The 115,473-nt window shown below is 41.2% G+C and overlaps 4 protein-coding genes and 1 long non-coding RNA gene across 10 annotated transcripts; 3 read left to right on the forward strand and 2 right to left on the reverse strand.

The window, feature by feature from the left end:
- Positions 1–35,934: 35,934 nt before the first annotated feature.
- On the reverse strand, positions 35,935–52,793 carry LOC127599397 (CD151 antigen-like). 3 transcript variants are annotated; one of them, XR_007962092.1, is made up of 9 exons: positions 52,616–52,793; positions 50,133–50,217; positions 47,614–47,805; positions 42,864–42,938; positions 38,888–38,992; positions 37,502–37,660; positions 37,291–37,377; positions 36,972–37,112; positions 35,935–36,675 (listed from the first exon to the last, which is right to left on the reverse strand). XR_007962092.1 is itself a non-coding variant. In XM_052063349.1 (8 exons), exons 2-8 carry the CDS (start codon positions 50,214–50,216, stop codon positions 37,053–37,055), a joined length of 762 nt encoding a protein of 253 aa, XP_051919309.1. In that variant the 5' UTR covers position 50,217; positions 52,616–52,793; the 3' UTR covers positions 35,935–37,052. The 3 variants fall into 3 exon arrangements, 2 of the variants coding, with proteins under 2 accessions (XP_051919309.1, XP_051919310.1); XM_052063349.1 differs by having other exon boundaries at positions 35,935–37,112; XM_052063350.1 differs by lacking the exon at positions 47,614–47,805 and having other exon boundaries at positions 35,935–37,112.
- Positions 52,794–53,568: 775 nt separating this feature from the next.
- LOC127599423 (transmembrane protein 138-like) lies at positions 53,569–58,450 on the forward strand. Its single transcript, XM_052063394.1, has 5 exons — positions 53,569–54,786; positions 55,765–56,247; positions 56,381–56,552; positions 57,121–57,196; positions 58,047–58,450. Exons 3-5 carry the CDS (start codon positions 56,427–56,429, stop codon positions 58,157–58,159), a joined length of 315 nt encoding a protein of 104 aa, XP_051919354.1. The 5' UTR covers positions 53,569–54,786; positions 55,765–56,247; positions 56,381–56,426; the 3' UTR covers positions 58,160–58,450.
- Positions 58,451–59,002: 552 nt separating this feature from the next.
- On the reverse strand, positions 59,003–78,026 carry cfap70 (cilia and flagella associated protein 70). Of its 4 annotated transcripts, none has more exons than XM_052063067.1 (27): positions 77,915–78,026; positions 74,825–74,918; positions 74,362–74,548; positions 73,119–73,214; positions 72,771–72,856; positions 71,425–71,616; positions 70,667–70,849; positions 69,727–69,821; positions 69,231–69,321; positions 68,598–68,735; positions 67,657–67,791; positions 67,290–67,364; positions 67,123–67,214; positions 66,872–66,932; positions 65,091–65,273; positions 64,839–64,970; positions 64,110–64,238; positions 63,487–63,620; positions 63,268–63,383; positions 62,989–63,195; positions 62,390–62,496; positions 62,038–62,175; positions 61,732–61,893; positions 61,524–61,613; positions 59,798–59,899; positions 59,575–59,622; positions 59,003–59,470 (listed from the first exon to the last, which is right to left on the reverse strand). In XM_052063067.1, the coding sequence occupies exons 2-27, from the start codon at positions 74,894–74,896 to the stop codon at positions 59,372–59,374; spliced, it is 3,150 nt and encodes a 1,049-aa protein (XP_051919027.1). In that variant the 5' UTR covers positions 74,897–74,918; positions 77,915–78,026; the 3' UTR covers positions 59,003–59,371. The 4 variants fall into 4 exon arrangements, with proteins under 4 accessions (XP_051919027.1, XP_051919026.1, XP_051919029.1 ...); XM_052063066.1 differs by lacking the exon at positions 77,915–78,026 and adding an exon at positions 75,832–75,945; XM_052063069.1 differs by lacking the exons at positions 68,598–68,735; positions 77,915–78,026 and adding an exon at positions 75,832–75,945.
- Positions 77,547–114,777, forward strand: ddb1 (damage-specific DNA binding protein 1). Its single transcript, XM_052063056.1, has 27 exons — positions 77,547–77,712; positions 78,677–78,825; positions 79,135–79,251; positions 79,900–80,121; positions 80,451–80,565; positions 83,008–83,105; positions 84,349–84,507; positions 87,379–87,462; positions 87,631–87,747; positions 93,135–93,237; positions 95,096–95,171; positions 95,260–95,368; positions 96,329–96,507; positions 97,269–97,432; positions 98,340–98,447; positions 100,832–101,039; positions 101,221–101,316; positions 101,754–101,865; positions 103,786–103,909; positions 106,131–106,295; positions 106,776–106,870; positions 108,324–108,494; positions 109,540–109,649; positions 110,215–110,384; positions 111,973–112,075; positions 112,906–113,029; positions 114,191–114,777. Exons 1-27 carry the CDS (start codon positions 77,652–77,654, stop codon positions 114,272–114,274), a joined length of 3,423 nt encoding a protein of 1,140 aa, XP_051919016.1. The 5' UTR covers positions 77,547–77,651; the 3' UTR covers positions 114,275–114,777.
- Positions 98,961–100,476, forward strand: LOC127599443 (uncharacterized). The gene is made up of 2 exons (XR_007962112.1): positions 98,961–100,278; positions 100,418–100,476. It is a non-coding gene; the product is annotated as an uncharacterized LOC127599443 (long non-coding RNA).
- Positions 114,778–115,473: the final 696 nt, after the last annotated feature.

Raw genomic sequence — 115,473 nt, forward strand, 5'->3', positions numbered from 1 at the left:
TCTGAAATTCTTACCTTTTTGCATCATTTCCCCACTTCGGTGTTTGTCATGAAACAAATGCAAAATGTCAGACAAGGACATCCCAAGGAAACATAAAATGCAGTTTTTAAATGGTGACTTTATTTAAAAGCTACCTGGCCCTGTGAGAAAGATTACCGCTAAGTAATGAATTACTGCGGCTAAGCACATTTCATTTTCATTGACCACACCCAAACCCAATTACCTCCACATCTGTTCAATCAAGAAATCATTGTCTGGCGATCAAAAGATCTCAAAAGCCGCAACAAAATGCAGCAATCTAAAGACATTCAAGAAAATCCTCTTCAGGCAAAATCAAATATTTCGTGTTCAAACCGATGAATGTTTTTTTTTTTTCTCCAAATGTTCTCTTATTTTGAGTATGATGCCCGCAACATGCTTCCAAAAGACAGGGACAGAGGCAACAAGCCTCAAAGCCATGTCACGTTCTTTATAATCAGTAGTCGTCATTTCTGGTAAAATATTTCTTTTTATTTTCACTGGACACGTTTCAGGTGTGGCACAGTGTTTTGTTTTTGTATGTTTCAAGGCGACGTACAGAAATACAGACGTGTCGACAAAGCGTAGGAATGGAAGATATGAGTGTGTATCCAACATAGAGCATAAATGAGCCTCTAGTCACTAATTGAAGACTAAATGAGGAAACCAATATGACGAAAAGAAAAAGGGGAGACATAATTCATCAGCATGTCACTGGAATGTGTTTGTTTTTCAGATAGCAATGTCATTAAAAAAGAATAAGTACCTTTCACTTTTGCTGGATTTTCAATCATTTTGTCCCCCCGCTGCATCTGGAAGCAAGTCATGCTCACTGAAGCAGAATGTTTGAAATCCCCGTCAAAAAGTGTTTTGGCAAGACCCCCCCCCCCAAAAAAAATCATTTCAAAGCCACAATCTACTTTGCTGAGTTATTCCAAGCCAGAGGTGATGCATTCATCGCACTCTTGATGCAAACATGGAAAAGCCAATAGTGAGTGTCTCTTCATCTTATAACCAGGGAGTAATGACCTCTGTTGGTTGGTGTTGCGCTTCTTTTGTGCTCAACACAAACATCCAGAAACAAGGGGATAGGATGGAGTGTTGGTTGAGGGGCTACACACTCAAATCACATTTTTGGATTCTTTTTCTGAAACATTAACATATTTTGTGCATGCAACACTTGTTTTTTTTTCTTTTCTAGCCCCCCCCCCCCTCCAATTTTGCGGCTGTCGACCAGTAATGTCCCCAGTATGGGACAAATAAAAGGTAATCTTGCTCCCTTCACGAAAGTCAATCAAGGCTTACCGAATGTGCACGTCAAACATTCAGAAGCAATTGAAGCTGAACCAATGAGAGGATGGAGTAACTCACTCGTCACAGGGCCTGCCAAATGGCTTTCCGAGCGGTTTTCATGGCGTGTGTTTGCGTGCGTGTGTGATTGACTTTTCTTTTTTTTTTTTTTACAAAACAGCTAAAAAAAAATCAATAGAAAGTATTCAGAAAATGCAATTAAATATATATTCACCGTCCTAACCTATCATTATGCACCTAAATATATGCAGAAACCTCAGAGTTTCCCTTTACTTCCCAGTGTAACGTCGACAGCGCTTGCGATGTGTCATGAGTCAAGGCATTCCACTAAATCCGATACAAAACATTCTTATTCGTTAAAAAAAAAAAAAAACACTATGTTTTCACTTCGACCACGCTTGCAGTGGTACGTGCCACTGTTCTCGTCTGGTTAGCAAAGAGTGCCGAGTCTGACGATTAAAAGTAGCATGAGGAAAATAATGTGTGTATGTGTGGGACTGTAAATCTTAAGCTATGGAATGATCAGAAATCATTCACTTCAGGTTGTCATCAGCAGATGACAATAATGATAACAAATAACTCCTACACCCATGTTAAACTGCAGGAAACAGGGTGAATGAGTCGAGAGAGCAACACGGACGGGAGTGAGACCTGGAAATGTCAGTCTGAAGGAGTTCATTTCATAGTGGAAAAAAAAAAATCAGCCATCCATCCGTTATATCCTCAATTTGTCAAAAATCATAACTCAATATGGAATTAATATTATGAATATGGCAGTCAAGGTGCATCGGTTAAAATGAAACTTTAACTAAACAGTTCTTAAATATACTTTTGGGATTAAAAATCTGTTGTCTGTCTATTATCTGAATATTTACATCATCTTAAACAAAGTTGTTACTGGTGTAACCTGCTTTTTGACTATTTTGTGTGGATTTTTACAGTGCGGGTCAAAATGACCCACAACATAATCAATGTGATTTTTTTTCAACATAATATGAGGGTTAAAAAAGGAGCATAATGACTGAAAGTGTAGATATTTAAGACTACTTTAAGGCAGTTATATAGCACATTTCATACACAAGGTCACTCAATCGACAAGTCACTGTTGGTGTTGTGGTATACATGCCTGACTTGTGTGTGGGCAGCGTGAGTTCCGTTTCCACTGAGTGATGGTGTGGATGTGGGTGTGAATGGTTGTTTATCTATATGTGTGCGCTGCGACTGACTAACGACCGGTTCAGGGTGTAGTCCAGCTTTCGCCTGAATTTAGCTGAGATAGGTTCCAGCACCTTCCGCAACGCCTGTTCAGGATAAGCGGTGTTGAAAGTAGTGTTACCATTCACCCATCCGCTTTCAACAAAACGATAAGGTTCAGTTTTGAATAATATCAGTCACCTTTAACCCTTTCTGTGACAGTGGTTACTAGAGTGGAAAGCTTATTTTATTGTCAGGTTCCAGGGTGGATGAAAGGGCTAACATATTTCTATCGAGGGCTGGAGGGTAATGGATAAGTCGATGATTATTGAGTTCAGAAAAGAGGTGATTAGGGGGTGAAAAAGCCCTTTTTAAAACAGCTGCTCAAGTCAGCACGTGCAGGCGTTTGGGAGAGCAGGAACCCTGGGGGGCAAGATAAAAACATGATAAACCTTATACAATCATGGACTGAAATCCTCGAGTTTTCGTGAGGCAAAGGCACGAGACAACAATCAGTTGATGCAATCTTCAGTGGATATGACGAAGGCATAAATCTTGACGGAAGGCAGGTATGTGTTAATCTGGGATTAGTGATAGCTCGATATCACATGCCAGAGGCATCAGCAGGTTGGAAGAAACCACGTCGGCCAACGCCACCGCTTGTATACACAGTGAAGGAGCAAAGCAGGACAAGAAGGAACAGTCGCTTTGTTGCTACTACCGGTACTTTCGCATTGCATTTAGGCTGCCATCACACATTTCCACTGCAGTTTGTCAAAGTCACTGTGGTCTCGTATGAACAGTTGAAAGTGGACTTCACTTAGATGGAGCAAGAAACTATTCAACCCTATAAATTCGGGTGGATAGAAATTACATTTTTTCTCACTTTTTAAAGTGAATATGAAGATGTAAAATTTGGGGGTGATCCTTCATTATATGATAATGCTTGAGGTTTTTCCGATCTGGAAACCAGCAACGTCTGCTCGTTTTCTTTTGTTTTGTTTTATAACCCCCTTCGGTTCATATTTGTCCCCGAAGGTTATCTCCAGGTAATGTTGCAACACAGGCTTTCACCCAAACTTCATTCTGGATGAAATGTGAAGGACGAGGTATGTCAAACTAAGGCAGATGGAAAGCTCCGTCCCTGAAGCCCACTTTACTAATCAAGCTCTAATGATATGTGATATTAGAAACTAAGCCCATGGCTGTTTTTCACCACATGCTTGGCTACATAAGACTCGTGACCTCTGGCTTCCCCAGATGCTGTTTCCAAACAAAAAAGGTGACCTTGTGCCTTTATGCAGTCCCTGTATGATAGTGAACTGATTCAGGAGAACAGTTGCTACACTGGTGATTCTGGGGGAACCAATAATGGAGAGTGGACAGTGACTTTGAGATTGTGAGGACAAATGACAAAAACGACTTTTCTTGCTGCAGTGAAACACTACTTCTTGCTCCCCCTACCCCTCAGCTACATCCTGGTGGAGACATTCAGATATTTGGAACAACTATGTTAATAGCCAGTAGTAAGAGTAAGACGACTCATATTCTAGGCAGAAAAGAAAAAAAGGGGTCTCCAAGAACTTGCATGATGGCCAATAGCCATGTGGAATTCTGTGCAGATTTCCTGTGTCATGCTGTTGATGGCTTTATTTTGATATTCCTGTTTTGTACCAGATAGTTGTTCACAAAAAGCTGGTTGGTACAGACTGTTGATTGGATGCTTGAAAAAGACAAGCACTGATTGATGTTGACCGCTTCATCATCAAAGTGAAGATAGTTGTTTTTATTGGATTAAAAGATGACTGGGTTTTCTCCGGGTACTCCGGTTTCCTCCCACATTCCAAACACATGCATGGCAGGCTGATTGAACACTCAAAATTGTCCCTAGGCGTGAGTGTGAGCGCAGATGGTTGTTCTTGTCAATGTGCCCTGTGATTGGCTGGCAACCAGTTCAGGGTGTCCCCCGCCTACTACCCAAACACAGCTGGGATAGGCTCCAGCACCCCCGCGACCTTTGCGAGGATAAAGCGGATCGGAAAATGGAAAGATGAATGGTTAAATTTTGCCACTACTGGCATGATAATTAGTCAACTATAGTGTGGTTAAAATATTACTGACAGTACATTATTGTCCCACAGTAAAGATTTTGTGATGTTGACAGTTTGGACTCTGGAACCAATTACTGAAAATATAATTCACCTCATTTATAACAACCTTGTTTTAAGTGTGGACCAAAAAAAAAAGGTCACAGAAAGGCTTATCGACTTTTGAGGTAACCCCTGGCCTTGTTACCTTGCACTGTCAAAACTAAATACAAATGAACAATTATTTTTGATCTAAGAAATGTACTATTAAATTATTGCTACTTCTAATTACATGTACTTGACTTTTACTCTGAAAACCTTGTGAGAATTCACATAATTCAGATGAACAATCTCTGCATTATCAATCCAGTACAAGGAAAATCATTTTTGAACATGAATCTATTAGTGCCTCTTTTTGGGGAGGGGGGTGTAAAGAAAAAAAGGTGTGCGCTGGGAAACATGTTAAACAGAGCAAAAAAATGTCACTTGTATTTAGTAGTATGGATTTCATAAAAGGAGCCAGATCACACAGTTTCATGAGATTAAACTAAACCGGCACCTGCTTTCACTCATGTTATTCATCTTCACCACACACATGTAGGAGAATGCAACACACAGAAAAAAAACCCACTAAGTTATTTCAATTCAAATATGTAAAATTGCTCCACATTTTTTGTCTGACAATGTCAAGTGTACGGACAAAGTCCAGACAGAATGAAGATTCCAAAAGCGTAGACACAAATAAGAGATTTTGGTTACAAAAATATGAACAAAAAACACATGATCGACAAAATACAACAAAGGACGCTAGTAACAAAGAACCTGCAAAACAAACAAAAAGCGCCTGCAAAAGGCAAGGAACGATATAAATGAAAGTTGCTTGTCAACTTAAAAGACAAGTCAATCCAATGCACAAACAAAAACAGAAAATACATAACAAGAAAAATACTAGAACAAAAAATACTATGAGTAAAAAAAAACAGTGAAGAACATTTGGAACAAAAGGCACTTGGAGACAAAGACATGAGCAAGGCGAACAATCCGTCAGTTTGTTTGTTGGTGATGTGGCCTGGTTTATAGAGCAGACAGATAACGAGGCCCGATTCGAGACAGGTGTGACTCGTGAGGAAACGCCCACTCGCCAGTTGGAGACGAAAACAAAAAGCAAATAGGCAGATCATGACAGGCAACACCTTTTTTTGTGACCTGTCCACAAGACTAGCCATCATGCTCTTTAATTAACATGTTCATATTAAATCAAGGATGGCCCAGTGTTCCAGTGGTTAGCGTGTCGATCACACTGTGCATAGGTCGTGGGTTTGATCCCGGCTCTGGACTTCTTGTGTGGAGTTTGAATGTTCTGCCAGGGCCTGCGTGGGTTTCCTCCCACATTCCAAAAACATGCATGGCAGGCTGATTGAACACTCAAAATTGTCCCTAGGCGTAAGTGTGAGCGCAGATGATTGTTCGTCTCCGTGTGCCCTGCGATTGGCTAGCAACCGGTTCAGGGTGTCCCCCGCCTACTGCCCGAACACAGCTAGGATAGGCTCCGGCACGCCCCGCGACCCTTGTGAAGATAAAGCGGATTAGAAAATGGATGGAAATTAAATAAAAAAATGAATTGATAAAGTTGTGTCGAGTTGGTGGTTTGATAAATAGAAACGCCAGTATGAAGTAAGCTATGCAACCGCTCCATTAGTTCATCAGCCGCCAATGTGAAATAATATTCATTTGCAAAAGAGGATCCGAATTATGATTCATCTCAACAAGATCTATGAGATGCGCTCTGCGCTGTCAAACCGATGCGGTTTTAATATCCAAGATGGTTGCGACTTAAAAGCTGGAACTGTAATTAAAAAGTTGTGTGCTGCTCCATTTTGTCAAGTGCGATGCAGCCCCTCATAATCTTTGGCCAACATGTTTGAGGTTTTCCATACTACTGTATTTGCACTCTTGGTATTCCATATTTTGTTTGTTGTTTTCATTTATTTTTTTCCCCCACTAAAACCAATTTCTTTAATACCGCTGTGAGAGAACATCCCAGCAGGGATCAATAAAATTCCATATGATCTTTTATGAATCTGTGCACAAGGTCGAACCGATGAGTAACTTAAAGGGCAGCGATTGTGCAGTATGGAACAAAGAAACAGTGACAACAACCACTGCAAAGTCACCTCCTGAATTATTTGTTGACGCTCTAACTAGGTGCTTGTTGCGTTTGACTTCCACCATTATCACGTCAGTATCAATGTGCAAGGCAGATGCACCATAAACGTTTCACATGCCACATAGAGTTTCCCAATGATCATAAAACAGTTTGAACTACTAAGTACATGTTTTTCAAATGTAACGACATGTGACGCCCAAAAAGGGGAAAGAGCACCATGAATCCATTTTCTACAATGCTCGGCTGCAGACTCGGGTCAATTAGTGGAGGCTAGAGGTCAAAGTAAATATGGTGAAGCTGTATTTAGCTGTTACCCTGCAAGTCAAGTCAGGTCAGCTCCAAGTGTACATGCTTTAAAATCCAGGTTAACAACAATGCTTTTTCGCCATACTTAAGGAATGATTAAAATGATGGCTTCTCACCATGAAGTGTCTGAATCCAAAATGTTTTTGCTGGCTCGGGATTGTTCGCTAACAGTTTATTTGAGTAGTGATGAATAGGATTTAGCAAAGACCAGAAGCACCAAAGAGCAGGACAGCATCAGAAACCAAAAAGAGCTGGCACACTGCCGTAGTCTGAGGACGACAATTTCCAGCTGTCTTCTGTTTTATGGCTATTGATTAGTAGAAGAGACAGATTGGTGGGCCTGACTGGCTCTGCACAGGGATGTCTGTCTGCAGTGAGAAGTCTAATGAATTCTAGTGTTAGCTGAGTTGAATTTAAATCATGTTTTCCCAAATTATGATTATGCCGAAGAGACTGCTGTCACGGAATTCTGAGAAGTGTATCCACAATAATAAAAATGTGAACACAGCTGTGGCCCCCACATATAGTGGCATGCTTCCAAACACTGTAGAAATGTAGAAATAAAAGGTTCTTTCGTAACTACCGGTACATTCTGTGCTTTTGCTAGACCTCCTGCCCCAACAAAATAACAACAACAACAACTTAATATGTCCAGTACCTAAATAAAAGACAAACAAATCAGCCTGTCCAAGTACGGTAAATCATTCATGGAAAATTCAAGGAAAAAATATCGTTCATCGCATCATTCAATAAGATCCATTTGAGGGCATGAAGGCTTTGAGTTTGCATTGGAAGTTAATATTTTCTCACCGTTGGCTGGCTTTGCCTCTACTGATATTGTTTCATCCAATACAGTAAATATTCTCTAGTACGGACTCGTGTTTGCGCTGTCCAATTTGTCCTGATAACAGAAATTCCTCATTTGGGAGATGAGCATGGTACATATCCTTTATGTTGTTGGTTTATGTATGTTGACAACATGCACGTGTAACAACACAATCAATAAAATTGATTTCTTCATTCTTGCTGGCACGGAACCAACCCCATTGAGCGGAGGTGTTTGATTACTGTAGGTATTCTGTTTTTGGACAGGGGGGTGGAGTATTCAATTTTTTTAATTGTCAAGTCCTCATAAGGTTCGCAGGCAAGCTGAAGCCGTCTTTGGGCAGTTGGCGGGAGCACCCCGAACTGTTTGCCAGCCAATCACAGGGCACACAAAGACGAACAAGCATTCACGCTCACAATCACACCTAGGGACAATTTGGAGTGTTCCATGAATCTGCCTTGCATATTTTTGGAATGTGGGAGGAAACTGGAATAACCAGAGAAAAACCACCTAGGCACGTGGAGAACATCCACATTGGAAGGCCGATGCCGGAATCGAACCCTGCACCTCTGCACTGTTAGGCCAACGTGCTAACCAGTCGACCACCATGCGGCCTGGGTGGAGTATCTTACCATGAAAAACCTTACATCCAAATAAACTCTCTTCAAACTAAACAAAAAGTGTTGGTTTTCCCTGACAAGAATACTTACAACGGTTTTAAACTGTTGAGCTGGCCTTGTTCAATCCAACTACAGAGACTGAGCCGAATGTGGTGTTTGGTGACCCAAAAAATTTGCACAGTTCACTTACCGGTTTGCTCCAAAGAGAATACAGTGTGAAGATAGAGTCATGACAAATCTAGAGTCGAATTATTCACAGATACATTCTCATTTTGTTTGCTTCTTTCATTCTTGCTTGGGGGTTTCCCTCTCGAAAGAACTTTGCATCTTTGCAATAGTAAGGAAAATGCATTTCAATCTAAATCCCGCATCGGCACAATCCCATTCCACATAAGAATCTTCCTGTAATTGTTAGCTGTCAACATTGTGCTCACATTTTCTCTTTCTGAGAGAGAAAACCCACAGAGAGAATAAATAAGATCGAATAGAGAATTGACAGATTTTTTTGTTTTGTTTTGTTTTGAATCAATGGGATGGGTCTGAGCTTCCTATTTCAAGCGCACACATATGAAACAAAACATCTTCCTGCAATATTGTATTCAGCGATTGTCATTGTGGCTCATTAAAGTGGCACATGCACGTGAGCTGCCAATGTATCATCTGCTGTGAACAGTCACTGATGAATGGAGCAGCCCTTCTCGCTCAGTAGGATGCTGGCTGGACTCCTTTCCCGAATACAATCCCCACAGACTCCGCAGACATATTCACTTTCCAAACAAGTTATACAGTACAGATTGAAAAAAAACCTACCTCATGGATTGTTTTTTAAACAAACAAATCGACATCATTCGTTGCTGCAGATTTAGTGTGTGTCTTAAGATGCAGAAGGACAGGAAACAACCGTCTTTTTTTCATACTTTTCCTTTTTTTAAACAAGCAGTCCAAATTCTACATTGCTTTAATAACAGCATGTTGAGAAACAAGGATAGGAGAGAGTGCACACTGCGTATATGACAGCGACACTGTGGATCACCTTTGGCTGGGTGTCCTTGTGTATAATGTTTGTTTTTATTTTCATGGCTCCAGGACCTCATGTGTGACACAGCGAGCTGATGTCCTTAAAATAACAATTGCCACTGACCATGCTCGTAAGCATTCCGAAGATGTGTGTTGACAGAATCTCTGTCACATGAGGATTTGCCTTACAAATGGAAATATTGTTTTGAATGTATTCTCTTCTGTTGGATGTCCTATTTATGCAAAATTACCCAATTATTTTGTTTGTTTGTTTAGACATTGATAATATAACACAAATCAATGCTTTTGTGTAAATGTTCATTTATTATCCATACATGCATCCATTTTCTGATCCGTTTATCCTCACAAGGGTCGCAGGGCGTGCCGGAACCTATCCAAGCCGTCTTCTGGCAGGAGACGGGGTACACCGCAAACTGGTTGTCAGCCAATCGCAGGGTATGCTAATATATTAGTTATATTGAACACAAGAAAAATATTTACAATTGGTAATCACATTGTTGGAGAAAATAAGGTTTCAAATAAAGGTGTGGTCATTGTGTAGTTTTTGTAAATGAAAGCTGAATTCAATTCTGCATCATGGCTCTTGATCAAGTAGTGGCTAAGAATGCATGTCATTTGACAGAGCTCAGAGTTTTTCTCGGTTTGGCACTCGAGTACGGTCACGCATTTTAAAAAGCAACCCTTTGGTTTAAACATTTACAGCGAGTGGTGACAAATGAAATAACCATCGGGGAGCTGACAGCTTATCTCCACATGGTCCATTAACTGCAATGAATGAGAAAAAAACGTATGCGAGAGCCCAAAGTGCAGCTCAATGTTTAATGAAATCTAAATTAGCATACAAGTAGTCCACTCTGAAGTCCTGATAATATTTTGTAAAAGGAAAAACTCTATCTAGTTGTGGGCTATGTCAAAATTGCATTTATATTTGCTCGCCATAGGTCATATTATATTCCATCCATCCAACCATTTTCTATTTCACTTACCCTTATTGTAATCGTAGGTTTGCTGTATCTTTGTTACGTACTCGGGTAAACCGAGTTAGGGAGGGGGATCCAAAAAACGTAGACAAAAACAAGGTCTCCGAAGTAAGACAATTTAATGTTCAAACCGAAAATAAGCGAGAACATAAAGCGCTGGTCCACAATGCGGACCAGGAGGTAAATCAAAAGCGACTAACAAAAGGTGCTTGCACAAAAGAGCAAGAAAAAGAAAGTAAAGCCCACAAACTACGAACGAAAAACAATGTAACACTTTGTACACGCAAGAAAAGCCAGATCATCAAAACAAAATGGTACTCACACACAAACTTGGTACCGAGACGACACGCGAAAACACGACGAGGTCAAAAAGCCACTAGTCAATGAGCAATGAGGTAAGCAATGCCAAAAACAATACTCCCACAACAGGTGTCGAACGTAGGAGTCCTTAAATAGTGTCTCTATTGATTAATGATTGCCAGCAGGTGTGCTAGAGAGACCGCTCCTGCCACCTGCTGGCCAGACCGAAAAACCGAAATGTGACAGTACCCCCCCCTCAATGGACGCCTCCTGGCGGATCACCCGGCTTCGACGGGTGCGCTGCATGGAATGCCCGAAGCAGGGACGGGTCTAAGATCCAGGAGCCGGGGACCCACTGCCGATCCTCTGGGCCGTAGCCTTCCCAGTCAACCAAATACTGAAAACCCCTACCCCTGCGCCGAGAGTCCAAGATTTCACGCACGGTGTACACTGGTTCACCGTCAACGATTTGTGGAGGAGGCGGCGACGTGGGCGGAGGAGCCAGGGGACTGGTGGCCACCGGCTTCAACAGGGAAACATGGAACACGGGGTGGACCTTCATGGTGGGCGGCAGTCGGAGCTTGACGGAGACGGGGCTGAGGACCGATTCCACCTCGAACGGTCCAGTGAAGCGTGGCCCCAACTTGCGAGATGTACCTGTGAGTCGTAGATCCTTAGTTGCCAGCCACACCTTCTGTCCCACCTGATAGCTGGGTGCTGGGCGTCGGCGACGGTCAGCGATCTGCCGGTTCCGCTGAGCCGTGCGTGACAGTGCTGCTCTGGTCTCCTTCCATACGCGATGGGCCCGTCGTAGATGCAGCTGTATGGAAGGGAGTTCCACCTGACCCTCCTGAGAAGGAAACAGAGGAGGTTGATAACCATATGCTGCCATGAAAGGAGACCGACCGGTCGCTGATGAGACGAGGGTGTTGTGGGCGTATTCCACCCAAGGCAGGTGGACCGACCACGAGGAGGGGCGATCGAGGCAAACGCAGCGCAGAGCTGCCTCCAAATCTTGGTTCATGCGCTCCGTTTGACCATTGGACTGTGGGTGGTATCCGGAAGACAGACTCGCCGTGGCCCCCATGGCCTGGCAGAAACGTTTCCATACCCTGGAGATGAATTGAGGGCCCCGGTCTGACACAATGTCCACCGGAATTCCATGAAGACGGAAGACGTGTCTCACTAGGAGGTCGGCGGTTTCCTGAGCAGAGGGCAGATTGGACAACGCAACAAAATGGGCAGATTTAGAGAAGCGGTCAACTATGGTGAGTATGACGGATTTTCCCCGGGAAGGAGGCAGGCCGGTGACAAAATCCAGGGAAATGTGGGACCATGGTCGAGAAGGGGTAGGCAGCGGTTGCAGCAAACCAGCCGGCAGTTGGTGGGACGCCTTACTGCATGCGCAGGTGGAACAGGCCTTGATATAGTCCTGGGTATCCTTGCGTAGCTCCGGCCACCAAAACCGCTGCGACACGAGGTCCAAGGTCCGGTTCACCCCTGGATGGCATGCCACCTTAGAAGTGTGCCCCCACTGTAACACCTCTGCGCGCAGAGGTGGGGGCACAAACAGTCTCCCGGTCGGACAACCAGCCGGGACTTGAACTCCGTTCTGGGCCTCCTTGACCTTACGTTCGACGGCCCACCTCAGTGCCCCCACAATACAATGGTCCGGAAAAATGCTTTGGGGTTCGTTGTCCCTCTCCACAGGGTCATGGATGCGGGAGAGGGCATCCGGTTTAATGTTCTTTGAACCCGGGCAGTAGGTGAGCGTGAAGTTGAAGCGAGTGAGGAGAAGGGCCCACCGTGCTTGGCGGGAGTTTAGTCTCTTGGCTGACCGGATGTAGGCAAGGTTCTTGTGATCAGTGTACACCGTGAATGGCTCTTCAGTACCTTCTAGCCAATGTCGCCATTCTTGTAATGCCAAAACGACGGCTAGCAGTTCGCGGTTCCCCACGTCGTAGTTGGCTTCTGCTGGGCTGAGGCGACGAGAGAAGAAGGCGCAGGGGAGAAGTCTTTGGTTGACTGGGGATCGCTGCGATAAGACGGCCCCCACGCCGGATTCCGACGCGTCTACCTCTACGACAAACGGAATAGAGGGGTTAGGATGCTGTAATACTGGGGGGTTCGTGAAGGCTTTCTTTAATTCGGCGAACGCGTGGTCAGCATCAGTGTCCCACCTAAAGGGGATCTTGACCGAGGTTAGCCGGGTCAACGGCAGGGCTCTCTGGCTGTAGTTGCGAATGAAGCGGCGGTAAAAATTAGCGAAACCCAGGAAACGTTGCAACTGCTTTCTGTTGGTGGGCGTGGGCCACTCTACCATGGCCTTAACTTTGGCATCGTCAGCTCTCAGCTGACCCTTCTCGATAATAAACCCCAGAAAGGAGATGGACTCGACGTGAAACTCGCACTTTTCTGCTCTTACGAATAACCGGTTCTCTAGTAGACGCTGCAAAACCAGCATGACATGGTGTTGATGTTCTGCAAGAGTCCGAGAGAAAATTAAGATGTCATCTAAATAAACAAAACAAAACAGGTTCAGAAAATCTCTTAATACGTCGTTAATGAGACACTGAAATACTGCGGGCGCGTTGGTCAGCCCAAATGGCATGACTAGGTATTCGAAGTGCCCTAATGGAGTCTTAAATGCCGTCTACCATTCGTCCCCCTCACGAATACGGACCAGATGGTAAGCGCTTCGTAAATCGAGTTTGGAGAATATAGTGGCGGATTGGAGGGGGGCGAACACCGAATCTAATAACGGAAGTGGGCATTTGTTCTTGATGGTGATCTCGTTCAGGCCCCGATAATCGACACACGGGCGTAACGTCGTGTCTTTCTTTTCGATGAAGAAGAATCCGGCCCCCAACGGGGATTTAGACGGCCGAATGAGGCCAGCCGAGAGTGAGCTATCGATATATTCTCTCAGCGCCTCTTGTTCCGGCTGAGAGACCTGATATAGACGGGAATTCGGGAGTAAGGCGTTCTCCAAAAGATCGATGGCGCAGTCGTACGGCCGGTGAGGCGGCAAGGACTGGGCACGGTCTTTACTAAACACTTGGCGTAGGTCATGGTAAATACGCGGAACCTTATCTAAACAAATAACTTCTGGTGGCTCGTTCCGGGTCGGCCCTCTCTTTTCTGCCGCCGAGCGCAAACTGAGTATAACAAAATGCGCTCCAACTCTCGATTGCCGGACGTTCCCAGGAAATGACCGGGTTATGTTCACGCAGCCACGGCAACCCCAACACTAACGGTACGGATCGAGACCGCATGATATAGAATCTACGGTATTCGATGTGATTGCCTGATAATGTTAGTTTTACCGGCGCGGTGATTTCTTTCACTTCCGCCAGGAGTCGCCCATCAAGATCGTGAACCCGCTTTGTCTCCCTTAGGACCTCAACCTGGCAACCCAGTTCCTTAGCTAGGCTGGGGTCTACAAAACAATTGTCCGCCCTAGAGTCCACCAAGGCCCGAACAGAAATGACCCGTAACGGACCATAAAGAGTTCCGTCCAACTCGAGTCTTGGTAGATGTCCCGGATGGACCTCCTCCCGTCTCGACTCACGTGGCGCAGTATCGGGCACAAACTCACAGTTTTCGGGGCGCCCGGACGGGCGGGACGGTGTCAAGGAACAGCTGGAAGCCCGGTGTCCAGATTGGCCGCAGTAGAAGCAGGCTCGATCCCGAATCCGACGCTCTCTCTCCGCTGGTCCCAGGCGTCCGCCTCCCAGCTGCATGGGCTCCTCCTCTGCGTCGGCTGGATCGGAACACGAATGACGCTCGGGTCCGGGTGGTCGCCAGGACTCGTGCTCAGCCGGCCGACGACCCGTACGTCGGGGTGGGACACGGGTAGTTCCTCGCTCTTCCGTACGTTCCCTCTCACGCTCCCGCATGCGGTTGTCCACAATGAGGGCCAAATCGATTAGCTCCTCCAAGTTGCGGCTATCGTCGCGGGTTGCCAGTTCGTCCTTTAACGCCGCACTTAACCCGCGGCGAAACAAACCACACAGGGCGCGGTCCCCGTAACCGCTACGGGCGGCCAAAATGCGAAAAGAGATGGAGTATTCGGCAACGGATTGTCGTCCTTGCCGAATAGCTAATAGCCGACCTTCGGCCTCCCATCCCATAACCGGATGTTGAAATACGCGCCGGAACTCGGCGACAAACTCTGGGTAGGAAGACCGAAGCCCGGGTTGAGCATTGCTGATCTCTACTGCCCAAGACGCTGCCTGACCAGTCAACAGGCTCATAATGAACGCCACCTTCGTGCTATCTTTCTCGTACGTAGCTGGTTGTTGGTCGAATATCAGAGAGCACTGGTGTAAAAATTGCTTGCAGAGAGCCTGTTCTCCCCCGTAGCGAGGGGGGTGGGGGAGATTGGGCTCTCGTCCCATGATCGGGGAAGAGGGTGTCCCGGATGAAGCCGCCGGGACCCTTGGGGGTGGCGTTTCTCGGGGGGTCGCGTGTTCCCCTTGGGAACACAATATCTCCAGCCGCTGGGCTAGGACGGCGACTGCCTCCCGGAGCTCCGAGAGCTCCTGTCGTTGCTGGCCCACTAATTGCCCCTGGCTGGTCAAGGCGGTCATGATCTTGTTAATGTCTACAGGATCCATTATGGTGGGAGTATTCTGTTACGTACTCGGGTAAACCGAGTTAGGGAGGGGGATCCAAAAAACGTAGACAAAACCGAAACCGAAAATAAGCGAGAACATAAAGCGCTGGTCCACAATGCGGACCAGGAGGTAAATCAAAAGCGACTAACAAAAGGTGCTTGCACAAAAGAGCAAGAAAAAGAAAGTAAAGCCCACAAACTACGAACGAAAAACAATGTAACACTTTGTACACGCAAGAAAAGCCAGATCATCAAAACAAAATGGTACTCACACACAAACTTGGTACCGAGACGACACGCGAAAACACGACGAGGTCAAAAAGCCACTAGTCAATAAGCAATGAGGTAAGCAATGCCAAAAACAATACTCCCACAACAGGTGTCGAACGTAGGAGTCCTTAAATAGTGTCTCTATTGATTAATGATTGCCAGCAGGTGTGCTAGAGAGACCGCTCCTGCCACCTGCTGTCCAGACCGAAAAACCGAAATGTGACAATCTTAGCTGACTTTGGGGTAGAAGTGGGGTACAACCTGAGCTTCCTGGTTTAGGTAGGGTGCAAACCTGGTAAGGTCTGAAAGTAAATCACAGGATAGGAGGCTATAGGGAAAGCTCATACGTAGGCCTCTAACTTGATTGTGGGTGACTCTGCCATTAAAGAAAAGCATGTATAGCAAAACCACAAGGCCTGGAAAACTGTTCGTATTTCAAGTTTTTGTTGGAGTTAAGTTTAGTAGTTGGTGCTAATTGAAAAATCAAATTGTTTTCCTTCTGTGAAACTAATCATTGCACCCATTTATGGCCTCCACAGGCTAAAAACGATACAAACAACAAAGGAATGTGAAAATATTCCATTACATGGTTCCTTTTAAAGAACCAGATGAACTTACCTTTTGCAGCAATGCAGCTTTTCGATATCGTTCCACAAGAATGACATTCTCCAGATGAAGTGATACTCCTCAAGGGACTCAATGATGCAGATGTGAGAAAGTAAAGCAAGCTAAAGATCTCTCCGAATAAATGTGAACACTTTAGATGTGAGGATCACTACCGTGGTCTTATTCATGTTGGCTTTGACGTCCCACCTTGTGTCCATATACTTGGCCTGATGACCAAAAAAAATAAACCATTTAGCAGTTAAGAACACATTCAGTTGTGTTTTATAGACCTGCTCATACATACCTTCCCTGAGGAGAGAACACACTTCATTGGGTTTAAAAGCATTGTTAAATCCAAGGTCTTCCACAACACAGTGTTGTTTCACCAAGTTGCCATCCATATTATTTTTTTATGTTGAGGAAAAGGAAAAAAAACAGAATTAATGTAATTATACAGTATATATGGCACATAAAAAATAGTCTACAAGAATAATAACAAGATCGGGGGTCTGCTACCCAGTCTGCGACCAGTTTGCCTGCAGGGCAAACATCGTGATTTAAGTTGGCCAGTTTGCATGAGTAGCAGTGCTTCTCAATTTTAGCCTGTAGCGTACCGGGATTTGACATAAGGCCAGAGTACTCTCTCTGAATATATGGCTCTCTTGGACTTTGTTATATTCATACTCCTATGGCTGTACCACGTTACCGAGTGTGCAGTACGTGGTACGCACGACTCATCTGTCCCTCACGAGGCGGTCTCAAGAGTCGAGTGTGTGGCAGAAAAAAGAATGTAGAGGGTGAAGAATGTAGACAAAGCAGGAATAGAAATGTTGAAACGAATGTTTTACACGGTGATTGATTGAATACAGTGGAACCCATAAATACTGTTGTGGCTCCGAAAGGGCCAAAAAATAACCCGGACTGGTGCTGATGGAGGTGACGATGACACGGGACGTCACAGACATATGTATATGTCTGTTCGTTATGTATATTTCCATACATACATGCATACATACGTACGTATGTAGATGACCAAATATTTCCATACACAATGGCATCTGGAACGTAGCGCTTATGTAGCTTTCACGCATGTGCATTCCACACGTAGGTACATCACACATATGAAGACTGTCTCCCTCTCTCTCTCTCTCTCTCTCTCTCTATATATATATATATATATATATATCGTCATCGTCACCTCCATATATATATATATATATATATATATATATATATATATATATATATATATATATATATATATATATATATATATATATATATATATATATATATATATAGTACGTATGCATGTCTGCACGTACATAAAAAAAATCCTCATCTCACCCCCCCTCGGGTGGTGTCCGTCCCTCATTCAGCTCGGGTCCTCTACCAGTACCGGTGGTACATCCCGTGTAAGGGCTTGTCCTCCCATGATGGTCCCTCTTCCAGCGCCTCATAATCTTCTGTGCCCCACTGTCTGAGACATTCTCTGAGTACGTCATCAGTTGGAGCCTTCTCCTTGATGTATTCATGGAGCTTGGATGTTTCATCCTGGACAGTGGCTCTCACACTCACTAGTCCCCGGCCTCCTTCCTTTCGGCTTGCGTACAGTCTCAGGGTGCTGAATTTGGGATGGAACCCTCCATGCATGGTTAGGAGCTTTCGGGTCTTAACATCCGTGGTCTGAATCTCTTCCTTTGGCCACCTTATTATTCCTGCAAGGTATCTGATCACTGGCAGGGCATAGCTGTTTATTGCCCGGGTCTTCTTCTTGCCATTGAGCTGGCTTCTTAGGACTTGACATTGACTGAGAATGTCTCAGACAATGGGGAACAGAAGACGAGGCGCTGGAAGAGGGACCATGATGGGAGGACAAGCCCCTACACGGGATGTACCACCGGACCATAACTGAAGTAGCTGATCTCAAGAAGTCCTATCAGTGGCTAGAGATCATTGTGTGGACCTGATATGGACTGTTTTCAGCGCTTTTTGGCCACGACATTCGTCAAAGGAGCAGTATCTGTGCTTGGTGGTTGCGCCTTCTCGGCAGCACGCCTGTACCAGCACAGATTTTGATTGGGAGGAATGTCGGCGCCATTGACTGTCGGTGCTGGATAGACCTGGGGCGCTTGTGTTTTTTGCGCCAGTAATGGGCAGCATTTTTCACAACCCCGATTTGTTCAGTGGCTATGTCAGCGCTGTTGGACAGTTGGCGTTGGTGCGGCTGGATGGATGGCCGCTGAAGTTGAGGATGAGGAGAGAGGAGCGTTGGCGAAGAGCGCCGATGCGTATTTGGAACCGTGAGTTGCCGCTTGGAATTGAAATGGATTTCCATGGGACAGGAGAAGTGAACCAATCTCTTTTTTCGTCAATGGATGCTACAGCTTCTTGTTGACTTTGAAACTTAGCTTGTAGCCGACGTGTGCACATTTTGAGCATGACGTCTCTGATCCACTGGTTAAAGGACACTTTGATTCTCTCCTCTTTCATCTCAAACCGCTTCAAACAACAAAGCGTGTGACGGAAAAGTGGTTAGGACTGCACGACTGTCCGTGTTTTATGTTATGTGTTGTGTTTATTATTTTACTTTATGTTAACTGTTTTGTAAAGCGCTTTGTTACAGCTGCCGCTGTTGTGAAAGCGCTATATAAATCAGCATGTATTGTATTGTATTGTATTGTATTGTATAGAGAGGGCTGGCCTGAAGGACAGCACAGAGGCACTCATCCTGGCTGCTCAGGAGCAGGCCTTGAGCACCAGAGCCATCGAGGCCCAGATATACCACACCAGACAAGACCCAAGGTGTCGGTTGTGCAAAGAGGCACCTGAGACGATTCAACACATAACTGCAGGGTGCAAGATGCTGGCAGGGAAAGCCTACATGGAACGCCATAACCAGGTGGCTGGCATAGTCTACCGAAACATCTGTGCGGAGTATGGACTGGAAACCCCAAGGTCAAAATGGGAAACACCTCCGAAGGTGGTGGAGAATGACAGAGCGAAGATCCTGTGGGACTTCCAGATCCAGACTGACAAGATAGTAATGGCGAACCAACCAGATATCGTGATCATAGATAAAGGACAGAGGAAAGCCATTGTAGTGGATGTAGCGGTCCCAAGTGATGGAAACATCAGGAAGAAGGAACATGAGAAACTCGAGAAATACCAAGGGCTCAGAGAGGAGCTGGAGAGAGCCTGGAAGGTAAAGGTGACAGTCGTGCCTGTGGTGGTCGGAGCACTCGGGGCAGTGACCCCCAAACTAGATGACTGGTTGCAACAGATCCCGGGAACAACATCGGACATCTCAGTCCAGAAATGTGCAGTGCTGGGAACAGCAAGGGTACTGCGCAGAACCCTCAAGCTCCCTGGCCTCTGGTAGAGGACCCGAGCTGAATGAGGGACGGACACCACCCGAGGGGTGAGATGAGGATTATATATATATATCGCGATTATACATACCATGTTTGATAACGTTGGATTTTTCATTTGTTTTCATTATTCACTGACATTAATAGGAATAGAGATTTTGGGTGTGAGCCCAAAGTGTAATAACCACACACATACAATTTCTCACACAGTACTGTGTAATTCATTGTCAATTTTTTGATGCCTCATGAATTCAGCTTCTACCATATCAATTCTTAATTATGATGTCAATCCGGTCTGTGTGTTGAAAATTATTTGGTGTTGGAGTTTCCCAAAGGCAGAGCCCACGGGGCAATAAATTTGATATCATTGAGACGATAATAAACATTTTGGAATGAAATTGCAAATTTGGCACCAAAAAGAGAATGAAGTTAAAGAGAGATTACCACCCAAAAAAAATGATGGTTTGTTCTGCACTGGGGGGACATACGAAAAAACAGGAAAATAAATTGATAGACCCTCTACTCACCCAGCCGTTGCTCTCCTTGACTGAGCGTAGGTAACGCATCTTCAGTTGCCACAACCTTGCCCCCAATCACAACAGGTTCTCATTTGCCAATATAAAGACCTGCTGCGTCTCAGCATCGATGATTGGCACATGAGGAAAATCCCCCGTCAACAACCCAAGCTCCGCCTTCATCAGTATATCATATCTCGCATCACTAACCAACACCTTCTCCCAATCTCATCCCCTTCATCATTCGTCCCAGACCGAATATTTTGTTCCTGTCTCACAATAAGTCTGATTCCGTTTTGTCAGAATAACAGATTGATGCATTCGTTAGTATGGAATAAATTCACAATTAGCATATCTTAACCCTCAATCTTGATCTTGGCCATTTGGTTGGTTCCAAACAGGCTCTGCGTTCATTGTTGTCACTTTGTCATAACCACTCATTTATCCTAGTAGTTATCGATGATTAATTTCATAAAACCTGCTTGTATTTTAAAAAAAACCCAACCCTGAATACATATTTTGTGTGTGTTGAAATAATGTGGCTTTTGTTTATACAGTAAATGAAGTCAAATTAATGTGGCAACCTTCAAGAGATAAAGACTGCATAAATCGCCCCTTTTTTAAATAAATTTGGGTGGTGCTTGGCGCTACATTTACGTAAAGATGATGATTATTCTGTTATTAGATTAAAAGAAGACTGCGGTCAATCTTAATCACTTAATTGTGCAAAAATGAATCGCTGAATCACTCTCCATAGAGATTTGGGGCGTATAATAGAATAATCCGCCCTCACTTCAACATAGTTCAATGGCGTCAAGATGGCGCGAAAGCAGTACTTTGATCACAGACAGGACCCTGGCTTGGACACTAAAATATCTGAGAATAAATCAATAGGTTCCCTCCAAAATTCTGTGAATGGGTGAATCCATGAGGAGTGAATTCTGAATACGCTGCAGAACATGATAGCTACTTTAAAAGGCATAATTTCTCAACACGTTGAAAGCAGGAAACAGACCCTCAGCAGAAAATCTCATTGAAACAATTCTGTCTCACTTTGATATCGGGTAGCCTAATTACAATGGATTTGGTCAAAATAATTGCATCTTTTTGGTGACAGGTGTATTTTGATTTGTTCATTCAACAAAGTCAAGGCCCATGCAGCATCGTGACTTTGTGTGGAGGCTGGGGGCGCTGCCACTAGAAGTTAATGAGGTCAGCACCCAGTTACATCACTGCATGGCACTCAACCTGATAAATTTGCCCCGGGAGGAAATTGGTCCAGTTGACTGGGAATGCGCATACATTTGATATCATGTGACGACACACAAAGATACATTTTACATTTCAAGGCAGCATGCCATTGCATACATTTTTAGACATCTATGTGAATATTCTTACTTTATACCACCATTCATCCATCCACTTTTGTGCTCACAACACTCAACACATATTACAGTTTGGCAAAGGTTTGACTGGAAATATACTTTTAATACCAACAGAATTCTGACCGTTCAGCACAATGAAGAAAAAAAAAAGAGTACCGCAAATGGTCCTCACTGTCAGGTTGACATGAAGGAGCCCGCCAGGCAAGTAGATCACCATGATCTGATCGAAGCTATCTCCAAATCAGCGATGACTGCAGCGGCCAGACCACACTAACATCTTCAGATGCATACCAATTAATGAATCCCCCTGATGCGACCCTAACCCATTTCCAATTGAGCGTCTGGCAAGACCCTCCTTGTCAAGGCAGATAGGACGGCTGCACAGTCGAGGGGACAAATAGTGAGGGTGCTGAGCCGCAAACAGAATGAAAATGACCCAGAGAGACAGAGGGGGACTTACAAAGAGAAACGGAGATGGATTTGCTTTACTCCATGTTGTCATTTGTTTTTTACAATGATGATAGTGCAATGAATCACCCAGTGACCTACATCTTAGTGACCTGGAACAGTGAAATCAGATGGATATCTTTTATTACTCTGCCATCTCCTTCTATAATTTATTGCTCGTGCTGGACCTGAACCCTCGAGTTTTATCTCGCCGTCCATTTGTGCATCTGTTGGTCTGACTGTTCATCTGCTCGTACGTCGATCCTTCTATTCGTGAGGGAAACGAATAGTTCTGACATAGAGGAAAGCTTATATAAATCTTTCAAGATAGCGTAACTTGTGCGCTTCGTTTTTGCACAGAGCTCAGACAGTCAACACGATGTGTGTCAAGAAAAATAATACCATTGATCATCTGTACCCTCGATTCAACGGCGGTTTCAAGGCTCAATAGGTGGACATGGGTGAGTTGGCCATCGGGAATTTCGGGAAAATATGCTAATTTTCCAGAACAGCCAGTCCTGGATATCATGGCTGTCCCCACCCCCACTCAATTTTCCAAACCCCTTAACCCTGTGAGGCTCGCGGACGTGTTGGAGCCTATCCCAGCTGTCTGACAGGGCACAGCTTGAACTGGTCTCCAGCTAATTTCAGGGCACACTGAGACAAACAACTATTCAAACTCACATTCACACCTATGGAGAGTTTTGAGTGTTCAGTCAACCCACCATGCATGTTTTTTGGAAAGTGGGAAGAAACTGGAGAACCCAGAAAAAACCCACGCAGACACGGAGAGAACATGAACACCCCACAGAGGAAGGCCAGAATCCGGATTCGAACATATGACCTCTGCACCGTGAATCAGATGTGCCAACCAGTTGTCCATCGTGCGTGCCTTTCTGTAATCTAATCAACCCAAATGTTCCAATCAAATGTTCCCTGCCTTTCCATCAAAAGGCAGGGAACGCAAATGAAATTATTTTATAAAATATATAAAATATTCTCTTCCACTAACATTTAATTTGACACAAAATGAATTTTAGTTAATTTTGATATTTGAACCTAACTAAAATCCCCCCATCTACTATGCAAATTATCCCTGCCAGTGTCACGTTTAAGCTGGAGCGTAGTCCAGACACCCTGGACAGGCTGCCAGAAAATCGCAGGCTAAATTGAATTCACACCAAAATTCTTAGTTATTCACGTTGGCCTGCAAAAACAGTTTGAAATCAAATATCAAATAAATCAGGCGCAACATACACGACATAATCACTGTTCATAAGCAGATTTTAACGCATCAAGAGAACAAGTTGGCTGGCAAAAAAAAAAAAAAAATTGAAATCACTGGACTTGTTGGTTGTCAGTTCACATTGTTTTCCAGCTTAGACCATTGAGGAAGGCATGCGAAACTTCACCCGCAGGATCTGAGCAGCACGTTCCCATTTCAGGACCAATGAATTATCATAATGAGCCGACCGTGGTTGTTGATGTGTATGTATGTCAAACATGCTGAAGCAAACCACCCCCAGGCGCGATGCGCGCACACACACACACACACACACACACACACTGCACGTCTTTGTGTGAGTCCAAGTTACCGCTGACTGAATGGTCCTTCATAATGTGCACTCCTAGAAAGTTATTTTCTGGCTCAATGTAGGGGAGGAGGCTATACTCAACAGTAGCATAAAGTACAAAGCCCAATTCCAATGAAGTTGGGATGCTGTGTAAAACGTAACTAAAAATGGAATGATTTGTAAAAATTTAAAACTACAGTCAAACCTCGGTTTTCGAACGTCTCTGTTCTCGACCAAATCGGTTTTAGACCAAAAATTTAGAGTTTTTTGTGCCTCCGATTACGACCGAAAATCGGTTCTCAAACAAACTGAGCGCACTTGAATGCGCCACTTGACTTCTCTCGCCTTCCTTACACGGGGAAGTGACGCTTCCTCGTGTAGCGTTTCATTGTGAGCGAGCGTGTTGAATAAAGGGTTGTTTTTTTTTCAAAAGAGCGTAGTTTCGGTTTTCGAACAGCCTTCTGGAACGGATTATGGTCGAAAACTGAGGTATGACTGTACATTCAATGTTACACACTACAAAGAAAAGACACAGTCATCCCTCGCCACTTCGCGCTTCAAATTTTGGGGCTTCAGGGTTGAGCTTTTTTCATTTTAAAAATGAATGTGATATGGTTCCCAATGCGCCACTGACCAATAGAAAGCATGAGTGGATTCATCCTGTGAGCTGATTGGCCGCGCATCATCGGCAGTCTGTTGACTGTCTTGCATACTGTATCTTAGTGTTGTCTTTGCGAAAATTCTTTCTGTTTTAGCCCTAACTTTTTTTGGATTAGTTAATCTGCGCTCAAATCCCTTGCTGCCACCAAAGCAATGTGTACCGGCTGGGTAGGACCGTTTAAGCCCGCTTGTTAGAGATGGCACCATCAGTAGGGACAGATTGCTTCAACAGCAGCGGCGTAGGGGGCTGGTTTGCAGCCTTGACCAGGTCGGGGAGCCTTATTTTTGAAGGCTTCCCGACCCGTTTTTCTCCAATTTAAGAACCTCAGCTGAGAGTCTCTTGAGGGAACCAAAAGCATACAAGTCAAGTATGAGTCGCCTTCGACGCCACCAACATAAGCTTCCTCACCTTTGTTTGTTTGTTTGTTTTATTGAGCATATATAGTACACGCAATAGCAGGTTGACAAAGGTCAAACAAAATTATAAAAGGAAAATTAGAAATAGTTAAAAGAGAAAAAAAAAACCCACACATCACAGTTATATGCTCAAAGGAGTAGGAAGAAGTAAATAACTTATCTAGTCCTACCCCTTATTATGTAACTGAATTGTTCATTTTTCAAAACAAAGAAATGAAAAACTACATATCATTAAATATTTTTAGCCTTGTGTATACTATGCTATTCTATTTCTATACCTTTTGGTTTGTATATATATATATATATATATATATATATATATATATATATATATATATATATATATATATATTAGTTATTCTTTCTTCTTTTGTATTTCGATTTTCTGATATTCATTATAATTAGCATTCCTTGAATACAATTGTGAAGTTGATCAAAATCCAAAACAAGAACAAACAGTTATATTACTATATTTTATAAGTATATCAAATGTATCTATTTTAATTCAGATTCATGTAGTTATTTTGCACTAATCTTTTGAATTTGTTTTTGAACTCCTCCAACGATTTGCTCATTTTCAGATCCGTTTCAAGCTTATTCCATAGATTGACACCAATTACTGATACACACCTTTGCTTAATGTTTGTTCTTGTTCTGGATTTTTTGTATTGATTAGTGCCCCTTAGATGATACCAGCTCTCTCTAATTTCAAAAAGCTGCTGGATATTTTGGCAAATGAGGTTGTTATGTGCTTTATACATTAATTGAGTAATTTTGTAGTCAACCAGGTCGTAGAATTTCATTGTGTTTAGTTTGATGAATATTGGATTTGTGGGTTCTATATATTTCGACCTGTTGATTATTCGGATTGCTTTTTTTTGTAATTTTAAAACAGGGAGTGTGTTCGTTTTACAGGCTTTTCCCCATATTTCTACACAGTAGGTCAGATATGGTAGTAATAATGAGTAATATAATGTATACAAGGAGCTCTTATTCAACACATCCTTCGTTTTGTGGAGTATCCCGATAGTTTTGGATACTTTTCTTTTTATGTTATCTATGTGTGGCTTCCAGGATAGTTTGGTATCTATTACTAGTCCAAGAAACTTATATTCATAGACTCGTTCTATTTCAATTGAATTTATCTTTATTTTAATTTGGTCTTTAATTGGTCTTGTGCCAAAAACAACTAGCTTCGTTTTTGTTAAATTTAAAGATAATTTGTTTTTGTCAAACCATTTTTTTAATTTTATCAATTCGTTTTCTACAATTTTCAGGAGTTGTTTCATATTTTTTCCAGAGCAGTAAAAGGTTGTATCATCAGCGAAAAGGACGCATTTGAATTGTTTTGACACACTACAGATATCATTAATATATAAAATGAACAGTTTTGGTCCAATCACTGACCCCTGAGGCACTCCATGGATAATCTTCAGTAAGTTGGATTTTTTGTTTTTGAACTGCACATACTGATATCTGTTTTCTAAATAACTTGCAATCCATTTATGTGCTGTGCCTCTGATACCATATCTCTCTAATTTTTTCAATAATATAGCATGGTCTATAGTATCAAAAGCTTTTTTTAGATCTAGAAAAATCCCGACCGTGTATTCTTTATCATCTATATTAGTGGCTATTGCTTCCACAAACTCCATTGCTGCCAATAAGGTGGTCCGTTTTTCTCTGAAGCCATATTGATTTTCACTTAATACCATGTGTTTATCAATGAAGTTATCGAGTCTGCGAGAAAATAATTTTTCTAATATTTTTGAAAATTGTGGTAACAGTGATATAGGTCGCTGTCCTGCATGTTTTCCAAGTCTCCCTGTTGCAACACACCTCATTCACATGAACAGGTTCGATGACAGAATCAGGTGTGTTGCAACGGGGAGACTTGGAAAACATGCACGACAGCGGCCCTCCAGGAACTGAGTTTGAGACCCCTGCTCTAGGCACTCCAATGAGCCAACTGCGCCAGTGAGTCAGGAATCCAAATGGAAACAGTTCAAGCTAATTACTGTAGAACAGTGGTCCTCAACTAGAAATGCTGTCGGTCCACTTTATTATTTTTTTTTTTATAAGACCAAGGTCCGGTCCCATGCACGGTGGTCATGTGGAGCAGGGCTATATGCCCATTTAGTATGGTCTAGCCAAGCTTATACAAATCAACACTCCTCACAACCAACCAATAATGGGGTGCATGAAAATAACAATTATTCACTTTGCCAGTACACAGCAAATAATGAGATGTATTGTGTTGAGGCAGAGGAACTCTTTTTTTTAACTTTAACTTTGTTAAACAGTAGTTTTTTTCCCCTTAATTTAACAAAAGCAAAACAAAATACTCATTTTACCAAAATAAATACTAAAAATGAAAACAAAAATATTATTTTCATTTGTACAATTCCCCTTTTCACATCCCCTCTGAAATAATTGAAAAATATATCAGAAGAGGAGTTAAGAACCATTTTAATACTGACACAAGGGAGCACAGGAATGTGCAGTGCTGTTCTTCCACTAAAGGTGAATGCGAATGCAATGTTTGAGGCATGCAAATATTATTTGAGGACGCCATTGGGATGTTCATTTAACATGTTGCGGTGTTCTGCTGTTAAACAGCTGCAAAGATCCCCGGGTAGACGGGAGCAAAACTGCACACAATCGAAACGTCCCGCGATTTGTCTTGTCTAATTGTCTGTGTGCGGCTCTCCTGTGCTGAAGCTGTGAGAACACTGTGGCGTCGCGCATGCGTCTGTTTCCTGACACAATCATCTATTTTGAGTGCGTGACGCTGATGTATGGGCACACCTTAAGTTCAGAGGAGCCAATCAGCGCATCGTTATCGCCGACATGCCCCCGTCTCCAGTTCGTCAAACATTATACACACACACAGAGTCGCGCTGCTGCGTCCTCTGCAATACATCTGTTTGTGCACGCAAATAACACAACGGATAATTTTAACAAGCGATCGCGGTAATGCGCAGATTATAGTCCAAAAATAGAAAATGTATAACGTAAAAATCACTTTATAATTTATTATTTTATACAATTTGCCGCGGGTCCGGACAGAGGAGGTCGGCGGTCCGGACAGAGGAGGTTGGCGGTCCGGTCGTGGATCGCGGTCCGCCAGTTGAGGAAGATGGCTGTAGAACATTGGCTGCGTTTGGAAATTAATGAGAGGGGAGCGCGCTATGCCTCTCCCAATACAAACACTCTCTGAATAGTGCACGGACATCGGTGAATTTCCAAAAGCGCCCCTAGTGTTCACTGTCTCAATTTTTGTAAAAACAACAACAACAACAACATCTTGACTGGTCTGACTTAGAAAGAAGAAAATAGCAAGAAAACCCACATCATAGTGAGGTAAAGCTACAATAGATGAAGTTATGGTCACAAATGAAAGCCCATGATAGAGTGAAGCTGCAATAACCGAACGGCAAAGTCCAGAGGGAACACTGAACTTTATTGCACAACATTTTGCGGGAATCATAACAATGAAATTATTTCCGTAACTCTCAATGAGACTTTTAGCATGTCTTGATAAGTATGATGGCCCACTATCCATGAGCAATGTGTTCCGTGTTTCTGAAGGCTCTCTCCTCAAGAGTGTATGTGTCATTTTATCTGTTGAGGACTATTTTGGAATTGTCAGATATGTTGTCCTTAGCTATTAATGTTTTTTAATCGGCTGTTGTGTCTATATCATGTTGGTAGGCCCACTCTGAAACTGCACATTTTGCTCCGGAATGCCCTGACAGTCATGAGATTTCTTTGTACCCAGCACAGGTTCAAGACACCCTGTGCCAGATTTCGCTGACCAGCGCCAAAACATAACCGTAAGCCAAGTTTCAGAGTAGGGTCAGTGTTTATTTTCTTTGTACACACGGCACAGGTAAAAGTGCCGGTACCCTTTTGTTGGAGTAACAGCCAGAGTTATCAAAAGAACATTGTCCCCGAAGCATCGTGGCTTGTACTTCAGCACTCATAAAACAAATGGTGTCCACATTTGTAAGTTCAATACGTTATGGGATGGGTTTATTTTCTCTCGGAGAACAAATAAGACAAGCTCATATTGACCTTTGAAAATATGAGCACAAGGAGACTCGGATAATGGATGGACGGATAAAGCTACATGTCCCCTCGAGCTGCGTCAACAAAAGAGCAAAGTCAGAATGCAGTTGTGAATGAAAGAAATTCAAAACACGCGCACTGTCACTTCTACAAATGAAATGCAAGTGGCAGCTTGACTAAGGCACCTTTGGCACATATTGTGATGCTAGCTTACTTCAGCATGCCGGTGAGTTCATTCATTCATTGGCATGGTGAGCCAGTCAACTTTGTGTCAAGAGATGAATCATGAAGGAAGGAAGCGCTCGTACGGGGAAGAAGCTACAATTTGCATGTGGGCTACAGGTGGGAGCAATACAAGTATTTCTTGCAACATCTTGTCACCAAAACAATATCATATAACTTTGGGTTCATCAATATATCACATAAAATGTGCACTGCACACCACAATATCTTTGATTTCTGGTGGAAAAGGACAGCATACACATCAAACAAGCAGTGATAGATAAATTCACAGTCCAACGAAAACCTAATTTGTCCTTTTATTTTTGTTCCAGTTCATGACTCCTAAGTATTTAGCGCACACAACGCAACCATACATGTAAATCCCTGCAATGTAAATCTGTCTTTCAATAGCCATCACTGTCCAAAACCAGATTGTTTTAAAGAGGACATTTTGTGAAAATGGACTAACTTTGAACTTTAATTGTTGGCATGCCTTCTCGCCCATCAAGTATGAAATCAGTCAGTGAAGTAATTATTTGCTGATCTGCCTTTTCCGGAAAACGCAGTCATTCTGCACTTCCAATGTAACATTGGTGTGAAATTATGTAACACGGTGATTGCGATGTGCATAGAGTTTCTCGTTCCATGACTGGACAGCTAAACTGCTGGATCTGCCATTGTCAAGAAACGGCCGGAGTTGGGAGCCAGACGACATGGAAGCGTGTATACTGTATATAGTCGTGTCAAAAAGTAGGCTTGTGTTGGGTTAAATCAGCCAATGGTTGATTTACGCACAAGCCTTTCGCTACAAGGAAGCGTGAACATCTACAAAAGTGTCCACTGAAACTAAAATAGGTCAAATGTGTTGCTTGCTGTCATCATAAGTAAAAATGACAGGTGTACAAAAATGTTATCATTGCTGCTTGCCCTTCGCCACGCCCACCAAAAAAGATTATGGAGCAGCGGGCAGCGAAGAAGTCAATTCTTAAAAAAAAAAAATAAAAATACATGGTAAAACAATTTCAACCGGTCATTTACACGCACTGCGAGAATACGCTTGGAGGAGAATATTGCATGGCGTTAAAGTCACATTGAAAGTACATGTCGCTACTTTGTTCAAACATGTTCATCCAAATAGAAGGATTCCCTCATCTAATTACATCTTCCCTCCAGATTTCTTCTAATGCGAAAGCATGCGTGCAATGGTATAGTGCGTTTGGGTGCATTTCACTGACCCAAATGGTTGGCTTTGAAACGTGTTGACCCTCCCAGTGTCAAATGAATGAGAAAACAGGCTCACGAGTTGCACGCTATAAGACAGTTAGGCTTCCAGAGGCCATTGCTTCAACATGCATTCAAATTACGGGTGCCAATGACAGCAACTTGAAGCCCACATGACAAACAGCAGTTGGCTTGCACGCTACTAACTTACATCACCCATGTCGCTGATGCGCGCAGACCTTTGACATCCAGAAATCCTCTTTAGCCTCACACACACACACACACACACACACACACACACACACACACACACACGCGCGCACACACACACACACACACACACACACACACACACACACACACACACACACACACACACACGGCCAATAAATACAACCCCTTAGCAGCTCTGGCTGTTCAACTAAAGGAAACCCAAAAGGAAGTGGGGCATTAATAGCATCTCCAAATTATCTAAAACATTTTCAATACATGACAGTTACTTCATTTGTAGATTTGAATGACTGGTAATTAGTGCAATTGAATCAGACAGTGTGGATGAGTGGGAATTAGGGTTTTGCCCAGCGTTGTGCAGATAAATGTCATAATCGCAATGCAATTATAGCCTTAAAAATAGAAGAGAAAGGCATTATTATCGTGCCAATATTGTGCTCCATTCAGACGCCCCGAGGGGATTCTTGGTGTTATTGCTACTCAGTTTCAAGTCCGTTAGGTAAGTAAACATCTGCACTCTTTCCGAATGTGTACAGTACACACACACACACACACACACACACGCACACACACACACACACACACACACACACACACACACACACACACACACACACACACACAACAGTAGGCTGTCTGTCACTGGATCTTTATATTAAACATAAATTGTGCTTGGCGGTGGTATTAAATGTAGAGTATATCATAAATCCGTTTCCTCCGGTGTTCCGATACTAATACATGAGAGTAAATGTAGTTGATTGTCAGGCGTGCGATAATTCTTCACTTTTTGCTGAATCAAATGCCGGCCCTAAACTTTTAATTGTTCGCATTCTATAATCTTTTAATGCAGAGTTAATGACCACAGGGAGCTCTGATCAAATGTGTCAGAAATATTGACCTTCACGGTTTTTTCGATCGGCTAAATCACGTGCAATTGCAGTAATTGAGGCTTTCAAAAGCTATCGAGTAAAGGCACAAAGAAGCCGTTTCAGTAAAGCCCTGCCACTATCATTATTTATGATTTAAACAGTCCACGGGCGTAATTAGACCAGCTGATGGAGTATGCAAATCGGCCGCTGTCTTCTACAAAGAAACATTTTGTATTTGCAGAACAGTAACTGTATTTAATTATATTACTTTGTTTGTCACTGTTTGTAGACAATAACATGAAATACCTGAACAGAAGGGAAACCCATTGTGGGATAAGATGGAGACCAGTACAGCGTGTAGACAGCCTCACTCCCAAAATCAGCTTCGGATAAACTCCAGCTCATGCTCAACCCTAAAAAGGATTCACACTAATAAGAAGAATAGGCCACTGTAAAAGGAAAACCTTTTGTAGTGTCGTGTTTCTGAAAACTGGTTATTTTTTATTTTTGTCCATTCATTTGTTGAAGTGTTGTGGCCCACCTAAGTAAATAAAGTTTGTTAAAGTTTAAACACATTTTTATTCTGAGTTTAACATAGTTCCTATTATATTGGCAGAAAAAAAATCTCATCAGAAAAACCGTCCCAAAATTGCTCGTTTTCTTCACTGTTTTTAACTTATAACACAATATTTATTTATTTTTCATCCACCTTTTATGTATGTTGGCCAATGTTTCTAAAAACAACAACAACAAAAATAATAATAATTTGTTGTCAAACTGCACAGGTATATAATAAACAGGAAATACAGTCCAAGAGAAACATAAAATGATCAGCTGATTATACAACTATAGGTTTAGTCATAACGGCCTACGGAGGGTAACCATAACTACAAAGAGACCTGCAATAAACATCTACTTGACACATCCGAGCTAGAATGTAGAGAAATGAAGAACTTGTAAAAATTAGCTGTGGCTTATGAATTTGGGGGAACTTGGATGTCAAAAACACAATAAACTCAATAATGTGCTAAAAGGAGGAAGAGACATTCAACAGAATATATATACATTTTTCACTGGCGTCCCTTTGCTCAATCAACAATCTAGATGTTACCAGATGCATGCTTCACTTTATCAGCTTGATTGGCATCATCAGACGCCATGTGCAGTCATTTAAAACGGTGAAGTCCAAGTTGGAAAAACACCACATCTGAACTATTGTGAAGGTATTACTCTATCCGGATTGTTGTCTTAAAATACTTAAAATATTATAGTTAATTATTAATGATGACACACTAAGCGAGCTAATGCCATGCTCGGTATTGGAATTGGTATCAGCCGATCTTACTAATGGATGATCAGAATCGGCAGCATGCCTGGAACACCCGCAGTCACCTGTACAGGAATGTGTAGAGTAGGCAAAAAAAACAATTGACATTCTCACCTAAGCACAGTTTGGGGTTTCCACTGAAAGTAATGTTTTTGTAACAGTAGCGTACCGGCAGGAAACCCGCACAAGGATCCGGAGGACACAACTCCGAGGCAGATGAGTTAACTCCTCACTTACCGTGTTCTGCACCACTATCATCCTACTTATACATTTCTCAATGTTTATTCCAAAAGTGGGTTTACCAAATATGATCTACACCTTCACCCTGAAGAAGGACCATCTGCTCAGGCCATCTTTAGAAAGTCTGAGACACCTCTGGACCCAGAATCCCGTGCATCCTCCTGAATCGGATATGACCCGAAAGGCGACGGAGGGCCAGATGTTGAGCGCTACGCTTCAGGGAGCCGGCGAGCGCTGAAGTGAGTCTGACTGAACAAGTGAGTGACAAACTGAGCGATGTGGTGTGGATCTGAATGCGGGAGGATAAGAGTCTCCTGTCAGCACACCGGAGCCGTATACAGCAATAAAGTGGCTCCTCTTCAGCACATATGCAGATACCACTGACAAGCAAGGCTTGAAGCCAAGAGGCAGCTCGGGGACAGGTTTTAATACACATCTCGAACATTTTCTTATTTCCCTCAGCAACTGGCTCACACGTCGAGAGGAGTGCACATTCAAATATGAAGTCACTACTTCAAAAGTAAAATACGGTGGAATTAGTCAGAAATATACTTTGCGGGTAAAGCGAGAGAGCAGAATTTTTTTTAGCAAGCTTCTGCTGCTCAATCAGTCATGGAAGACGTGTTCGAGGCTGCGTTAATCACACTCTATTAATTCATATCTGCCTGCGATGGCCATTCCGATAGATGGAGGACAAAATGCGCATTTAGACATCATATAAGCTTGAATTTGTGCACGGGTGCTTCGCACATGGTAAGAGGCTCTTCAATGATGAAAGAATTATTTCAGGATTGTTGTCTTTCTTCGTGAGGATTATCAGATTACCGGTAATTTCAATTCTATCTGTGGCCCTTGACAGCCAAGACAGAAGACACCCCCCCCCCCACCCCCCATGTTATTGAGACCGATAGCCCAAGAGTCTTGCTGCCATCTACAGACACACGATTACATTTATTGGCTCTCTGCTCAACTATACAGGTCATCCAGTCACACGGCCAGGGCAGCGAATCAAAATGAGACGTCTGCACTAAGAGCACAGATGATACATAGAATAAGGTGGCGCATGCACACGATGAGTTGTCTTCATTTCGAGGTGCTCCCAGGCCACCTCGGTAGCCGCCCCATTACAAGTGTATAGTTATAACAACTCAACTTTCCACAAGACGTTGCAGTTTATTTATAGGAAGTGTTCACAGGTCATTAATTTTGCATTAATGTTGATAGGCTTGAGGTCCTGGATCTCTTTGACCTTGCAATGTGTACAGAATGCAAACAAGTCACAGAGTTGGAAGCACCCACAATGGTTAGCTGAGTAGACAGACGACCAGAATGTATCCCAATGAGATATATATCAAGTCATGGAAAGGGAATTCACGGTCAATTCATCGATCAACCAAGTTATTTTATAAACATGACTTCTAATAGGATGAAAGAATTTATCAACAAATAAGGTCTAAGCTTTTGTTTTCAAGACACTCTTGTATTTAACAAATGTTCTGCCGCACAATAAATGGAAATGGAACTGCTATGAAGTCGATCAGACCCAATATCCATGATCTCAGTCAGGTTTTTAAAACTCAACCTCACGTCAACATCAAAGGCAAAGGTATGTTGCGTTATCTTTGACAATAGGTCAGATGAGGAACAAATATCTAGACTTCGCTTAGCCTGTCACAAGCGATACACAAAGAGAGACGCACAAATATTCCCGCTGGCTATTTGTCGTGCAGGCATGCAGAAATCGAATCAGCTTCCAGGAATATAAAGAGCGAAGGCGGGGCAAAGGGTGCAAAAGGCTCTCCTGTCTGAAAATAGCATACCTCTTATACCGGAGATGACGTGCAGCCAACAGACAACTGCACGGGCGGCACTGGAAAGATACTTTAGGAACGTCGTAGGCCGGCATTATTAACATAGCACTTGTGTTAGCTGTCACAGAAAAGAAGACAGCCTGTAAACAGACAGCGTCCTGCACACCTGCCCAGTGAGGAAGACGGGGGAGATCAATGGCTTTCATCAGCATGGAGCATTACTTTGGTTGTTCAAAGGCTTCCGATGTTGATTCAAAGTCATGACGATTAGACGACAAATGAAGTCAAAGGGAGGTCAGATAACCTATGTGCCACGGATGTCTTCTTGTTGGATGGGCCCTGATAAAATTGCCATGCGTGGAAGTACGTTCACTACGATGAGCACATTAACTGCGACCTCCCGCCATGAAATACAAACACACCTGCTTGTTTTGTCAACTGCAAAGACAATTGGGATTTTGCTGTGTGTGTTGTGTTCTCCCACTGTTGCGGAGTACAGCAACCGAGATTTTCATTGTTTTAGTTTTCAAACTTCACAGTTGAAACCAATTTTTCCACTGTAGGCGCGGGGTGTAATTTGATTTCACATTCTTTGAATGTGTAAGGGTCCATTTTCTTTCCTGCTTCTACTCGGAAATTGAACTATTGGAAGGGAGGTAATCCTGAATAGCCGCCGGGCATTTTTAACACACACTCACCAGCTGTTGAGTTGATGGAAGTGTGGAGACTGCTGCCTCCCTGTGTTTGCACCCAAGCACTGCTGCAGCCGCAGTAACATTGTTAGCATGACAAGAGGTCACAACAACACAATACGAACATAAAGCCATAGTATTGGCCGCCCTGGAATATACTGTAGGTATTGCGGTAGGGCGGCAGCCTTCACGGAAATGACTCACAATATGAACCGACAGACCCGCAGAACAGTGACATTAGGGAATTGTTTAATACACTAATGTGCCTGTAAGCCTGTGACAATCATGTAGGGGCCACTGCTTCCAGGCAAGCTGGTTTAAAGACATTTTCGAGTTTGTTTTGTTAAGCGAGTGGTCTGACTTTGCCACCGACAGGTGAAGGACACTTAAAAGTCACTGTTACACTGCACATTATTGACATATTTTGGTTTGGTTTTTTGGTTTAGTTGTTTTTTTTTAGATGGAGGATATTGACCCTTCTGTCTGGATAAACTGCTTCTCGCTTCCGACTTGGGAAAAAACAACAACGACAACAAAAACTGAAGAAACAGTTGGATATTTATGAAATGGATATGTATTCTTGGCTAAGACAGACGACATATTTGTGATCAGAAGTTTTTGAGGAACAAGGTTATTGATGCAAAAGAATGTCAAAACTGGATTCTGAAATAGTATAAAACCATACAATTGATCATATTTTAAAATCTTAAAAAGACAATCTGCATACATCATTGATTTGTCAGGGTGCTTGGCAAAGCCACAGTAGATGCGCACAGAGGTCATTTTTGGTATCAGTGGTAGACAAAAAAAAACAGTAAAATATAAAATCTGCGCTTTCCCTTCCGGAATGTTGGAAGGCAATACTCATTGTATCGCATCAGCCTTGCACATTAGACTAGACAAAGTGTTAAAATGCTGGCACTATTGTGTTATTACAATGATGGTGCAGTTTTGCTGGTGAGGAAGGTGCAATCAGTGTACCGTCAGTCTGGCAGATAAAGTGTCCTTGCCAACACGCTGTGGGGGTAAAAGGCTGGTCTAACCGTGGCACGTTGCTATGTGATGCCACATTGACCACTAAGGGCTCAATTACAGTCACAGCTCACAGGTAAGAGTGCTCCAGAAAATAGACATTTACAAAGTCAAAAACAGTGATACAACTTAGTGATGACAAAGGAAAAGGTCACCATGGAACACGTTTCAAATGCATGAGTGGGCAGTTAACATGGAAACGGGATGCTCCAACTGGACAAGTGGGCTTGTGAAAACGTGGAGCTGGTGCTGCTGGCAAAAAGAAATTCTCTCAACAGGCAAATCCAGCCACTACACTAACATTAGAAAACATTCACATCCAAGTAGCGTACCTTGAATATCCACACAGGGTATCCCTCACCAAATTAAATTTTCAGAGGCAATAATCCCACCAGTTTTGGGGGTCTTTTTTTTGTCTTTCCATCTTTTTTCTTAGTGCTGTAATTTTGAGACTCTAATTTGAATGTCTAATTACTTCTTGTAATCTTAATTGTTTTTCCACCCGACCGCTATGACAAACTCAGATGCATCATTTAATACCTCACCTCCCTCAGCAAGAAAAAAAGCGATGAGATATTTGAGTACGGTATGTCAACGAGGTGACTTCCTCCGTCTCCCCTGCTTCTTTAGTATGGCTCCGACTTGAGACGGCAGTACAGGCAGCACGTAAACACCATCCCTATTATCTGAATGATGCGCAGAGATGGATGGAAGTAAGGAAGGAAGGAAATAAGTAAGTGAGTGAGTGAGTGAGTGAGTGAGTGAGTGAGTGAATGAATGAATGAATGAATGAATGAATGAATGAATGAATGAATGAATGAATGTAGTTCATTTTGTGTTTGGAAAAGTGACGTTTTTGCTCACCTGTACACATGCAATTCCAACACCCACCGCTCCGATGATCTTGAGGTGGTCCTGGATAAATTTCTCCAGTTTTGAGATACAGCCACCCTACATGACAAATGAAAAAGTCCTCATGCTGTAAACAGTAATGTGCGAGTACAAACGCATGTTATGTTTACGATTATTTGATTATTAATGGCACTGTGAACACCAGCACCTGGCGCAGACTCACCTCAACCTTGTAGATGTTGGAGGGGTGCCCCCCACGTCCACACAGCTCAGATGGAGTCTTACAGCAGCTGTCGGGAACCACCCGGCCATTTCCATCGCTGGAGCGGATCCAGACACTCTTTGCCCAGTCGGATGAATTGTCGCTCCCACAGCACTTGAACTGATGGGGAGACGTACGCAGAATACATAATCGCACAATAGGAGAGAAAATGAAGGGGACGAAAAAAACCCTTGACTTCTGATAGCAATTATGTTCCAAAACCCACCGAAAAAAAGTGAGCTGCTACAATCAAAATCTTCAAATGATATATGACCACTTTCTCTCAAAACTAAACCCCATGGCCTATAATCCATTAATCGCATGCATCCATCCATCCATTCATTGTATATGGGGCATTTTCATATAGTTTGATTAATACCGGGAAAGTCATGCGCCCCTGAATTTCCTTTGAAAAATTCAATACATTTTACAGAAACGAGTACTGTTCGACTACTAGCTCTATTGGCGGGTTGAAGCTCGGCGGTAAAAATGCATAAATAACCGCGTCACATGACAAGTGAGCAAGTGGGAAAAATATGGTTTTCGTATTATTGGTTGTCATCACTCAAATGGTAATGATTGATTCTAAGAAATCAAAGAAGACATTCTAAAGTACTATTTTTCATTTTTATGCCAGTTCAGTTCCAATTTTATCACCAATTTACGCATAAATCCAAATACAATACCGGTAATAAAATTAAAAGGTTCATTTTTCTTGCGACTGTGGTGTAAAATAGGGCAGGTAACGATTCAGATTTCCAAAATCGATCTGATTCGATTCACAAGGGCCCGATTCAATTAGGTTTACAATACACAATTCAGGTCGATTGATTTGCAATTCGGTGAAGGATTTTACACAGTACCAATTTTACTTTCATACGGAAGACATTCTCAGAAAAAGCAAACCTGCAAATAGTAGAAACTTCTCGCGCTAACGTGGTGCATTAGAAAAAAGAAGAGTATTGATCTTGGGAATTGAACCCAGTGCGGTTCCATTAATAATACATATTTCATTGAACATGACTTGATCAAAACAATAAAGAATCATTAAAAGTCCAACCACAGGGCAGGCTATGTAAATAGAGTGGCCAAAACACACTGTAAACTCATGACCAATATTTCTGCCGTGCTGTTTTGATACACTTCTCTCGCATTGAGACGAGATCTCGCATGATACGAGAAACCAAATGATTTAATGGGAAAAAGGATCGATTTATGGTTTTATGAAAGGATGTGAAAAGTAAAATCAATTTATTTGACTAATTGAAATTTTTATCCCCAGCCCCGGTTGTAAAATGACCTTAAAGTTTGTGCTCGTGCTCAGGGCCCCGCTAGGCAAATAGTTACCTCTTGTTGCAGTTTATCCACAGCACTGGTAACGTGCTCATGAGTCTTCTGTTCATACTTCTGGATCATGGTCTCCCTCAGGTTCTGTTTCAGCTCCTCATTTAACTAGCCACAGACACAGACAAATGTACACACAACTCACAATTGAGCCATATGATTCATCACAGTCCAGCACAGACCACAGCTGGTAATAAATGAGTTGCAACTTTTAATTTTGGCGCAGATGAGATGAATATGCTGTCTCCGTGATACACGTTGTGGACAAAGGATCTCATACAAGGAGATGTAGTAACGCTGTGTGCGTGTGTGTGTGTGGGGGGGGGGGGGGGGGCAGTATGTATGTTTTGTTCTCAAGAATGCTCAGTGGCAGAGCAGGGAGGTCTGGAGGGACTCTGTTTCTATGGCAACAAGCCAGTGGGGAAACCACTGTAAATCAAAGCATGACAGCAATATCAAGGCAATGAATGAGGGGAGGAAATATAGAGGACAGTGAGATTAGAGGGACGGGAGAGAGAACAGCAAAAAGGAAGCGGCTTGCAGTTCAGCACCTGTTCACGCTTGAGGAAGTGAAGTATAAACAACAATTAAGGAGTCGACACACCTCATTTGACTTGCCGTGATTGGTTATCTCTGTTGTGTTGGCATTTTACCAGTGTGTAATTCAAGCTTATTGGACTTGTCCAATAATAAATAGTAAAACTGAAACAAGGAGCAGATAAAAAGTGGCACGCTCACATTAATTTGCGCTATTTCCCCTACAGTGCAGCAGGCAGGTCATTGAAACGCATAATTTTTTTCTTTTTTTTTGGAGGCTGCCGCAATAATAACAACGACTTGATTTAGTTCTGATTCACAATGGACAAAATAACACAGAAAGTGTGCCTTTTGCAAAGTCCAGGGGAACAAGTTCTTTAAAACATGTATCCTCCTGACTTTTAAAGCTCTTTCTCTCTCCCTTCTTTTTCTCAGAGCCACTGACCAGACATTGATTACCTTCGTAACAATGTGTCAACGAGTGAAAAGAGGACATAGAAGAAAACTGATGAGATTACACAAGCCTCTCCTAACACCTGTGGACCACTATTAAATCTAAAAGTAAGAGGACTTCAAGGCATTACCAAAGGTTTTACATGTGCCCCCTCTAGAAATCAATCTTGTCCTTGCTCGATAGTATCACCCGAATACTCTCAAATAACTTTTCCTCCAGCATATTGTTTGTTCCAATAGTAGGTTCTGACCTCTGGTGTTGGATGCCATGTACTGCAACACAGAGCAACAAATTGCTTCTGCGTGTGCATCATATACAGATTTTCATGATTTTCAAGATGTCTCAACATGTGCATGAATCACTTCATTTCTGATGACTGCTTGAGAGGCACGTATTTGACCTAGTATGTGTTTGTTTGTTTTCAGACTTTGTTGTAAGTGAGAGGTAAATAACTAAAAGCAACTTCACCAGTATAAGATCAAGTGCGGAGTGCAGCTATCAGCTACAACAGAGAAGAGAAATAACGCTAGAAATGTCACCCACATGCACCCACGTTGTTTCTCTCGCCTGTATAGGATCGCTACGGCTGCAGCACTATTACCTTCGATAATGATGGATGGTGGTGAGTAAAACACTGCCTTTGTGCAGGCATGTGTGGTTTATGCAAAGCGGCAATACTTCCAATAGGACGAAGGGCTAAAAGACATGACGTGTCTGTAGAAAGCCCCATAACGAACAGGACAAAGCTTCTTCTTCAAGCACCATCGCAGAGCAGACCTAATTTACAATTGAATTCAAAATGATCCAAAAACATGAATAGTAATTTTAGGAGGTACTCAGTTATTTAGTTTCAGAATACTGTACATTGTACTGACAGAAAGCTATGCAGTGTTTTTGGAAGGTAATATTGTGAGTTTAATTCATGCACCACTACTTTTGTTGCTGTGATGGTTAATTATATTCCCCTTTTTTATTCACTAAAATCCTTCTTTGTTATTTTCTACAAACACTCATAAAAATAAAATTAGCAGAAAAGAGGACGGCAATAGGACTCAACAATGCTCTGTAGCTTGCCAAATGAGCCATGCAGACGTCTGTGAGTGATTTAGATGTTTTACCGCCCTCACTAGTTTTCATAGATGAGAATTGACTTTGTTCGTGTCAGTCATAAAAGGTGAATAAAGAAGACGGCGCTCTTGGCAGAGTTCAGTTATTGTGTGCAGCCTATGTGTGTATTGTAAACAAGGGATTTAGCAGCACACACAAAAACAGGGAGGGCTTCAGACTCGTCACACTGTGATACCAGTGGAAAATAATATTGTGCAACTTAATGCAACATGAATGCAATGGGGAAAAAAGGTCCAGAAAGCCTGATGTCAAACTGTGCTGACGAAAGCTGTCAACTTTAGTTCTGTTTCATATTTAATACAGCAAATAAGCACAGCAGTTTGTTCAACATCCAGTGGGCGAAGTAGTGCTGTGTTCTCTTTAGGTCTTTTTTTAGTTTGTTTTTAAGGAGCAGTGAATACAATTTCAACACGATTACCTTTTCAGTATCATCAATTTAATGCATTTAAAAAAAATAATTATGTCTTTTAAAAGGCTGCCATTTCCTTCCCGCAATGGGACTGGTTTTAAAATAATACAGCAGCCGCTCCGCCGATAGCACTACTGAGTGCATGTCAAGATTAACATGGGGAACTGTTGCACAAGCAAACAGTGCCTAACAAAGGCACTAAGTACTCGGGGTGGACAATTAATCGAAATGCAATCAGGATTTCGATTTTGGCTTCTCTCAATCTTGGTGTGAGATATATCCGAGGATGCACTCGGACACATCATCAGTTATGTGCCTGAGATTTTCGGGGGTTCCGGGTCTTCCAACATCATACCCCTCCCTCAGGTGATCCAGCCAGGGTAGATCAGACCCTGCTTGTGTACCAGTAGCATTGTCCCACAGATAGCTCCTCCTGATCCAGAGTCATTTTGAGGATTTCTCTTATGCCTCCATGGTGGCCTTGATGGCCTTCCTTTTCTCTACATCTGTGTTGCCAAGTGAGCACCTTGCACACTTCAGTGAGCTCACAAGTGTGCCTTCCAGCCTCCTCTTTACCATTGCTCAACTGGCTCCTGGTACTTTGACCGCTTCCGCTCATTTGCCTCCTCTATTCAATCCTCCCAAGGAACTGTCAGTTCTATCAATAGCACCTGCCTTGAAGATACTGATGTAAGCGCGATGTCTGGCCTCAACTAAGTTGTTGTGACGAGGACTGGAAACTTGAGCTCTTTCGAGTACATGCTAATGTTGTTACAATGTTGGAAAAAATAGTTCCTTTTGAAAATACTTCCTGCTGTCTGGGGAACCCGCTTTTACAAAAAACAACATTGGTTAGGCCGCCTCGTGCCCGAGAGGACAGTGCGTGGTATGCAGTTCAGAAAATGTATGGATGAACATTGGGTAGGATATTAATTTTGTTTGATTTAGTGTTTCCTTGTTTATCAGTTAGAGAGCTTCTTCGATTGGCTACATTCTGTCACATCACAGTCTGCGGAGTCAGCTAGCTCAGGAAAACTCGGCTTCCCTCACACACATGACGATTTTTGGTCAGAAATATTGAACACATTCATTATTTAAGATTGTTGGGCCTGACTAGTTTTGGACAAATTGGGGCAAAAAGAGCCCAATCGCCTTTATGTGTTTATCTGGCCTAAATCGCCATATGAACATGACAACATAATTTGTTTCAACATGTAGATTTTTTAATCAAAAATGAGGAATGACTACAAACTAGGCCTGAAAAGTAAAATAATAATAATAATAAATTAAGTCAAAGTTAAAAAAAAAAAACGAATTAATAGGCTAAACGATTTGAACAAGATTTGTTAGTGACGGCCCTATTGCAAAGCCCAAAGGATGAAAACAAACCACTTTTAATTAAGAAGGTGTATTGTCAAATCATGAAATGAGATTTTATAGTTTTCAATTACCTGTCGATAGTAGATATATGCCAGGACACCAGCCAGGATCTCCAACAAGAAAATGAACAGCAGCAGGACAAAATACTGGAAACAGATTTTTTAAAAAAGCGTAAGTAGTATAGCAATGCATATTCACGGAATAAGTGTGTGTGTGTGTGTGTGTGTGTGTGTGCGTGCGTGTGTGTGTGTGTGCGTGTGTTTGGAATAATAAGCACAGCATGAAAAAAAATCAAAATGAAAGATAGACTCATAGACTGTAGAACAAGCTCAACAAATGCAACCGAGTGAGTAAGAGAATTTGTTGGCTGCAGAGGCGTCCTACTCCAGAGAACTGGTCATGATCATCTTGCCGGCATTTTAAGGTTAGTGTAATTACTGCCAACATGACTCAGCAGGCTGATTCACAGGACGGCATTTCAACTTCCTTACCTTGTGGGTCTGACTTTTCCTGAGGCTGAAGCAGATACATCTGGACATTAAGTTTGTTTTGTCTACCCTTTTTCTTGTTTTTGTTTTAAGGCATTGACTAAAGCTGTTTCACCACACTTCAAACGCCTTAGTAAATTGACGGAGGAAAACATACAATTATTGTTTGGCACGCAAATCCCACAGGTTGAAAAGAAGACCCCACAGCACATGAACGTCGCACATCATAGATCGATGTGATAGATCATTGATCCATTCCCCTAATGAAAATAAACAGAATAGAAACTGAATGGATGTTTTCACCTTTTGAGCCTAATCTGATGCACACACCCGCATTGCTTCATGGCACGTGATTTTTTGAGAGAAATGTGATGCGTATAAAATATGTCAGTCTTCCGAGCGTCATCTTCGAAAACAAGTCATGAATCAGTCTGCAGCGCAAATAGGGCAGTAAACTGAGCAACCTAACAATAATGAATTGTGAACTATGAATCTGAGCTCCCATTCACCTTTTCTTCAGCATGCACCTCTATCAATCGAAGGCCTCACTTTTTAAAATGTATTATAGTGATGATAATCACTTGAGGAAATTCAATTTATACCCTGCTATATGACAAAAATATGTTACACACTGCACACACAGGAGCAGAACACACAACGAGAGGCGTCATGATGCAGTCAGCATACAGATTAGCATCTCACCAACACATCGTTGCAATGTTTTGCCAGCTGAGTTTCCAAAAGTCCTTACAGTTGAGGTATTGCTTCCTTCCACCAGGATAGCTGTAGGAAAACAGCCCGAACAATCAAGACAACTAATTATGATACATGGTACCTATTGAGTAACTTCAAATTAATAACAGAGCTCTAACAAGAGTTTGCATTATTTGCAAGAAGCAAATGTAGACAACATTTGCAATAGTTCCTCCTCTCCCCTAATGATTACACTGAATGATTTGTGAATCTGCTGACACATAGCACATCCTTCTTTCTGTGAGTCAAGGGGATAAATTAGCCTTTGTTATTCCACTTTCATTTGAAAGAAACTATCTTTTCAAAGCCTCACAGCAGTAAAGTGACAAGAGTCAGCTTGTTAGGTTTCAAACCTGTGACATGTTGATAACAGAAGCGCATATCAACAATGACTGCCGCTGCTTATGTAGTCCTAGGTAAGGCAGAGTGCGTACCCCCAGCAAACACAGGAAGGAGCCTCATGAATCAGCCTCTTTCCTGCCTTTTGTTTGCCCTCTTTTAACGATCGCGACAGCATCTCTCCTTGGCAACAAGTTCATTCCGTCACTGTGATTCATAGGCCTAATCTTTGGTCTTCAGGAAGCTAGGGGCATTTGAAAATACACAAGATAACCACTGAGACAATCGAACAGTTGTTAGAAATCACATCATCAGACAGCTTAGGGGACGTATTCTACTGTATACACACCAAAGTCCCTTTAGTGATGTTTTCCTCTAAACCAAATTCCACTTCAGGTAGCCATTTAAATTTGTCTGCCAACAGGGATTCCCTGTTTGTTTTGGCTGGTTTAAAAAAAGCATAAGGCCATAGATAATGCGGAATTAGTATATCACTTAGAGATCAATTTTGAGTTGTGCAAAACCATTAAAAAAACAAAACAACAACTACAAAATCATTTCGTGTTAGACACATAGGTCCCGTGGCAAGGCAACATGCAAAAAGTATTGTGTTCATAGTCAATCTATTCGGTCATGACAGATATTAACACTGTGGTCTGCTCAGCAAAGTTGATGATGAAGACAAAACACTTGAAAAAATACTTTTTTCAAGTGTTTTGTTAAAATAATAAAATAATAATAATAATAATAATAATAAAAAATAATAATAATTATTTTTTGAAGCGCACTTAAGACACTTAAAAGACAAAACACTTGAAAAAATACTTTTTTCAAGTGTTTTGTTAAAATAATAAAATAATAATAATAATAAATAATTTTCTGAAGCGCACTTAAAATCTCACTTTAATCAAGCTTACTTGGCAAGGAATCCAAATGTATGGAAAAAAATATCAATTTAGTGTCATAGCATGATACACTTAAGGGATGCATGAAAAGCATCAGAAAGACAAGTATCAGACCAATGTTCTGAAAAATTCCATCACCTTATTGGTCTGATGTGAACAATACAATACACTACTAAGACAAGATATTTATTTTCAAAATGATGGACACGTTTTCTTTTTTTCTTTTTTTGGGGGGGACAAATATTCCCCTCCATGAACCACACCTTAACATGGTGGAGGGGTTTGTGTGTCCCAGTGATCCTAGGGGCTAAGTTGTCTGGGGCTTTATACCCTTGGCAGGGTCACCCCTCTGCAAACAGATCTGAGGTGAGGGATCAGACGAAGCATGCCTCATAGACCCCTTATAATGGATGAAAAAAATTGGATGGCATTTTCCCTTGCCCACACGTGGGTTAGTCCTCTGGGGCTTGAGGTGGGTCTCATGAGCGAACGGCTGGTGGCACAGCCTACACTCATGGGCTTAGCTCCAAGAGTCAACATGGATCCACCCTTCCCCATGGGCTCACCACCTATGGGAGGGGCCAAAGGGGTTGAGTGCAAAGTGAGCTGGGCGGTGGGGACACTGGCGGCTTGATCCCCGGCTGCAGAAGCTAGCGCTAGGGACAAAGAATGTCACCTCTCTTGCAGGGAAGGAGACTGGTGAAGAGAGGGGCAGTGCTGTCAATCGATCACCACCTGGTGGTGAGTTGGCTCCGATGGTGGGAGAAGATGTCGGACCGACCTGGCAGACCCAAGCATATTGTGAGGGTTTTTGGGAGCGTCTGGCAGAATCCCCTATTCAGAAGTAGTTTCAACTCCCACCTCTGGAAGAGCTTTTCCTATGTTCTGTTAAAGGCGGGTGACATTGAGTCCAAGTGGACCATGTTCCATGCCTCTATTTTTGAGGCGGCTGAGCGGAGTTGTGGCCGTATTGTGGTCGGTGCCTGTCGTGGCGGCAACCCCCGAACTCACTGATGGACACCGGCAGTAAGGGATTCCATCAAGCTGAAGGAGGAGTCCTATCGGGCCTTTATGGCTTGTGGGACTCAAGAGGCAGCTCATAGGTATCGGCTGGCCAAGCGAAACGCAGCTTCCGGGGTCGCCAAGGCAAAAGTGTGGAAGAGTTCAATGAGGTCATGGAAGCTGACTTCCGATCAGCTTCGACCAAATTCTGGTCCACCATCCGACGTTTCAGGAGGGGGTAGCAGTGCAACATTAACACTGTGTATAGTGGGGATGGGGCACTGCTGACCTCGACTCGGGACGTTGTGAGTCGTTGGGCAAAATACTTCCGAAGACCTCCTCAACTCCACCAACATGCCTTCCTCAGAGGAAGCAGAGTCTGGGGACTCTGAGGTGGGCTCTCCTATCTCTGGGCTTGAAGTCACAGAGATGGTTAAAAAGCTCCTCGGTGGCAAAGCCCTGTAGGTGGATGAGATCCACAAGAAGTTCCTCAACGCTTTGGATGTTGTGGGGCAGACCTGGTTGACACACCTCTGCAACATAGCGTGATCATCAGGGAGAGTGCCTCTTGACTGGCAGACTGGGGTGGTGATCCCTCTTTTTAAGAAGGGGGACCAGAGGGTGTATTTCAACTACAGACTATCTATCTATTCAACGACAGACTTCAGCCTCCTTGGTAAGCAACAACTGCTACTCCTATCCTGCTCCCGTTCAGAATGACTCCCATTCCTGTATCACTCCCATTTTAGAGGTCAGCTACATTAAAAATGGCTGCGCATCTGTCCAAGCTTTTTTTTTCGACTGGGTAATCCTGCTTCCGTGAACTTTTTGTCCCATACCGTCCCCAATCCTGTGATGAAAGATAAAGTTCACACCCATCCAGTGAGAATCCCGTGGGACTCCTGTTAACCTCTAGCGAACATATGCTACAAACACGCTCACATATGCAAGCCCACACTTATTTTTCTGTGGTTCAGCAACATTGCTTTGCTGCCTTGGTGCACAAGAGTCATACAAATTATTCTTGCGCATTCAAAGCACACTTTTATGCCCCAAATTTCCTCTTAGGTGCTTGAAATTGTGACACAAATCTAATGTCCCTGCCTTAAGCATGGAGAATGCCAGGGGCCGGAGTCCTGATTATATTTTAATTGATGTTATATTGAGTGTACTTTCTACTGCGATAGCTCAAGGGTTTTTTTGCGATTTATAGTGATACCAAATGATTGCCTTGTCCTAAACACCATTTTCCATTTGGTGGTTCATAAGCAGACCCTGTCATTTTGGTTGTCGTGTGGATGTTCAATACAAGTGCACAGTGCGCAGTCTCTTACCACTCGCAGTAGCCTTCTTTGCTCCTTGAAGGTGGCACAGCATCCCAGAACGCCTGTTACCATGACAATAGCTCCAGCGAGGACCAGTATGTAGGCAGAGGCAGCATATGTCATAGAAGGGAGAAGGCTGATGTAGTCGCTCTTTTCAACCAAAGTCCAAACACCCACAGCCATCACAACACCCCCAGCAAGCTGAGAGAAGAACATAACATGAGTCAGATCTCGAGAGGAGGAGGCGTCTGACACTCCTGAAAGTCAACAAATGAATGAGTGTGAACTGAGATACTCAGGATTCATGTCAACACTCATGCTGTGGAATTATGGTGACGGAAACGATAGACAGTCACTGCCACTGTCAAAGATTGATTTACGGCTGAAACAAGTAAAAGTAATTTGGGTACCTTTTCTAAATTTTTTTAAATGAATATGGGTGGGTGGATGGATGGATGGATGGATGGATGGATGGATGGATAGATGGATAGATGGATAGATGGATAGATGGATAGATGGATAGATGGATAGATGGATAGATGGATAGATGGATAGATAGATAGATAGATAGATAGATAGATAGATAGACAGACAGACAACACGGCGCCAATGCGGCGAGAAGGCCAACTTTTAAATAAACTTTACCTTACCAATTGATATGAGTAACCTTACCATACATATTGATATGATTCCAAAGTCATTGATATACATCAATGACTTTGGAAGCTTTTACTCTGAGGTTGTCAGCATGTCGTGGCGCAATGGCTGGTTTAACTGTCTTCCAGATTGTGGTTGGATTTTTTTACATTTCTATTGCTATCACAAATGGTTGCTGCTGATGTCAACAACGCAACCTCGTCCTGAAAAAACGTTAAACCACAAATTAAGATCTACTGAAATAAATAAGATAAGATCAGAAAAACCTTTATTAGTCTCGCAATAGAGAAATTCCCAATTCACAGCAGCAAAGTTATGAAAGGAAGAAGTAGAACAACAAAATATAGGAGCTGCTGGAAAGGCAGCCACTCTCGCGTCGCCATTTTGAAGTCAAAATAACAAAAATAACACAACACAACACAACACTTAGGACACAGACAGTCGTAAAATCTTCACCACTTTTCTGCATACACTTTGTTGTCTGAAGCAGTTATAGATGAAAGAGGAGCGGATCAAAGTGTCCTTTCAGCAGTGGATCAGAGACGTCATGCTGAAAATGTGCACACATCTGCTACAAGTTTTGAAAGCAAACACGAAGCTGTAGCGTCCATTGACGAAAAGAGATTAGTTCACTTCTCCTGTCCCATGTAATCCGCTTCAAACTCCAAGCCCCGACTCCCAGTTCCAAATCCGCATCGGCACTCCGCGCGAACGCTCCTTTCTTCTCATCGTCGGCTCCTCAAGCCTTACATCCATCCAGCCGCAGACCGTTCAACAGCACCGATCCCTCCGCTGAACAAAGCGGGGCTGTGGAAAATGCTGCCCATTACAGGCGCAAGACACAAGCGCCCTTGGCCTGTCCAGCTACGATAGTCAAATGGCGCCGACATTACCCCAGTCAAAAACAGTGCTGGTATACCCATGCTGCCGAGAAGGCGCAACCACCGAGCAGAGTCTCCTCCTTGATGAATGTCGGGGCCAAAAAATGCTGAAAAAAGTCCACATCAGGTCCACACGACATACACAAAGTGATAAAACAAACACAAAAACAACAAAAAAAGCAAGACTCATGAGAGCACTTGCCGACGGCTGCCTACTTGGGCGCCATCTTGACTTCAAAGATTGATTTATTCAAATGAATAAATAAATAAAAGAGCCATATCCTGAGATCTATATTCTTTTTATTTTAACCATTAGGTCATTATTTCTTTTCATTTACTTGTTTTTGAGGAAAACCAAACCTCAACAACACACAAATACCAATTAGAGCCTTGAAATTAAGTGTCCAGCACCCCCACGTGGTGACAAGAGGTACTGAGGTAAGTCTGACAGATTGGTCGTTTGTCAAGACATTTCAGTAAATGTACAGTTATTGTACAGTACTTTGTCACATAAACAATGTACAGTTAAACTTTAATTTATCCAATCCTTTAAGTGCATATACTGTCCATTTGTAACACTTAATACACCGTTTGTGATGACATGGAGAACAAATGAAATATTTTTGAATGTTCTGGCATTCCGGATGAGACACTTTCACAGACTGTAAAGTAACAAATATTGATATAGATGACCAAATTATTATTATTAGTAGTATTATCATTATTTTTATTATTATTATTAGTAGTAGTAGTAATAGTATTACAGAGTATAACCTTTGCCAACTGATGCACCATTTTTAATTCAGATATGATTCCTAGATATGTTTCCTAGAAAAGCTTGAAAACAAAACCTCAAATTTGGCTTTGAATGATTCTTTTTTTCTGCCACACGAATGGGCTGTTTGCATTGATTTTCTAAGATGGAACTGGCAATGATTTTCTTATAATACACTCTGACTCTGATATAACTCTTCCTGCATGTAGACTTACCCAAAAGAGGACATTGAATGTGATCAGAAGGTATTTCAGGCAGATGGTTCCACATGTTTCTTTCTTCTCTTCACGTGCACCCATGCTGAACAATAAACAAAACACACAATATATGAGGATGTTAAGCATTTGAGGCTTCTTTCATGAATAAAAACATTTGGAATGCTCGCTATGGCAGCAAACAACACGCCTGGAATTTAATTGCCATTTAAATTTATATACAGCACAGCATGCATTGTCTCAAAATATATGATAACTTTTTCAATATAATATTGTTTGAAAGGGAACAAAATAGAATGCAAGTACACTTAGCATAATGACCGGTTGCACAGCTGCTGCCGTTTGCATGGAGGAATAGCAGATCTGTAGTGACTCAGTCATACCGATTGCTTTATTCTATGTCTACGCATGAATCTACAGAGATTCATGCGTAAGCATTCGGTACAAGGTCATGGGGCTTTTCCATGGTGTTTACCACCTTAGTTTGAATAATACCAGCTCACAATTCATGTCTTGAGCGTGTCATGACTCTATGACATTGCCAAACCTAAAATACAGGAGGCCTTTGGAATGGCAGGACCTGAATGGTGAAGCCCATTACGGAAGAACCCTGTTGGCTAACACTATTTTTAACTTCACTGCACCTTGTATTTGCTGATTTCCTAGTCAAGCTCAGACTTGCCTTGCTGCCCTTTAGTGTCTCTCTTCCCCTCCCTCTTCCTACAAATGGTGCTTATCAATTCACAGAGAGCACATTAGTGAATCTGTCGACCATCTGTTGGCAGATGGTCGACACTCTTTGCATGCGCCTGGAAATTAAATTCAAACAAGCGCTAATGTTTTCTTTATTGATTTTGGAGGGGTTTTTTTGCAATTACTTCAAAGACAATACAGTTGGGTAAAGAAAGCAATCTATTTTGTTTGTTTCTCACAGGTCCTGTAAAAGCAGTATCGGGGAAAAAAACAGGTGATTTGTATTGCAAATCTTGAACTCTAATACTGTACTAACAATGACTTTTACCCTTTACATGCAGTCAATAACCCTTTTAGAACCCAAATACTGGGAGTATTCATGTTTTTAAAGTCTTATTGGTTTTTTTTTAAAAAAAAAAAAGGATGTAGGATATACCATTACTTTTTGTTAGAATTTTAAAACAAAGATGGCTATTGCCCCAAATAAAAAGAAGACAAATGATGATCTGAAAAGTTGTTTAAGAAACATGCTTAAAAATATGTCGACAAAGTTAAGTGATGGAGTTTGTATTATTAAAAATTACATATTGTAATATTTTAGTGAAAACTGACATTGGCTACAAATATCAGTTATCAGTCTCTTGACTACTAATAATCAGTGTCAGCCCTGACAAAACCATCGCCCTATGTCTAAAATAAGGAACCAGTTGAAAAGAGTCTTGTCACCGCTTTGAATTTTATACACACTCAGTACATTGGTTATGGTTCTTGTTGAGCAGTTACATTTTGTCCTCCTGAAATCCTTGTATCAATCTTAATGAATATTTCCTGTCGACAGACTACACACACTTTTGGTTAGGAAAAAAAAGGTTGATCCCACAAAACAACATATAATCAAAAGTCATTACTTGGCCATCAATTTCATGTTTTCGAGTATCAGTTCATTATACTGAATTAAGTACACATGAACAATATGATTCGATAAGTACAGTACCTCAAAATAAGCAAAGATAATGGTCGAAATTTTGATAAAACACTGTCATATAAGTATTAATCTAAAAATGTTTATTGGTGTGTTTTGAATTTGCAGTGGTGTAGAACTGCACTCCATCCTATTGAGCATCCACTCCTTTATAAATGCACAATGTTTTCATCCATGTCTTGTATCCTCATTGACATTGTGTGATGACCGGAGATACGATACCCTTTATTTGTCCTACACTGGGGAAATTTACAATGTTAGATGTGTGTATCATAGAAATTGATCTTATTTCTACCCATTAATAGTCCTCGGGGAGCATCTGGGTCATTCCCTGTACTGAGGATTACTTACCAGGTTGTTAACATTGATTTATTTCAACTCACACTTCATATGGTTTGAGCCTCACCTGAACGTCCCACTTGTTGAATGGTGCAGTCCTGACGTCTCCTCTAGACTTTAAAATAGTTTGAGATGATATTATTTTGTATTATTATTTTGTTTTTCAAATAAATATTTACTGCAGTTGGGTTTTAATTTATAAACGACAAGAAATCTTAGCTAAAACCCTAACAGGCGCACATCACAGAGCTAGTGCCAGTGGTGTTACAGTATTTAGAGCGAAACAATATATGTTCATTTTTCAAGTATACATCGTCTGCGGGGCAAATATAAGTATGTTAACTATAAATTGTTACAGACATTATATGTGTCATTAGAGGGCGAAAGGACGGCATCTCTGCAAAGGTTGAGAATCGAGAATAGTCATATCCCGTTTGAGGTAAAACGAGTAAGATTCGCGTTCACTCACCTGTTATCTATGACTGCAGTCCAGACAAAAGATTGAAATGTACACACGAATTCAAAACGTTTCCGGTTGAAGGTTTTTTGTTGTTGTTGGTGTTGGTGTTGTCCCCTACTTGGCCCTTTTGTTTCACAACTCTGTTGAGTGAACAAAAGCTCCAAGCGCACAAGCTCCACCCACCCACCTTCCGGGACAGAGTACGTCTTTTTCCTGTCCCGGGGCTATGTCGTTCGGCTAACTCAGGCCCACGGATTTCAAATTCAGCAACTATTATGTTCTGTTTTTATAACATTAAAAATGTAAACGAACTGCTCAGAACATGTTCACGAAACAGAAGTTACATAGCAATGTCATCAACTCCACTTTGTTTTTTACTTGAACCTCGAAGAATTTCCAAAAGGATCCTGTAAGGATGTCTCGATACTGTGCATAATGGTTGTTCGGTCTTATTTAGCAGTATTTAAGTTTGTGATCGTAGTTTTGAGTTGTGTAGAAGTGCATGACGATGTACTAATGAATTATGACAAACTATTATTACAACTGCCGCTGTTGTGAAAGCGCTATATAAATCAGCATGTATTGTATTGTATTGTGACAACTGAAGCATGAGCTAATCGAACTTGGAACGGCCCATGCAGAATTGTATACTGTAGTCAACCTTATTCACCACTGGATGGCAATATTTTTCTTCAAGCTGCTCGCCTCATCCACTCCCATGTGGCATTTTGAATTTGGTCACCAAATAGTAGAAGGTCAAGGCCCACTTGACTAGCCCTTGGCCTTTTCTAATGTAGCTCGTCAGTAGTGGAACATTGTGATTTCCTTGAAGTTGCTCTTGTAAAAGTTCAGTGATCGTTTGAAAATGTAAACACTTTTGCTGAGATTTTAATAAAGATATAGTACAAAATGTAATAAAGCTTTGAATACTTATCAGTTTCTCAACTGTCATGACTAATGGTGTATTCAGTGAAAACAACTTATATTCATCTATAGCTATATTCATGTATGTGAATATTCTTCACAGAGAAAATAGATGGATATAAACTGTCTGGTAGCCCTTCACATCAGTACCTTACGCAATAGCACTCAATTTCTATAAGGTTGGTGACCCCATTAGACAGTATCCAGTATTATTATTGCGAGCGGTCATAAATCTGTCCATGTTATGCACTTTAAATGTAGTACAAGGGGTGGGTACATACCACTTAAAAAATCACATTGAAAATTTAAAAAAAACATTTCACAATCAAACACATTTAAAAACCATTTTACCATTTCATCTACATTATTTAGTCATTACTGAGGTGAATCTGTATTTAAAATGGTGACCTTCAAAATCATTTGCATTTTAACCTCTTAATGCAAAACGGAAACACTTATAAAACATTTGCTAAAACATCCATCTGATCTTATCACTTAGTATGCCCTGTGTTTTGGAGCAGGGCATGTTCTATCACAGGTAAACATACAAATTTGTGTTAGTGTTGCCATTTAGATTTAGAGGATCGTCATAAACAAAGAGATTATAATCTCAATAATGGCAAGATATCTGGAAATGTTAAAATATTAGTTGGGAAAGTACTAAATTGTCAGCTCAACCGTAGCTACATACTCCATCACAGAGACCACAGAGTCTTTTTAATAGTAATCAAAAGAATACTTATGTGCTGACACACACACCAGTTAGAAAAAAATGATGAGATTAAGGATAGGCTGGATGACGTTATGAATAAATTTAAGTGCTGTCACATTTAAAATTGAGCATTTCTACCCCTTTTATCTGCAGGGCCATTCCTCACTTCCTGTAGTCACATTTTTTATCAAATTGTTTATGGACATGCATACCGTTAACCTCTGTTCATCTCCATTAGTCACTATTTGGTCTCTAGGTTGTTGTTCTGTGTTGAAGAGGAGGCCTAATCTCCCGCACACCTGTTATGGCTGTGCCAAGCTATTAATACATTTACTGGATGGGCCTCATAGGTCGAAAAGAGGATACACCAGGTGTCGGTTGGAAGACTGTCATGCATTCATCCTGGCTCAGAGGATACAGAGATGTCTGAGAAACGTATATAAGACCTCATATATGATCCCAGAGGCAGCAACTACAGTGAAAAGTGGACCTATTTTTTCAGATGGTGATGAATTGGGACTGTTATTCTTTTAACGGATGTACTGTAAGTAACTCTATACTCATGTGTCATCTTTTCTTTATGGAATATTTAGAATCTTCGCACCAGGGAGCGTTCGACAAATGCATTCAGATAAACAATTTTCATTTATCCATCTGCACATGTCTTTCAATTTAATTGTCAGTGGGGCTTTTAGTGGAATATGACCTATATGTAGCTATGAGTATTAGAGGTATTTTATTTTGGTTGCATTTATCAGACATTAAAGCAATCACATTTTTACAAACATCAGTTGCCAACAAAAGGAAAGCGCAATCGCAAGACTGCATGGAATATGTTCAAACAAAATAGGTCTTTTGAAATGTCTTCAAAATTTAAAGCTCACTTTTCTTTGAAATCGCTTTGCATATTTGCGTGATGCTTTAGTTAAAGACCTTTTATTATTCTTGTTAATAAACTGCTGTAGATGTGTTCTGGTCAAGATTAGGTCCAGGTGTAAGGTCACGCAAGATCGTACTAAACAGTTTATTAATGTAGCTGTTCGTTTTGCAAAGCAGCTGACAGAACATAAATCAGCAGATATCTTTCAAAGAAATGTTGGGTCCTTCACACGACATTAGAAAGTTGTATTTAGGCTTCTAATTTATCGCCGTCAACCCCATCTGACTTAGCAGTTGATGTATTCAGATTGTATTGGCAGACGTCATGAAATCTCATCAAACCCCCCCACACAGACACATTTTTCACCCAGTACTGGGTCCTTTATTGAAAGTCCTGATTATCGACTGATGTAGCCCGAAACACTCATCTTTCTCTACCTCTTTCCTGTGTCAGTTTGGAAGGACACAGACTCAATCTGTGTGTGTGTGCCCGTGTGTGAATTTTCCAATCAAATTCAGGACAGCTCATGAATAAATGCAAATCTGTAAGAGAATGACATTTGCACTATGCAGTAAATATGATTTGCAGCACGACACTCTCAAGTAGAATACAAATGTGTCTCCCATGTGTCATTTTGCACAGGACCCGCATTTGGCTGCAGATGTCTCTCCACGTTCTGTATGAAGAATTATTAAAAATACAATTAAAAAATAAAAAGTAGTAGAAGTCTGCCATTACTGGAGGCTTCACCACCACCACCACCACACCGCCTGAACTGATGCGATACTCCCAGTGTCATCCTTGACATGTCAGCAGTCTATTCCAGACAGTTCATCCAACAAAGTGACCCCATTGCCAACCAAGGGAAGGTCTCAATGCGCCTCTCAAACCACCACGAGGTCCGATTACAGATTTTTGTTTGTACATAGAGATCAGTGCAGCCTTGGATCCATTGTGGAATCAGAATCCGCCCGGGCGCCCAGCCTGTGGAACGGAGAAGCTCCAACCCAGCAACTACTCATTGGTGTTGCTTATTCAGCTCAGCCTGCTTTCCTTCGACCTGTTTGTCAACTCATTCAGTGAGCTACTTCGAGATGTACAAGCTGTCCAACTGGTACTTTTCGTGTAAGTCCAACAATGCAGTAAAACACGCTGGAGATGATTCCAGAACGAAAATTGTTGTACACATCTGATAATGACAAAACCCTTCCATGTTATAAAATATCTACTCCCTTCTTTCCTTGTCTTTCATTTATAGAATTCAGGACATTGCCATCTTGTTCAACCTCATCATCATTCTCTTGATGCTGTTTAACACCTACGTGTTCCAGGTCGGCCTGGTAGCCATATTGTTGGAGAGATTTAGAGCTTTGCTAATGCTTTCTGCACTCTATTTGACCTTCAGTGTAATACTCCATTCCTGGCTCATGGTGAGTGGGAGCAGGTATTTTGCATAAATATGATACTGCTAACATGAACTTTCAAACCAGTCGGCCTACCAATTAAAAATGCTTTCGCGCTCTATTCTAAAAGTGCAGTGAAAAGATTGGACCTAAGGGAAGGCAGTTTGTGACACAGGGTTTGGGTTAATATGAGTTCACCAACTTTGCTGTATTGCATCGGTTACCATTGGAGACCAGACATTCTGTTTTTTTCTTGGTGAACAGGCTTGAGACTTAGCCACCTCTGAATGTTGTCTGTAAACCTCAAAACCAGAAAAATGGAAGTTGTTTGGCCACAGCAGCAATCATCTATTCACATGTCATTTAGTCCAAACCTTGCATCGGCATTCAATCTGATCAGCATCTGCCAAACTATTGGTTTCGACCACTTTGTTGTATTCATTAAGCCTTGCATTTGAATGCAAAACAACATTAGCGTTCAATATGTTTCAGTGACTCCGACTATCTGCTCATTCCACATCTGGTCTTTGTATTGTGTGATTAAAAGCAATGCTTGAGAGCAAAGTCAAGAGTGGTGTTTTCTCCATATTTTCAGAATCTGCGATGGCTAAACACCAAACGATTTATTTGGACAGATGGCCTTCAAGTGTTATTTGTGTTCCAAAGAGCTGGTAAGAATGCCAATGTCCCTCATATTTCAACCTAAGTGAGACACCTCATCACGTAACGACACCTTTCATTGCTGTTTGTTCAGCATGTATAGCTGATTCTAAGCATTAACATGAAACAAATATACAGCTGGTATTCCAAGGTTACTAAGCCAATTTTAAGACGTCGTGTCTTTCTCCGCATGATTCATCTTGTATTCATGTTCACTGAAGGCCAGAGATAGCAAACTTGGGCATCACCAACGTTGTGTGCAGTTTTTTCTGATATGAACAGGTTCATGCAGTGTCCCTTTTCATGTAATTTGGATTTACACGTGCAAGTAATGTAATACGTGGATCAGTAAATGAACTAATGCAGTCATTGTTCTTTCCATTTGATCCTGCCCAAAACCTTCATACCCTTGTATCTTGGTTTTATCTGCACTCTGTTCTGTGGGCCAAGCGCTTTAACGTCAGGTTATTTACTGCCCACATAAAGGAGTAAAACCCAACTCATGTTTTGAAAACATTCTTTTCCTAATCAAAACTGTACATCAACTCTCCGGAAGGGCCATGAATTTTAATGATAAAAGTATAAAAACAATATTTCAAAATATTTGTAATGTGTCTCTGGCGGTCATGGTAAAAAGTGCCACCTAATTTGTGGCAAAGCATTGAGTGAATAAACTGATATACGAAAAACAGTAACTCTCAGTATTCGTGTTGACAAAATGAGATTTTTGGGGGCATTGGATTGGATACAACTTTATTGTCAATTTATCTCCCCCCCCCCCCCACACGAGAGATACTTTACCTCATACTGTGTTTAAGAAATGCATTTCCCCGATTGTTATGTTTTCAAATGTCTTAACAGCATCTGTGTTGTACTACTACTTCTACAAGAGGACCTCAGAGTGTTTGGGTGACCCTCGCCTGTATGAGGATTCAGCGTGGCTGCGAGAAGTCTTTGCACAGGTCAGGCAGTGACCCCCCCCCCCCCACCCTCCAAACACAAAAGACACAAGACTCTCTCAAATCCGTAAGATCAGTAGCATGTGGTAAATGGGCTTTGTTCCTCAAAAGCTGTTGCATTTTATTTTGCAAGAATAGCATATCCTATGCCGGACTGAACTTGCCACACACCACAGGAATTATGAGAGTGAAAAATGTTATTTCAATGTGCCAAAATGTGTCCATATATTTTAAGTCTTATTTTGTTTTAAAATTTGAATGCCACGTTGGGACTTCTCAACAAGTTTACAGGTAGTCTCATGTCTTTTTTTTTTTGTGTTGCATACTTTTAAAATACTGCATGCATTTCCATTGGTTTTGTAAACATACAAATCATAGTATGTATGTTGTTGTGTTTGTTATATGATATTAAACAGTTTTATTTTGATGTCGGTCGCTTATTGAACACTCATCACTCTTCGGAGTTAAGGTTTGGCTTCAACCTGGATTGTTTTGCACCAATATGAGTTCCATAGCACTTTTTAAAATTGTGTGTGAACTCCCACAGTGATGCTCTCCAACATAACTGCAAGCCTTGACACAACCATTCTATCATTATTTAGAGTTTCTATCATTGAACATATTTTCGTCAGTTCTCAACTAATTACCATTTGCTTATCTTATTAAATCATCTTCACAACACACTGTAATGACATACATCACTGAGCGTTGTGTGCAAAATGTTTGTTCTCATGGCTAACAATTCAAGTATTCCACTTTATGTGGGTTCTATGAGAAGAATGTGTCCAGTAAATGGGAACCGCTAGATACTGAAGTGAATGTTATTCGGTTGCAGTGAAATAAGCCATTCAACTCCTGCAGATTTATGAACTGTCACCCTTTAATCAATGCCAAGTCGTTTAAGCCTTCCATCATTTAAGAGGATCTGAGAAAACTGTCAGGGATCGCCTGTTGTACGTGAGGGAGAAATCTCTGTTTTATGGCGCTGGTGATTAAAAATTAAGGGGTCACATTTCTTCCGTTTTCCATCCTTTTTTTTCACCATCTCAGATGCTAAGGACATCTTCGAGTAACAAGAGTCTATTTTAACCACAAAAATCTGATAATTCCACTTAGATAAACAGTACATCGTTTTGCAACAGTTCAGTGTCGCTGAAAAAAATGTAACTACCATATCATGGACACTGGGGTTTTTATGTGTTTGCTCCCAAGATTGAAACCTCTGTGTTAAGAGTCTGGTTCAAAGCATGACGCCAGAGGACGAGTTTGGGCCTGATCCTGCAGCTCTTTCACCTCCTTGTGAAGTGCCGTGTTCTCCAAGTTGAACTGTTAACCGAGAAAGATCACCAGGAAAATAGTCAGATTTGGGCTGTAAAAAAGAAATGCACAAACACATCTTTCAAGAAGAGACACAGAGGACTCTAACTCACCCTGATAGCGTATTTGTAGAACAGTGTCGCTTCCTCTTGTCTGTCAAACTGAAATTACAACATCACACAAGTATTGTAGCAGTGAAAAGGAAATGTCCCAAGTTCAGAGAAGTGATGGACGTGTATATGTTCTCTGATCTGAGGGTAAATCTGGGGTCTTTTAACTTGAACAAAACAAATGTCACAGGAAACCAACACCAGACATAGCATCATTTTCACTCACCCTGAGGCAAATCAGCGCCAAGTAGGCCCACACCTCAGCATTCTGGTTGTTCAAATGGTTGGCCTCTGTCAAAGCCTCTTCAGCTATCCAAAGTTCATCCAACTATAGACTCAAGACACGTCAAGACACTTTTAACACAGTCTTCCTTTTTCCTCATGAACATCAAAGGAAAATAAATGAATAAATAAAATTATATACAGCTTCACAATGAAAATCTGGACAACGGTCATCCCTCGCCACCTCGCGCTTCAAGTTTTGCGGTTTCAGTGTTTCACGTTTTTTTTCCAATAATATTTTTATTTTAAAATGCAGCCATATCGGCAACCATACTGCAGAAAGCTGTAACGTTTCACGGTGATGCGGTGAGAAAGAAGCATGCATGCCGAACAATGAGAGGATGTGACTCAGAAGCTTTGAACATGCCCATTCAAACAAGGGGCGTGAATTTGTCCGGGCGCAACATTGACGAATGACAGCACAAGTGGATTTATCCTATGTGCTGACTGGCCACGCATCATCAACAGTCTATTGACTGCCTCGCATACTGTATGCATCCTGAATATATTGTGTCTAATATAATGTATATATTGTGTCCTCGATAACTTTTTTTGATTAATTAAGATGCGCTCCAAGCCCTTGCCTCCCCCGAATGCGTAAACCTGCTCGTCAGAGATGACAGCATCAATAGGGTCACGTTGGTTCAACGGCGGTGGCGAGGAGTTGCGTCAGTGCCTCCAGCAAAATGTCAAGTGAGAGGGGCCTTCCATGCCACCAACACAAGCCTTTTCGCCTCTCTAAGAAGGCAATGTTGATCAAGGTTAATTACTGTATAAGGTTTTCTAATTAAAGATTTAAGTAAATACGTGTGCTGTTGTAATTTGTGTCTCAAATATGTTAAGTATAAATACGCTTTACATATTTTATACATGCTGGTATCTGTGACTGTGATATTTGTTGCTTGCAACAACATCAATTATCAAACAGAAAAGGACATAACTGGTCTGTGGTCAACTGCTTGTAGTCTCAAACCTTCACCAACAGAGAGTGCTAACATAGTACTGTACTAACATACTGTGGAACCGTGAAATCCTGTTTCACATTTAACTGTTTGCAAACATTACATCCACATACACGAAAACTCTGAGGCATTCAAATCCTCCTTCACGGTTTTCCATTTTTCGTGGTGGTGTTCAGTACCAAATAACCGCAAAAAATGAGGATTACTGTTTTCAATTAATTCATTTTTGTAAATCAAAGTTTAGAATATATACAGGTATATATGTATTTTTTTTTGTATACCAAAGAAACATTTGTCAGGCAAGACTAGAAAGCAAGATAGGAAAGCAAGTGATACCTGTACAGGTTGTCCAGTAATCCAAATCCAAATAATATAATCCAAATTATATAAGTAATCCAAATGTATTGTTGATCCTTCAACCTAGACATTGGATTATTTCATTTTCTTCCAACCATTCTCTGCATCTGTATTTATCTTTCTAATCACCAACTCTTACGAGAGCAATTTGACTTTATGCATAGAAGCACACAAGCTTAGAACTTAATTGCAGTGCGGATTTTGTTCAACAATAACTTTTTGCAAAATGCTGTACACAACTCTCCCAACAGCACGCAATATAATAATCAGAGAGAAAATAATATAGTTTGTAATAGCATACGTAATTTTTAGCGTCACTAAATATTAGTAAGACTGGAGATGGCTTTTTACCCGGTAACAGGAGATACCCAGGCCCAACCAGGTGAGGCAGGAGGGAGATTTCTCACAGGCTTGCAGGTAAGTCATTTTAGCTTGCTCAAACTAAAGAGAGCAGCAAAAAAGGGCAATGACGATTTGAATCCGTGACATCAAACCAACTGTCACAATCTTTCAGCAATGAGCCATGCAATGCCTCGCATATACCGGTATTATGCCTAACCTTTCTCTCCTGTAGATAGATGGATCCCAGGCGGAGAAGCACAAGGTGTGTGTCTAATGGCTGCTCTGGGAAGTCTAGGCTCCGTTCATAACTCCCCTGGGCCTCGGCAAATGAACCACAGAGGTAGTGACAGTGACCATCCAGAGCCCACATATCTGCAACCTGCTCGCAGAGTGGAAAAAAAAAACATGCTTCAGCCAATACATTGTCACAAACGCACGTGGGAAAATGTGACAGTCTGAATAAATCACGAGCGATTATAATTCCAAAAGGTGTGTTTGAATGACACCAGCAGGGGGCCCCTACCTGCTCTACCCCAAGCAGCGCCTCTCTGAGGGTGACAATGGCATTGCAATACTCAGCTCTGAGCAATTGGACACAAGCCAGATGAAAATTGTGATTGCCCTTTGAAGACAGTTCCTTGGAAAGCGCGCGCTCTGCCATCTGAGAAAAGAGAGAAGGTGCCAGACTAACTGTAGATGTTACAAATGGATCTGTGACTTTCCCCAGGTTTTTGTGTTCATATGTTGAAGAGAGATCACTTAACATTTTGCCCACAGGGTTACAACATTCCAATAAAAGTATATTATTCAATTTGTTTTCATCTATATTTGATCAGTGTGAGTCTTGACAAAAGAGCTGCTGTGTGCTTCTTTACCTCCAGGGCATAGTTGTGTAACAGAAACTCAAGGGTCTCGGTGTAAATGGATTTGGAGATGCCTTTTTCTTTCGGCTCACTTTGCACGGTGTCACCATTCTCAGTGTCTGGGAGAAAGAAAACGGCCATTATAGAGAGAATGGTGAGTCGCTACCACTCAAATCTTTTCAGGTTTACATAAACCCTATATTAATGTCTTATGTTCTATCTATCTATCTATTTTTTTTATTGGAGTTTCAAGTACTGTATCTTAACAATTATTTACCGGTATTCAATTAAGTGTAACTTAATAGTAATAATAAACGTTTTTTTTCAAAATGCACATCTGCTCAGGGTGTATATTTTATTTTTAAGTAATACACTGCTTTTTTATTTTGACCACTTTCTAAAGCAACCTAAATGTAAATATAATACAATACCGTGTCGTATGAAAGTGCTGTACATCAGAAATTACAAAAGCACGAATATCGGGAAACTCTTAACCCTTCCATACACCAATAATGATAACCGTCAACCTGGTAATCTGATCAGCTGTCTACTGTAGTAACCGCTGTCAGTGTGTTAAAATAGAAACTGTCCATGTGCCATTAGATTCCTACCACTATGCTTCATATTAGGAGAGTGGCTTGTCGGTGGAATAGTCTTGTCTTCTTCCTGGCCCTTCTGCTTTTCACTTTCCTCATCTACATCTGACTCTTCCGTCTTTTGTGTCTGATTGCTTGCTTCTTTTGCTTTCAGGAGGCTTTTGGCCTCTAGGAAAGCCCTCTCAGCGAGGATGGATTTATTCTGGGTGTCCTGGACCAAACCTGGAAGGCAAATGAGAACAGAATGAGACTTCCTTCTGCGTGCATCTCCCCAGTTTCAGGGCATAGACCTACCCAGCAAAGTCCAGGCTATCAAACTTAGAGGCTCTATGCTGGTTGCTCGTTCCAAGAAAGTCTCAGCCTGCTCAAAATCATTAAACAAGGCTGCCAGCACACCACACATCATCAGACTAAATGACATAAACAAACAAGTTCTCAGTTAGCGGTCCTATCTTTAGCAAACACGTTTGAATACCTGCATTCAACATGAAACCATGAGGGCCTCGCTCTGACCTGGGCTGGTGGGACTGCTGGACAGCAACAGCATCATGGAAACACATCTTCGCCTTCATGTAATCTCCGGTCTGCATGTAGAGGTTTCCCCACTCAAATTTGTAAGAGGGATCACGGGGATGCCTGACAACGAGCTGTAGAAAATTAGAAACACCATTTATAGACTTTTTTGGCTTGCTTCAGTCATCAGCACTATTGTTCAGAAGGGCAATATACTTTGGAATCTGAAGTGACCATGCATTTGAGCAAGAGGTTCTAAATTAGAGTTGAGTTTTATTTGATTCGATTCCAGCTGTGGCCTCCCTGTGTGGAGTTTGCATGTTCTCCCCGGGCCTGCGTGGGTTTTCTCCGGGTGCTCCGGTTTCCTCCCACATTTCAAAAACATGCGTGGCAGGCTGATTGAACACTCTAAATTGTCCCTAGGTGTGAGTGTGAGTGCGAATGGTTGTTCGTTTCTGTGTGCCCTGCGATTGGCTGGCAACCAATTCAGGGTGTCCCCCGCCTACTGCCCGAAGACAGCTGGGATAGGCTCCAGCACCCCCCGCGACCCTAGTGAGGATTAAGCGGCTCGGAAGATGAATGAATGAATGAATGAATGAGTTTTATTTGAAGTGTATTTGCACCTCTTGGTAGTAGCGAACAGCTTGTTGATAATCCCCAATGAGCTGAGCCTCTCGGGCAAAGTGACTCAGATGAGAGGTACTCAAATGGATCTCCTCAGGAGAGTCGTCCTCATTTCCATTTGAATAAATCTAGCAGGGAAAGGATTAAAGTAGTTGTAAAATCATCTGTGTATGTGTGCAAATGCATGTGTGTTGCATGTGCCAACGTTATTAAACTTAACGAAAACTAACGGGAAAAAAAATTACAACTAAAATTGCATTACCACTGTTGTAAACGAAATAAAAAATGAAAATTATTTTTCAAAAAACGAAAACAAAAACTATATCTTACATTTGGAAGACTAACTATAATCAAAACAACTTTTAGTTTGCTTCTTTGTCGATGAATGTCATCTATGAACCTTCAGAGTTAATTTAGATGTATTTATTTTAGTATTGCTGTATGACTGTACAAAAGAAGGAAGGTCGTTTGGGAATTGTAGTTTACTATGTCACATGATACTGAGTGACCTTTTTTCTTATTATTCTCCCACTCGACAAACACTGAATACAAAATAAACTGAAATGAAGCATTTTAGAAAATAAAAACTAATTAAAACAAACAAGCTTACAAACAAGTCAAACAGATATTTTTCCCAGGTCAAAACGAAATAAAAACTAATTCTAATGATTCCAAACTATTATAACCCTGGTGTGTTCATGTGGTTGGGAAAGTGTTTTTGTATGTACTTTGTTGAGAGCAACATGCATCTCATCCACCAGGTCCACGTAGAGCTTGCTGACGAATTCATGCAGATCCTGTTGCTCAGTAAATGTGTCTGTCTGCTGCATCTTGTCACGCACGAACCTCACCACAGCGGGCTGCACACAACAGGCACACGCACACAGTCAATCACTGCATAAAACGTGCAGATGACAGCACACCTGGCTGACACATCTCTGTTTTTAAAGTAAAATGGTAACATATGGAGTTATCCAGACCTTTATTTGCTCTTTGAAGGCAAAATATCTCCCGGACACATTAAGAGCTCCCATGAGCTGAGCCATCATTTGCTCTCGATTGCAATCATTGGGCAGTTTGAGTCGCGTTCCAAACAACTCCTCATACTGCTCCAAAATATGTTTTACCACATTGCCCACCTGCTTGTGAAAATTCAGCACTGCCTGTATAAAAGAAAAGGTGTAAAAACTTTAGTACGGGGTTGGGGCAAAGTATGGCCCCCCCACGCCACATATAGCTCACTCTATTCCTGCCTACCAAACACATGCTGTACATTATCAAGAATACGGCAATATTTGTTGCATTAATGTAGCGTTTTTTTACCCCCAAAGAAACTGGCTAGTTTAAATGTCTTTACCATCATCATCTTCATCAACATCCATCCATTATCTGAACAGCTTATCACCGGGAGAGACTATCCCAGCTGTCTTCGGGCAGTAGGCGGGGGGCACCCTGAACTGGTTGCCAGCCAATCGCAGAGCACCAATAGACAACTCAACCTCACACCAAGGGACAATTTAGAGTGTTGAATTAACCTGCCATGCATGTTTTTGGAACGTTGGAGGAAACCGGAGTACCGGGAGAAAAGATAGAGGGGCACGGGGAGAACATGCAAACTCCACACAGGATGGCGGCAGCCAGAATTGAACCCTGCACCTTTGCACTGTGAGGCCGACGTGCTAACCAGTCAACCGCCCATCATCATAGATATTATTATTTATTTTACCATTAAATAATTCTATATATTTTATGATTAAATAATTATTATATTGCAATACTGGAAACAATAACGGGCGGCCCGGTAGTCCAGTGATTAGCACGTCGGCTTCACAGTGCAGAGGTACCGGGTTCGATTCCAGCTCCGGCCTCCCTTTGTGGAGTTTGCGTGTTCTCCCCGGGCCTGCGTGGGTTTTCTCCGGGTGCTCCGGTTTCCTCCCACATTCCAAAAATATGCATGGCAGGCTGATTGTACACTCTAAATTGTCCCTAGGTGTGAGTGTGAGCGTGGATGGTTGTTCGTCTATGTGTGCCCTGCGGTTAGCTGGTGACCGATTCAGGGTGTCCCCCGCCTACTGCCCGGAGACGGCTGGGATGGGCTCTAGCACCCCCCGCGACCCTAGTGAGGATCAAGCGGTACGGAAGATGAATGAATGAATGGAAACAATAACAGAAAAAAAGTATTAGTCAAATATTTTACTTTTTCTTAAATGATTGGTTAGTTATGATTAAATAATATAAATTTGAAAATAGAATGAATTAATCTTTTATCATCAGACTAAACAATTTTACATACACTTTCGATCCCATCACCAAATGGTGTGGACAATCTGTCCATTTTAAAATATGAAATGTGGCTGGCTCTTTAGCACAAAGGTTGCCCAGCCCTACTGTAGTTTAGTAGGTAAAGAAGATATGAGTGATGACTAATAGTGTTTGCGTACACACATTCTCAAACACTCTAAAAACATGTACAGTGCGTTGGGTTCGTTGAAGTGTGGATCAAATCCATCTGTAAGATTAACTGTTTCAGGACTAACATGCCTAACAAGTCATTCACTTCCTATTGTGCAAAAAGTATTGGTAAGCTGAAAATGTCAATTGAAAATCCCTGGAAGTAAGCGCCTTTATCAAGAAATAACAAAACAAAGCCATAAACCCTCATCTATCAAACGTTTCAGTTGGCACAGTGCAGTTAAATAGCGTTCCCCAATACTTTTTGTCCATATTGCGTATGACCAGATACATTGTGTCTGTTATTTACTCGTTCAGCTTTGTTAGGTCCTCCAGAAGATGGAGGTCTCGGAGGGATCAGTGCTCTCACTCTGCAGGAGATACAGAAATATGCATGTTTTTACTCACTCTCCCAACATCATGTATCTAACTTGCAAACATCTAGCATACAGAGTATTCTATCAAAATTATTTTACTGCTCATATTCTGCAACAACTTTGCAAAATCTTATATGGTTGAGGTAAGAACTCTGGATTTGTAATCTGGACTGTATTACAGTACCTTCTTGCCAACTCTTCGGAAGATGTTTTGGGGATTAGTGCATTCGTCAGTGTAATTTCAATCATAACATATGTCCTGAAGTCTATGTATGCCTGCCATTAATGAAAAAGAGATTGTGTCATGTTGAGGGTTCATTTCAAGAGTCATCTTTTGGAAAAGATGCTTACTTTCCTGTCTGGAGGGATGTGATCAGCTCCATTCAAATCAGTCACGCTTCCCACTCCACTCTGATTGCCAGTCGCCTGGCACAATATCGACCACACCAATTAAAATAAATTGGCGGTAAACTACACAAAATGTACCTGTTGCTTCTAATGGAGATTAATAGATATCAAACAAAGAGGAGGAACACAACCAACTGCTCATGATATCTAAAGAGCTAATACTTTATCATAGGCTAAGGCCTTATGTTTCACAGAGTTATTGTAGGCCAGTACTGTATATTTTGTACCTGTTACTATGTAGAACAAAACACAGAAGATGGCATCACTTCCCACCATGTGAATAAATTATGAAATTCCTAAACATACTAACCTTAACATGTGCCTTGGTGTCCTTGGCCTTTCCCGTATTTGTCTTTACAGAGCTTGTAGCTGTAGCTGTACCAGAACGTTCTTTGTTGCCTCCAGGCTTTAACTGCTCTTTTAACAAACTGACATTTCGCCTGGTCTACAGAACACAGAAAAAAAGTTTATAACACATCATTAGAATATGAGGTGTATTTTAAGTACTGTGTACTCTGGTTTATGATCCATCCATCCATTTTCCGATTTGCTTTATCCTCACAAGGGTTGCGGGGGGTGCTGGAGCCTATCCCAGCCGTCTTCAGGCAGTAGGCGGGTGACACCCTGAACCGGTTGCCAGCAAATCGCAGGGCACACAGAGACGAACAAACATCAAGACTCACACTCACACCTAGGGACAATTTTGAGTGTTCAATCAGCCTACCATGCATGTTTATGGAACGTGGGAGGAAACCGGAGTACCCGGAGAAAACCCACGCAGGCCCGGGGAGAACATGCAAACGCCACACAGGGACGCCGGAGCTGGAATTGAACCCGGTGCCTGTGCACTGTAAGGTCGATGAGCTAACCACTGGACCACCAGGCTGCCTTGGTCTTTGATGTGAGAGAATATCCTCATGCAACATTTACACAGGAAGGGGGTAAGTATCAGATTGGGTCACATTAGTGCTGAGGAATGGTTCACAGTAATGAGTGGCGAGTCAGCTGATCATAACTGTCATAAGTCTGAGTACTGTCTATCTGGCTTGAATGCTCCTCTTCTTGGGATTTCATGAACTGGATTGACTAACAACAAAAATAACTACAAATGAGAACCAGATATTGAATGAAAAATGATGTCAAAAACGTTTGCCGAACTGGAAATATGAATCAAGACTCTTGAATCATGAATAGAGGAAGCTCAATTTAAAAATTTAATTCAAGAAACATTTTAAAGTGTGCTTCTAGTACCTTGTTAAGTAATAAAGTGCTCGAGTAAGGTTGAATACTGTATGCTCCTCGGATATGGGTAACTCCTGGATACAATAAGCGGCCCATATCAATAAAGGCCACACCATGGCAGGGGATGTGTGGGTCCTCCTCAGCTTGCTACACAGAAAAAAAAGTATAATTCATTATCAGAAAAGAGCCACACGATGGTAAATGCTGGCACACACTGGTGCAAGCGTTCACTGCTGGCTTTGTTACGTTTTCGTGCCGGTCTTGCTGGTATCACCAGCTCCCACCAGATCAACAAAGCATGAAAGTTTGACTGGACGACTGTGGCTCAGGTGGTAGAGCGGGTTGATCAGTGACCGACCGAAGGTTTAACCTTTTTAGTCCTCGCTTGTTTTCATGCTGGTGTCATCAGCTACCAGCATGCTGGTCTTGCTGGTGACATGAGCAAGACCAACATGCTGGTTTGGTGTCATCAGCTGGTTTTATTGTGTTTCCGTGCTGGTTTTGCTGATCATGAAAACAAAACCATCACAAGGAGGTTATATGTTGGTGAGCACCTATGCTGCTCTATACTTCGATCAAGGTGCTGCATTAGCTGGTTAAAGCCACACAACACATAAAATGTTCCCATCCTAGTCTCACCACCTTGGAAGCTGGTCCCGACTTTTCATTGGCAATAGTTGACTTCATGATCTCAAGTGGCCAGAATCTGCTCTCTGTGATTTTCTGGCGCAGCCTGAAAATCACAGGCATCATTGCAATAAATCATCTCACATCTTAATGCCAACGTTATTACTGCACACACATCATGTCATATAATACGATTTGAATGGCATAGGCACACACAGAATAATGGGACAGCCCATTTCATCAAACTACCCGGTAGTCTTGCATTTGGATTTTGCTGCCTGTGGTTAACGATCAGCCAAAAGATAAGTCTCCTATGCTTGCATCTATCTGCTTCAATGTGTTATTTGTAATGCGATGCTTGTGAAGTAAGCGCATAAAGTTAAACAATTTCAATAAGCGACTTTTGAGAGTTTGAACAATTCACAGGGAGATATTGAGTGAGAAATGAATTTGGCAATACCTATACACATCATCCCTCAGATGGGGAAATAAAGTTCTGTGTGAAGCTGACCTGGTAACTCCTTCGGCATTCAGAAAACAGGTCATTTCTGTGTCCCAGCTCACTCTGTTGAGTAAGGTCTCTGCTTCATTACGGAACTCACGGTCCTGTAGTGGACATTCACACCTTCAGCCTTGTGGCTTATTTTAAGTCATCTTCTCCTCTATACTTTGAAATGTCTCCTCTAAATTCAAAGTCGATAATCAAATGAATCATTGATATCTTTTGACATATACCACGTGTGTAGGCATAAGAATGATGCTCTGGTCTATAGCATCCATTCGTATTAGTGGTTTTTGATTGACAGTTGAGCTTGGCATGGTTTTGTCGCATTGAATGGATATGCCTGCAGCATTTGAGAGCCGTCAAAAGTAACATTTTAACATTCCTATCATAAACAGAAGTGAGCCATTGCATAATTAAAAATGATTTAAACATAATTCAATCTTTGAAGAAGCCTGGCAATGTTGGTTTCAAAGGCACTTTTGGAATTAAAGCCTTGCTTTATTTAATCAACGGTTTTGTTGTTGCTGTTGTTGTTGTTTTTTATTGCCCTGGTCACCCAGGCCCTTCCATATTTCACAGTAAATTCTAATTCTAGTTCAACGGTCATCATCACCCTTCTATTTTTCAGCCCCTACCCACAAAAAACACAAATTTTAAAAAAAACACTTGCTAAGAAAGCTGAAGTCTCACAAGATTTGTTGGAGTTTTGTGTCCTTGAGTGTTTTGAAAGGCGCTTATAAATAAAATGTATTATTATTATTATTATATTGTGAGATGTCAAACATGATGATAATTGGATAAGTCTTGACTGTGATACATACTTGGTTAAACTTGCAAATGTGGGGAGTTTGACTTCAGAGGTTCCACTGCACTGAATGCATAGCCTGGTGAATAGTACAGTACTATCTACTATATTCGGTATTCCCTGAATTTGTGGGTAGATCACCTCCAAACCAGTAAGCTCGCCATCTTCTTGATCAATGGGTTGGGTGTGGAAAAAAGCCCCTGGCAAGAAGTGGTTCCCTGGAGCTAGGGGGGCATGATGAGGTCTCTTCCTCTGTCGGCCATTGTCTTCTCTGTGGCCACCGGCCTTCAGCTGTCCTTCACTAAACAACAAGAGCTGGTCTTTCTGGGAGGCAGGGGAGCAATTGAACAACAAAGCAGTTACTTTTGGAAGTTGCAGGAAAATTGCGAACAGTTTTTCATGACAATAATAATACTGCAATACAACATCAGAATTCGAATTGTTACCTTCGCCAAGTACAAAGCGCAGGCAAAGGGTTCTGTTGTTGTTCGAATAAAATGTTTATTTCATAACTTCACAAAACTTTGCACAAATGACATGCATAAGCCAAGGAACAACCTGTGAAATGTAGGCACAAATACTTTTCTCAATGAATTCTTTATTTTTGGTTGATTCATTATGCCGTTAAAGAAAACCATTCACAATTCCCTGAGCAAAAAGGCTTCAGTCGTCCTCTATGTACAGGAAGTAGCCTGCCAGCTACTGAAGAGTTAGTCAAACAGATACAAGTCATGAGAGACACTTTTCTGGGGGGGGGGGGGGGGGGGACTGTTAAGTGTTGAGCCTCGGTGAAGGTGTGCGCACTGTTGTTGTCATTCTGGTTCATACCATGCTATTCTGTACTGTAAGATAAGAGGGTGCATAAAAAGCATGCACCCTATGCAAAGGGTTACACTCACCTCTGCGGTATATGGGACCTCCATTATAGCAGTGCATATATACGGAGGGGCGGTTGGCCCAAAACTTTGATTAAATGTGTCAGGGAGCGAATAGGCTGTCTCCAAAGACACCTTCATCAGGTTGGAAGTTGCAAGTTGCTCTTCAGTCAGTAATGGAGCTGACGCACTGACACATACGTCCAAAATGGGGTGCTGCATGGGTAAAATGCCCTGGATTATTGTGTGAAAACAACACTAGAATGTAAAAATAGCAAAAGTGATTTCCTTCCAAAACGAAGGAGGTCATTTTATAATTGATCAGAGTCTGATGGGTGTGAATTTAACCAACGTAATCATTACGTGTGTGTGTGTGGGGGGGTGATCTGCATTGGGTTCCTTGCAATAATTTGTGTTTTACTAAATCCAATCAATGTCAAACAGGCTGTAGTGTGGTATGGAATTGTAAAAATTTAGGTTGATGATTAAGGAAGCAGCAAACCTCTTCTTGGGATATGCAACAGAAGGCATCTCAGTGTGTTATGAAATACAAAGCAAGCACTGTGTCTGAATACAGCATTGGGTTATGTCTAATGACAATAATAATCATAATAATAATTTCTTCACTCATCCCCAGGTGGGGAATAGGCAATTCGAGCTTTAAACATCAATTGCGAAAACAAGTCTCTGTTACTGAAAGGAAACAAGAACTGAAATCACTGTTGGTTCATAACTTTGGCATTTGAGAAGCACCTTTTTAATACTAAAAAGAATGTAATTATCGACTCAGGCCACATACTCTATTCAATTTTTACTCACACATACTACAAATTGAAATAAAATAACCGTAATATTTAACTATAATTAATTATAACACAGGGTGGCCCGGTAGTCCAGTGGTTAGCACGTCGGCTTCACAGTGCAGAGGTACCGGGTTCGATTCCAGCTCCGGCCTCCCTGTGTGGAGTTTGCATGTTCTCCCCGGGCCTGCGTGGGTTTTCTCCGGGTGCTCCGGTTTCCTCCCACATTCCAAAAATATGCATGGCAGGCTGATTGAACACTCTAAATTGTCCCTAGGTGTGAGTGTGAGCGTGGATGGTTGTTCGTCTATGTGTGCCCTGCGATTGGCTGGCAACCGATTCAGGGTGTCCCCCGCCTACTGCCCGGAGACGGCTGGAATGGGCTCCAGCACCCCCCCGCGACCCTAGTGAGGATCAAGCGGTACAGAATTATAACACAGTTGTGGAAAGTTTATGGAGTTTTAAGTTTATAGACACTCATCATTTTGGTTAAATTATTTAGCTGCAACAGCGTGTCAAAATGAATGAAACACCTTTCGATATGATCAGTTCTTAGCAAATCTTACTGACCTTGGCAATGAGGGGTGGGACGGATCCCTTCTCTGGGGCAGCGTTCGTTGCATGCAGTGTCACTGTGCATGAGAAGCTGCATTGACCTGTCCGCAAAAAGTTGTTAGTACACAGCCTAGGATTCTCCAGGCATCAAGAGACTCTTTACACTTTGTGTATATTACTTAGTTGATAAACCATTCTTTAAGTAGTTCAGAAAGTTGGACAGCATCTCCCTATGCCATTTGAATTAAAAGATCAAAATATCATACTTATCAATCTTCCTTTGTTGGCTGTTATCAAGTTCACGAACCAATTTTTAAAGAATCATCAGTAAAATGAACAAGCATATAAAAAGCATCCATTTACCTTGCAGCAAAGGCAGCAGGTCAATCACTGCCTGGGCCAGGACTATTGACTTTGCCTCCACTTTTTTCTTCTCAGGAACAACCTCTATCAACGTCACTGACAATAACAAAATTATTCACATTAACGTACTATTTTTTTCACAATCAAACTTGAATCGTTCTTGCAAAAACTACTTGAATGGGAATAATTCTAATAGTAACTGTTCCAACCATTTCAAAATTAAGTAAGAGTTGTATTCTCCTCTTTTGGGGAGGTTGTGGGGAGGGGGTGTTGCTTTTTTTTGTTGCTGTTATTGCTGTAGACATTTGGGTTTATCATTAAATGATGAAGAGAAGAACATTTTAGCTTTTATTACACGATACTTAAACCTTAGGACACAGGTGTCAAACTCAAGGCCCGGGGTTATATGGTTTCACACCCATAACGGTAGCTCCAATGTGGCCGGCGACAAAAATGAGTTTGACATCCCTGACTTAGAAGGTAACAGCCGTTGTTTAAACCCAATCACCACACAAAACAAAGACGAAGCTTTATCAAAGTGATGAATGGGCTCATTGAATAAGTGCAGGTAATTTTGTTGCTTGGGCTTGCATGTGTTCTTCTGGGGCACGGTCATTGATATTTGTTGGTGTAAGATAATTACCCAAAACACTGCCAACCAAGGAGTTCATCAGGGGCAGGAAGTGAAAGGTTTTGGACTGGACAAATTTGTCTCAAGATTTAAAACCTATCAAACTTTTTTTGTAGACTGAATGGAGCCATTCCTTAAAACATCTGAAAGAGGCTTCAGTGAAAGCACGGAAAAAACATCACAGAAGAAAATTACTAAAATTTGGTTATGTTGGATGGCCACAAACTTAATACTGTTATAGCAGGAAAAATGATTGACAAGAAAGCCATTTCGGCCAATTTAAAGTCCATCTGTTAAAATACTTTAACCAGAAAAATGCCTTCCTGTATGGCTGCTAGGCCCCTTTCTAAATAATGCGTCTACATTGTGTGTCCATATCAAAACGCCAATATGGGTACCTGGAAATAAAAGTGAAAATGTTGATGTCTTATGTCATCATCTTTTTATGTTAAATCCAAATCTTTTCAGTCCACGGCAAAAATAAATGACTTATCTTCAATACTCTCGAAGAGAAGTACAGTAATAGTGGAACAGAACAGAAATATTTGAGCTAATTAAGTGTCTCATGCACTGGTTCAGTAAAAACAAATGGAATGAAGCAATATACAGTACCTACGACTGGTTTATGAGGTATGTCACTGAGAGCCAGGACTGCATTGCAGCAGGGAAAACTGTGGGTGAAGTCATACTCAATGTATTGGGCTGCAGGATCAACTGTACGCTTTTCAGACTCTGCCAACATCATACCATTGATCTCCATCCGAAGAAAACTTTGAATATTTCCAACCTTTTTTCCATGCTTGCAAAAAGAAGTAATTTTGAATTAGGAGTGGAAGTACCAATTTAATAAGACGTAATTAACGTTATTGTAAAAACAAAATGTAATAATGTTGTCCTGAAATCAAGGGTGCTGACACAATGCATAGCACGATAGTCAGTAGAGTGCTAGTGAAACAATGATCAAACAAATCTCAAAATGATACAAATCACTGGAAAATTGCATGAATAATGGCCTCTTGGCTAATTGTTTAAAGAAAGCAGGATCTGAAGACAATGTGAAGCCGTCTTTACTCACCATGTTAGTTGCACGACTGATAGTTATTTTGATGTCAAATACATTTTCTGACTCCATACCAGACTCCATCATTCAAGTCAAACTATGAAACGAACTGAGAATGACAGTTATAGAAATTAGTATGACTGTTAGTGTCCATTGATCCACCCATTCATTCAATTAACCTGCACTGCGTGTTTTTTGGAACGTGGGAGAAACCCCAGGCAGGAATAGGGAGAACATACAAACTCTACACTGAGAGACCGGAGCCCAGATTTTAACCCTGGGCCGCTTGACTGGGAGGCGCATATGCTAAACAGTTGTCTACCGAGCTGGCCAGTGTTCATTTAATTATTTTGTATTTCACGATGTTCTGATTTTAATCATATGTGAAGCTACTACTATACAGTTGTTAACATAATACCATTCGATATTTAATATTTAGAGCATTTTTCAAAAGAAATAGCTGTTTTTTTTTGTTTAACCTGCGCCAAAGAGAAACTATTGCACGTTTTAGTCAATCAGCATAATAACAATAAGAAGAAGAAGCAGAAGAAGAAAAATAATTGAAACACAGAAATACGCAAACTAAGTGTTAGAGAACGTCAGATGCATAACTGCAACATAGCAAAGCTTGAGGATAGTTTCCTGAAATTTTACTAAAAGCGTGCTGCCTCATCTACAGGGTCCTAATTCGTTCTTTAGCACGAACCGCGGAGGGACAGCATTTTCGGTTCTGCGTTTTATTTACGTTCCGGAGGCCGTTGCCTACAGCAACCAATGTTTTCAGTCCATTGCAACTGCCACATCGCTTCACGTACAAGGCGAAGTTGCAGCTTGCTTTTGTTGGGATGAAGGATGCATTTTCCACAAGTTATCATTAAAAAAAAACGCTCTTACATGTTTTCTACAGTGTCTCGCGCTTGGCGTTAAACAACATTCACGAAGATCATATCTCACCAAATAAATGGCATGCCGTCAAACGTAACTTTTTGTGAATGCCACGCAAAGAAGAGAAAAAAACTCACCCAACAAACAAAAAAAGAAAGCCTCGCTCTACGGGGTGCCTGGTGGTCCTTAAAAGACACCTCTCTCGCACTTTGTTTCCTCTCCACAATCTTGCACGCGAATCTACTCCTGACGCCACTCAACCAATGTACTCTGACGTCACAAAGATACATTCCGCAAAGTAGTAACTATGGTGACAGCTTCCGCTGTGGAGCTGAACTTTTCTTCTTCCTTCTTTAATACAGTATCAAGTTCAAGTTTAAGTCAACTTGATTGTCAAATGTGCTCGATGTGCAACATACAGCACGGATGAAATGTCTTTCCTCTCAACCACTGGAGAGAGAGGTTATATGTCATGTTATTTCCCCCACAAAAGGCAAACACTTCAACAAATCCACTTGTGCTATAATGGCAGAGGCGGTATAAAGGTACTGTACTCACAAGTAAGCTGAATTGTGAAACACAACAAAACGGTAAAAAGTATTGATTCAATTACTTTAGTAGAGGTAAAAAGTACATATTCAAAAATGGACACAAGGACAACTAAAAATGAGCCGTCAAGTATATTCACTACCCATTGCATAATGGAAAAAAAATATTCTCTGCAATTTCTCTCTGATTGATTTGTGATGGACAACCAGATGTATGACAAAAATGCTGTTTCAAAATGTCTTCATACGTTTGAAGTACGTGCTGTTTTTGGTAAGACATTGCATCTAAAAAGATTCACTATCCTCCTCCGGCCCCAACAGCAAAGGTTTTGAAGCAAAGGACAAAATAACAACATGCTGTAGTTTTATTCTTGTGCAAAAGGCACTCTTGCATTAAAAGGGTGGCACAAAACCAGTGAACAAGAAACCAACATTAAGTGCAAAAACTAATTTTGTATTTTTTTTGCACAAAAATTATTTTTGATGTTCTATATTTGTCCTGCGTATCATTCCGAGTCCGCAAAAATATTAGTATAGGGCATTATAAGCCCCAATGTCACCCCCTTAGTACCCCCATCTTTCGTGGACAACATATTTAGAATGTTTATCAGGTTTTTAAAATAATTCTTTTGATTGAAAAAAAATCACCCTTAAGTTGTTTGATGGTCACAGCAGAATGAATTCTGAAGTCAACAAAAACATTCTGTCTATCAATTTACAAAAAAAAAAAAGCATAACGACTAATCAGGAGAAACTTTCATCATAGAACACCCATATCCGTTATCTACGCTGTTTGGCTGACGGCAATGACACGGCTCACAGACGGACGCACCGTACTGTTGATGCCCACCTCTGAATATTATAATGTTATTCACCTTAATAATGTAAGTTGCAATATTTTTGCTCAGCTTCAAACAAAATGTGCTCTATCCTGATGTAAACACCATGAAATATCCATCCATCCATTTTCCGAACCGCTTAATCCTCACTAGGGTCGCGGGGGGTGCTGCAGTCTATCCCAGCCGTCCTCGGGCAGTAGGCGGGGGACACCCTGAATCAGTTGCCAGCCAATCTCACCATGAAATAAAATCTGGAATTCAAAACTTGCGTCTGATATTCCTCTTTTGATCCGAAACCCAAATATTTTCAGTACACAACAGAAACAAAGAAATTGGCCTTGCCATTCCACTTGTTTTGTACGAAGCTGTAAATTGCAGGCGCACTTAATTTCCTCCATGTAGCCTCCGTAAGAAAGAGGGCGCTGTAGGCTGTAGTTGCTCTTAGCTCGCAATGTTAGATGGACGCACGGCTCTGGTAACAAAGTACTTCCGGGAGTTGTAGTTCAACGATTTTGTCACTCGCGTGAGCGATATAACACTACTTGGTGTTTATCTGCCACTGTTGTCAAGATGTCATACAACTACGTGGTTACAGCTCAAAAACCCACGGCGGTCAATGCTTGCATCACAGGTAAATATCCCGTGTTGCTGTTTATCGCAGCAATAAGCTTGCATGTTGGCTGAACTCCCGCGCTGCACGTCCAAAAAGCTCCACACGGGCCTGTAGTAGCTGATAGCTCAGGGGGGGCTAAGATCTCTTTACCTGACAACTCTGTCTTGGATATACGTTTCATACTCATCGTGCAACGTATTTGCATTGTTTGGTAGCTTACGTGGGAACCGGGGAAACTGTCGATTGGAGCGCTTGTTGTTTAACGTAACCTACTTGCAAGTAAAGAAACAAACCTAGCCATTACTATATCGCTTCACAGGCACTTTTTATCTTCTTTGAAAAAATGCTGTTAATAGCCAAGTACTAATTTAAAGGTACAGCCCTATTATCGTCGCATGGAATGACCGTTTGATTGAGAGCCTTTCACGAGTACCAGCTGACTATTAAACAGTCTGCTATTTTAAAGAATTCGACCCTTGTCTGTTTTGGCTTTAGTGTCACCCTCTAAACAGAAGGTAGCCAGAATCTGAGCTATGAATGAATATGAAATATGCAGCTTTATCGTGACGTTTAAGGAATGTTGCAATAATGCCTTAGGGTTTGCGTCTGCAAATAGATTTTGTATTAATCTAGAATTTGTTGTCTCATTTGATTGTATAGTCTGCAAATAACAATAGCAGTCAAACATTTAAATAATTTTAATCATGTTCCTACATCTAATAGCTGCCCCAAAACGAAAAGCATCACATTTCTCACGTTTGGCAATCCGTTGTTTCGTATTTTCTTTTGTGTAAACTTGTGTTGATGGCAATATCAATTTATTAACTATCATATAATTTCATTTGACAACGAGCAACAAAATAATGGCGGATATTCATCCAGAAATGATGAATTGTCAAAATAAAACTTTTCAGTCTTACTTTTGTCTGCTCATACATAATTGAGAATGCAAACAGCATGTTATGTCTTGATGATTTTACAGGCCACTTCACCTCTGCAGAGGACCTCAATTTGCTAATTGCGAAAAACACAAGATTGGAGATCTATGTTGTCACAGCTGAAGGACTCAGACCCGTTAAGGAAGTAGGGATGTATGGCAAGATTGCTGTCATGGAGCTGTTTAGGCCAAAGGTACATATTTGTTTCATCTCTTTTTACTGTACACCCCAGTAAGTTGTGTCATTGTCAAAATGCATGTTACCTGGCAATCAAGTATTCATTCATATGCACTTCTCTTGTGTTAAGTTGCCATGTGTAATATTTAGATATCAGATGCACATATTTTCATTTTGTAAAAATGTTTCACAAGCAAAGCATTGGAGGAAATCAAACGGCCAAGTCTAAACATGTTTTTCAATGTTGGATCAGTTATAGGTAATTAAACTTGAATGACAAAGTCCCAGAGTAGTTTAAGGTTCATCACCTTTTTATGCTCTGTAGGGTGAAAACAAGGATCTGCTATTTATTCTCACATCGAAGTACAACGCCTGCATCCTTGAATACAAACAGAATGGCGAAAGCATTGACATCATCACTCGTGCCCACGGGAATGTCCAGGTAGGTGATCGTTGAAACAAAAACGGTCGTCTTGATTCAGTCACACGGACAACATGTACTCTGACAGAATTGTGATAGCACCAGTCCCTATAAAGTCAAACTTGACTGATAGTGCCCGCGAAAACTATTTAAACGGCAAAATCAATTCCTATATTTTTGTTGTATACTGAAAACAACCAATTGTACTGCACACATAAACAAGCAACCTCTTGTGGTCACACGTAGGGACAATTTAAAGTGTTCAATCAACCTATCGTGCATGTTTTTGGAATGTGGGAGGAAACCGGAGTACCTGGGGAAAACACGCAGATAAGGGGAGAACATACAAACTCCACACAGGAAGTCCGGGGCGAGATTCAAACTCATGACCTCTACACGATGAGGCGGACCATCAAAGGAAAGGAAAAATCCAAAGGACTTAAAAAAAAAAAAAAAAAATTATATCAACAACCTCTGAGATTTAATTTCATGCCATGTCATGTAATTAAATCCCAGAGGTCCTAGGTTAGCCTGTAGGGTTTTAGAGATACTCGGCTGCATAAACGTACTAATAGTGTCGTCTTGTAATATTCTTCTTGTAATTCTTCAAATGTTTTTTTTTTATCCGACTCACATAAATCCCTGCAAATGGACTTTTTTTAATTACAGGATCGCATTGGGCGGCCCTCAGAGACCGGTATTATTGGAATTGTTGACCCAGAATGCCGTATGATTGGCCTGCGGTTGTATGATGGGTTGTTCAAGGTGATCCCTTTGGATCGAGACAATCGTGAGCTTAAGGCCTTTAACATCCGACTGGAGGAGCTGCAAGTGATTGATGTTCACTTCCTGTATGGCTGCCAGGCCCCCACTGTGTGCCTCATCTATCAGGTATTCTTTTGCAAAGTGCTGAAGGCTTATACAGTGCAGTAAATGCCATATTGATTTAAAATATCGGAAATAAAATAAAAAAACTCTTTTTGTTTTGCAGTGTCTAATTTTTGCGTATTTTACAATAATTTTCACTTTACTACATTGACTAAAGGATTGCAGAATCTGGATCATTTAGGGAACTAATGAAATGACTGGTTGTCGACCAAATGATGCTTTTGCAGTTGCAGTTGCTGAGGTCTAAATCTAAGTTAAAGCGTAAAATTTGGTGGATTTGTCTGAAGATGTCTCTTAACCTCTGTCTTCTGTTGGCCTGTGATATAATGCAGGACCCCCAGGGGCGCCATGTCAAGACCTACGAGGTCTCTTTGAGGGAAAAGGAGTTCAATTCGGGCCCCTGGAAACAGGAGAACGTTGAAGCTGAAGCATCAATGGTCATACCAGGTTTGTGGAGTGTTTTTATTCTACTGTTGACCCGTAAAATCAGGAAAGGTGTTTAAACACTGCACTTGGTTTGGCTTGCCGAAGTATTCGGCCCTTTTGAAATGTTTGACCTTTTGCCACATTTCAGTCGTCCTAGATATAAAATTTGAATTTTTTTGAAGAATCAACTCCAAGTTGGATACAATCGTGAAGTGGATTGAAATGTCTATGATATTTAAAACTTTGTTATTATTCTTTAACCCCTGCCCCTCAGATACTACTTTGTAGAACCACCTTTTGCTGTGATTATTCTCTTTTGGGGTATGTCTCAATCACTTTTGCTCATCTCGAGACTGAATTGTTTGCCCATTCTTGATTAGAAAGCAATCAAGCTCAGTCAAGTTAGATTTGTGAACAGCAATTTTTGGAACTTTCCACAGATTCTCAATTGGATTCAGGTCTGGACTTTGACTTGGACATTTAACACCTGCATATGTTTAGTTCTAAAGCATTCCATTGTAGATTTTGGTTCTGTTTCACAACACTGTCTCGTTGGAAGGTAAACCTCCATCACAGTTTCAGGTCTTTTGCAGACTCCCAAAGAGTTTTCCTCCAAATTGGCCCCGTATTTGTCTCCATTCATCCATTTTAACTATCTTCCCTGTGCCCGCTGAAGAAAAGCAGCCCCAGACCATGATGCTGTCATCACCATGTTTGACATTGGGAATAGTATGTTCAGGATGATGTGCAGTCTTCATTTTATGCCAAACATAATGTTTTGCATTTTGCCCAAAAAGTTCAATTTTGGTCTCGAATTTTGGTCTCATCTGACCACAGCCCCAGGGTGGCTTCTGGCAAAAATGAGACTTTTTATGGATTTCTTTGCAACATGGCTTTCTGGACACGCCAGCAAGGCCAGATTTGTGCAGTATGCTACCAATAGTTGTTCTATGGACAGATTCCCCCACCTCAGCTGTTGATTTCTCCATTTTATTTAGAGTGATCAAGGGTCTCTTGGCTGCATCTCTAATCAGTGTTCTCCCTAGTTGGGATGGAAGTTTAGGGTCTTGGTCAGTTTCCAGTGGTCTCACACTCTCTCCATTTCAATATGGCTGCTTGAACAGTGCTCTGCGAGATGTTGAAAACTTGTGGAATCGTTTTAAATCCCAATCCGGCTTTAAACTTCTCCACACAGTACATCAGACATTCCTGGTCTGTCACTTGATCTCCATGATGCTTCTTGCACTCTAAACAGACCTTTGAGACAATCACAGAGCAGGTGCATTAATACTGAGGTTGATTAAACACAGGTGGATCCGTCATTTTTGTCAACATTGGATCATTCAGAAATCCTCAAGGAACTTCTGGAGTGAGTTGTTTGAACTGACAGTTAAGGGGCCAAATATTGTAAATTATTTCTTACCAAAGTTTAAAATATCGTATTAATTTCATTCCAATTCACTGTTGCGTCCAACTTGGTGTTGTTTCTCCACAAAATCTAATTTGATATCTTTTTATGTTTGAGGCCTGAAATGTGGTAAAAGGTCAAAACGTCCAAAGGCCAAATAATTTTGCAAGCCACTGTATAAATTTGCAACATTAGACATTAAACACATATTCGAATGAAAGTACTCCTTTTTCACAACCACCAGGGAGTGGTAAATCTCCATACACTGCAATAATGTTTTGTCATAGTTTTGTATAATGGTCCCCCCAATTTTGAAAGACGCCCTCCAAAATTTGCGTTGTTCATGAGAAATTGTGGAATGTATTTTTCAGTTACCGTCGCTGATGGTGCAGTGTTAGAATTGCCTGACTTCTGTTCGCGCAGCGTGGATAGGTTCCCACTCCCTGACGGTGTAAAATATATGTGGCTATTTTAATTTAACATTCTTATTGTTAAAAAATGCTAAAATTGTACATTTCTAGTATTTTTAACCGACCAAGTACAGTCAGCGAAGTGGAGCTGTCCCTCCATCTCCATACTATTTTTAGCACATCACGATACGTGCGTCATGTTTTGTTTTCCATAGATCAGGACCCTAGGACACTGCATTAATTATTCTAACTGGTAGCTCAGTTTTATCCTTCTTTCTTTTCTTATACCCTGTTCACTGCAGAACAAAATTTGTTACAATTTTGACTTTGTAATCATTCTGCCACCATCTCTTGTATTGGATGAGTCGAAATATTGTGACAACTCCTGCCGCTGGATTTATAAGGGAAAAAAATGGTATGTGCTATGCTGTCACACCACAACAGCACGTACACAATGAATGGACTGGGCGAAAGTGCTATGTACAGTGTGAAAAGGCCTTTCATAGTTATATTCAAATATTGTACTTTCAGTTAGTTATCACATTTGAGAATTTTACAAAGCAATCTTTCAACAAATGGCTGTAAGAGAGTTTTCATTGTGGTTGGCTACATGTACTGTATAACTTTGCTGTGCTTGCATTGTAGTGCCAGAGCCTTTTGGTGGTGCTATAATCATAGGACAGGAGTCCATTTCTTACCATAATGGAGACAAATATTTGGCCATTGCACCTCCCACTATCAAGGTAATTGTATAAAATGTTTCATGATTGTGTTTTATGTAAATGTATTTTCTGTGCATCTTGGGAAATACAAGAATTACAGTTATGTCTTCTCGGTTAGATGGCATAGTTGTTGGGGTTTAGAAGAAATCAACAAAACGGTCGTCAACCTGTCAGCTAGCATAAAGATTTGAACTACATGTGTGACACTTTCATTAATACTGAATTTCTTTTGTGAAATCTTGGCCAATCAAAATGTGTCACTCAAGGTTATTATGATGAAGATTTTCCTTTCTTGGAGGTCACAACTAAAATGTTGTCAAACCTGGTAGGACATTTTTAGACATCTTTGATTTGATAAAATCTGCAGTTAGTCTGAAACTGTAAATATAAGTGTGGGGGGGGGGATTGATACCTTCTCTTGCTGAAAGAATAACAAAATGGTCGCATAAATATCTTGAATCTGACAAAAGTAAAAATAAAAATGTCACGGAAATGAGTCATTGCTCTTGATTTGTGGTTCATCACAATTATTTCAGAAAACAAATTCCTGAAACAAGCCTCCACAAACACAAAAATATAGGAGCTGCTGGCAAGGCGCCATTTTGAAGTCAAAATAACACAACACAACACAACACATAGGACACAGACAGTCGTTCAATCTTCACCAATTTTCTGCATATAAGTTGTCTGAAGCAGTTATAGATGAAAGAGGAGAGGATCAAAGTGTCCTTTCACAGTGGATCAGAGACGTCATGCTGAAAATGTGCACACATCTGCTACAAGCTAAGTTTTGAAAGTAAACACGAAGCTGTAGCGTCCATTGACGAAAAGAGATTTGTTCATTTCTCCTGTTCCACGTAATCCGCTTCAAACTCCAAGCCACGACTCCCAGTTCCAAATCCGCATCGGCACTCCGCACTAACGCTCCTTTCTTCTCATCGTTGGCTCCTCAAGCCTTACATCCATCCAGCCGCTTTGCAGCTGTGAATTGGGAATTTCTCCATTGACTAATAAAGGTTTTCTTAACTTAAAAATGAGGGTAGCTTGAATGAGCTGTAACCCCTTGAAGGGACTACATGAAATGCCACTGTATGAAGGATTATTTTAGAAATCAACATGTAGAGAATAATTCTTCCTCATACCGATGAATCGTGGTCCCCATTATTTCCGCTCTTTACATAAGATTGACCTGTTCAATATTCATTTTACCGGAACCACCTTGCCTGTAGCTTTATTGACAAATCATGTTTGTGTTTGACTGCAGCAAAGCACTATCGTCTGTCACAACCGAGTGGACCCGAATGGATCACGTTACCTACTGGGAGATATGGAAGGGCGCCTTTTCATGTTGCTGCTGGAGAAAGAGGAGCTAATGGATGGAACGGTTGCCCTCAAAGACTTGCATGTGGAGTTGCTCGGAGAGGTGCTCTCTTTCATTTTTACAGTGATCTCCCGTTTATCAAGGGGGAAACGTTCCCAGTCGCTTGTTAAAACACACTTTTTAAAATATTCCTTAGCAGCTATTCTCGTGCTTACTTTCAAGAATTGACACATAATATCACTTTGAACAAACTGAAATTAGATTCTCACTCGCATAGATTTCCAAATACAGCACAAGGCTAAGCATGTTTGCTTTATTTGTCACTCCTAGTTAGTTTACTTTAAAACTGGCACATAAAAAATAGAATCAAATGTTGTATATATTAAATACGAAAATGTTCAACCAAAAAGTTATCTTATTGCTAACTTTTAATAATACAATAAAAATACAAATGGAGGCTATAAGAAATTATCATTGATATTGCCACAAATACCAACCTTTCAAAACAGTTGTGTTTGCTACTTTAGCACACTAAGCAGCAACATATTCAAACTGAATACATTACTTACGTGCATATATTTTTTGCTCTGGGGAGAACCTACTGGAGTTTAGTTGGGGACCTTCTCTCCTCTTCCTCTTCTATACGCTGTATGCCCTCAAGTAGGCCTCTGTGCTGTCTGGCATGGTTCGTATGGCGCAACAACTTGCATCTACAGGATTCAGTACAGTGGTACCTCTACTTACGAAATAAATTCTTAACTTGAAAATTTTGTAAGTAGAGATGCATTTTCCATGTAAATGTCCTAATTCGTTCCACCCCTCCCCAAATTCAGACGCATGTTTCCTAAGGCATAAAAATGCACCAAAATATGTAACAAATACATGTTAAAATTAGATTATTGCACAATAAATGAGAGTTGTGCATAATGTAAAAACCAAAGAATAGAGTAAAGAATAAAAATGATGGTCATTTAACTTTTAACTGCGTCCTCATCGTTTTCTGCCCTCTAGTCCATGTTCTCTCGCAGAAGTGGTTTTTGCCTGGCGTTTTGTAAAGAACTGATCCGAGGCCTTTGTCTGCTTTTGACAATCCGTTGAAAATGTCTAAGGCAAACATCAGCATAGTGAGCGATCGCCCGACCGGTGAATACTTTTTTCTGGTTGATTTACATTTACGTAAAACCATCCGAACACCTCATGGCTCGAGAGGCGAATGACGAGCACACTGCATAGACACTTATCGATCGACACACAGTCACATCCGATAGAAGTCTGTCTTAGCCAATGGGATGCCAGGGTGATGCTCGGTAATAGCCAATGGCAGAGCAGCTATAAGATTGTTGCGTTCAGGAAACTCTGAGCTGCGAGTAGCACGCCATGCTGTATTCTTACCTCTTGTATCTTGAAATTTCTTTTGAAACAAGAGGCAAGATTTTTCTGTTCCTCCTGACGTTTCGTAACTTGAAAATTTTGTATGAAGAGACGTTTGTAAGTAGAAGTATCACTGTATTGTGAAAAACTCAATACAAAACCAGTATTGTGGGTCATAGTCCTGCTCTTATTTTGTCGATATATGCGACTTCACTATGTTAGCCAACCTGCCTCTTCCCTGGAATTTCTCCCATCCCTTTTAAATTGCATGGCCACTATTTTTTTAGCTTGTTGGTTTTTCTCCAGCTTTCCCATCCTCTCAGGACTACTATAGCGTTTTAAGTGGTTTATAACCATTACAGCATCTATTGTAGCTTTCCACACACAGAGGATGTGACAAATCATTCTCTCTTTGCTGCTTGCTGGGTGTCACTTCTCATTTTTAAGTGATTTAAACACTGACTGCATGCCAATATCAAGCCTTAAAGCCAAATCTCGTGTGAAAGGTAGACAGATATGGCTTGCGACACCTTTCTCTCATGATCTGCCATAGACAGAGAATAGTAAATGCTGTTTTGCTTGTCCCCTGAGAGGTGCTGGCGCTAGAAGCCATCAAGAGAAGTGCAACTGCTGAGCTCGAGACAGATTGCTTTTTAAATTTTGGCTTTATTGTTGGGACCAGTCTGCTCAGACAGCAGTATCGCTGCATTGCCATGCAAGAGAAATATCTCACTTGACAGTGTATAGCCATTTCTGCACCTAAACAGCTTCATTTCAAGCACTTTCAATATCATATATGTATGCTTTATCAATGATTTTTTTCCAAACAAACTTCATGTTCTTTCTTTTATTGATCCCACAATTTGGTAAAGTAAAAGCATCTGATCGATTTTTTTTTTTTTACAATTCTGGAGTTCTGTTAAAATACCGGTAACTAACATTTTGCAGTGTTTCTAACAGAGCTGTGCAGAATGCAGGTGAATTCAATGTAGGAATTGTAGAAAGTGGAAATGAATTCAGTGCAATTCAAAGTCATTCACATCACATATCATGGAGAAGGAGACTTTCTGCACACATTTTTCTTCCAAATAGAAGTACAGAGACTCGTATTAAATGAGTTAATGTTGTACAGTTTAGCAATATTTATTAATTTTAAAGTAATACAATGAAACAATATTCATACGATATTAATGATCGGTTCTATCTGAGTATGGTTTTAATGTTAAAAATAATTATGACACTTTACTAGTTACTATAATTACAGGTACCGTAATTGTGGGCTTAAAGTCCTTACAATAATATTTGTATGAAATTCATGTTGTAAATAGGCTTATATACGATAAAATTTCATTGTTAAATTCATATGCATCATGAATTTCAGGGAATTTCATTTCTACTTCCTGCAATTCGAATTTCAATTGCAAATTGCTTTCTGTTTGCTGCCTTGATTCAAATTCAATAAGTGAATTGGAATTAAGGAGTGATGCTGAATTCAATATTGAATTTCATACCACCTTGGTTTCTAATACAGTAGCTAGTGCCAGTATTTTCTATTCACATAAACTTTGATGTGTTTTGTGTTGTGTTTCTCTGCACTGACAGACATCCATTGCTGAGTGTTTGACCTACTTGGATAATGGTGTGGTCTTTGTGGGATCGAGACTGGGTGACTCCCAACTGGTAAAGGTACGCAACTGGTTACCTCTGTTCTTGTTATTCTTAAAACCCTAAAATAATGAACAAATAATACTGCCACATCTATGCTCCTTAAAAATATGCCAAATGTGTTTCGGTCCTTTAACTTTTCCATTTCATTCTCTTTAATCTTACAAATACGCTGTTTTTCATCAACAGCTCAATGTGGACAGCAATGACCAGGGCTCATATGTGGCTGTCATGGAGACGTTCACTAATCTGGGGCCTATTGTGGATATGTGTGTGGTAGACCTAGAGAGGCAAGGGCAAGGCCAGGTGAGTACGAATTCCTATATTACACTGCCACTCATCATTCATATTTTCAATCGTGTGGTGGCTCTCAAGAGCATTTTGGTGATTGATGATGCAATAATGATGGTGTGGGAAAACGTTTTAAATTTATTTAATAGCAAAAAAATAACTTTGTGAGCTGCACTAAAAAACCTTCAGCAAATTGCATTTTTCAGATATTTTCACCCTAACCTTATAGTCGCCTCCAAAATTGGTGGGTTGAGTTTTATCGGATTAGAACAGACCACGGCATTACAAAGTCTTGAACAGTGATAAATAAATAAAGAATCAAAACTGATACTTTTATTTTGAAAGCATCAGTGCGCCTCACCAAAGGTATGAATTCTAAGGTTCTTTTGTGTTTGTGTGTGTCTGAAAGCAATGATTTATTTCATGTTAGCAAAATTCTAATCTCCTGCCGGGTGAATAGAAAAGTGGGATTTGTCGTAATAATGATTTAGGAGTCCCATATATATATAATGTAATCTTAATGATGACTTATTTTGATTTACGAATTGTAACTACATATATCACACCTGTACATGTAGCAGTTATGAAAACAATATAATGTACTGCACTGTATAAAGATAATGATTCGATATTGAATGCAACTGAGGTTAGCTTGTCTGTGTAGTTCTTGACAATTATCCACCTCGCCTTTGAAAGTACAGTAAAGCCCACATACTCACTGTTTGGTACCTGCAAATTAACCTAATCACAGAAAATAAATAAATCTCCACCTATTTAAGAATTTTCATGGGCTCAGTCTCCCTCGGACAGCAATCCACTATGTAGCCCCCGTTTCTCTCCGGGGAAGCCTCTGAAAATATCTTTCCTTCTCTGACACACAAGTTTTTATTTTTAATTGTTGCTCATGACTGACAGAGGGTTGGACTGGGTCATGAAATGTTTTAGCCACTGTGGATGAACAGTATAAAAATTCAAGCCACATTCAAGAGTAGTTAGCCATGACGTTGCTTGTTTTTGTGGTGGCAGTGTTGCCTGTTTCGCTGTTATCTTGCTACGTATGTCATGCATACATGCACACAGCTTGGGCTGTCACTAGTTGTGGTGCTTGGGTGGGTGATAATAACATGCAGCTGGTTAATTTCATGTTAATTGTTTTCCACCACTTCTATTACCGATGGTGTCCAAATTACAGCCCGGGGGCCATTTGCGGCCAGCTGTCCCTTTTTTTAATGGCCCACAGCATATTAGAAAAAATGGCATTGGGAGTTGGGATGGTGCGATACCCCTTTTTCATATCTGATACCAATACCGCAGCATCAAGGATTATTGAGAACAATTTTATACCAATCAGATTGTTTTTGTTACTTTAAAAGTTGTTCATGATGCGTAAATGTAATTTGCTTGATACCGACATCTAAAAACACCACATTCACTGTACAACTATACGGGCCATCTAAAAAAAGAACGGAAACCACTCAGAAGTCATCTGAAACCGCTGTGGCTTTTTATCAAAGCTTATTCCACAATTATAAAATAATTTCATGATAATTCAATTGAGGATGTAGTTTATAGATTTGCATCGGACTGGTTGTAATGAAGACAATCCGATACAGATCCAGGCATTTTGGCCAGGATTGCACTCGATACCTATTAACTGGTTCGGATTCAACCATCCCTACCGTTGAGTGTGGGCGGTAAAAATGAGGGGCTGCGACAATGTGTGGGTGTGACTCACCTAACAAGTCCAACTGCAACTACTTCGAATAATACAAAGCACACGATATGCAAAGAAAATATTAAAATTAGAGCTGTCAAACGATTAAAATATTTAATCTAATTTAAAATGCAACTGACATAATTAACTCAAATTCACAAAAAATTTATCGTGATGACTCGCGCATTTTTGATCGTAGATGAATTTCCTTTATTTTTTGTCCTATTTTTCCCCATTTCAATGCTCTCATCAACGTGGAATCATGAATCGGTTTTCTATGTGCAAAATGCAAATATTTCCTGAAATAACAATTTCGATTTTCAATTTTACATTAACATTTTTCACTTGGAGCAGTTATTCAAACATAATTTCTCACACAATATTACTGTCCATCAACAAGTGAAAAAAATATTTTGTCACACAGCTGCTTTAACAGCTCTTTTTATGGAATCAAAACAGAGCAATATAACATTCTAAAGTGCACATGTAAGGTAAACTAGTACTCGGCCTATAGTGGATTTAAGCCATGGTTGCATACTTCGTTTTTCTCAAGTTTGCTTTGAACACAGCAGTCAGGCTATGTTGATTATGTTGGTCCTTCTTGCGCGGAAGTCTCGCTAGGGGTTTTGTGTAGACATCATTTCAGATGACTATACTTGGTTCGATGACAACACTGGAGACGTTTTATTTTCGCTAGGTTGCTACTACTGCACCGCTGAACTTTCGTTGTCATGTCACCACCTCTGCGCACCGTCACTGTCAAACGAACACAGAGAAGCTCCACCCGCTTTATTTATATGGACACGGAACACTGTAACCTTCCACACAAAATAGTTCCAAACAAGTAACAATCGCGTCAGTGGCATACATCGTATTTGACAGGCTGACTGCTCTTTATTCACCAGACGCTCTTATTTCTCTCCCGAAATAGTGTCTTCTCCCGCTTGGTATACCTTAGCCTTCTCCGATACGTACAATCTCTACACAGCTTGTAATGGAGGCTCTCGCTGGCAATCTGTTGTGGAGTTGTTAGACGCAATGCAAATGATTTCAGCTTGAGTCGAGCTGTGGACAATGTTGACAGGCTTGCATGCAGTATCCATACATTTAGCTATGGCTTCAGCAAATTTGTTCTTCATTGTGTCATCCATTTTCTTCGCTTTGAAATGATCCATAGCTGTCTGTCTGAGACGAGGGGGCGGAGTACTCACATCAGCTGTGTGCTTGCCCATTCAGTGGTATTTTAGACTCGACGTGCTATGATGATAGCTCAGTTTACGACTGCAAAACAAACGGGTCACGTTGGTCTTGTCAGTGGAACAATCTGGTAACTTTAAAAGTAAACTTTCCATTCATAAACTCGTTAAGTATCCGTTTTCAGTGTCTCGCGCTGCCGTGGCTGGCAAAACAAAAACAAACGTGCGTGGACCTATGCAGCGCACTTGTTGTTTTGTTTCTGGTTTATTTACAGCTTTTTGAACAAAGCCAATTCCGTTTCAGCAGCAAAAAATGTTTCCTCCACTGTCTACTACTCCCCGTCAAGGTCGAATTTGGGAACATAGTACATTTATGATTGATTTTGATCCTGAAATAAAAACTGCTTTAAAGGCTGGCATCTTATTTCAGAATGCTCTTGTTTTGGTTCTGACAATGAAGCTCAGGGCAGGGGCCGATCTAGTCTAGTGGCATAAAGGACTGCGAGCCACTCCAAAATCCAATATATATGCCTTAACATCTTTAACAGAAAGATCCAATATAGCAGTTTCGTGGAATAAATATGATTGCTTGATCCATGATTAATAAAGTTGAGGAATGCCAAAGTGACCCTTGCATTCTTCCAATTTCTCTGTATGTATCCCACAGAGGAAAAAGTTGACAGAAAGCCTGCCATAGAGAAAGGCTTGACAAAAACAACAACTGTATGCTGTACCAAAACAGGACAGTATAGCTTGTTCCAAAGGCGCGTTACGCACCCAAGTAAACAGCAGCCATGGTCCTTAGATATGACTAGCTAGATACAACTATAGGGCTGAACGATTTATTGCATTTGCAATATATATACAAATTTTCTAATTCGAGAGGTTGTGATTTGACTGTTCCTTATTGTATTGAGAGCGAACCAGAGGAGGAGGAGAAGGCAAAGCGAAAGCTGACGCGCTCACCTTCAGTGCGGTTTACGTCTCACGAGACATTGAGGCGAGTATCTAACGTGCTTGATGTTTTTCGCCTCATTTAGTTAAAGTAAGACTTGCCTTGTATTTGGTGTTGTTTCGGCTGCCTTTGTATGTTTGAGCGTGTGTGGTTAACAGTGGGTGAGCATCCCCCGGTGCTATCTAACGTGTGCTACACATGTAAAATAAAAATAGCGTCTGTTTTCGATGCCTCTGCAAAATCTTTAGTCTGCCGTGGATGTTTGGGAATGAAACTTTACAAAGTTGAAACCCTTTCTACACCAGCAATCATACACTATCTGTAGCGCCAGACATGCCTTCAATAAATAAAAAAACAGGTGGTTGCACCCTCCCCTCTTGTGATTTGAAAATGGCATCGCCGTGCAAAGTTGTCAAGTGGTCCAATAATAAGAGGATAAATTTGGCCATATGTTTAACCCTTGTACTTTATTGTGTTAGAAAGCTAATCCATCTGTTGCTAACCTGAAAATGGGTCTATTTGGACCTGGACACAATACAAGGGTGAAACCAAATTACTCATCTTTGTGGCTAATCTCTGTATTTCAAGATCCAATGTGACCTTCAGTTTCTTTTTGCCATTAAGTAGTTTGCGTGTTGTGGTACGGCCTGTTAATTTCTTCTGTCAGTCTTCTTTGAAAAATGGATTGTCATACCTTCACCCTACCCTGAGGAGGTTGGCAGTGTTATCACTGACTGTTGTTTTTGGGTATTACTTCACAGCTCTCTTAAGCAATCAACACCTGAGCAACGAGAAGCACCCATCAGTCATGTGTTCCAATACTTTTGCTTACTTGAATAGTGGGTGAATTAAAAAAAAATACTCTGTCCTGAGTTGTTGAACACATCTTGATGTAAGTGCCCTGAACTAAAACCTGAAATGCTTTTTGTCTTACTCATCTTTTGATCCGAAATCTAAATGTCTTGCTTGAGTATACAACAAAAACAAAGGAAATTGACCCTGCCAATCCAATACTTTTGGGAGGGACTGTCATTTCTTTCTACGCATGCCATTAAATTGTCATTGCACCTCACTTATAGTCCGCTGAAAGCACCCTGTCATAATTGCACTGCAGATGTGATGTTAAAGAACAGCCGCATGTAGGTACAAAAAAAAAACGTGATGACTCAAGAAAATACTGGCAGGTGTGCGGTGGGCTGTGAGACTGAAATTGTACATTTTGACTGGTGGCGAAATTGCTGGGTTTTGGGTTACAGCTTACTCCCTCTTGTATGTCGGGTTGATGTTCAACTTTCTGATCCGATCAATCCAAATGGAAAGAGGAAGGGAGTTCTTGACATCAGGGGTCTTGGATCAAAACAGTTGTCAGGTGTAAAGAGAGATTCTGCTAAAGTGGCATTAGAAAGATAAGTACACATCTTGGAAAAGGTGATCCCAACTTATATTTTCTGTTACTGTTTCTCTGCTGCTTGTAGCATCTCAATGCCTTTCATATCGAAGCTCATGTTTCTTTTATATTTTGTTTTGTTGCCTTCAGCTAGTCACGTGTTCAGGTGCATTCAAAGAAGGCTCTCTTCGGATCATCCGCAACGGCATTGGGATTCATGAGCATGCCAGCATTGACCTGCCAGGAATCAAAGGTTTGTGTGTTTCGTCACCTCCATTTCAAGCCCTGACTTTATTGAGGTCTTAAGGCTTGCCCTTACTTGGCAGGGGCTGCACCAGCTGTTTGGGTGCCCCTGCCCAACCACCAGCTGCTGCCTCTCTAAGCTCTGTATCCGAGTGTGACCAGATGGCTCTGTTGTCATGGATCTCGGCTTGGTATCATAAAAATATCTGAAAAATTGCCATTTGAAAACATTTCATTTGAAAAAGCAGCAAGATTTAGCACTACTTAAAAGGTGATTTCCCATTGAGCGCTCGATGAAGGTTGAGTAACCAATAAGGCAAGGACATTTAGCCTCTCATCTAAAAGCCTTTTATAAACTTGGACTGATGGATAACCAGTTGTTGGCCTTCCTGAGAGTCCTCATGGTAGGGCTGTGCGGTCTAAATTGAATTACCGGTACTTCACCTTCACGATTTTGGTAAAATAGAATTGAAGTATTTATGACTGGTTTATACAGTTCCTTAACATAGCTGTAATAGTAATGGTTGTGATTTATTTATTCTATCACACGTTTTTTCGCCACATCACAGGGTTTTGCTGTCATTATTTTTTCCTCACGAGTGTTACTGCAAAGCAATAAGTATGAGCCAGAAACCACAAACATCCACTTTTTACTGAAGTGGAATTAAAATTAAAGTAAAAAATAAATATAACTGATACTTTTCACATTCACAGTTGATTGAATGTAGTCTCCCAAGCTCCCTCCACGCGATAAAAGCCACGACACATATGTCGGATGTTTACAGATGAGCATTCATACTGCACACGCGTTTGATCTAGTTGATATCCACACACAAAAGTGGGCCGGCTCAGATTTGAAAAGATCGGACTGGTACTGGTTGCATTGTATTAAAAAAAATCTGATACCTGTCGCATATGGGCAAAAAAAATGGGAATTGACCTGCCATTCAAACATATCCTTACATCAGGGTTATTTTCTGCATAATAAAAGAAGCCAAAGTGCAATGTGCCAATTGCAAAGTACAACTGCCTTAAACTTCTTCTTGGGGTCAATTGGACCCCATTCAAAAAAATAAGAGTTATCAAGGGAGTATGTATTCAACAAAATAAAGTGCCTGACATTAAAAAAAAAAGATTGTGTGCATTCCTGATTATTATTTTAAGCTTGGAGGATGGCATTTTTTCCGCTTTTATTTGAGCCTGCCTTTCAGATGTCCCTTTTGAGAAATGTTTGCCTCTGCTGCCTTTATGATATTGGAGTACATGCTATGAACTGACTTTGTCAGAAGTGTTCAAATTGTTGCTGATTATCCGGTGATAGGAAACTGCATCACCTCCTCGCTTCAGTGTTGACTATTCCCACCTGATGTACTGTTTTTTTTTCACAGCTCTATAATATAACAGGTTTCCCTGACAATAGCAGTAGGCTTTCTGTGCTGCTGCTGTTGTGTATTTTCTAGTACAACTCAGTACGTCTTATAATTGCATACATGCCAAATGTCAATTTGCCTGTCATGTGTTAATCATAGCAGACTTTTGTTAGTCCCAGGCAATTCGGTTCTTTGTCAAGTCATTGCGTTAACTTAAGTGAGCCACATAGACCAGTTAAGGTCTGCTTGCACTCGTAGGATTTCAGATGTTTATTGATCCATTTTGCCCTAACTGTCTTCAGCGCTGCCTGCTGCCACAGAATTGAGACAGTTATTCACTTAACTAATCAATGGCACTCCAAGAGGCATTTGCAGTGTTTGTCTTAAAATGTTTACCTTTGGAAAAAACTGAAAATTCTTGGGACAGTTGCTGGATTTTGTACTTATCTCATTCGCGAATTGATTACGCTAATAATTTTCTTTTGAATTGTCTTGCAGGTTTGTGGCCACTCCGCTCAGAGGCAGGAAGAGAGACGGATGACATGCTGGTGCTGTCTTTCGTAGGTCAAACACGGTGAGCCATCTCAGTGGAGCATGTCGGACTCATAGTGTCAATTACCGGTAAGTCCCTTGTCTCACCTTAATTGTATATTTTGTCTTAGCGTGCTGATGCTGAGTGGCGAGGAGGTCGAGGAGACGGAACTTCCAGGCTTTGTGGACAATCAGCAGACATTTTACTGTGGCAATGTAGCGCATCAGCAGCTCATTCAGGTTGGTATCCACACAGGCTCACGCATAAAGTGCGTGTCCCAGACGTCTGCCCATGACACAGGATTGTGCCCCGTCTGGCTAAAATTGGCACATGTTTGATCTTGAAGCCGTCTTTCCTAGACTTTGCTATTGCAGAAATGTTTAATTTTGTACATACCAAGTTAAAGAAATTGATTCTTTTTTTTAACGGAAGAGCTGCCAACTTTTACAGATTGTCTATATTTTGTGATGGAAAATAAAATTAAAAAATATGATGGTTTTTACCTATTTTCTTACGATTTTTCTTTTTTTAAATTCAAATTATATTTCTTTCATTAACATAGGTGTACCAATAATTTGTCCACGTGTGTATACAGTATTGTCACTCCTGAAATCTGCAGCCAGCCACATACAGTACAAAATCAAAAATCAATCATACATATAGTTCTGCTCAATAAATTGGAGGATCATAGAACTGTGTTTTCATTATCTGTAAACTCTAATCATCAATACTGAATGAAATGTCCTTGTAAAATAATTTTTAAAAGCATGGCAACAAAATATTGATTACCAATACTTTGAAGTGCTTCTCAGTTGTCATGGCTAACCAGATAAGATTGACAAGATAATTAAATGCTTGAAGCCTTTAAAGACTCAAATTTGAACTATGATTTTAGTGCAAAATACTTTCGGCCGTCTCCTTTCTTGCAGAAAATTATTTGCAAGCATTTTAAAAAAAGTTGGGTTGAAGGGCATCACATTTTATATTTGCTGTTTTGAACAAAAATTGTAAGATTGTGGAAAAAAGCAATTAGGAATAAAAATCTTTCCAGGCAAGCGCAATTCTGGCATCGAACCAAATGTAAACAATGAAGTTTTCTTTGAAGCGGCTTCACGTTCTGTCACCCTAACCACTTCTGACACTTGCTAGAGGTGCTGTGCAGAATGATATTTTAACAGAAAAACCTTGTGTACTTGCAGATCACATCTGGCTCTGTTCGCTTGGTGCTTCAGGACAGCAAGGCATTAGTGAGCGAATGGAAGGAGCCACAGGGCAGGAACATCAGCGTGGCTGCTTGCAACCACACTCAAGTGGTGCTTGCCGTTGGCCGTGCGCTTTACTATCTTCAGATCCTTGCTGGAGCGCTCAAACAGATTAGGTAGGACAATTTGACCTACTAGTACATCGTTAGTAATTGTGTTGTATAACCACCAATGTTGCTTGCTCTATTTCTGCAAGCGTGATGGTAGGTTCAAAAGTGATGGGAGCAAAATCAGGAATAGTTCAAGTAAAAAGTTGAGTGATATTTTAGAAAACGTGGCTTCCTCGACGCTGTATCACCATTCCATCGTTCACATGTTCAATTAATGTTACTGTATTGACTTAAATTTCTTATATTTGGTAACACAAGCAATCCATCCATCCATCCATCCATCATCTACCGCTTATCCGGGGCCGGGTCGCGGGGGCAACAGCTTTAGCAGGGAAGCCCAGACTTCCCTCTCCCTAGCTACTTCTTCCAGCTCTCCCCGGGGGATCCCGAGTCGTTCCCAGGCAAGCTGGGTGACATAGTCTCTCCATCGTGTCCTGGGTCTTCCTCTGGGTCTCCTCCCGGTGGGACATGACCGGAACACCTCACCAGGGAGGCGCTCAGGAGGCATCCGAATCAGATGCCCAAGCCACCTCATCTGGCTCCTCTCGAGGCAATAGCTAAGATAATTCATTAACATTTCATTCATGAAACTGTAAGAAGAGCTGGCAGCTGGCTGCTTCTTGGGGGTGGTTCGATACGGCCATATTTGCCACTCTGCCATACACGTCGGACTTTTGCCATTATTCCGCTCTCCAAAATTTGCTCTGTCCTGTCTACACTGACACCATTCACAGTAAGGGTGTCCACGTCTTTTGTGTCTTGTTCAGCAACACAGATATGGAACATGAGGTGGCTTGCCTTGACATCACCCCACTTGGAGAAGGTGGTGGTGAATCACCGCTATGCGCTGTGGGCCTGTGGACTGACATATCAGCTCGTGTGTTGAAACTGCCTTGCTTCACTGCCCTACACAAGGAAATGCTGGGTGGAGGTGAGGGGGAAAATGGTGGCTGGCTGCACCGGCAAGAAAATAGAAAAGCTGTTTCTGGCTTCTCGGAGAGTACGGTACTGTCAACTTTTAGGGTGCCAAGTGAAGTTTAATGCCTTAATGGCCTTAACAAATCCACCAAAGTGAAATTTCCTTACAGCTCCCGCACTCTCTGAGGCAAGACAAAAACATCCCTTAAACCTTCACATAAGTAAAACCAGAGAGGCGAGGGAAATTGCTTTGTGACAAACGGCACACTGAATTTAGGCCAACAGCAATTTGGCACCTCATTTGGCATTTTATGTGATGGACCTTCTTCGGACATAAAAATTCAAGTACAAGTCAACGACTAATACTCTGCAATCCACATTTACTGGATTTACTGGAAAATCACTGGAGGGTGCAGTGATTTTCTCCATAGATGCCCACCATTTAAGTATTTCATATTTTAAAGGAGAGAGAGGTTATTTGGTTAAACATGTGAAAAAATTAGCAATCTGTAGAGACCAAATCCCTTTATTGTGAACAGGACTTTTCTCTCCAATTAATGTTTCAACCGTGATGAATATCTCCTAATTACACAGCAGCACACAAAATCTACAAAGTGTGCGTGCGTGCGTGCGTGCGTGCGTGCGTGCGTGCGTGCGTGCGTGCGTGCGTGCGTGTGTGTGTGTTAATAGCTGTACGAATAAAATCATTCCACAAAACAGATAAAAGATTATTCTTATGATTTCTAATTATTTGTGGGCAGTGTAATGTTATATTTCCCCTGAGATTCCATGTTAATTGTGTTTGTTAAACATTTAGTTTGCTTGCCTCCTGGCTGAAAACTGCCATTTCTCTGTGGTAATGATGAATTAACCCATTACGTCTCATAACGTCAATGTTATGTTATTTTGACCATCCTTAGAGATCATCCCTCGCTCCATCCTAATGACCACTTTTGAAGGCAGCTACTACCTGCTGTGTGCCCTCGGAGACGGTGCGCTCTTCTATTTTGGGCTGGATCTGCAGACGGGTATGTCCTTTTCACCGCAACAAACATTTTTGAAAGTCAATTGAGCATAAGGCTAAGTGATGCAGCCGCCATTCTGACAAAATTTTGGGGATGATAAATATACGACCAAATGTCGTGTCAGAAAGTTAGGTCATTGGTCTCGTAACAGGATAATGACCCAAAGTACACAGCTAAAATCACCCAGGAATGGCTAAGTGCAAAACATTGGCCTATTCTGAAGTGGCCTTGGATGAGCCCTTTCCTTTTGAACATCTGCGAAAGGAGATAAAACATGCCATCTGGATAAAGCACCCTTTAAACCTGAGACACTGGAGCAATTTGATCATGAAGATTGAGCTAAAATACCTGCTCAGAGGTGGAGAACTCAAATTGAAAGTTACAAAAATCATTTGATTGCAGTGATGGCTTCAAATGGTGTAGCAACAAAATATCAAGTTAGGCTTCCATCACTTTTATCCAGGCCTGTTTCATGAGTTGTTGTTGTTGTTTTTTTTAATTCTGTAGAATCACATTCAAAAACAATGCCGGATTTTCCTTGCTTAATTTACATTTATTTTTTAGTTATTTCTGACCACTGAGCGTTTTTATTTCATGAACTAAGACGTGCAAACAAGTAATTGTTCCTACTATTGTTCATTTTTAGAGCATTTTTCATTATCCTTATAAATACGGAAAGGCACACTATAATTTGCATCAGCGTGCTAGACATCAGTGTGGCAATTCAGGATATTGGACGGTCTTCCATTTTCTTGAGTGCAGGCATCGACAATCTCACACTTGTGTCATTTGTGGAGACATCGGTGTCTCAAGCATCAATGATACTTTGGGAGCAAAGGCAATTGTATTACTGGCCTTCAGTGTCATAAACAAATATAAAGTCCTATTCATACTTTCCTCCACCTTTGAACTGCACGTGGACCACTGATATGCACACGGTTCCGTTCATTGTGTTTGGTGGTTCATGTCAGTATGTCCTCCACGCACGCACATTTGTTCGTGCACTTAAATAATCCTAAAGCTGGCACTGCGAAAGCAGAACGTAACAGCTCTTGTGATTGCTGTAATGTTTCTTGGGATAGTTAACGGCGAGAGCTTTGAGCCATCATGTGCCCGTCATCTTGCTTTTACTTTGAATTATGAAGATGGAGATTCTGGCAGACGGATGCCGGCTTGTAGGAGTACGTGGTCATCTGTCGCTGTTCCAATCTCAACATACTAAAAAACAACAGAGTAGAGCTCTGTTTCTTTTGTCTTCACGGAGTCGAACTTTGTATTTCAAAATTAATATGCCATTGTCGTAATCAATGGGGATGCCCAAACCACTGCGGCCATGTGAATCACGTACCAACACGAATCCTGACATGCAGCATGAATGGAACCACATTATCATCTGTTTGCACAATGAAGTCTGTATTCTGCTCATATTTAGTTAGTCATGCTGTATAACCTCCCATGGCCACAGCGTAGCTTGGCGTCCTTGTAACCATCATCTCCTAGAATTGGAATACTCTTGTATTATTCCTCTCTTCTTAGTTACCGGTAGGTTTGATGGTTAAGGTGTTATTCCTCTCTGTTAGTTGTGTTTGTTCAGACACTTGAAAGAAACAATGTAGAATGCTGTTGAAGGTATTTCCTGCTCACTGTGTTTACAATCACCTTTAGTGCCCCTCGACCCCCACCACTTTTAGGGTCCCCCTCCACAGGACATGTTTTACATCAAAAGAGGAGGAACTGTTATCTCAAGTATCTGTGTTCCTGCCATCACACCAAATGGTGGGTAGTGGTGGTCTGGTCTCACCTCACCGCTCGCAACTTCTTTCAGCCACACCGGGTCAGATGACATGTTACTTTCTTTGTTTCTGGGATTTGCATGAGAGGCGTACCTTCCCGCCTCTTATTATCATATTGTCTCTATATAATCTCATGAATGTGTTTCTTTTACGCTTCCTGATTAAATCTGGACCCCTCAGGAGCCCGAATCGATTCGTAAACTGCATAAAAATAAAGTAAACCCTTCGAAGGAACTGTTCATCGCCTCCAGCCTTTATTTAGTTTACCAACATTCTCTTCGTCCGAAATTCAACGAACACGTGGGGAAGAGGAGGCCGCTCTTGCCCCAACAACACACAAAGAACTTTATTTGTTAACATTAAAATGTATGCACTGGCACAAACACCATCAGATGAAATGTTTACTTGCACGCTGAAAAGATGGATTGCAGTCTTGAGCCCTGTGAATTGTATCATACATACCCCGTCACTGAATTGTTTGCAACATGAGTATTTATGAGTACAGTATTTAGCACTGCTCGTGTTTAAATGGTGCTGCTGAGCCAAATCCACTTGTCAAACTCAAGATAACTTGGTGTATTTCTTTTGCTGTAGGTGCCCTGAGTGAGCGCAAGAAAGTCACCCTGGGCACACAGCCCACGGTGCTGAGGACCTTCCGATCCTTGTCCACCTCCAATGTCTTTGCCTGCTCTGACCGGCCCACTGTCATTTATTCTTCCAACCACAAGCTGGTCTTTTCAAACGTCAACCTTAAGGAGGTCAACTATATGTGCCCACTCAACTCGGAAGGCTATCCTGACAGGTCAGCATATCAAAGAACTGCAGATACTGATAGTCTGAACCTTCAAGCTTCCCAACCAAGTGTAGTCTTGGCAGCTTCAAATGTTGTAAACATAAATGTCAAACAAAAGCTTAAACTATGAAATATGTCATGTGCACTGTAACAAAAAAACATATTTGACCTAATCTACACCTGGTTACAGTCTGGCTCTGGCTAACAACAGCACTCTGACCATTGGTACTATTGACGAGATTCAGAAACTTCACATCCGTACTGTTCCTCTCTACGAATCCCCCAGGTCAGTCTTTATCTCAGAATTAATTGAGTGAATTGGAATGTTGACCGTTTGGTTCATTTTCGCATCTTATTTTTTTCCCCATTATTTTTAAGATAAGAAAAACTTTTATTTGTCTCACAATGGAGAAATTCCCAATCTACAACAGCAAAATTATGAAAGGGAGAAGTACAAAAAGATTCTGTTATTCTTGTTTGTTGCGCATCTGCAGCAATACCTTTTCCCCATTCTTCTGTGGACAGAAATGACTCAGTGAATTGTCAAAATTGTTTTTCTTTGTTGACAGTTGTTATATTTAAGAGCTCAGTTTCTTCCATTGTGATGGCCTCGTTTTGGTGCTATTTTGTAATTTCCACACTCCCTCCCACCTTGTTTACGAGCTTCCTCTCACAGCTCTTTGTGTGTCCTTCGACGTCTTTCTTCTTTTCTTCACACCCCAGGCGGATCTGTTACCAGGAGGTTTCACAGTGTTTTGGGGTTCTATCCAGCCGGGTGGAGATTCAGGATGTGAGCGGCAACACGTCTGCTGTACGACCCAGTGCAAGCACCCAGGTACTGTAGCTTGTGTTATGTTGGGATAATAAGCACCCAGGGGCCTACTGCACAGCCATGCTGACAAAGAGCAATGGCTATTTACTGTATCACGTAAGACTTTGAGCTTGTTAGGCCAAGTGGAAAATCGTACCTGAAACTATGTCCTCAAACTATTTTATGTCAAAATACAAGATTTCTTTTTATTTTAGTATGTTTGCCATTTAAGTTTAGTTAGGTATGAATAAGTCCTATTTGTCAGTTCGACAAGGGAAATGTAACACTTGTAGCTATGACTGATTATTATTTATTCGTACATTTGATGTTGCTGTTGTGAATCATAACGAGGATTTCAAAGGCTGGTTTAGTTATGTAACTGAGCAGTTCAAGCTTTTGATCTCCTTCCTTTATGTGCCAGTTTCAAAAATCAGAAGCCCACTTAAGAGCAAAATAAACACACCTCTGTGAAAAATGACCTACATCAAAATCAAAAGCATAGTTTTTTCTCACTGAAACCTGTTGAAGCCCTTGACTTGTCAGCCATGCCCTGGCATTGACAAATGTAAATATCGCCCTCCAATTATTTTCACTCTTGTTTTCTTTCCCTCATCTTTTCTAGCACTGCAGTTTAGACTTGGGGAAACACTTTAGAATTTTTCTCAACACAAAAGTTGCCCAAATTAATCTTGTTGTATCCAATAATTAAAATTAAATTATTATAAAAAATTATATAATGGACACATATAATGGACAGTGGCATATCAAAAACATAGCTAATTATGAATTTAAATGAAAGCCTTTTTATGATGATGTACATACTACATTTCAATGTATGTCTTGAGAGCGCAAATTAAATGACATGACGCACCTGTTGTGTGTGCGTGTGTGTGTGAGGGATAGATAGATAGATAGATAGATAGATAGATAGATAGATAGATAGATACTTGACAGCTGGTACTCCATGCTTCATCTTAAAAGCCTCACTGTGCCCCCCTTCAAGCATGCTTCTTTTTCACTGTTCCCAAATACCGCATTGGTCTTTTCCTCACTATTAAAATTTTGTCCAGCTTGACGGTTTCAACTTTGAAGTAGGCCCCTCCTTCTTGACCAGCATGCTTTCAGTTCATGGTGATGTAAGACTTGCTTCACTGTGTACAGTCACACTTTTCCAGCAGTTTCCGGTTCATGGCAGGTTAGAGGCTTAGTGGTCCTGGCTTTTCCCTGAACATCTTCACCAATTTCCATTCACATAAGTGTGACATCTTTCAGACCATGACAAAATGTTGGCACATCCTAATGTCAAAATGCTAATTTGTGCTGTAATACAACTGTCTGAACTGATGTTGGAATGTGACCTTATGAACTGCTGCAACCTGTGTAGATTAAAAATTCTCCTTAGCTCTTCACTGAGTTCCTTGTTTCTATTATTCTGAATGTCGGTGCGGTCAATTTGTTTAATTTTTCGAACATTTTTGTTCTGGCAAAAGGACTCTGTCCTAAACATTCTACAGTCCAAGATTCACAAATGTATCTTTAATGAAAAAAAATGGTGACAAGATATTAAAAAGGAATTAGTAAACGCCTTTTGAAAGAAATGCACCAATGATCAACCACTCTATAATCCTTTCAGCCTTTCTTAATGTCACAGGATGTTGTTTTCAGCGTGTCAAGAATCATAGCCAACCCTGTGGGACTATTTTATATGAATTTACATTTTCCTATCAGGGTGTACAACTTAATCATTGCCAAAAAGCCCTTTGCACGGTGACCACAAAAGCAGTTGACCCGATTTGGATGCTGCACATCTGGTTCTGCAGATGGTGCCAAAACTCCGATGGAGCGCTTGCAGACAGAGATGTGAATTACTGTGTATCCCTTATTATGAATCTCTTTGTATAAATTTCAATACCATTCGTATCTCATCAATCTGCATCCTTCCAGGCCCTCTCCAGCAGCGTGAGCTCGAGTAAGCTCTTCCCCAGCAGCACTTCTCCCCATGAGACATCTTTTGGCGACGAGGTAGAAGTTCATAGTCTGCTAGTCGTGGATCAGCACACCTTTGAAGGTAAGACAGCCAGCTGTACGTGCCTTTTTTGATCTCACTGTTGGCACCTTCATATGCTGCCTCCTCTCTGACGGTGAAATAATGTGCTCTGCCTAGAGAATTACTATGAGGTTTATCAGGTCAATCCGGTATGCATTTTCCTCAGCCTTGACTTGACACTCATTCATCAAACTATTATTTGCTCATACATATTAAAACAGGGGCATCAACAAACTTGCATTGACTTGCTTCAAGATTGACTTTATCCTTAACCTGCATGCAGTTTCTTATTTTCTATATGGAACACACAACCAATATTGCTTCATAGCTCAATGCTCACATGGGGTGGCATAAATTGCATAACCGAGCATTTTGGCTTGCTCTGCTTGAACTTTTCACTTTTTCCAATTGAACCCAGTTAAAGGGTAGATATGGCGTTTGCTCTGTTTTGTTTTGTAATGCAGATTTCAATGCACCCCACCTAGCTTTAAAAGACCCTTGACTTCACTGCATAAATTAGGACACGCGATGTAAATAAGGGAACAGGTTATCAGTGTGTCCAAATACGTCCAATTATCGTTTGCTGACTTCATGACCCCCTGCTCTGTAACACAAATTACAATAATCAATGTGAGATTCATAATATAATACTGTATACATAAATGTTGTGGTTTTATAGGTTAGGCCTATGCTGAAATAAAGGAAAATGAACCATGAATTAAGATGAAATGCAATTTATTGACTTTAATTAGTTGTTACAACTTTGACTTGCAGTCTTCACTATGTTCACTATGACAACTTCACAAAATCTGACTAAACAAGTGTGGCGTAAACAAATCAGTAAGTCAAATTCCAACAATAATGCAAACATATATGTGCCTTTATCAGCTGCGCTTTTCATATTTCATGAAACAATGGTATGTCGGCATACAGACTGCACTTCTTAACTTCTGAACTTAATCGGACATCACAAATAAATATATAAACTATGCAAACTGACTGAAAAAAAGAAGCTTTTTCCCCCTTTTTTTGTTTGTTTGTAAATTGCATTCTACTGCATTTGTGATATCGATCCGAATTCAATTAATTGTTCAGCCCTATTTTGAATCCATTTTCATCAGTCGTGGGCAGAGCCCAATTGCACTTATTTGCCCTGTTGGCAAAAAAAATAAAATAAATGCAAGAGCATGCATATTGTAGAAACATTTATGTTTAAACTATTATTGTGTCATTGCATTAAATCAAGTCATTTTAAAGAACTGCTTAAATGGTCCATTGACCTCAGCATACACTTCTTGGAATGGCTAAATTCCTCAACTGCTGCATTATTGATATTGGCCATGTCAAGTATGTTTTATTGGATGCATAATTCTTCTGCTTCTGACACCCAAGGGTACCGGTACTTTTTTCCGTGTGAAATACGCATTGAAAATGAAAGGTACACAACAGGGGGAAAATAAACCTGCTTCCACAATGTATATTTTACAGTATTTTTCACATGCTTGATCTCACCAAGGTCGAAAGAGGCCAGTGGTATAGTAAATACCTGTATCTGGTACAAATATAGAAGAAACCTCCAAATGCTACGGCATGAGTTTTTTTTTCCTCTTCCGTAGTCTTCTACACTAACTGGATGGGTTTTATGTCAGCGGCATGGTACTGTTAATATTGTTACACACTGTACATTTCGCTAATGACAGTTGATTGCGTTTGCATACAATTTCTAACACGCCAGTTGTACTGGGATATTTTTTGGTGGTCAGGATGGGATAAATCCTTGACTGTGCCGACGGGTAGAGCTCAGGACCTGAAGCCAGTCACTCTCTGGAGAAAAACCTGAGGCGAGAATCAAATCTTTGAAAATCACAATCCAGAATTTGGATTTCCGTTTTTCTGTCTACGACTTCCTTTCCACAGTAAAGCAATGTGCTGCAAAAGCACAACATATACTGTACATGTCGAAGACATCATCATAGCCCTGTAGAACCCACGGGGTCAAATTTGGCCCCTATAAATTCTGCTACTCAAATGCTGCCCTTAAATCCCAAAGGGTCAAATTCGGCCCTTATCCTAAATTAGGATTAAAGCATTGAATATTTGAAAAAACGTATATTTGGGTGTTCAGTGAACATATAGCAGTCATTTAATGTATAATTCATCATTTTCCAAAGAAGAAAATGGTTCTTGGGTTCTCCCGGGATAGTGCTGTTCTAAAATATTTTTTGTGGCGCATTCCCATCAGTGCTCCATGCCCATCAGTTCCTCCCAAGCGAATATGCCCTCAGCATGGTGTCCTGCCGACTGGGAAAAGACCCGTCAGTCTACTTTATTGTCGGCACAGCCATGGTCTACCCGGAGGAGGCTGAGCCCAAGCAGGGGCGTATAATTGTCTTCCACTACACTGACGGTCAGTATAGAAAAGTCTCTTTTCCAAGCCCAAGCAAACTAACCTGAATGTTTTCTCAACTGTATGCCGTTTGTCTTCTTATCTGTCTCATTTTTCTTTGCTTTTGTCATACTACAGCCGGTTTCATTTTCTTCTTATCTGCTTTGTCCGTTGTCTTTATTCAGGGACACTTTGTCCTACAATGCTCTTGTTCCGCTCTTCACTTAATCATTGCTTATCACTTCTTATCAGACGTGTGGCTAACCTCGACAGCTTCCTCTCATTTGCTTTCATGCCGCGTCCTTTCTTAGGTATATGGCCTGCTTTGCACACTTGTGTGAATACTACACAACCCGTTGATTTTATTTTCATTTTTTTGCTTCCTTTAAAAAAAAAAATCACATCAATGTCACTGTTCACCCAATTGAGCTCTGCCTCATTAACATCTCGTCTATGGTGAAAATGAACACTTTAAATGTTGGCATCCTCTCTTCCCTTTAGGAAAGCTACAAACGGTAGCAGAAAAAGAGGTGAAAGGAGCTGTCTACTCGATGGTTGAGTTCAATGGCAAACTCTTGGCCAGTATCAATAGCACGGTAATCATTGCTTCAGTATTTCAGACATAATACTGGGCTATTTTAATGCACTAAAATAAATTTTGTCTATTGCTTGGAAATTCATGGCACATATTTTACCATGGACTGGTGTGCAGTCTTGGGGGAATAGGGAATGGCAAGTAAGTTAAAAAAAAAAAAAACTTTTTTCCATTAGTTTTTGAGAAGTTCAGCAAAAAGAAAAAAGCTTCATACAATTGTTTGCTGAACTTTGAAAATGCTTCATAACATCTTCATTTTTAAGAAATATACTCACATGGACGATATTGTTGTTACCCTTCTGTTAGTGAAAGGAAGGGTAACAGAAATAACCTGATTCTGACAAAGGTAATGATAAATACTTTTTACAACCCTGATCTAAATCATATTGGCCATCTGCGGAAGGAGCTGAAACATTCTATCTGAAGACTATTGCTACAGTTTGCTCGTGAGGTTTGGTCACTCCGATTAATATTGTGTTTGTACAATAGGAGTCAAGCAGCAAAGCCCACCCGTTTTTCGCCAATTAAGGGGGCGGCCATGTTGCCACGTTCTCTCTGCTGCAAATGACATCACAGTTGCTCAGGACTCGGGTTACAACCAATCACGGCTCACCTGTTTTCTGAAACTGAGCCATTTTCCACTCGTGCACTAAATTGGAAAAAAGAAGTTGGGTAGCCCTTTTTTTCCCCCCCATTTAATTTTTTGGGAAGTAGTATTGAAAAAATAAGTCATTATTTTATTTTTAACAAATGAACGAATGATACACTGATTTATTCGGTATGTCGCCAGTCCTACAATCATGGAACAAGTTTGTGACTGACTGGTGCTAGTGTATGTCAACTGGAGGGGTGGTTTTGAAAAAATACCTCCTCGGTTATTGTGAAGTTTAGAGTACCATATACATTCATCTGGTATTGATTGTTCTGTAAAACCCCTGGCAGAGTGTGAAAGAAATCACTGCCCTGTAATGTCGGGAGTTGTGGATAGACTAAAAGGATTCAAGCCATAAATGGAGCCTCATCTTAAGATGAGAAAAATCAAAAAGCTGTGGCTTGTCAGTTTTTGGATTTCTGGAAGAATACGTTATGGCATACCTATTTATGATTCCTGCACAGACGGTTTTGAGGTATGCTGTACTCTAAAAATGTCCGCTATTGCATTTATTGAGCTGTGATTACAGGATGACATTCTTGATCCCACTGTGGACTTGAGTATTCACCCTCAAAATAATGTGAAATGCCGACGGTTCTGAGCAGTTGCCTGGCTGTCTAATATGGATTCCTCTGTCAGACAAATCACACACTCCTGCTCACTGAGGCGCACCATATCCAAAACAATAGCCTGCTCTTCTTGCAAATTCAGCCACTACATCAAACAGCAGCACAGCTATATGAGTTGGGCTTGTTCATAAACAAGCATTCAATTACTTACGTACTTGCGTTGTGTGTTTCAGGTCCGTCTGTATGAGTGGACGGCTGAGAAAGAGCTTCGAACCGAATGCAACCACTATAACAACATAATGGCCTTGTACCTGAAAACAAAAGGAGACTTCATCTTGGTGGGAGACCTGATGAGGTCTGTCTTGTTGCTGGCATACAAAGCCATGGAGGGCAACTTCGAGGAGGTATGGTACTAAGGCACCATGAACTTTAAAAGGATTAAACGCTGTATTCATCAGAATGTATCTCTTGTGGGGCGCGGGGGGGTCTTTCAAAACAAAAAAAGGTGACAATATTTTTAGTCATCCAGTACCACCCAATTCTAGACCAAGTCTGAAAAGACGTTTAAAAACGTCTTTGGGAGTGAATGAGTTAGTTAGCCTTTCAGTTAATTTTGCATTTCATCATGCTGCTAATGTTTCCTTTGCAGAATGTGTAGACGGGATCGCAATATGTTTGTCAGCATTGTAAGATGGTGTGTCATCTTGTTACCATCAGGATGTGCAAGTTTCCAATTAATAAGAAAAAGTTTACATGAGGCAGAGTGCTCACAGAACCTGAAACGCAGATAAAAGGCGAGCTCACCACTACAGCTCTTCAATTAAGGGCTACTAAAAGAATAGAATGGCGCCATCACAAAGAAATATTATTGTTCTTAGGACTGAAAGTTTGGATTTTTTGAAAGACATTGTTTGGTTACATATATGTGAGTCAGCCTGTTGAGTTAAAAACGGTTGGCTATAATGTTTTGGTGCAGTAAAAAAATGCTGAACCCCAAGGTTAAATGCATTCAGTTTACTTTCCACCCATGAAACTACTTAGTCAGCCATTTTTTATTATGTTCCTCCTGGCTTAAAGACCTTTGCAGAACAGCTTGGGAAGATGATATAACACGGTTGTTTAGCTTTTGTGAAGTTTCAAGGCCTTTTGTCTGTTTTAGGATTAATTATGAATGCAGACTTTGATGTGGATGGCCGATGAGTATCCTACCATTTTTAGCAATGACAGCATAACATATCCGCATTTTTGTCATCATGTGAACATGATTTTGGGTTGGATGATGTTGATATTGGTGCACAATGGTATATAATAGCAATATAAGGTGCACTAGTAACTTGAGCAATGCAGTTTGTTTGTTTTTTAAATTATCTGAGCAGTCATGATTTTGCCTGACCTCGGCAAAATCATGACTATCCTCGGACAGATGCTCATGTCTCCCGTGTTTCATAGATTGCACGGGACTTCAATCCCAACTGGATGAGTGCAGTGGAAATCTTGGATGATGACAACTTCCTTGGGGCGGAGAACGCCTTTAATCTGTTTGTTTGCCAGAAGGACAGGTGAGAAGCTCAATCAGGGTCGAGTAGTCACTTTTTATTTCAACCGAGTTTGTAATGCAATACCGTAGTCGTTATTTTTCATAAGATTTGTCTGTATATTTCCATGGTAGTTTAAGTGTTATTTTTGTGTAATATTACTACGAGACATCCCTGTGAGAAGATTCTCTGTCCCAAGTTAAGCATTACACGAATGATTGTGAAAAATGATGAGACTTGTGCCGCCACTTGTTTTCTACTTTATACATCAAGTCGGGCACTCTATCTCATTGACCTTTAATTTTGTAACGCCTATCTCTTGCCGACGCTCTCTGCTACTCCTCACCTGGTTATCCATTTCCGCTGCTATTTTCTGACCTTTACAAAAGTCTCACAAATGTTTTGGTGCTCATGTTTGTCTTCAGATTAATCAATCACCTTTACGTACGTCGAAACACTATCCTTTATTGCTTTCGGTGTCTTTTTCTCTCTCCCTCATTGGAATTCCCAGGCAATTTGTCCTTTGCCCCTTTTTCAACGTGTCTGCCCTGTAAAGACTGAGATTATGACAACCCGTTCTTTCTGCCAGTGCGGCCACCACAGACGAGGAGCGTCAACACCTCCAGGAAGTGGGCCTCTTCCACCTTGGAGAATTTGTTAACGTCTTCTGCCACGGCTCGCTGGTGCTGCAGAACTTGGGAGAAAGTTCCACGCCCACCCAAGGGTCTGTTCTGTTTGGCACGGTCAATGGCATGATTGGTAGGCACAGCCGCCCAAATATCAAATTCAACTCGACCTGGCGTGTTTGTGTGTTTTTACATCCAAAAGGGAGTAGTGGCGACCAAGTTGCAAATCACACCCGGCGATGTCTTGCGGTTTGCTAGAGTAGAGATGATATGCGAGGTCTCATTAATCATCTTCATCACTTTGTCTCAAAGAACCTCGCAAGAATGGCAATTAAATCTTCGAAAATGTAAATGTGATTGAGAGGCCTCCGGAGTGTTGGCTAGCAGATGTGAGACGAACCTTTTCGACGTTTCGCCAGCTTTTTTTCCTCTTCCACACCTTACATCTCTGAGGAAGGTTTAACGGGAAATGAGAACCATCTCTGTACACTTGAGTAAAAATGCTGCCATTATGTGTTCTAAAAGAAAAATCACCCTGTTAGCCTTATCGCCCGTGGAAACAGTTGAGACCGTGATGTATCTGATGCTTGTGGGAAAGGCCCAAAGGACAACAAGTACACACCAACGGAAGTAAACTTTCCTTGTTTACTTGCTTCAAGGAAGATATGATATGATCTACCGAAGATTGAAAAATTTTTGGTCTCTGTCGTTTCATGTTGGTTGTGCTTTATTACGTAGCTTTTTGCATTGTTTCACTCAACCCCTTTTGATAGTTACTGATGAACTACGTACGATATTGAAATTGTACCAACTTGTCAGGCCAAAGATTCCTTTCTAGTCTTGATTGGTGAGCTGTATTATTCCATCACAAACTGTAGTTGAGCATACAAGTCCAATCTCAGGTAAAATGATACAAAAATTAAATGCGCGGGAACATCACTTCTGTGTGTATCTCTTTTTAGTATGCACAACGTATGTACACAAATATCAAGTGATAGTTTCAATCAAAAGGAATATAAAATGGAAAGCAAAATCCGGTGGTGTGGAACGTACATTCTAGAAGCAGGTTGCAAGTATGACCGCCGAGAAGTTTCTTGATGAGATCAAAGCAACCTTGTGGCATTTTCCCATAGTTCAGGTACCTAGCTCGACATATTATGTGCTGTTGGGAAAGATGAACATATGATAAGTCAGTACAGTATGTGATGAGTATTATCACCCAACTCAGCCCCACTCTCATCATCTTTAAGCAGCTGTGTATGTTCCAATGCAGATTATACCCCCCCCCTCCCCACAGCCCCACCACACCCCAGTGTATCAAAAGAATGCCGAAGTTAGTGAACTTGTGTATTTTCCACCCCACATACTGCACCCCCTTCAAAGCCTTGCAACTGTAAAATTGAAGAGGAAATCACAATGAATTATTGAATGTCATGAAATAATGTTTCTTTTCACTCTCCATAAAGTACTTCTGGCATACGAGCATGAAAGCTGCATTATGAGGAACACTGTCCGTCTAATGATCCTTTCATTTATTTATCATGTGAAGTGTTTTGAGTTCTATTACACGACCAGTCGTGACAAGGCTTTTTCTCTCCCTGGATGAAAAGTCTTTGTTGTTTTGATACTCTGGCTCGGTGATAACTGTATTGACGCACATCACTCAGTTTAGTCCTCTCAATATTGTTTGTTTCTTCCTTCCTCTGTAATTTGTGTGCTAGGACTGGTAACCTCCTTGTCCGAGGGATGGTACAGCCTTCTCCTTGACCTTCAGAACCGCCTCAACAAGGTCATCAAGAGTGTGGGCAAAATTGAACACAGCTTATATCCTTTTTTTTCCCGTTCACCTGCATGCTTGCCATCTCTTACTGGACAGGATGCATCACATAGACACAGTCCTCACACTTTCCTCAAGCGAACTGGAATTGAGTTGAAAAGGTCCTAAATGTATGTGACAGCACACTGATTTCAGTCGTTTAAAATTTGGACACGAGTTTTAGACCTCGCTTTGTGGTAGCTGATTTTATGATGTTCATATGGAGAAAAAAAAATATTTGAGACCGAATGAAGAGTGCCTCTGCTGTTTGCAGTAATCGTGAATTCCATTTTCCCTCAATTGCTTGAAGGCCCCAAAAAATCATCAATTCCAGTAAATGGGGAATGACTACAGTGACCCCCTCTATTCACAGCGGTAGGAACCGAGCCCTACCACAAATCCGCAAGCCATTGACATGACCCCCCCCCCCCCCAAGCTTAAACTAATTGCCTATGGATGCTAAAAGCGCTACTTTTGTCCAAATGAAGCTTTGTTACTTATACAGATGTTCATCGGGACCATACTGCCACAGGATATACAAAAGCAATCAAACTGCAAATCCTGAGACCAAAAACTAGCAAAAAGGGGAGCTCCTCGGGGAATATTGGAGGACAGGGCCTGCATGAATGTGCACGGGTTCACTTTAGGTGATTATAATGAACATAGCTGATAGGAGTTCCCTTTCCTAAAAATCAGTCTACTGCATTCTTTGTCACATGTTCAGGATGATTTTGGCAAACCTGAGGCGAAACAAGCTTTATTTATTCCCTATGTGAGTACCACCTTCAGGCAGAGCAGCTCAGCTGTCTTGTATTCATTACCCTTGACATTGACGCACCTGGAGGTCCTTCCACACCGAGCGAAAGACGGATCAGGCCACAGGATTTATTGATGGCGATCTGATTGAGAGTTTCCTGGATCTAGGCAGAGCCAAGATGCAGGAGGTCGTCAGCACGCTACAGGTAGAGACATTCATTCAGATACCGCCTCACCACAATATTCCCTCTAAATATCATCTTGGGATTGCTTTTCCTTGCCCAAATATTTAATTGGTTTGGAAATGTTGCAAGCTATAATGGGGCACTGATGTTAAAACAGCTTATGGAAGTTGCCGTCCTAAGTGTCCAATCAGATTGCTGTCATGTCACAAATGTGCCTGAGGGAAATACTACATTGCGTGCTATCCAAATGGGGCTGGGAATTGAGGTGTAAATGATTGCACTCTTTTGCCAACAAGAATACGATCATAAAACAATTAAAGAATAGTTGATTTATTCGGGAGTAAACATGAGTAACCTTACGGAAGCATACAAAAAATAAAGAAATTAAATCCCCTTTTTCTCATATTTCCCGTCTAATTAAACGCTAAAGTGTAACACCTTTCAGTAACACATTCAAGACAAATGAAAGTTATTGGATTGATTCCAGACCGGAAATGTCAATCCATCTTTTCACAATTATCGTCGGAGGTTGTACGAGTACCTTTTTAATGATTTAAAAAAAAGTGGCTGTGTGCACAGTACTAAGCCATTGCTATTAACGGTAGAAACAAAGTAACCCCACTGGTCTATAATAGAATCATGATGTTAAGGCTTTATATTTTACATTGAAATCACCATATGTCAGGTTTGGTTCTGCTGCTGTTTTCAAAGTCCATATCTTGTCCCACGAGCCACTCTCATCGCTGATAATAGGCTGATATCTATTCACGTGCATAGTGCAAACTCCTCCGACCCCCAAATTTCTTTCCTTCGCATTTTGCGCACAATGATGGCATCTCTCAACAGTTACACACACTTGAGATTTCTCCTTCTCGTCCTGTTCAAATTTAAAATATGAATGTCACTGAGCAGGTACCATATGCTGCTGCCCCGTTGGCCTTGTTTGCTGGCTGTGGCACCGCTCTGGGCTGATTAAAAAACACGAAAACGACCTCCGTTGTTTAAAAAAAAAAAAGGCACTTTTAGCTCATCTCATTTTGAAAGCAATAAAGGATCGAATTCCGCACCTAAAATCAATGAAGCAAATCTGTCGTTGGCCTTCCGTTTGTTTACGCCATAACCAGCACTGGCGAGGTTTGTCTCACATATGACAGCCCGCTGTTTCATGTGATTCAATTCCAGATCGATGACGGCAGCGGCATGAAGCGTGAAGCCACTGTGGACGAAGTCATTAAGATTGTCGAGGAGCTGACAAGGATCCACTAGTATTTCATGCCCCGCGGACACAGAAAGATGGTCCACTGGAGAAATGAATTTGAAAAGATGTGCCCGGGCCGGGCAGATTTGTAAATAATTATAAATAAAGCAATGTGTGCATGTTTGTCGGGGGTTGAGTCCTTGAAGATGCAGCCGCATTGAACTCTTCATTAAAAAAATAATCTCCTGGCCAAGCCTTGCATCCAATGGAGTAGGGAAAAAAGAAATTACTGGTGTGAATGTGTTTCGCTGCGTCGATATTGAATAATGTTTGACTAAAATCGAGAAAACACCCATATTCTCATCGAAAAAGGTTTTCTTTAGCACATTTGTGACGGTTTCAAGCAGGTTAGCAAGTCCGTTTCATGCCACGAGTGAAATGTAACCGCTTTTCACATGTATGGGGTTATTCAAGTCTGAACAACAACAAAAAACAGAAAACGATAGATTTATAGATATTTTGTCTTTGTGATGTTTTCTTTGTTCTAATAAACATTGCTTTAGAACTGTAAGCTCTGTGTCTGGGTTTCTTTGCCACGTTGAAGAATTAAGTACAGTATTTTTTTGGGTAACATAGCCAAAACAATATTTTCATTTTTTTATCTTTCCCTTACCATTTGTAATTTAGGTAAAATATTTGACTATATCTCCTCAATACATGTCGAGAATATTTTTGTAAGCCATTTCTGCTTTTGTGGATTCAGTTCAATGTGCTCTCAACTATTACTCGGCCTCGGCGAACAATTAAGTTTTAACCCCATAAAGATGCATATCCCGGCTGAAGTTTGTGCTAATTTTTTTGGGTGTGCGGGGTCATGTTTCACCAGAAATAATGAAAAAAATTTGCATAAAATAGTATTTCATACATGTTTCCATCAGTACCTGTATCCTTTTTCTGTGCCATTTTATCCAGTCACTTTTGTCAACGTCGTGAGAATGAATGAAAGTCAATTTAAATGCTCGGAAGAAAATTAACAGTCATTTAAAAATTGGGCAAAAGATTGCAGTTCCTCATTTATTCATCTTGAATTTGTGTTGATCTCCAGGTTTCGATACATTTCGAACATTATTGGTGCACACAGCTAGTGAGAGTAGAAGTTGCCTGCTGGCTCTGATCAATTTTCCTCCTTGTAGTGGTATGCCTTCATTTTCCTCTTGTGGATCCTTAAAGCAATTTTCTGTTCAGACTTTTTGAATCCTCTTTTCTC

Source organism: Hippocampus zosterae, chromosome 4 (assembly GCF_025434085.1).
Source record: "Hippocampus zosterae strain Florida chromosome 4, ASM2543408v3, whole genome shotgun sequence".
In the NCBI taxonomy this organism is placed as follows: Eukaryota; Metazoa; Chordata; class Actinopteri; order Syngnathiformes; family Syngnathidae; genus Hippocampus; species Hippocampus zosterae.

What these genes read in the sequence shown, in the direction of transcription:
- LOC127599423 (XM_052063394.1), top strand. Translation starts at nt 56,427, where the DNA reads ATGCTGTTTAACACCTACGTGTTCCAGGTCGGCCTGGTAGCCATATTG. An exon ending in TACTCCATTCCTGGCTCATG is followed by an intron (nt 56,553 to 57,120) that starts GTGAGTGGGAGC and finishes CCATATTTTCAG; the next exon opens with AATCTGCGATGGCTAAACAC. An exon ending in ATTTGTGTTCCAAAGAGCTG is followed by an intron (nt 57,197 to 58,046) that starts GTAAGAATGCCA and finishes ATGTCTTAACAG; the next exon opens with CATCTGTGTTGTACTACTAC.
- cfap70 (XM_052063067.1), bottom strand. Translation starts at nt 74,896, where the DNA reads ATGATGGAGTCTGGTATGGAGTCAGAAAATGTATTTGACATCAAAATA. An exon ending in TCCGAAGAGTTGGCAAGAAG is followed by an intron (nt 66,933 to 67,122) that starts GTACTGTAATAC and finishes TATCTCCTGCAG; the next exon opens with AGTGAGAGCACTGATCCCTC. An exon ending in TCCTAATATGAAGCATAGTG is followed by an intron (nt 62,497 to 62,988) that starts GTAGGAATCTAA and finishes TCTTTCTCCCAG; the next exon opens with ACACTGAGAATGGTGACACC.
- LOC127599397 (XM_052063349.1), bottom strand. Translation starts at nt 50,216, where the DNA reads ATGGGTGCACGTGAAGAGAAGAAAGAAACATGTGGAACCATCTGCCTG. An exon ending in CATTCAATGTCCTCTTTTGG is followed by an intron (nt 47,806 to 50,132) that starts GTAAGTCTACAT and finishes TTCTTCTCTCAG; the next exon opens with CTTGCTGGGGGTGTTGTGAT. An exon ending in TTGGAATTGCATGTGTACAG is followed by an intron (nt 37,113 to 37,290) that starts GTGAGCAAAAAC and finishes CGCATCATTCAG; the next exon opens with ATAATAGGGATGGTGTTTAC.
- ddb1 (XM_052063056.1), top strand. Translation starts at nt 77,652, where the DNA reads ATGTCATACAACTACGTGGTTACAGCTCAAAAACCCACGGCGGTCAAT. An exon ending in AGCATCAATGGTCATACCAG is followed by an intron (nt 80,566 to 83,007) that starts GTTTGTGGAGTG and finishes CTTGCATTGTAG; the next exon opens with TGCCAGAGCCTTTTGGTGGT. An exon ending in TGACCTGCCAGGAATCAAAG is followed by an intron (nt 93,238 to 95,095) that starts GTTTGTGTGTTT and finishes ATTGTCTTGCAG; the next exon opens with GTTTGTGGCCACTCCGCTCA.